The 122,360-nt window shown below is 45.7% G+C and overlaps 3 protein-coding genes across 6 annotated transcripts; all 3 read right to left on the bottom strand.

Moving 5' to 3' along the window:
• On the bottom strand, positions 817–5,771 carry LTC4S (leukotriene C4 synthase). Of its 3 annotated transcripts, none has more exons than XM_018051605.1 (5): positions 5,104–5,771; positions 1,594–1,676; positions 1,418–1,488; positions 1,238–1,319; positions 817–1,037 (listed from the first exon to the last, which is right to left on the bottom strand). In XM_018051605.1, the coding sequence occupies exons 1-5, from the start codon at positions 5,161–5,163 to the stop codon at positions 896–898; spliced, it is 438 nt and encodes a 145-aa protein (XP_017907094.1). In that variant the 5' UTR covers positions 5,164–5,771; the 3' UTR covers positions 817–895. The 3 variants fall into 3 exon arrangements, with proteins under 3 accessions (XP_017907094.1, XP_017907093.1, XP_017907092.1); XM_018051604.1 differs by lacking the exon at positions 5,104–5,771 and adding an exon at positions 3,884–4,042 and having other exon boundaries at positions 1,594–1,693; XM_018051603.1 differs by lacking the exon at positions 5,104–5,771 and adding an exon at positions 3,884–4,042.
• On the bottom strand, positions 25,483–87,099 carry MAML1 (mastermind like transcriptional coactivator 1). Its single transcript, XM_018051602.1, has 5 exons — positions 86,481–87,099; positions 35,870–37,282; positions 32,503–32,742; positions 31,158–31,254; positions 25,483–28,941 (listed from the first exon to the last, which is right to left on the bottom strand). Exons 1-5 carry the CDS (start codon positions 86,805–86,807, stop codon positions 27,962–27,964), a joined length of 3,057 nt encoding a protein of 1,018 aa, XP_017907091.1. The 5' UTR covers positions 86,808–87,099; the 3' UTR covers positions 25,483–27,961.
• On the bottom strand, positions 88,965–120,400 carry CANX (calnexin). 2 transcript variants are annotated; one of them, XM_018051601.1, is made up of 15 exons: positions 120,213–120,400; positions 103,652–103,828; positions 103,316–103,389; positions 102,836–102,894; positions 102,228–102,369; positions 101,724–101,805; positions 101,090–101,282; positions 99,524–99,713; positions 97,185–97,298; positions 96,613–96,769; positions 95,272–95,487; positions 94,257–94,376; positions 93,237–93,363; positions 92,973–93,052; positions 88,965–91,115 (listed from the first exon to the last, which is right to left on the bottom strand). In XM_018051601.1, exons 2-15 carry the CDS (start codon positions 103,823–103,825, stop codon positions 91,062–91,064), a joined length of 1,782 nt encoding a protein of 593 aa, XP_017907090.1. In that variant the 5' UTR covers positions 103,826–103,828; positions 120,213–120,400; the 3' UTR covers positions 88,965–91,061. The 2 variants fall into 2 exon arrangements, with proteins under 2 accessions (XP_017907090.1, XP_005682095.1); XM_005682038.2 differs by lacking the exon at positions 120,213–120,400 and adding an exon at positions 119,853–119,868 and having other exon boundaries at positions 90,642–91,115.

Below are 122,360 nucleotides of genomic sequence, written 5' to 3'. Positions count from 1 at the left end.
GCATTCCTTCCAGATCTGGGCCCCAAGACACCCAGACGTTTACCGGAGAGCACCTGTGCGTGTGTGCTAAGCCGCTGCAGTCGTGTCCGAGTTTTTGCAACCCATGGACTGTGGCCCGCCAGGCTCCTCTGTCCTTGGGATTCTCCAGGCAAGAATTTTGGAGCACGCCAATCAACCAGATTGATTCCATTCATCGTCTTTCCCAGCTCTATCGGCTGCAGCAGGTTGCCCGCAACACCTGTGCTCAGTCGCGCCCGACTCCGGTGACCCCATCCCACCACGCTCCTCTGTCCATGGGATTTTCCAGGCAAGAATAGTGGAGTGGATTGCCATTTCCTCCTCCAGGGGACCTTCCCGACCCAGGGATGGAACCCATGTTTACTGTGTCTCCTTCATCAGCGAGTGAATTCTTTACCACTGTGCCACCTAGGCATCTAGATGCTGGTAACCCAGTGCCGATCCCAAAAAGTCCCTTGTGTTGGCTGTGACGGCCAGGGTACACGGAATAGGGCGGCTGAGGGTCAGCGGAGAGGCAGGGTTCATAGGAGGGACAGGCGAGGAAAGCACTGACCGCAGGGAGAAGCCCTGGGTGAGCATCGGCGAGAAAGGGCGCCTGCGCCCCGAGCGTGTGCCTCTGGGGTCTGGGAACAGGACAGGACCCGGGACCCGATCGAGCTCCCCCGGGGCGGGTGGGTGGGGAGGGGCGGCCTCGTGCCTCCCGCAGCCCCGCCTCCTCCCGGCAGCCGAAGTTAGGCCCCTGCAGGCTCTACAACCCGCATTGCGCGACACATTTCGACCGAGAGAGTGCACTCGGGGTCCTGTCATGGACGCTTTAATGAGAAACTGGAGGAGGCTCCGGTTCAACTGCAGCTCCGTCGTCCAGGCGTCCTCTGTCTCAGGCCCTCAGCAGCAGTTTCCGGAGCTGTCCAAGGAGCGTGGCGCGCAGCACGGCCGGGAGGAAGTGGGCGAGCAGGCCGAGGGCCGCCAGGGCCACGAGAAGCCAGAGCGCGCGCGCGCTCGCGTACAGCGGGGCCAGCCTGCGAGTGGGGCTCAGCGGCGGCGGGGCCGGACGCCGAACCCAGCCCGACCCCACGGCCCGCCTCCACCGGGAGCCCGCCCACTGGGCCCCGAAAGGGACCCGCCTCCAGCCAGCAGCCCGGTCCCGCCCGCGCTCCGCTGGCGGCCTCGGCCGCGCCCGCCCTGCCCGTCTACCACCTTTCCCCGCCCCGCTTCTCACCTCTGCTGCGCAGAGCGCGCGTAGCCCTGGAAGTAGCGGAGGCGCGCGAACAGGTAGACCAGACCGCACAGTGCCGCGGCGCCTGGGGCAGGGGAGCGGACGGCGGGGCGGGCTGCGGTGAGCCCGCTGCTGCGGGGACCCCCCGGCTCCGGTGCGCGCGCCCCTAGCCCACGGCCAAACCTTCGTGGAAGAAGATGCCGGCCACCCAGAGCGTGGCGAGGAACAGCGGGAAGTACTCGCTGCAGTTCACTCTGCGGTGCGGGCGGGGCAGCATGAAGGCGCCGGCCCGCTCCCTCAGAGCCTGCCCGCCCGGGGCTGCCTCGCGGCCCACCCCGCGCCCTCCCGCCGCGGCTCACTGGGCTCGGTAGATGCGCTCGAACTCCGGCGGGCCGGTGGTGAGCGGCGGCGACACGCGGAAGGCTCTGCGCGCCGAGATCACCTGCAGAGAGAAGTAGGCTGGGGACGGAGGTGTTGCAGGAGTCAGACTCGGCACCCTGACTCCCGGCCTAGCTGCCGGTCTTTGATCCCTGCTCCACGCCCTGCTCGTGGAGACTCCCCTTTAAAGCCCAACATAAGAGGACCGCCGGACCCCGCTCGTCTCCGGTGTCCATGACACTCAATAGAGAGGGCAGGGTGTGGGCCTGGGGCTCTGAGAGGTCCTGTCCAGCCCAGTGAGTGTAGGAGGAAGGGATGACACGTCACAGGACACCTGCCCTCGAGAGGACTTTGCTCCTGAATTAGTTTGACTTGCAAAACACAAGCAGATACCCGATTCCCACCCTCTAGGCATGGACTGTGGCCAACGGCCTTAGACTCCCACCCTCTAGGCATGGACTGTGGCCAACGGCCTTAGACGGGGAGTCCCGCTTAAAGGCAGTGACAGTGAAAGTGTTCGTCGCTCAGTCCTGTCTGACTCTTTGAGACCCCATGGACTGTAGCCCACCAAGCTCCTTTGTCCAAGGGATTTTCCAAGCAAGAATACTGGAGTGGGTTGCCATTTCCTTCTCCAGGGAATCTTCCCGACCCAGGGATCGAACCCGGGTCTCCTGTATTGCAGGCAGGTTCTTTACCAACTGAGCCACTGTTGGCTGCCTCCTTCCAACTGCAAGGGAGCACACACCTTGGGCCATCGTCCCTGCTCCCCCACCCACAGAGTTCACCAGGAGGGACCTCCTGGATTGCTGTGCCTGCAAACTGCAGCGTCCAGTCCTGCCTCGGTTTCTCTGTTCAGCCTCTCTGGACTCTGCCTCAGTCAGTGTCTAGATAACCTCTCCTCTGCCCCCAGGTGGTTAACAGCTGGGACTCTTCTAGTCCAGCTCCAAACCGCCGGCCTCTGCCGCTCTGCCTTCCGACACCGATGGGTACAGAGAGAGTGGGGGCTGACTCTTGAGAGCCTGAGTGCGCAGGAACCCTTCTATTCTACTTGGTCGCAGGCCAGGTGCCCAGTACACACACAGTTGCAGTGCTGGGTGTCTCCAGCTATCTTCCTGCAAGTTCTGTGGCTCTGATGCCCTTGGTGCCAGGCTTCCTGTAGGGCTCAACCTAAGTGCACTGTGAATACGGACGGTGGCCTTGCCAGGACCATGCAGGGTCTGGAGGGCGGCCCGGTGGCTACCTGAGGAGGACCTGATGGGTGAGCTCGCTGGTATGGCTGGAGATCAACTCAGTCTGCTCAGCAGCTCCAGGGCCCCTGCCTCAGGCTGTGTCTCGTCCTAGGGCATGTCTGTCCCAGGAATGTGTCATCTAGGGCCAATCTGAAAAGAGCACTCAGCAGGCACCTTTGGGGGTTTCAGCCTGGTCCAGCTTCACACAGTTCCAGGATAAAGAGAGTGCCTTTGACGGCAGGGCCAGGGGATGGGGTCCTCCCACTGGGACACCCAGAGAGGAGACAGGTGGAGAGGGCAGCAGCCATCTGGAGTAGGGCTGCCTCAGGCCCACGGCTGTCCCACTTCTACACCCAACATCAGGACGCCCATTCATGCTGGCACCCTGCCCTCCTGCTCAGGTTAACATGGCTGGATGCCCCACTTTCTCACTGAAAGCCCTGCCCGCCTCCAGGGCTCTTTATGCTGCTCAGGGGACCACCCCCAGCCCCAAGCCTACCTCACTCATCCCTCAGGTGCCTTTTTCCATTTCCCTGCCCATCCCCTAGGCCTTTGCTCCTCCTCCTCCTCCCAGTCCTTTTGGCCCTTATTGGCCTAGCCTTGTGCTGGCAGAACTCAAACTGTCCACCCTAGGCTTGCTTCAGCTGCCAGGTCACCCAAGTGTTCCCAAAGGCCCCACAACCACAGCAGATCCCACCTGGCCCTCCAGACCTCCTCTTGTCCAGGATCTCATCTCAGGAATCGAGACGCCCCTAGGTCAGGCACCTCTCAGCCATGGTCCCTGCCCAGAGTTTCACAGTTCGCCCTGCAGACACCCCTCCAGGGGTCTCTCACCTTCCCACTTGGGGAAAGTGCCAGGCCTTCAGCCCTGGAGCATCCCTTCCTTCGGAGCCAGCAGAGCTCGGGTCCCAGGAGTCTGGGCTGTCCCTCACCTAGGCCTGGCCTTTCCAGCACTCCCCCGACCCTGCCCAGAGCCTGGAGGGAGGAAGGCAGACCGCAGGGGTCCGAGGCCCACCCACCTCCCAAGCAGGAGCCAGCCCACCTTGCAGCAGCACGCCCAGGAGGGTGACAGTGGCCAGAAGGGCTGCCTCGTCCTTCATGGTGGCGGCGGCTCTGGCAGGCCAGGCTGGCCTGCGAGCGGATTGTCTGCGGGACTTAATCACCCTCGTCTGCTGCTCGGAGGCTGGCCCCGGAGAGGAAGAGTGGCCCTCTCCCCCCGCCCCTCCTCAGTGGCTGCGCGGGTGGGGAGGGGTGTGGCCACAGCCTGGGAGAGCCTGGGCAGCTGAGCAGGCGGAAACAGGACCACATGGAGCCTGGGCGGGAGAGAGTGGTTGCCTGGGGACAGCCCAGCCTCCTCCTCCCAGTCCTTTTGGCCCTTATTGGCCTAGCCTTGTGCTGGCAGAACTCAAACTGTCCACCCTAGGCTTGCTTCAGCTGCCAGGTCACCCGAGTGTTCCCAAAGGCCCCACAACCACAGCAGATCCCACCTGGCCCTCCAGACCTCCTCTTGTCCAGGATCTCATCTCAGGAATCGAGACGCTCCTACTTGAACCACCCATTGCCATCACTTCCCAATTCACTCTCAAATCCACCCCCTGTGCCGCCTTCCAAGGCCCAGCCTGCCCCAGTCGCCTCTTGCTTGGCCGCGGGTCACGGGCTCCCCATGCACTCCTGGCCCTGGCCCCCTATCAGCCCACTCCTGTATCTCCCGCCCCCCCACTGGGGTTGTTTTATAACATGCAACTCTGACTACAAGGTACTCCAAGCACCCAGCCCACACCGGGCACAGCTAAGTCCTTGCTCCCTTCCAGAAAACCTGACGTCCACCAGTTCCACCGCTGCCTGAGCTCCGTGCACGTGGGCCATCCCAAAGCCCACCGGACTGGCCTGGTCAGCCCCCTCGGGATGGCTGAACCTGTCCTCTCTGGGCCTCTGGCCCTGGTACCCACAGTCACCTGCCATTTCTGCCTGCCCAGCACCCCTCTTCGTGAAGCCTCAGCTCTGCCCACACTCATCTTCTGAGCCCTGGACAGAGCCGCCTCCCACCCCTGGGCCTGCGGGACGGACACGCGGGCCAAAGCTGCCTGTGGGGGCCAGGGCTGACCCAAGATGGTGAGCCGGAGTCCTGGCAACTTCCTTAGAACTTTGGGGAAGGGAACTCGGAATGGGAGGGAGATTCCTGAGGGCAGCTTCCAGCCTCTCGCCATTCTGAGGAAGACGGAGCCAACACAGGGCTAGGCTGTGAGAAGAGAGGCAGCTTACGTCCTGGAGCCCTGGGGCCGCCTTGCCTGAGACAAGCCCCTGACTGTTCAGCTTTTCCATTTTGTGAAACGGTCACTTCTCCTTTTTGCTGAAGTTGGTCTGAAGTGGGTTTTGGTCAGTGGCGACAGAGTCCAGACTGGCACACAAACACAGGCAGAAGCACGCGGGCGCGAGCCGTGCTGTGGGAGGGACAGGGCAGCTGGGTCCGGGGCGGCCCCTGGTGCCCCTTCGCCTGGCCCCACTGGAGAGTCTCCTTGTATCGTGGTGCTGTGACCTAGGGAGCTCTGCCCTCGCTGCCCCAGCCCGGGTGCCAGCCTGACGGCTTTGTTGCCTGTTAGGCTCCCCAAGAACTCCCTTTGGCCTCTCATCGCCTGCTCAACACCGAGCGAATGCCCTTTGTCCATTATTGTCCCCCCAAAACCAGCTGCACGTCAGCTGGGGTTGCTGGGAGCTCCTCAGGAGCAGGGCTGGGTCTCCAAGTCTGTGCTCCGCTTTGGACGAGTCTTCCCGTAGCAGTTAGCAGGTGCTGTGTGGTGTGGAAATGACTGAAACAGAGACAGAAGTACCAGGGAGCAGATGCCGGGTGCGTCCTCCGGCTCTCGCCACCAGTTCAGCCCCTTTGAGGACCCCTGCTCTGGTCTTTCCTCCAGCCCTAGACAGGCTCCCTGAAGGGTGGGACTCGTGCGCCACGGGTGGGCTGTGTCCCCATGCTGCGATCCCATCGGTCAAGGTGCTTACGATTGTTGTGAAGCTCGTTCATGGGCCTCTGTGTCTCCATGCGTCTCTGCACATGTTCAGGCTATCTTCTCTGACAAGCTCTCATTTCCTCTGAGGCCGAGACAGACTCTGTTCTGAGCTGGCAGCAGGAAGCTGAGGCCTAATTATCAGCAGCTTCTGAGGAAGTCCCTGGGCAGATGTCCAGGCAACAGCTGGGGGCTCAGCCCTGAAACCCTCTCCAGATCGCTTGATCTGCACCTCCCTCTCTCTGAGCTTCCCCAGTCTCTCAGGGTTGGGCCTTGCTCAGGCTGGCAGAGGTCGAGCCTAAGGCCTTCCATGCAGAGGCCACCCACTCACCCTCCTTAGCAGCCAGCCCTGGAAGTGCCAACATTGAAGGGAAGTGAAAAAGCCCCTCCCTAAACCCCTGCAGAAACCCTAAGACCATGGCATCCAGTCCCATCACTTCATGGCAAATAGATGGGGAATCAGTGGAAACAGTGACAGATTTTATTTTCTTTGGCTTCAAAATCCCTGCATGTGGTGACTGCAACCATGAAATGAAAAGACGCTTGCTCCTTGGAAGAAAAGCTGTGACCAACCTAGACAGCATATTTAAAAGCAGGGACATTACTTTGCCAACAAATGTCCGTCTAGGCTATGGTTTTTCCAGTAGTCATGTATGGATGTGAGAGTTGGACCATAAAGAAAGCTGAGCACTGAAGAATTAATGCTTTTGAACTGTGGTGTTGCAGAAGACTCTTGAGAGTCCCTTGGACTTCAAGGAGATCCAACCAGTCCATCCTAAAGGAAATCAGTCCTGAATATTCGTTGGAAGGACTGAAGCTGAGGCTGAAGCTTCAATAGTTTGGCCGCCTGATGCGAAGAAACAACTCATTAGAAAAGACCCTGATGCTGGGAAAGATTGAAGGCAGGAGGAAAAGGGAATGACAGAGGATGAGATGGTTGGATGGCATCATCGACTCAATGGACATGAGTTTGAGCAAGCTCCAGGAGTTGGTGATGGACAGGGAAGGCTGGCGTGCTGCAGTCCGTGCAGTTGCAAAGAATCGGACACGACTGAGCGACTTAACTGAACTGAAACCCCTGCAGGCCATGCCTCAGTGACTCAGGCCTATGCCCCTGGACTAGCCCCTACTTTTCCCTGAAGAACATCCTGGAAGCTGAGCTCACCAAGGATCTCTGGAAATGGAAAGGCCAGCCAAACTATTCTGCTGAAAAGAAACGACAGTCTCAGTACCATGGACAAGCGTAAGCAGTGCACGATTCAGACCCCAAGCTTAAGTTAAAAAAAAAAAAGATTTATTTTGAAATTATTTTACTTACCAAAAAAGTTGCAAAAATAGCACACATTTCCTATCACCCAGCTTCCTCTAAATCTTATACTACATAATTATATAATTAGAATTCAATTATGTAAACTCAGAAATTAACATTGATACAATACTATCAGATATTTACAAATCTTATTCAAGTTTCACCCAGGGTCCTACTAACATAGACCTCTAAAACGTTACGCAAAATTGTGACAGACTCAAAACACACATCATTCAGTTCTCTTTTTATAAAACGTCCAGAAAAGGGGAAACCATGGAAACAGGAAACAGACGACTGGGGGCCCAGGGCTGGGAGCATCACTGGGATGGAGTTGCTGTTCGGTCTCTAAGTCCTCTCCGACTCTTTGCAGCCCCATGGACCGCAGCATGTCAGGCTTCCCTGTCCCTCACTGTCTCCTGGATAGTCCATCGAGTCAGCGATGCTGTCTAACCATATCATCCTCTGCCGCCCTCTTCAACTTTTGTCCTCAATCTTTCCCAGGATCAGGGTCTTTGCCAGTGAGCCAGCTCTTTGCATCAGGTGGCCAAAGTATTGGAGCTTCAGCATCACTCCTTTAGGACAGACTGGTTTGATTTCCTTGCAGTCCGAGGGACTCTCAAGAGTCTTCTCCAGCACCACAATTCAAAAGCATCAATTCTTCAGCGCTCAGCCTTCTTTATAGTCCAACACTCACATCCGTACATGACCACTGGCAAAACCATAGCTTTGACTAGACAGACCTTTGTCAGCAAAGTGATGCCTCTGCTTTTGAATGCGCTGTCTAGGTTTGTCATAGTTCTTTTTCCAAGGAGCGAGCATCTTGTAACTTCATGGTTGCAGTCACCATCTGCAGTGATTTTGGAGTCCAAGGAAAGAAAAATCTGTCACTGCTTCCACTTTTTCTCTTTCTATTTGCCATGAAGTTGTGTGACCAGATGCCATGATCCTGGTTGTTTTTTTTTTTATGTTGAGCTTTAAGCCAGCTTTTTCTTTCCTCTTTTACCCTCATCAAGAGGCTTTTGAGTTCCTCTTTGCTTTCTGCCATTAGAGTGGTATCACCTGCATATATGAAGTTGTTAATAATTTTCCCAGCAATCTTGATTCCATCCAATCCAGCATTTTGCACAGTGTAATCTGGATAGAAGTTAAATAAGCAGGATAAAAATATACACCTGTGTCCTACTCCTTTCCCATTTTTGAACCAGTCAGTTGTTCCATGTAAGGTTCTAACAGCTGCTTCTTGACCCACATGCAGGAGACAGGTAAGGTGGTCTGGTATTCTCGTATCTTTAAGAATTTTCCACAGTGTGTTGTGATCCACACAGATAATGAAAATGTTCTAAAACTGAACTGTGGTAAAGTTTGAAAAGTCGGTAAATTTACCAAAAAGCACTGAATTTCACACTTAAGATGGGTGAATGTTATGGTATGTAAATGATACCTCACTAAAATTGCTTTTAAAAAACAGTACAAAGAGAAGAGCTTCCCAGGTGGGCCACAGTTCCACCACAGGGGGAGCAGGTTCCATCCCTGGTGGGGGAATGAATACCCCACATGGTGTGCAGCTTGGCCAAAGCATTAAAAAAAATAGTACAAAGGATGCTGTAAACCCTTCCCCTAGCTTCTTCAAAAGTTCTCACATTACATAACAATGGCACTGTGATTAAATCCAGGAGACTAACATTTATCTAGACTGACAGTTAATCTTCAGACCTTATCCGCATTTCAGCGCATCGTTCCATAACATCCTTTTTCTGGACCAGGATCACGTGTCCTCCAGTCTGAGCCATCAGGATGCGTCCTCAGTGTGTCTTCATCTTTTACCATGTCAGCACTGCTGTGGAATGTGAGTTCTTTTGTAGATGCCCCTCAGTTTGGATTTTCTGATGTCTTTACATGATTAGACTGAGGTTATTCATTTGGGCAAGAATGCCACAGAAGTGATGTGTGCCCACAGTTCTTACCACAACCCTAAGCTCTATGCACAGAGAAATAACCTTCAGGATGACGTCACGTCTTGCTCTTGACTTGGTCCCCTCGTTCCCAGCTCGTGCTCTACACTGGGATCCACGGCTCACAGTTCATGGCTCTGAACTTGGCCCTTCTCAGCGTGATTCTGTGTGGGCACCTGGGGTCCCTTACACGCCTCCAGGGTCTCTGAGCACCCTTCCCTGGCAACCCTGTCCCTCTCTGTGTTCCTTGTTGGATTTCCGTCTCCCTACCCTTCCAGGAGTACCTGGGAGGAGATGACTCTCCTCTGCCTGGTTCCCAAGCCCTGCCCATGTGAAGTAGATGCTCAGAGAAACATAACTAAGCATGAATGAGCAAGTGAGTGGCTACCCAGGTGGCCTGGCTGCCTTTCTGTTCTCCCCCTGGAATCCATGGAACTTTCCGCCAGCTCTACAGTTATATCTTCTCCATGCCATGTGGTTGGAAGCACCGTAGCCTTTTCAGATGGGGTTCTCTCACTTGGTAGTGTGCATTTAAAGCTCCTCCACGTAGCTCACTTCTTTTCAGTGCTGAATCGTATCCCACCGTCTGGGTGTGCCAGTTTATTTACCCATTCACTGCTGAAGGGCATCTTGGTCGTCTTCGGGTTTGAGCAGTTATGAATGAAGCTGCTGTAGGCATCTATTCTGTGTGCAGGTCTTTGCGTGGATGTAAGTTCTCAGCTCATTTTGGTAAATACCAAAGACTGTGATGGCGGGATCATATGTAAGAGTCTATTTAGTTGAGTCAGAAACCAGCCGGCTGTTCTCAAAGCGGCTGCACCCCCACCAGCAATGGGCGAGAGCTCCTGTTGCTCCACATCTTGCCTGGTATTCAGTGGTGTCAGCACTCTGGATTTTGGCCATTCCAGAGATCTGCAGCGGTATCTCGTCATTTTGATTTGCATTCCCTGATGACGTGTCATGTGGAACACTCTTCATGTGCTTATTCGCCATCTGTATGCCCTCTGGTGAGGTGTGTGTCACGGCCTTTTGACCTTTTTTAAAAAAAATTGAGTTGTTTTCTTGTTGCTGCATTTTAAGTTCTTGGTGCCCTTGGGGTAATAGTCCTTCATCAGACGTGTCAGAAGGCTAGCCTTTTCAACAAACGCTGCCGGGACAGAGGACATACAGAGGTGCGTAAACAGCCTTGCATTCTTATCTCACACATATCTGAGAAGTAGATCAAAATGGGTCATACTCTGAATTGTAAAGTCTAAAGCAATAACAGTTTCTTGAAGAAAACACAGGAGAAAGAATTTGCAAACTTGGCTTAGGCAAAAGTTTCTTAGAACAAACACCAGTGATCCATAAGGGGAAAGGACTGAATTAAACTTCATCAAAATTTAAAATTTTTGCTCAAACATACTACTAGAATTAAAAGGCAATCCATAGACTCAGGGAAAATATTTGCAAGCCTATGTTTGACGAAGGACCTGTAACCAGAATATATAAAGAACTCTCGTGGGATCGGATGGAATGTTTATAAAGATATTGGATCGCTATTGAATCACTATAAGTCAATTATATTTTTTTAAAAAAAGCTTTCCCATCTTGATAGCAAGAACATTTACCTGGGTAAACTGGGTAGACCCCTTTCGGGAAGAATGGAGGCAACACTGACCAGGCATTGCAGTTTTCACCAGGGGCCTGACCTTGACCTCAGTCAGTAGGTTCTGGGTCTGAGAACTAATTAAGGTCTGGAAATGGGATAAGGGATTATGAATTTCCCTGGGGCAGCTAACCTGGCTTTCTGCTTGTCCGTCTGTCTTGGCTGCAGCTGTCCAGCAGTCCATCTCTCCCGCCACTAGGAACATTGCTCTGGGAGCTGCCCCTCCAGATCCCAGCATCCTGATCCTGCTGACCGTCATGGTCATCAGTGACGCTTGGTTTCCGACAGTTCTGTGCTGCCATCTAACCGCTTTCATTTCTTTTTATTTCAATCAAGCATTTATTTTAAAATTTCCGAATTTCTAGCCTCTGGTATTTCTGACTCTTATCATTTCTGTCTTTCCCATGGAACCCAGTTCTATAATGTCACTTCCTTTCCCCCGTTGCAGACTGCAGAAGCTTTTGAGCAACGCTTATGCCCCCATCACTAGAGCATCCGTCATTGCCTTGGTAAATGGCATGCTCTAAGGAAAGAGGGATACATACTCTTGGGTCTTTGAGGAGGGTGGGACACAGAGCTGATTTAACGCTGACACCCAGGGACCCAAAGCACCCTCACTGACTTCCTTCTTGGAGCATGGGGGCAGCCTAGGAGTCAGGTGACAATCCAAGCGTACTCTGGCTTCCCAAATAGAGTCCCAGCCCGGGTCTTTTTCACATGAACCACTGGGTCCAAGACCCCTGAGTCAATTCCTTGGTTCCTGCATGCGTGGTCGCATGAGGTGGTTGGCAGTGTATGAGAAAGAGCTAACAGTCCTGAGACTGATGTCCTTGCAACCTGCTTGCAAAGCATCTGGGAACTTAGATTTTGGGAGGGTTCCCACCCCTGATAAAAATGGCTCACTGTGTCAAAATTGTTTGGGTTTATGTTGAACACCTGCTTTCTTTTTGGAGCCTGGAATCTTAGTACATGCCAGCAGAGGGCACCTGCTTGACCTGCTGCCAACAAAAACCTTGATGCTGAGTCTCTTATGAGTTTCCCAGGTGGCAGCTTTCCACATGTGTTTGTCATCATTGCTGGGAAAATTAAGCGAATCCTCTGTGTCTCCACTGACAAGGGACTCTTGGCAGCTTGAGTTGTGAGTCCTTATATTGATGACATGGTGTGAATTGACCTGGTGAGCAGGAAGTGTTGACCTGGTGAGCAGGAAGTGTTGAGTACATCGAGGCTTTGGTAAGACGCAGGCACTCCAGAGGGTCGGGGGCTTGTCCCCTTGGCGAGGTCACCAGGCAGTGGCATCTCAGACATCCCCTTGGAGCTAAATACAGGCCATTGCACTTTGCACCTCCTATCATGATGCATGATGAAAGGAAGAGAAAACCTGGGTCTTGGAGGCGGCATATTCCATACCCAGGGACCCTGCAGAGACACACACACCAGGTGACACAGAAGGCTGTCAGCTGTGAACAGGGCCATAGGAAGGAAAGGCCTTTGCGGCAGGGCAAGACTCCGCAGGTCCCCAGGACTACAGGGTCTGCAGTGGACACAGAGATGTGGCGTGTCCCCGGCGAGCCCCAGCAGGGGTCCTAGCGCGCACCCTCAGGCTCTTCAGTCGCTCAGTGGTGTCCGACTCCTTTGTGTCCCCATGCACTGTAGCCTGCCATGCTTCCCTGTCCGTGGGATTCTCCAGGCAAGAGTACTGGAGTGGGTTGTTCTTTCTTTCTCCAGGGGATCTTCCCAACCCAGGGATCAAACCCATGTCTCCTGCATCGGCAGGCGGGTTCTTTACCACTCAAGCCCCCAGGGAGGCCCATTCTCCTACCTTCCTTATTGTCAAAGTTTGATAACTTCCACACTGACATCTCTAATCCACTTGGAATTAAGTTGCTTTTTATGTCAGATTGGGGTTGAATTTTTGCCCCAAAACTTCTTTTTTTACATAATTTTATACTTAAAGCTTGCAAAGAAGAATATAAAGAATTTCAATATAGCCTTAACCCAGGTTTCCATTGTTTTACTATATTTATCTGTCTCTGGTCTCTCTCTCTCTCTGTACCCACAGACACACACAGAGACATACATACACACACACACACACATATTATCCTTCTGAGCCATTTGAGGATAATTTGCAAACAAAATAGCTCTTTGTTCATCAATACTTCTGTGTGTATGAACATTCTCTTGTACAGCTAGAGTACAATGAGCAAAATCAGAAAATTAACATTAGGGCAATCGGCTTCCCTGGTGGCTCAGGGGTAAAGAATCCACCTGTCATTGTGGGAGATGCAGGTTTGATACCTGTGGTACAGGAAGACCCCCTGGAGAGGAAATGGCAACCCACTTTAAGATTCTTACCTGGAAATCCCCAGGTATAGAGGAGCCTGGCAGGCTATAGTCCAGGAGGTCACAAAAAGTTGGACACAATTTGGTGACGGAACAAGAACAACAGCAACAGTTGTCAATATACACAAATATTAAATCATTATGTTGTTACACTTGAAACTAATATAATGTTATGTCAATTATATCTCAATTTTTAAAAGGTCAGTATCGTTATCTCATCAATAACACCTTAACCTGATGTTGCCAATTGTCCCAATAGTGTTTTGTTTTGTTATTTATTTATTTGGCTGCTTCAGTCTCGGTTGAGGCACCTGGGATATCTTTGAACTTTATTGGAGCATGAGGGATCTAGTTCCCTGACAAAGGATTGAACCCAGGCCCCCAACATTGGGAGCGTGGACTCTTAGACACTGGACAAGGGAAGTCCCCCAGTACTGTTTTTATGGACTCCAGGATTACATGTTGGGTTCAGCTGCCAAAAGTCTTCAGTCTCTTTTAGTATGAAACTGTTTATGAGTTCATGTATCTTTCTTGGTCTTGCATGATCACAGGTCACTTATTTTGCAGAGACCTACCTGTTTGGGTTTATCTGAGGATTATAACTGATGACGCACTTTGGGCAGGAAAGTCAGAAGTGGTGTCCTCAGCACCAGTGACATCAGCCTGGTGACGTTAACCTGTGCTGTTGACATGGTGTCTGCTGGTTTCTCTGTGAGAACTGCAAGAACTCTCAGCCCACACACCCTGGAGAAAACCCTCACCCTAAAGGACTTTGCCCAAACTCAGCTTGAGGCTGTGCCCATCCCTGGGATGAGTGCTAGGAAAAGCTCTAGGCTGACATAAGAATTTACTATTTGTTCCAGCCAACACCTAAAGTTAGGCTCCTGATTTCCCCATTCTTAGAGTATTTATTTTAAAAAATCTATAATTTGTAAGAACTTCCTCTTTCCCTTTAAGATGTGTTTGTACCTCTTACATCCCAGCAGTGTCTTTCTCAAGGAGTGTCCTCCCCTTGAAACTTCATAATCAGGAGGACAGGGGCCTCTTCTACCAGTCTTTGGGAGAGAGAAAAAAATCTAACTTCAATAGTCCCAGTTAGCAGACATGAATGGCCTAACCACTCTGACACTGGCCAATTTTCTTACCCGATTTTTGTAATTTTTCACTTCCTGGATGCTGCTGGAGTCCTCGTTGTGTTACCTCGCCTGCTTGTTGTCTGACTTTGACTTTAACACTTTTTCCCCCATTGAAGTAAGTATTTTTGTAGAACCAGATTTTGAGAATATGTAAAAACTCCTGTTTGTTCTCCAACTTCCACCCCCCTGTTTTAACAAGTATCAGTGACTCTTGCCTGGAGATGGCCGTCAAATATGATTTTCTAATTCCATCATTCTTTTTACCTTTATTACTAAGAAAGAGCTTCCCCTTCTCTATTTATTTACTAATCTGAATCATTGGGAAGTCAAATTCTTAAATTAAAAATAAAATTTTATTTTACTTAATGGGTTATAATATTTTATTGCCATTATTTACTTTGATGTACATATTGTCCGAGATTTGGTCAGTGGGTTTCGGCTCCAAAATCACTGCAGATGGTGACTGCAGCCATGAAATGAAAAGATGCTTACTCCTTGGAACCTAGACCAACCTAGATAGCATATTCAAAAGCAGAGACATTACTTTGCAGACTAAGGTCCGTCTAGTCAAGGCTATGGTTTTTCCTGTGGTCATGTATGGATGTGAGAGTTGGACTGTGAAGAAAGCTGAGTGCCGAAGAATTGATGCTTTTGAACTGTGGTGTTGGAGAAGACTCTTGAGAGTCCCTTGGACTGCAAGGACATCCAACCAGTCCATTCTGAAGATCAGCCCCGGGATTTCTTTGGAAGGAATGATGCTAAATGCTCCAGTACTTTGGCCACCTCATGTGTAGAGTTGACTCGTTGGAAAAGACTCTGATGCTGGGAGGAATTGGGGGCAGCAGGAGAAGGGGACGACCGAGAATGAGATGGCTGGATGGCATCACGGACTCAATGGACATGAGTCTGAGTGAACTCCGGGAGTTGGTGCTGGACAGGGAGGCCTGGCGGGCTGCGATTCATGGGGTCGCAAAGAGTCGAAGACGACCGAGCGACTGAACTGACTGAACTGATGCCTTCAACAGGGCTTCCCAGGTTAGTGGTAAAGAACCCGCCTGCCAGAGCAGGAGACGAAAGAGACCTGGGTTTCATCCCTGGGTCGGGAAGATCCCCTGGAGAAGGAAGTGCAACCCACTCCAGTATTCTTGCTTGGACAATTGCATGGACAGAGGAGCCTGGAGGGCTACAATCCACAGGGTCGCAAAGAGCTGGACGCGACTGAAGTGACTTAGCATGCACGCACGGCATGTATGCCTTCAGACTGGCTTCTGTATCTTTAGACTTGCACACGTCTTCCTTTGAGCCTGTCCTTGTTTTCTATTACAGTAAGATTCTCAGAATGCATCCAAGTACTTCCCTTATTCCAGCACTGGAATCAGCCATTCCTCCAAGGACAAGAAGACCTATTCTTTTTAGTGGACAATGGTATTTAGAAACCAAAGTCTGGGCCCAGGTGTGCTCACCGCTAAATGGTATCATTGTGTCCATGCCTTCTTGGGAGAAAAAAACCGGGAAAGAGATATATGTATACACACACAGGTTGTGTGTGTATGTATATATAAATATATGTGATATGTATATGTATATTTACGTGTGCAAACACACACACACACACAGATGCATATATTTACCTGTATCTCTATGTTAAAAACCGTGAGTTTGCACTGACAATTTTAAATCTAAAACCACAGGGTTCATTCTATCGTTCCTCCTTTACATAACTCCAAATTTCACCAATAGTAAAAATCTAGCTCCCGTTACCCAAAATGTTATCCACATTCTTGCACAGGCAAGAGTTCCAGAGCTGCTAACTTTTGCCTCCAGAAACCTACAAGCTGGAGTTGCACATGTGTCGTTTTCTCTTTGTCTTCAGCCTGAGGGCTTGTAGTCCAAATGATACCTGTGTTTCTCATCCTTACTGACTTTATTTATTCTCTGTCTTTCTTTTTGATTTTTGAGGATATAAATATAAAACATTCATAAATTTCCAAAAGTCTGCTCAGAGAAGGGTCTCTGCTGCCATCCCATCCCCACCCACACTCCCCTTCAGTTTCTGGTTTGCCTGCCCTGTGGTTTTCTTTCCTTCTTTCTCACTTTGCATAGATGAGTAGATACATGCAAATTTTCTTATTTCCTCTTTTTTCTTACACAAAGGTAACATACTAGATATACTCTTCTGCACTTGGCCTTCTTTCCTAATTAAACACAGTAAACATCCTGGACAGCATGCTGAACCAGTTCATGGAGCTCGTCCTCATTCTTGCTGCTGTTGGTGACCCCACTGTGGGTGTTAGAGTTTATACAATGATCCTGCTGCATGGGCAGTTAGGATCACTCCAATATTTTGCATTTACTGCTGAAGCTTCAGTGAGTAAGTGTTTTCAATATAATGATTTTATAAAATTTAATTTTTATGAATAGTCAATACATTCACCTGATTGAAATGTAGAAGCCAGCTATCTTTGTAATATATCGATACTGATTTCAACATTAGCACTAATAAGACTTTTTGATGACATTCACCAAAACTCCCCACTTGGCAGTTTTAAGAGAGCTTAAAATCACTTAGAAGGAAAAATCCCACGACAATGAAAATGTTACTTTCCCAGAAGCTGCATGCATGTGTTGAGAGGCTACAGTGATGGGAAACGGCTGTTATTCCAGTGGGCTCTTTTAGAGATGGAAGGAGACCTGTTTTGGTCTACAGAAGCCTTGGAAATGCTTAAACCTACCCTCACTCCATACCATTCCATGTGTACGGAGTGCGCTCCTCAGAAACAGAGGATTTAGGTGCTAGGGGTTCCCTGGGGATTGGGCCTGGAAACATCAGTTGTAAATACAGGAGAGCCAGGCAGGTCACAGGGCGTTTAGCGCTGTGACGTGGTTGCGGCCAAGGCTCAGATCGCCCCAGAGAGGGCCCTGGGACTGGAAAGGCCTTCAAAGTGGTCCCGAACTGAGGCAAGCAGGTTGGGCCTTTGCATGCCCCATGCGGAGCAGGCGTTGTGCACGGGCGGGCTTGGGGCCGGACAGTTCCCTTACCTTGGTGATGCCCGAGGAAGGGGTCCTGCTGCCGTGTATCCAGGGCAGCACTGCTACCGGGAGGGCCCCTCGGCCCACAGTGACATGACACGCATTCTGGAGCGGCGGGCCACACGCTTGGACCCCTTGGACAGCAGTGCTGGCCGTCACTCACCTACAGGACTGGCAAAGCCATGCCTGGACTTTGTGTCCATTCTAGGAGTCCATGGCTGGTGCCAAGGATATAAACCACAAGGACACAGAAACTGTCACAGACCAGACAGACTAAAGAGGCCTGGCGACTCACTGCAGTGTGATTCTGCATGGGACCCTAGAACAGGGCAGAGCCATTTACTGAAATGTGAATGAAACTGTCCATTAGTTAACAGTCTTTGTTTCAGTATTAATTTCCTTTTTTAAAAATAATTGTACTGTTTTATAAAATATATTAACATATGGGGCAACTGGGAGAAGGCAGTGGCGCCCCACTCCAGTACTCTTGCCTGGAAAATCCCATGGATGGAGGAGCCGGGTAGGCTGCAGTCCATGTGGTCGCTGAGGGTTGGACATGACTGAGCGACTTCACTTTCACTTTTCACCTTCATGCATTGGAGAAGGAAATGGCAACCCACTCCAGTGTTCTTGCCTAGAGAATCCCAGGGACGGGGGTGCCTGGTGGGCTGCCGTCTATGGGGTCGCACAGAGTTGGACACGACTGAAGCGACTTAGCAGTAGCAGCAGCAGCATGGGGCAACTGGGTGGAGGAAGGGCGTGTAAGCATTTTTGCACTATGTAAAACAAATATTTCCTTATTTATTTAGCTTCATCAGGTCTTAGTTGAGGTGCACGGGGTTTTCACTGCATCATACGGATCACGCCACAGCAGACTCTCTAGTTGTGGTGTGCAGGCTCAGCTGCCTGGCGGCATGTGGGATCTTAGTTCCCCAACAAGGGACTGAACCTGCATCCCCTGCATCGTAAGGCAGATTTTTTTTTAAGATTTATTTATTTATTTTGGTTGCGGTGGGACTTCGCTGCGGCACGTGGGCTCAGTAGCTGTAGCATGCCGGCTCTAGAGCACTGGCTCAGTAGTTGTGGCCTGGGCTTAGTTGCTCTGAGACATGTGGGAGCTTCCTGGACCAGGGATGGAAGCCATGGCCTCTGCATTGGCAGGAGGATTCTTAACCACTAGACCACCAGGGAAGTCCCCTTTGCACTATTAAAAAAAAAAAAAAACACACAAAGCTTTATTGAGGTATATATATCAGAATATTCACCCATTTAAGTTTACCCATTTGTGCAAGCATCATAATCTGATTTTAGAACATTTTCATCTCCCCGTAAAGATCCCAGCCCCAGGCCACCACTGATCTGTCTTTTGGACATTTCGTATAACAGGAACCATACAATATGTGGTTTTTCGGGTCTGCCACGGCTTCGCAAAACGTTTTTAGGTCTTTGTATTGTTTTCACAGCTCTTTTTGTAGGTCTGAAATGATTTGAAAATGAAAAGCAAGGGGGGCAAGGTGGGGGAGGAAGGAGAGAAAAGAAGAGGTGAATGTCTGCCCCTTTCCAGCATGGAAGGGGCCAGCGTGCCACCACGTGGCTGGCTGGTCTCCTCGAGGCCCGTCACTAGCAGGGTGGCCATTCAGCAGTGTCAGAGCTGAACAAGCCTTGGTGAGTTAGGGCAATGCTGCTGGGATCATGCAGAGCCCCCACCACTGGTCATAATAGTTTGTTTACTCATAAGCCCTGTTCCTCAGCACCGGGGTGGCTGACAGCAGAAGCCAGCTGACGTTCGTTGCTGCTGACATTTGAACCCAACTTGGCTGAGTTCGCAGCAGTCCAAGTCTTCTGCCAGGGACTATCTGCCGTTTGCAGGGACCGCTGGATTAAATGAGCATATGTGAGGGGGACCAGCACCCTTGCATACACTCCATGGAACTCTCCAGTCAGAATACTGGAGTGGGTAGCCTTTCCCTTCTCCAAAGGATCTCCCCAACCCAGGGATCGAACCCAGGACTCCTGCATTGCGGGCGGATTCTTTCCCAGCTGAGCCACAAGGGAAGCCCAAGAATACTGGAGTGGGTAGCCTACCCCTTCTCCAACAGATCTTCCTGACCCAGGAATTGAGCTGGGGTCTCCTGCATTGCAGGCAGATTCTTTCCCAGCTGAGCTACCAGAGAAGCCAGAAGGCTTTTAGGGTGGTACGAATCTCAACTTTTCCCTCCGGAATGCAGTATTACTTTTTATACTCTTTTTGCTGGGAGAAGCAATTTTCAAGGCTTTCACCAAAGGGAGGGTTCTGTAATGATCAGGTGTGTCCGTTCTGATTGAACATCAGGGCTGCGGAAGCAGAGGTGGGTCTGTGGCCCCAGTGGTTCCATTGTGAGTTAGGCCTGGGCCAGGACTCTGTTTCCTGCCTCGCTCTTGCTCCCCTAACCTAATACGGGAGTCATGAGGACACTTGGCATCCCCAGGTGTCACTGTCAGTCAGACCTCGTATCCAAGTGACCTGAACAATTTTAGGTTTTCTTCTTGCCTGGGGTATGGTTCTCTGAGTAAATGGCTATGACTCCCATTGGGAAGGGCAGGGAGAATCATTGTATCATTCACAGTAACGGTTGCCTGTCTGGAAACTGGGCAACGTCTGTGACTTTTGGGGCGGCTTCCCTCAGCCACCCAATCAATGGCCCATTGTTGAGTCCTTCTGCTTGTATAGAGGAAGCCAGCCCCTTGTCAGCTGCTTAGCTAACCGTCCCTGGGTACACTGTGATCCATTAACAGCTCCCTAGCTTTCTGTGGGTTGGATCCTCCAAGCTGGCTGCTCGCTCGCTAGCTGTTCATATCTGGCTTCTGAAGGTCCGTGCTGCCACCTGGCCCTACTGCTTTGGGACCCCCATGAGGCCATTACTATCAGGGAGCCTGGTTCTATCATATCTTCTGCTCACCCCGGCCTTGGGGGGATGGCCGTCCAGCTGCTCGTAAGGGCCACCCGGCTCCTCTCTTCTTGGTAACGGGATGTCCTCTGGATCCTCTTGCAGAACATAACTAACTGGTAGATTTTGAGGCCCATCCCAAATACAGCCTGTCCACTCGAGCATACCTTTCTCGGAGGACGTGGACCTCTTCTCTCCTGGTTGTTGCAGCAGCTACTGGATTTCTCCTTCCCTGAGCACGGGCTGTGGCTTTCTCAAGGCCTCCCAGAGCCATGCGAGGGGGGGCTTTTAGCACGGTTCCTGGGAGTGCAGCACGCAGCGCAAGCCGTCTTGTTACAGAAGGGCGGTCCTACACGGATGGAGCCCCCCCAGGCTGGTTTGCTGTTAGCGCCACCTTGCCCACACATGCAGCTCCTGCCCATCCACCTTGGCAAGGTCCCCGAGTGCCTCTGGCATATTGTCCCTTTCCTCTCTTGGCAGGCCCAGCTTCCCCAGCCAGGTTGTTATTACATAACCCTCATCATTGGTCCAGCGGCCAGGAGGGGAAGTGGAAAGAGGCTTGCTTGCGCATGACTTTTAAGCAAGAGAAAGTGCCAACCCTTAAGGGGGAGGAGAAGGCTGTGTCTGTGGGCCTCGAGGGTGCAGGGGAACCTGGGCTTCCAGGACTTTCCAGGGCATCCATCAGATGTTCCCCCCACCCCGTGTCAGGGCCCCTCTCCTTCGTAACAACAGTAACCTTTGTGTAGCAGATTTGGTGGGCTGAAAGTTCAAGCTGCACTTTTAACCCTCAAGTCCTGGCCTGATCCCCTCAGTCTGTCCGCCCTTTTCAGAGCCTGCCAAACAGGCCCTTTGATGTCTTAAGTTGGTGCTTAGTCATCCTTAGCTTGTCAGTCTTTCTTCAATGCATTGGTGATGGCCCCTAGGAATAATCCCCTGACACCATAGTTCTTTTAAAATTTTTATTTTGATTAAGAAGGCTTAACATGCCCTCTTAAAATTTTAAGTGTATAATACAGTGTTCTTGATTGTTGTTATAGAGACCTCTGGAGTTTCTTCATCTTGCTTCATTGAAACATTTCGCCCATTGATTAGCATTTCCCCTCCTCCAGCCCCTGGCACCACCATTCAGCTCTGATTCTGTGAATCTGACTGTTTAAAATACCTCGTGTAAGGGGTATTTTCTATCTTGGGTTTCCCAGGTGGCACTAGAGGTGAAGACCCTGGCTGACAGTGCAGGAAACATAAGCGATGTGGGGTCCATCCCTGGGTCAGGAGGATCCCCTGGAGGAGGGCATGGCAGCCCACTCCAGTGGCCTCTGTGCCCCCATGGGGGCCAGGTTCCAGAGGTGGGCCGCCCCTGAGCCACAGGCAAGGAAGGCAGCTCCCTTCCACTGAAGGTAGTTCCCAGACAGACACAGCTGAGAGCCGGCAGCAGCCAGCATCCCCGGCATTTGGCGAAAGGAGCCCCAGCCCTAAAGAGGTGGCTGGGCTCGCATCGTCTGTGGGAGCAGGGCTGGGCTCAGACGGTCCCGTTCTCTTGTTCCAGTGTCCCTGCTAACACCAGGGCGGGGCTGAAACGAGGGTGGATGGAGAGAGGAGCCAGCAGAGGAGGCTGCACAGGCGCAACAGAAGGAACGGGAGGCAGCGGAAGAGTTCAAGAAAAGCCATCTTTTCCTGCACAAGCAAGGATTCAGGAGAAGAAATGGCACAGGGGGAGATACGGCTAATAAAGCAGATTTGGACTTTCTTACTGCTTGGGGGCAAGGACCTCCCGGTCTCTAACTCCCATGGTAACACGACACAGTGGGAAGGACAGTAACATACGCAGCTCTTGACTTTGAAGATGATTGTAGGTGGTCGGGCTTCACCATGCGTTACACAAAAGCAGCGAGTACCTAGGAAAGTATACAACCAGTCTAGAGTCTTCAAAGTCAAGATGAGAGATGGTGGTGGTCAGCAGTGAGCACGCAGCTCAGCTGCATCCAGCGGAGCTGCTCCTTCCCAGTTGAAGAATATGGAATCCCAGCTCTTCTTTCCATAACCTGGCAAAGTTCTGCTCTCCAGATACAAAGACAAATGGAGCCTTCTGCTCGGACTTCCGGTGCGGACGCGACAGCCCCCACGTGTGAGGAGACCCTGCCGGCCAGGACCCGCAGAGCCACCTGCAGCAGGGACTCCCCTGCCCAGCCCCGCCAGGCAGAAGAGGGCTCTAGAGCCCCCCACCAGCTCATCGCGGCGCAGCTGCTGTTTCTTGCCGTGTCTGTTTCTGCAGTAGATGGCCTCTCCTTTTCTCGCCCGGGTTGCCTGAGTCTGCATTCCAGGACACTTATATCAAGGTGGATCCGTGTGTCCTGCCCTCCCCTGCTGGATTCCACTTTGAGTGAGGGTCTGAAGCTATTTTTCCCCCAAGTCTCATGAAATGGTCTGCATGCATCAACTAGGGTTTGCAGCCCTGCTTACTGCAACCATTCAGAGGGCAAATCATCCGAAAACCGGCAGATGCGCCACCAGCTTGAAGACCGAAAGGGAAAGGTCCAGTAAGGCATATTGATCCCATGTGCAGATCTGTTCCTAGAACATCACCCACTATCCCTGCATCAGTCCTGGGGGGCCCGGAGCTTTTAGTTGATTAGTCTTGGAGCAAGCTCACAGGCAATCATCATTTCACCTCTTTTAACAGCTTTACAGCTACACTGCCACTTCCATGCCCTCATCAGCTGACTGGCCTTAAGGCTGACTGATAAACACGCAAATGATGGCAGAAGTCTAACCCCAGGGATGAGCACAGCACCCTGTCGTAACTTCAGCATCTCCTTGGCCAGCCTGGCAAAGAGCCCAGAGTAGCACAGGCCTCCGGACGCTGCAGCGCTGGGGCACCTGGAGAGGGAGCTTTCACCTGAGCATTTTTAGGCATCTGTTCATTTCGCTCTCAGCACGCCTTCCTTCCTGTCAGCACCCTCCTCCTCTGGGGAGTGGCTTCCCAAGTGGCACTGGAGGTAAAGGACCCGCCTGCCGACGCAGGAGACATAAGAGACATAGGTTTGATCCCTGGGTTGGGAAGATTCCCTGGAGGAGGGCATGGCAACCCACTCCAGGATTCCTGCCTGGAGAATCCCATGGACAGAGGAGCCTAGAGGGCCACAGTCCATGGGGTTGCAGAGTTGGACACGACTGGAACGCCGCAGCACAGCAGCTCTGGGGAACTTTCTCTCCCATTCCATGCGGCTATGAAGCGCACTTCCCCAGATCTCTCACTGGCTCCCGTCGGCACCCGGCCCGTTAGTCTATCTCACGTGTCTCAGGCCTCCCCCAGCCCCCTCCCTCCCGGTAGCCTCAGCACGATCTTATCACTGCTTCAGTCCCTTCCTGACACTCCATCATTTTGAAACCAGTCACCCGCTTATGACACCCCTTCCACATGCTGCTAGAAGACCTGCAACAAGGCCCTGTTCTCCTGCACTGCTGCTGCGTTCCCTGCTCCTGACACGACGCCTGGCCAGGTCACAGCACATGCTCACAGCAGGTGAGCGAGCCTGCCTCTGCATAAGCCTGCCTTGTGACTCTCGTCATACATGGGAAGATGGCTGAGCAGCAGAGACCAGAACTGCCTGACCCTTGGCACTCCTGAGGACTAGCTTGTTCAACATTTTCTTTGATTCTGGGAGTTACCTAGTAACCTAAAAAGCAGACTGCGGGCAGGGAATTTTCAGGGTTTTATTAGCCAGTTTTTCTGTTTGCACCCAACAGAAGCTTGATAAATCCAACACTTCTAGAAGTTACTATGTTCAAAACCTTCCCAAATAGCGGGAGCAGCTGTTCGGCACAGGGAAGTCAGCCTGGCCCTCTGCGATGACTCGGGTGGGGTGGGATGAGGGCAGCAGGGAGGCTCAAGAGGGAGGGAACATATGTATCCTTAGGGCTGGTCTGGGGCTTCCCAGGGGGCTCAGTGGTTAGGAATCTGCCTGCCAAGCAGGAGACACGGCTCTGATCCCTGGTCTGGAAAGATCCCCTGGAGAAAGAAATGCAACTGGTATTCTTGCTTGGAAAACCCCACGGACTGGTAGGCTACAGTCCATGGGGTTGCAGAGTTGGACACAACTTAGTGACTAAACAGCAGCAGCAGCATAGTGGATTCACGCCGTTTCACAGCAGAAACCAACACTGTAAACCAATTATCCTCCAATCAAAAATTTAAAAAAACCTTAATATTAAAAAAAAAAAAATATATATATATACACAATATCTCATCAAGTGGGAGTATGGCAACTTACTTAACTAACCCCTTCTGACAACTCTTTGTCTGATTCTCCTAGTTTTTTGCGGTTATGAATAACACTATCAGGAACACCACTGTTATCAACTTTTTCTGCACCTGGATTTATTTTCAAGGATGGCTTCTCAGAGTTGGAATTGCTGGGGTGGACAGATGACATGAATATTTTAAAGGAGCTTACTGCCTTTTTCAAAACCTCTTCCCACAGAGAGCGCTGTACCGCAGTCTGCCTCTGACCAGCACAACCGCCTCCCTTTTACCCTTTCGGACCTCTCTGAGCACTAGGGAGAGCGACCCCCGCCCCCACACGCATTCTGTGCGTTCTCAGCCAAGACTTTCTGAGTCTGGTGTTCTTCCCTTCCCTGCGCCCTACATTCGGGGCTCCATCAGAGCAACCAAACCTTTTCATTCCATCACGTGACGGGCTTCCTCCCTGAAGGCTGCTCCCTCCTGCTCTTCTGAGAGCTTCCGCTTCTCCAGGCCTGACCCTCTTCCAGCCTGTGCCCAAGGTGAGAAGTCCCTGAGCAGACGCACTTTCCAGGCTCCCGGTGCGTCTCCATTGGATGCCCTCGGCAGCATGACATCGGCAGGAGTGAGGGGTGGACGTGCCAGAGCACACGCATTCTCACATAAAAAAGGAGACGAAACAAGACCCGGAGAACTGCGCTGACAACCTTAAAACCTAAGGGTTTTAAGTAGAACACCTGAACTGCCGAGGACCTACAGTGTCCCTGACTTATCTGGTCCAACTTTCCTCACATTAGACAGAGGACATGGATGAGCCAGAGGGGAGAGGCCGGCGGCCCTAGGCAAAGTCAGTGCTAATTTCCTATCTATCATTTCTCTCTATCTATCAAATGTAAAAGTCACTCTGAGGGAAACCAAGCCCAACACCCCCACCACCAACGTCCATTAAAAAGGCAGCTAAATCACAAAACTACCGAACAAAGCAGCTGTGCACTGGTCCGCCGCCTGCCTCGCCGGCACGGCCACGTGAAGTAAAATACATGGGCAGTTTCCATACTAGCAAAATACTTTTATTATTTTATAGTGATAAAACAGGAAAGGAAAGACTTCTTTTTGGTGTATACCAGAGTTAAGGAAGGAAAAGAATAAGGGAATTAATAGAATTTGTATGCACTTTGATGACAGTAAAAAGTTAACAATACCAACTGTTTGTCATAAAACTTATAGCCCCCCAAAACACATATTATAAAGGATCATAGTTTTTAAATCTATAAAAGTAAAAAATATACAGTCAGAAGCTCTAACGCTTACTCCATCTTTAATATAAAATTGTAAACATTTATTTACACAAAGCAAATGTGTATAACAAAAGTCCGAGCACCCTTTTCTTTTGAGTCATGGCTCCTGGAAGATGGGGGTTTGCACTGAAGTGGAGTTGTCTCCTTCCCTGACTACCCAAAAACCAGATTCATAAATAAAGCCACTGGCAGCTCCCCGGGGGGCCCCCAAGCATCACATTTATTGCTCTGACAAGCAGCAGGTGAGAAGCCTGCCATCTGTCTGGGTGGCCCCAGGACTAAGGCAGGGGCAGCCCTCCCCACAAGGCGGGGCAGAGGTGTGAGTGCCGAGGACAGAGGTGAGCGGCAGCCAGAGGGAGACCGGGAGAGGAACAGGGACCCATCACCAGCCTCCAGCCGCTATTTTTGGTAAAAAAAAAAAAAAAACCCACTGAAGTCACCCTCTTCCCCTTCAGACTGGGGCGCTCACTCGGAGGGCGGCGTCTCCACTGGCTTTATGACGCATCCCTTTCTCTGAGCTATATCCAGCCTCCGGGGAAGGCTGGGAGGGCGATAAAAGGGAAATGGCCCGAACGCCACTCACGGCGGCAAATGGCTACTAGAGAAGACCTGAGGGTCCAAGCACCCCCATGAAAGGCACTGCTGGTGCAAAGTAACAACCGATGTGTGCACAACCCTTCATCCCCTCAAAGCCACTCAAGCTGGTTGTGTGAGCACTTTTCTTGGCTCAATTTTTCACATATGATACTCCTTGAATTATCCATTTTGAAACTCCAGGGAAATAAAAATGGGGTTGTGATTCCGCCAGAGACCACTCTGCATATAAGCCACTCTTTTCAGTGTACTACTTTCCCTCCAGCATTCCATCTGAAAGAGTTTCACCCTATGCTTACTGCTTCTGCTATACTGAAGTGCTCTCTCCGTCTTCACTTTCCACAACGGCCCACAGGTAATACTACTACGTGGACTCTTAGCTTAGTCAAGACCTAAACAGTCATAGACCTTAAAAGAGAAATCCACTTGAATTTTTAGAAAGGATGTGTTAGTGTTACAAAGCAATTCTCTCTAAAAAGTGCAAGTCGTCTGAAGAGGCAGTGGCAGCAGTAGCAGAACGGAGTGGGGCCCCCTTCCTCTGGCCTGTGTCCTCTTTCCTCCTTCCCCTGAACCTCTGCTTTCTGGGGAGGGGATACCCGCCTCCTTACAATGCTAGGGTTTCCTGGGGAGTTCTAATGACTCTTTTCCTCTCCAATCTAGTAAATTAGTGCCATAAGGAGGTTTTCCACTTGGGCTGGAGAAATAAAGAACGGGAGGCAGAAAGAACGGTTATGGGAAATGAAGACAGGGTGAAAGAAGACACCTGTGCACAACTCAACAATGATCACCTTCCTGATACAGTAAATACGAGTCTCCAGAGAAACTGCAAACGCTGGGGAGTCACAACAAGAGAGACACAGGAGCCCCAGTTTGTATTACAGCCTTTAGCCTGGGGTCCTGCTCTGAAAACACGGGAGGAAGGGACTCCTCAGCCCAGGTCCCCCTGAATGCCAACGCGGAAGAACAGCACTCTGGGAGAACGCGGGGCTGCAGTAACGACCGCATCTCTGCCACTAGCTCTGCTGCTCACGGCATCCCGTTCCTTTTTGGCACATGCAATTTTCCAGTGAGCCTCTCTTTGTCCTGAAAGCTGACAAAGAGCAGGAATAAAAAAGGCTCTTGATCAAAAGGAAACCCTAAGTTTCCAATGCCACTTATAGATTTTAACCACCTACCCTAATCTGTTTTAAAACCTTAAAACCTTTAAAAAATCTTTTCTATGCTACAAATTGCAAATAGTTCCACTATAAAGTTTCAACAAAAATCTGTCCCAACACTGGGCCAAGTGGAGAAATCTTGGATTAGATCAAAATGATAGCACAGATTTTTATAAACCTGGCGTCAAGGGGTTTTACTGTTGGCTTTTTGGTCTTCTGGATTAAAAAACCACCTGTAGAACCCTGTCGTGCTGTGCCAACCCCATACAGTGACACCAGCAGATGGGGGCGGGCCAGCCCGACATACCAACTGCTGGCTGGGAGCCGTGGGCCCCACGGTCCCGGGAGGACCAGGCCTCAGCTCTGCCTGCCCGGCTCCCTGGGCTGTGGGCTTTTGGTCCAAAGTAGTTACTCTTTCTTGAATCTGAGAACAAAAATACAGGCTGTGTGAACACTGAAAACACCACAAATCCTCCTGCTACTGAGGCCCAAGGAGGTCATCCAGATCACTCATCCACTCCTCTGAAGTCCTGTTCTTCAGCAGGGAGTCGATCAGGTCGGCGTCCCCAGCCATGCTGGCCAACCCGCCACTGCCCGGCTGCCCGCTGTAGGCGAAGGGCAGCTCCTGGCCTGCGGTCCGCACGGGGTAGGCCTGGGCACAGTGCAGGCCTGGCCGGCCGCCCATGGCTGGGGCAGGGCTCTGGCTGAAGGCCCCCAGCTCTGGCCCTGCCGGGCTCAGGCCCGACAAGCCCTGCTGTGGGGCTCCCTGGGGAGGTGCTGGGGCAGGGGCACTGGTCCTCTGCTGTGCGTTCACAGTGGGCAGCATGGGCCCTGCCACAGCTGCTGAGCTCATGGGGGCCATGGGTCTGCTGGGCATCGCCTGAGAGAACTGCGGGCTGGACATTTTCAGGTGGGCCTGCTGCAGGTGGAAACTGGAGGCTGCAGTGAACGGGCTTACGGTGCTGTTTCCTGGGGGCTGGCCGCTCAGGTTTGGCATTCCCTGATGTTGCCAGGTGGAATTCTGGCCTCCCATGGCTGCTGATACCCTTGGGACCTGTGGCTTAGTTAAACCCGAGTTCAGGGTCCCCTTACTGTGCTGCTGGGAGAGACCAGAGTTCCCCAGCGAGTTCTGTCCATAGGCAGCTGAAACCGAGGTGTTCTGGCCCACGCTGGTCTGCCGCGGAATGTGGGCATGTCCGTTGGTGGCCTGTGGTGGAGGCTGGGCAACCATCTGGGTTATGCCGGAAGTCATGCCGTAGAGGCTGCTCTGGGGCATGCTTTGGGAGCCAGTGAACTGAGCCACACCCCGGTCCTGCTGGCCTGAGTTTGAGGGGAGAGAAGAAACCGAAGTGTGTCCAGGGCCCATTGGCATCAGATTCCCAGCCTGAGGGAACACTCGGGGACAGCTGGAGCTAGATGGACCCAAGCTGTTCACACCAGGCATGGCAGAAGAGGGCCCTAGAAGAGAGAGAGAGTGCTGTCAGCCAGGCCAGCGCTGCTTCACCACCACTAGGAGACACAGCTAAGACCCACGCAGCAACTGCCACCCCGCAGGCGCGCAAGGCAAGGGCAGTGTTCTGACACCCCACCAGACACGCACGATCACTGGAACCTTAAAGAAGAGAGCCCTGGGGGCCAAAGGCTCCCCACAGGGTGGAATGGAGGCCGGTCTGGAGCAATAAGGAGATTGAGACAGGTACATTGAAGAAAGAAAAGGCACAGAGGAAGGGGCAAACTCTGTGGCCAGGGTGTGGGGAGAGCGTCTGGGGTAAACGGAAGAGATGGTCCTGGCCACATCCAGAGGGGCTGCAGCCCCAACACGGGGACAGGGCTGTAGGGCCGCAGGGTAACTGGACTGCGGCTGGCTCAGGCCTCGCTGGCCGGGGACTGACAGGGTCACTCGGATGAGGGCCCACACGGTGCGGCGCCGCAGGGTGCGGAAGGGAGGCAATCAGAAGGCGTGCACCGAGCGCCTGCTCTGCGGCGCAGGCTGCGCTGGGGATCAGGGGGCCTGTCTTCGGGGACCCTGCCGTGTGGGACTGTCTCAAGCACTGATGTGTGGCGACAGCACTAACAAAGACACTGCCTGTGCGCACAGGAGACGGGCTGTGCGGGAGCTGGCCATAGCCGAGTGCGCGCTGTGCGCGCAGGAGAGGGGCTGTGCGGGAGCTGGCCATAGCTGAGTGCGCGCTGTGCGCGCAGGAGAGGGGCTGTGCGGGAGCTGGCCATAGCCGAGTGCGCGCTGTGCGCGCAGGAGAGGGGCTGTGCGGGAGCTGGCCATAGCCGAGTGCGCGGGGGGGGGGGGGGGGGGGGGGGCGCTGTGCGCGCAGGAGAGGGGCTGTGCGGGAGCTGGCCATAGCCGAGTGCGCGCTGTGCGCGCAGGAGAGGGGCTGTGCGGGAGCTGGCCATAGCCGAGTGCGCGCTGTGCGCGCAGGAGAGGGGCTGTGCGGGAGCTGGCCATAGCCGAGTGCGCGCTGTGCGCGCAGGAGAGGGGCTGTGCGGGAGCTGGCCATAGCCGAGTGCGCGCTGTGCGCGCAGGAGACGGGCTGTGCGGGAGCTGGCCATAGCCGAGTGCGCGCTGTGCGCGCAGGAGAGGGGCTGTGCGGGAGCTGGCCATAGCTGAGTGCGCGCTGTGCGCGCAGGAGAGGGGCTGTGCGGGAGCTGGCCATAGCTGAGTGCGCGCTGTGCGCGCAGGAGAGGGGCTGTGCGGGAGCTGGCCATAGCTGAGTGCGCGCTGTGCGCGCAGGAGACGGGCTGTGCGGGAGCTGGCCATAGCTGAGTGCGCGCTGTGCGCGCAGGAGAGGGGCTGTGCGGGAGCTGGCCATAGCTGAGTGCGCGCTGTGCGCGCAGGAGAGGGGCTGTGCGGGAGCTGGCCATAGCTGAGTGCGCGCTGTGCGCGCAGGAGAGGGGCTGTGCGGGAGCTGGCCATAGCTGAGTGCGCGCTGTGCGCGCAGGAGAGGGGCTGTGCGGGAGCTGGCCATAGCTGAGTGCGCGCTGTGCGCGCAGGAGAGGGGCTGTGCGGGAGCCACTAACCGAGGAAAGCACAGGCTTTGAAGATAGTCCAAGAGCCAGGAAAGCAAGTACGGCCTGGACTTTTCTGCATCTATCAGCTGACCTCTCTCAGTATTTCTAGAGCAACAGCCTGCACAATGCTGGTCAGGTTCTCTCCCGCATCTGAGACATGACAGCTGAAACCTCAGAACGCTTCCTGCCCCCACCAGATCAACTGTCTGCTGCTGACACCAACATGAGTAGACAGAAAGAAGAAAAGAAGCAAAAGGCCACAAGCACATTAAGTTTCTCCTTATCTGGAAAATAGGACAGGATCATTTTTTAAAGAGACATGTAACAGTAGACGCAAAGAACTTTCTTAAGAATTACAGAAGCTACTTCCTATGGATAAGATATCTTTCAACTAGAAATGATTTTGCCTTAAACGACTATATAGCCAGGGACCCAGCCAAAGCAGCCTGCTTCTGTCCTCCTTCTCTGGCTGACCTACAGGTCACCCAGAGAGCCAGGCTCCTCACACAGACTGAAGCTACAGGAGCATGTAAGTCCATTTAGCAGCTATAATGCAAAGCTGAGCAGACAGCAGAAAGTCAGCATGAGGGGAACATCTGTTCAGTGCCTGCCTTCCCCCGCCCCACACCATCGTCTCAAACACTCCTCACCTGTGAACTGTCCAACCTGTTGTGGGAAGGTGCTCTGTGTTGGGTCTTGATACTGGGGTGGCGGGCGGGTCAGATGGCGCTGAAACTGCTGCTTCTCCTAGAAAATGCCAAGATCAACAGAAAACAAGACCCCCATAAAACAAAAACAAAACGATCAGAGAAAAGTAAACTGTTCAGGTTTGTTACTCAGAGGGACTCCTGTGGAGATAATGTTCACAATCTCATCTGGGGGACTCGTAGTAAACAGTATGACACAGAATGATGGGTCAGACCTAAGGAGCCACAGAAAGGAATGGAGTTCTGATACACGAGACAGGATGGCTGAATCCCAAATGCTTTATGTGAAATGTCCCAAACAGGCAAATCTATAGGGATAAAAAGTAGATCAGTGGTTGCCTAGGCTTAGGAAGATGAACGAATAACTTTTAATGGGTACAGGGTTTCTTTTAGGTAATGTTCTAAAACTGGTTATGGTGATGGTGTGTAACTCCAACTAAACTGAAAACCATTTGAATTGTATACTTTAAATGGGTGAACTGTATGTCATGTGAATTATATCCCCCAAAAGCTGTTATTTAATACATGGTGAAACTGAGGCAGTACTGTCGGTTTTAAAGTCGTCCTCAATCAACTTTATCCCCTAGGTAACTAGTTCTCTTCTGTCTTAGGATGTAATTTAAAGTCCTGAGAATTCCTGTAACCTGGAAAATCCCATGGACGGAGCAGCCTGGTGGGCTGCAGTCCATGGGGTCACGAAGAGTCGGACTCGACTAAGTGACTTCACTTTCACTTTTCACTTTAATGCACTGGAGAAGGAAATGGCAACTCACTCCAGTGTTCTTGCCTGGAGAATCCCAGGGACGGGGGAGCCTGGTGGGCTGCCGTCTATGGGGTCGCAGAGTCGGACACGACTGAAGCGACTTAGCCGCAGCAGCAGCAGCAGCAGGACAATCTGATCACCAAGGGGGCAAACAAACTGCAGGGAGAGGAGGGGGTTGTCAGTCCTAATTCTCCAATCCCAGGGCCTCAAGCATGTCTTCATTTCCCTACTCTATGTTCTGCCTTATAGCAAACTCTTTTGGAAGCTGCTGGAAAACTGGTTCTAATACATTGAGATTCCACCTTCATTAATCCCCACTAAGTGACATAAAGCTGCCCGGACACAGGCTACCACTGTCTGAGAAATAGCCCACTCCTGTTTCCCAGAGTAATCTAAAACCAGACATACAAATAATCACAAATCCACATACATACATATGGAAGCTTGCAGCCACTGCAGCGACCTGGGAGGCAGGCAAACACGGGAAGGGGTGGGGGTAGAGTTTTCTCCCGCCTTTCTCTTTACCTGTTCTGCCAGAAGGTGCTGTTGCCTTTGCAAAAACTGCTGTTGCTGCAAATGTTTTTGTTGCTGCTCCCTCTGCTTCTGTTGGTCCAAAAGCAACTGATGCTGCTTCATTATAGCTGCCTGCTGCTGGTTACTGATATAGGAGGAGCTACTGTGAGTGCTGGCCACGGAAACAGCAGGTGGCTGAGTCCCCACACTGGCAGCCTGCGTCGGTACAGGGACATTGGGAGGGTTCTGGTCCTGTCAACAGAGACAAGGGGGCCTCAAGTCAGGTGGGACACACTGAGGACTTTGAGGCCTGATCAGGGTGGACGAGCTCTATTTACTGAAAGCCTGGCTCCAGGTTCTCTTTGAAGCCTCTGCTCTTTTGGCACATGACTCCAGAGCCCTCCCAGCAAGGCAGGGCTGGAAACCAAAAGCACTAACACCCGAGTGTCCAGGCACGGCAATGAACAGTTAGTAGCTAAGTGTTAGCATTGTTTCCTCCAATTCACCAGTGGCTTAAACTTGCATACCTGCATACCCAGTTCCAAAAGCAACTGTAGCTTGTAAATGCTCCCTTACTGGAATACATGGGCACAGATAGGCCCCCAGAGAAGTTTCTGAGGGACACTGGTTGATGAAGAGGCTACCCTGAGTGTGCAAACCTTGGGCCCCTGGTGGCAGGGCTGAACCAAGAAAAATTATACAGTTTGTCCACCTATGTACAGCGTTTTCCTGGGACAGACTGCTTGGCTTCCGTCAGATGCGCTGCTCTTGTTTAGTCACTGAGCTGTGTCCAGCTCTTGCAGCTCCATGGACTGTAGCCCACCAGGCTCCTCTGTCCATGTGGCAATATACTGGCTGAAATGAGCAGAAGGAGGAACATTACACATACGTTCTTCTACTGAGAGATGCTTACACTGCTTTCAGTTTTTGGCTATCAGAAATAACCATGCAATGAATATCTCGTACATAACATTCTTTCTCTTTTTTTGTATTATTTCTTGCAGAGGTATAATGTGTCAACGTTTACAAACATTTTTATGGCTTATGAAAACTATATAATGTCAAATTACTTTCTGAAAGCACTGTGCCCATTTACACATCGTTACTACGATCTGAAACTTGTCAATTTCCTCAGATATTACTAGCATAGAGTTTTTCTATTTTTAAAATGTTCAGTTCAGTAGCTCAGTCGTGTCCGACTCTTTGCAACCCCATGGACTGCAGCACGCCAGGCTTCCTTGTTCATCACGAACTCCCAAAGCTTGCTCAAACTCATGTCCACCGAGTCAGTGATGCCATCCAACCATCTCATCCTCTGTCGTCCCCTTCTCCTCTTGCTTTCAATCCTTCCCAGCACCAGGGTCTTTTCCAATGAATCAGTTCTTCACATCAGGTGGCCAAAGTATTGGAGTTTCAGCTTCAGCATCAGTTCTTCCAACGAATATTCAGGCCTGATTTCTTTTAGGATTGACTGATTTGATCTCTTGCAGTCCAAGGGACTCTTCCAACACCAAGAGTCTTCTCCAACACCACAGTTCAAAAGAATCAATTCTTCGGCACTCAGCTTTCTTTATAGTCCAACTCTCACATCCATACATGACTACTGGAAAAACCATAGCTTTCAGACCTTTGTTTGCAAAGTAATGTCTCTGCTTTTTAATATGCTGTCTAGGTTGGTCATAGCTTTCCTTCCAAGGAGCAAGTGTCTTTTAATTTCATGGCTGCAATAACCATCTGCAGTGATTGTGGAGCTCCAAAAAAAGTCTGTCACTGTTTCCACTGTTTTCTCATCTATTTGCCATGAAGTGATGGGACCAGATACCATGATCTTAGTTTTCTGAATGTTGAGTTTTAAGCCAGTTCTTTAACTCTCATTAAGAGGTTCTTTAGCTCTTTTTCACTTTCTGCCATAAGGTTTGGGTCATCCGCGTATCTGAGATTATTGATATTTCTCCCAGCAATCTTGATTCCAGCTTGTGCTTCCTCCAGCCTGGTATTTCTCATGATGTACTCTGCATATAAGTTAAATAAGCAGGGTGACAATATACAACCTTGACGTACTCCTTTCCCTATTTGGAACTACTCTGTTGTTCCATGTCCAGTTCTAACTGTTGCTTCTTGACCTGCATAAAGATTTCTCAGGCGGCAGATAAGGTAGTCTGGTATTCCCGTCTCTTGAAGAATCTCCCACAGTTTGTTGTGATCCACACAGTCAAAGGCTTTGGCGTAAGTCAATAAAGCAGAAGTAGATGTTTTTCTGGAACTCTCCTGCTTTTTTGATGATCCAATGGATGTTGGCAATTTGATCTCTGGTTCCTCTGCTTTCTGTAAATCCAGCTTGAACATCTGCAAGTTCTTGGTTCACGTACTGTTGAAGCCTGCCTTGGAGAATTTTGAGCATTACTTTGCTAGTGTCTGAGATGAGTGCAATTGTGCAGTAGTTTGAACATTCTTTGGCATTGCGTTTCTTTGGGATTGGAATGAAAACTGACGTTTTCCAGTCCTGTGGCCACTGATGAGTTTATTTATCTATTTTATTTTTGGAAATAGTTTTAATTTATCTAGCAATATCTGTACAGGAAATATGATGAATGTTTTAAAATGTTAGTGTGTTACAAATACACAAGGGTACATTCACTGCAGCCTTTTACTTACAGTAGTAAAAGGAAGGAGATACCTCACTGCACCATGACAAAACAACTGTCATACAACTGGTATAAAGTCACACTACTGTCCGCTAAGCGTCAGCGGATCCATCTGCGTGGAAGGTGTGGAGGGCAGTCCAGGACGTACTGCGGTGGAGAGAAGCCAGCGCTAGCTCTGAGGAAGGCTGGGAATGCTGTTTGTTTACTCTTCCGGGGGTGGGGGACACTTTAGAACGTGAATGTGAGTAGAAATGCAAACAATGATCATGATAAAACGGTTCTCGACCATCCTCCACCCTTCAGACCCAGTGATTCTGCCAGGCTTGAGAGCCTTAAGTAAATAACCATGGAATTGAGACCTGTTAGGAAGCAGCATTCACCTAAATGTTATAAGCTTACTAAAACTTAGGGCATTTTGAACATACATATCTGAAAGTTTGTTTAAAAAAGCAGAGCCTCTAAGGACATTAAACATGATCTTTACCTTCAAAACACGGCCACGAATGATTTAAGTTGTGTGGCATGAGAGAGACACCAGACCAAGTCCAAGGGTTCTATCCTATTCTACTGAGAATCAATCCTGGTTTGCTTGGTCGATTTTTATTCCCAAGGGAGTTGGAAGTCAAAAAGTAGCTGCTCACTTACTCCCTTTGTTCCCCAACTATCTGGGACCTGAAAAACCACTCAGTGGGTGGACGTGAATGCAGAGTATCAGAGCAAAGACCCGTGCTCACCTGGCTAGGTGCGACCAGTGATCGGAAGGGCATATTTCCTGGCTTTGGTTTTATCAGAAATAAGGAGCTCTGCTCACTGCTAAGATGAGGCAGCTGCTGGGGAAGATAAGCCATCAGGGCCGGCTTGCTCTGGCCAGCCCCAGGGCCGCCTTGTCCACAGTCTGCTTTGTAGTGAGAAAGGGGCTTGGTGTTGCCATAGTCCAGCACCGAGCCTTGGCTAGCCACGGGGTTCTGATTCAAGTTACTTGGCGGCTGGTGGCTCAGCAGGCTCACATGGCTGGGCTGGAGGTAGGGGCCTCCAGGTCGAGGGGAGCTCTTGTTGACACTGGGCATCATGAGCAGTTTGGAAGTGGTGAAGTCTGGCTTGTAACCAGGAGGGCTCGCTGGCTTTTCCACGGGGTAAGGGGCGTTTAAGGGACTGTGGGCGGGGCCTGTCTGCTGCCACGTGGACATCTGGCCTGGAGCGGGTGCTGGGGCAGCCTGCTGCGGGTTCTGGAGCATCTGCTCACGCTTCTGCTTGGCAGCGATCTGCTGGAGTTGGTGGGCAGAGGACAGCTCTGAGCCTCCGCCTGGGCCCTGGCTAGGCAGCACCACACTGGAGAGGGCTCTCTGTGCATTCTGGGCCTGGGCTGATGCCGGCATCAGGCTGGGACTGGGGCTGTCCACCCCAGGCTGACCAGCGGTGTGGAAGAGGGGCTGGGAGCCCCCGAGGCTGGGTGAATCTGTGGTCACAGGGCCAGATGAAGGCCCCATAAAGGTCTGTCCTGCAGACCCAGCCCTCACTTGTGGAGAGCCTAACTGTTCCTGTTCAAAGGCCGCTGGAGAGAATTCTGTCTTAATATTAATCTCCTGTGCCAAGGGGGTCTGTGTGGCAGAACCAGAAGACTCTGGGTCCTTCTTCTCTTCAAAGTCCTCATTGAACAGATCCTTCATGTCTTCATCAGGCACTGACCTGTTCAGCTCCTCAATGAGCTCCTTCCACTCCTGCTCATTGAGGTTGAGGTCAGGCATGAGGTTGCCTTGAGAGATGGAGCCTCCGGCCCCTGCGATCATGCAAGGCAGGTCATCCATGGGCTCCTGTTTCAGTTCTTTATTCAGGCTCAGGGGAAATGACTCACTAGTGTTGCTGCCTCCGTTCAGGTGGAGGCTAGAGTCTGCCAGACACTTCTTGCTGATGGAGTCCAGGCCCAGTGCGTGCTTCCCAGTGGCCTGCAGGGCTTCAGGGCCAGGCTTGTCGGGCTGGCCAAGCGGGGAAGCCGGGGGCAGGCCGTTGGAAGAGACGGCGGCTCCGAGAGAGGCCTCTCGGCGCGTCTTCTTGTGCCCAGGAAAGAAATCTCCGTAGCCATTCTGCTGATCACCATTTTGAGGGGAAGTGGCACTGTCGAGATTCCTCTTTACCGTATCATGGAGATGCTGAAAAACATAGAGAAGAGTGACTCACGTACACAGCACCACGTATGTGACCCCTCTGCTCCTGAAGGTGACTGAGACCAGGGTCTGCACCCCTGGAGTGCTCTCCTGCCGATTCTGCTTGCCTAGTTTATACTCTCCACTTCCAGGAACACACACCCATTTCCCCTCCAGGGCTGTCTTCCCCTTCTCCTTTCCTGTGGCCTTGCCTGAATCAGGACCAGCTCAACTGTGGCTAAGCAACACAGCTGCAGTCCGTGAGTCAGTCCCTGGACATATGCAGCTCTTTCGGTAGGACACAAGTCTGATGTGGCCCAGAGTCAGCTAATCTGAGGCTGTGCCTGACAGTGGAGCCCGTGAGAAAGAGCCACGGAACATATATACATTCTTGAGAACACCATTTGAGTCCCCGGATCTAGGTTAGGCCTGAGACCAGCCATCCCCCTGGACTTTTCACTTACAGGAACCAATGAGTTCCTCCTTATGTTTAAGCTGGTTTAACTTGGATTTCTGCTGCTCGCAGCTGAAGGAGACCTGGCTGGCGTAGGTTGGGCCTTGTCGGGGGCTGATCACGCGCTCCAGGCTCCGTCTCAGAGCACAGCACTCCCATGCCCTCTCCAGTCTTTCCAGGTGCCCTCTGGCTCCACCCCTTCTCTCCAGGCCTGGCTGCATCCTCATACGCCTCACAGGTCCTCTGCCTTTTGTCCCACTCTCCTCCCCGCCAACCCTGAGCACCTTCCACCCCCTGAACCCAGTCACCAGCCCTCACAGACCCCACCGCTTCTGAATAGGACCGTTAATTCCAATACAGTCCTGTCTGCCTGGCATTGTTCCTTACTTCCATCTTCTCAACTGCATTTGTTCAACTAACCATGGCATTCCAGTTGAGCTGTTTCAAATCCTGACAGATGATGCTGTGAAAGTGCTGCACTCAACATGCCAGCAAGTTTGGAAAACTCAGCAGTGGCCACAGGACTGGCAAAGGTCAGTTTTCATTCCAATTTCAAAGAAAGGCAATGCAAAAGAACGCTCAGACTATCGCACAACTGCACTCATCTCACATGCTAGTAAAGTAATGCTCAAAATTCTCCAAGCCAGGCTTCATCGATACGTCAGCCGTGATCTTCCAGATGTTCAAGATGGTTTTAGAAAAGACAGAGCAACCAGAGATCAAATTGCCAACATCCGCCGGATCATGGAAAAAGCAAGAGAGTTCCAGAAAAACATCTATTTCTGCTTTGTTGACTATGTCAAAGCCTTTGACTGTGCGGATCACAATAAACTGTGGAAAATTCTGAAAGAGATGGGAATACCAGACCACCTAACCTGCCTCTTGAGAAATCTGTATCCAGGTCAGGAAGCAACAGTTAGAACTGGATATGGAAGAATAGACTGGTTCCAAATAGGAAAATGAGTACGTCAAGGCTGTATATTGTCACCCTGCTTATTTAACTTATATGCAGAGTACATCATGAGAAACACTGGACTGGAAGAAACACAAGCTGGAATCAAGATTGCCGGGAGAAATATCAATAACCTCAGATATGCAGATGACACCACCCTTATGGCAGAAAGTGATGAGGAGCTAAAAAGCCTCTTGATGAAACTAAAGAGGAGAGTGAAAAAGCTGGCTTAAAGCTCAACATTCAGAAAACGAACATCATGGCATCTGGTCCCATCACTTCATGGGAAATAGATGGGGAATCAGTAGAAACAGTGTCAGACTTTATTTTTTGGGGCTCCAAAATCACTGCAGATGGTGACTGCAGCCATGAGGTTAAAAGACGCTTACTCCTTGGAAGAAAAGTTATGACCAACCTAGATAGTATATTCAAAAGCAGAGACATTACTTTGCCGACTAAGGTCCGTCTAGTCAAGGCTATGGTTTTTCCTGTGGTCATGTATGGATGTGAGAGTTGGACTGTGAAGAAAGCTGAGTGCCGAAGAATTGATGCTTTTGAACTGTGGTGTTGGAGAAGACTCTTGAGAGCCCCTTGGACTGCAAGGAGATCCAACCAGTCCATTCTGAAGGAGATCAGCCCTGGGATTTCTTTGGAAGGAATGATGCTAAAGCTGAAGCTCCAGTACTTTGGCCACCTCATGTGAAGAGTTGACTCATTGGCAAAGACTCTGCTGCTGGGAGAGATTAGGGGCAGGAGAAGGGGACGACAGAGGATAAGATGGCTGGATGGCATCACTGACTCGACGGATGTGAGTCTGAGTGAACTCCGGGAGTTGGTGATGGGTACGGAGGCCTGGCGTGCTGCGATTCACGGGGTCGCAAAGAGTCAGACACGACTGAGCAACTGAACTGAACTGAACTGACCCTTATTAAGCGTCTACCATGTATCAGCGACAAGTGCTGTGGGGATATCAAGACAAAGGAGGCGGTCCCACGGGCTTCCAATCTTCTAGGACACGGCTACAGAGTAAGACAAGCACTCTATGCAAGCAGCAGAGCAGTGAGCACCCTGAGAGCTCACCAAGAGAGCGTGGCAGCGGAGGCGAGGAAGACAAGTGGTGTCCTTGCTCCCTGTCCCCCAGCCCCGCTTCCAGCTGCCAGCACTCAACTCCTCCACTGACAGAGGCACCAACACGCACCCTCTAAGCATGGCTGCTCCTTGCCGATGCCTACTGGTACGTCTTTTATCCTTTATCCCCCATTCTCAATTCCACACCCCCCACTAGCCCTAAGCATCTACATGGTGCTATTTAAAGTTCCAAATAACAGCTTTCAACATTATCGTTAGGTAGATTTCAGAGAACAGCACGGGACACTCTGCGCTGCTGAGAAGGACACAGACCCACCACACCCACTCTATGGGGCTGAGTGCAGAAGCACCTGATCCCCAGGTGGGAGCGGGGGGCAAGGGGACCAAGGGCAGCGGCTCTCCGCAAGAAACCGCCTGTAGACACACATGCGCAATGAGCAGGAAAATAAGGAGGGTAATTTTATCAATCTCTGAGTCTCAATGTTCCATTCCCTCTCCTTCAAGACTTTCTTATTTAACCGGTAAAGCTGACTGCACAGTGTTCTATGAATTCTGCCCAAGTACTTCTTTAAATAGATATTTGGATACTTAAGTTAGCTCACAGAAAGTTAAAAATGCTGAATAAATGGAACTGTAGGTCAGAGGTAAAAGCAAAACATGATCCTAGGACCCCACTCAAGAACACAGCCCCTATGTATAAAGGACACATATCTCAAGATGATGAATTTATGACAAATCCACAGCCAATATAATATCCAATGGTAAAGAACTGAAAGCCTTCCCACTAATTCTGGAATAACACAAGGATGCTCACTCTCACCTCTTCTATTCAACACAGTCCTGGCCACAGATATTAGGCAAGAAAAAGAAATAAAAGGTATCCCGATTGGAAGAGAAAAGGTACAATTATCATTACATGCAGATGACAATACATATAGAAAACCCTAAATACTTCACCCAAAACCTACTAGAACTGATAAACTGAGCAGGGTAGCAGGATGCAAGATTAAATAGATAAATCAATTGCATTTCTTTATACCAACAATGAAATATCAGAAAGGGAATGGAAAAACAAACACCTTTTAAAACGGGTGCTCAGTCACTCAGCTGTGCTGGACTCTGTGAGCCCCTGGACTGAAGCCCGCCAGGCTCCTCTGTCCACGGAATGTGTCCCGGCAAGAATACTGGAGTGGGTTGCCATTTCCTTCTCCAGGGGATCTTCTCGACTCATGGATCAAACCCAAGTCTCCTGAGTCTCCTGCAGGTGGATTCTTTAAGCTACCTGGGAAGCCCCAAAAAGTCATAACAGAAAAGGAATGTTTAAAAAACAAACAAACACTTTTAAAAAGGTAAACCCCAAAATAAAACACTTAGGAATAACCCTGACCAAGGAGGTGAAAGACTTACATTGCTGGAAACTATAAACATTTAAAAAGGAAACTGAAGATGACTGAAAGAAATGCAAAGCGATCCCACGCCCTTGGACTGGAAGAATTAACACAGTTCAAATGGCCACATGACCCAAAGCAAGCCACGGATTTAATGCAATCCCTGTCAAATCACCCATGACACTTCTCAAAGAACTAGGACAAATGACCCTAAAATTCATATGGAGCCACGAAAGACCCAGAATTGTCAGAGCAATCCTGAGGAAAAAGAGTAGAGCTGGAAGCATAGCCCTTCCAGACTCCAGATGATGCTACAAAGCTACAGTCATCAAACCAGCGTGATACTGGCACAGCAGCAGACACGGGTCAGTGAAGCAGAACCAGAGACCGGAAGTCAAACCACACACCTACGATCGGCTGGCCTTCGACAAAGGAAGCAAGGCGACACAAGGGGGAAAAGACGGTGTCTTTAGAAAGCAATGTTGGGAAAGCTGGATAGCTGCATGTAAATCAATGAAGTCAGAACAAATCCTCTCACCATACACAAAAATCAACTCAAAACGGTTTACAGACTTAAACATAAGACATGGCACCATAAAACTCTTAGAACAGATCACAGGCAAAACATTTCTTGCTCTAAAGTGTACCAATGCTTTCTTAGATCTTCCAAGGCAAAAGAAAGACAAACCACACGGCAAGACAAAAGACCTCAAACACGACCTAATGAAACTTACATGGTTTTACACAGCAAAGGGAACCATCGACAAAATGAAAAGACAGACTGCAGAATGGGAGAAAATATTTGCAAATGATGCCACCCTCAAGGACCTAATTTCAAAAATAGACAAACAGCTCATACAACTCAACAACAAAAAACCCGAAACAGCGCAGTCAAAGAATGGGCAGACCTATAAATGTTTCTCCAGAGCAGACCTACAGATGGCCAACAGGCACATGAAAAGATGCTCAACGTGGCTAATTATTAGAGAAATGCAATCAAAACTACAGTGAGGTAGCACCGCACAATGATCAAAATGGCCATCTTTTAAAAGTCTACAAATAAACGCTGCTGTCGTCCTGCACTGCTGGTGGGAATGTAAGCTGGTGCAGCAACCGCGGAGAACAGTATGGAGCTTCCTCGAAAGATTAGAGACAGAGTGGCCGTACGACCCAGCAGCCGCACTCCTGGCCATCTATTCAGACAGAACCGCAGTTCAAAAAGGTGCGGGCACCACTATGTTCACAGTGGCGCATTCACAAGAGCCAAGTCCTGGAGACGACGCCAATGTCTGTCGGCAGTGAATGGACAGAGATGACGTGGTGCGCACATGCAGTGGAGCACTGCTCAGACCGAGAAGAAGGAAGCAACGCCATCTGCAGCAACACGGCTGAGACCACACTAAACAAAGGAAGTCAGAAAGAGAAAGACAAACACCACGTGCTGTCCCTTAAATGCAGGACCGAAAGACCCCCTGGAGAAGAAGGCAACGGCAGCCCACTCCAGTGATCTTGCCTGGGAAACCCCAGGGACAGAGGAGCCTGGCAGGCTACAGGCCACGCAGTTGCAGAGAGCTGGACGCGACTGAGCGACTGAACAGCAGCAGGAAAAAACGGCAGAAATGCGCGTGTCTGTGAAACAGAAGCAGAATCGCTGACTGGGAACAGCCTGATGGCCGCTAGGAGGGAAGAGGACTGACACGGGAGGCTGGGGTAGCACGTCTGAGTCTTTATACACAGAATGAACAGACAAGGTCCTCCTGCACACAACGGAGAGCTGCATTTAATCTCCTATGGTAAAGTAACAGAAAAGAACGCGGAAAAGAAGGGTGCACATACAGACACACATGAAGAGAACGGAATCACTCTGACGTATAGCAGCAATTAACACAGCACTGTAATCAACTACACTTCAATTATCAGAAAAGTGCTAAGAATACAGCCCCTGCAACACAAGGACGTGCTTTATTTTCCTGCAGGTTCTTCTGCTTCTTGCTGCCACCTAGGGGTAAGAGGGGGAAAAGGAACCACGATCCTAAAATGGGCCCTCCATAAGAGCCATTGTTTTAAAAGTTTCCTTTGGGGAAAGTAAAATTTATACCCATTTAGTTAGTCAGAAGGAAATAAAAATGAATTGCTAATGTTGAGGGTTTTTTTAAATTTATTTTTTACTGAAGAATAATTGTTTTACAGAATCTTGCTGTTGTCTGTCAAACGTCAACCAGAATCAGCCGAAGACATACATATATCCCCTCCCTTTCGAACTTCTCTCCCATCTCCCTCCCACCCCACTCCTCTAGGTTGATACAGAGCCTCTGTTTGAGTTTCTTCGTTCAGTTCAATTGCTCAGTCGTGTCTGACTCTTTGCGACCTCATAAACCACAGCACGCCAGGCCTCCTTGTCCATCACCAACTCCCGGAGTTTACTCAAACTCATGTCCCCATTGGGTCAGTGATGCCCTCCAACCATCTCATCCTCTGTTGTCCCCTTCTCCTCCCGCCCTCAATCTTTCCCAGTGTCAGGGTCTTTTCTAATGAGTCAGTTCTTTGCATCAGGTGACCCAAGTATTGGAGTTTCAGCTTCAGTATCAGTCCTTCCAATGAACACCCAGGACTGATCTCCTTTAGGATGGACTGGCTGGATCTCCTTGAAGTCCAAGGGACTCTCAAGAGTCTTCTCCAACACCACAGTTCAAAAGCATCGATTCTTTGGTGCTCAGCTTTCTTCACAGCCCAACTCTCACATCCATACTTGACCACTGGAAAAATCACAGCTTTGACTAGACAGACATTTGTTGGCAAAGTAATGTCTGCTTTTTAATATGCTATCTAGGTTGGTCACAACTTTTCTTCCAAGGAGCAAGTGCCTTTTAATTTCATGGCTGCAGTCACCATCTGCAGTGATTTTGGAGCCCCCCAAAATAGAGTCTGACATTGTTTCCACTGTTTCCCCATCTATTTCCCATGAAGTGATGGGACCAGATGCCATGATCTTCACTTTCTGAATGTTGAGCTTTAAGCCAACTTTTTCACTCTCCACTTTTACTTTCATCAAGAGGCTTTTTAGCTCCTCTTCACTTTCTGCCATAAGGGTGGTGTCATCTGCATATCTGAGGTTACTGATATTTCTCCCGGCAATCTTAATTCCAGCTTGTGTTTCTTCCAGTCCAGCATTTCTCATGATGTACTCTGCATATAAGTTAAATAAGCAGGGTGACAATATACAGCCTTGACATACTCTTTTCCCTATTTGGAACGAGTCTGTTGTTTAACGTCCAGTTCTAACTTGCTTCCTGACCTGCATACAGATTTTTCAGGAGGCAGGTCAGGTGGTCTAGTATTCCCATCTCTTTCAGAATTTCCACAGTTTATTGGGATCCACACAGTCAAAGGCTTTGGCACAGTCAATAAAGCAGATGTTTCCCTGGAACTCTCTTGCTTTTTCAATGTTCTAACAGATGTTGACAATCTGATCCCTGGTTCCTCTGCCTTCTGTAAATCCAGCTTGAACATCTGGAAGTTCATGGTTCACGTATTGCTGAAGGCTGGCTTGGAGAATTCTGAGCATTACTTTACTAGCATGTGAGATGAGTGCAATTGTGTGGTAGTTTGAACATTCTTTGGCATTGCCTTTCTTAGGGATTGGAATGAAAACTGACCTTTTCCAGTCCTGTGGCCACTGCTGAGTTTTCCAAATTTGCTAGCATATTGAGTGCAGCACTTTCACAGCGTCATCTTTTAGGATTTGAAATAACTCAACTGGAATTCCATCACCTCCACTAGCTTTGTTCATAGTGATACTTCCTAAGGTCCACTTGACTTTACATTCCAGGACGTCTGGCACTAGGTGAAGGATCACACCACCATGAGTTTCTTAGCCCATACAGCAAATTCCCGTTGGCTATCTATTTTGCATATGTTAACTTAAGTTTTCATGTTACTCTTTCCATACATCTCACCCTCTCCTCCCCTCTCCCCATGTCCATAAGTCTGTTCTCTATGTCTGTTTCTCCACTGTTGCCCTGTAAGTAAATTCTTCAGTACCATTTTTCTAGATTTCGTATATATGCATTAGAATACGATATTAATCTTTCTCTTTCTAACTTACTTCACTCTGTATAATAGGTTCTAGGTTCATCCACCTCATTAGAACTGACTCAAAGGCATTCCTTTTTATGACTGAGTAATATTGTGTACACATTGTGAATACGTACCACAGCTTCTTTATCCATCCATCTGTTGATGGTCATCTAGTTTGCTTCCATGTTCTAGCTACTGTAAATAGTGTTTCAATGAACAACGGGACACATGTGTCTTTTTCAGCCCTGGTTTCCTCAGGGTATCTGCCTAGGAGTGGGACTGCTGAGTCATGCGGTGATTTTATTCCTAGTTTTTAAAGGAATCTCCACACCGTCTTCCATAGTGGCTCTATCGATTTACATTCCCACCAGGGATTTTTAATTTTATTATATTCTTTCTGGAAAATCATGTGTTCCTCAGTGTTTGGGCTGTCTGTAAGCCTGGGAGCTAAGCTGAGTTTTCTTTCTCTGAAGTGGGGATGATGGACACCTAAAAGGTCAACGCACTTGATGAGTCAGCTGGTTGTCTCAGATTAGGAAAAGAACCCTTCCTTGCCCTAACAGTTATAAAAGCTACCACTCCCTCTTTTAATATCCACATGCAAACAATTGCAAACAAGTTGCAAGCAACTTAATTTTGCAATACCAACTACTTTTAGCCAAAGGAAACCTCAGGTCATTTTCTCAACTGCTCACAAAATGTAGCTGGAGTGCTGCAGGCAGGTTTGGAAGTGTGGAATGTGGTGGCTCTGGCAGACCTTTTAAGTCTTGAGCATTTGCAGGCGTGCAGGGCATTGCAGAGGAAAGCAACGAGCTGGGGAAATGGTCTGGAGAGATTTTACATTATTTAAGAGCAATCACGGTAAGAGCTATAAAGCATATGGAACTGGCTTGCCCTCAGCTGTCTGGTGCTCCTGGGCAGTCCGCTCAGAGGGTCCTAGTCTAACTACCAAATGGTCTCCCATGCGCAGGGTCTCTGGGGGGTTCAGTTCTGGCATAACGTGATCTGGTGCTCATTTCCTTCACGCAGAGGTTTTGCTGAATCTGCATGTTTTGACAGTAAACTGGAGGCCCTGCAAAGCTCACCCAGTCACGACCCTGCCCCGGCCTGTGCCACCCATCGTCTTGTTTGGGAGAGGGGCCCCCAGACCATCAACGCTGAGTCAAGCTGGAGCAGCTACACCTTACGAACAACACATCAGTGTCCTGTGTCCCCCCACCAGCCTTACAGGAGAGTCCCTCACCTCGTCCGTGCTTCCTCCCTCTTCCAACACCTGCCAATGGCAGCTCTGCTGCTGTGGTGCAACTCCTCCACCTGAGAGTTCCGCTCTGAGGTAGCCAGCGGCTGTGGCTGTTAAGACGGGAAGTGGCCCTTATCAATGTTCCGCAGGCACTGCCAGTCACCCGGGGCAGCCACCAGCGCTTCCTGCCTCTTCACTGGACATTAGCTTTCCTCCCCCTCCCTCTCCTGGCACCCTTTTATCAGCCAAACACCACCACCTCCACCCCTGAGAGCCAGACCGCGTTTTAGTTCACCACCTGGGAAGTGACTCGGTGCTGGATGGGAGGACTTGGGAGGACTGCCTTCTCAGAGACTGGCGATGGTCTTCATGCTACTGAACACAGTCTAACACTGTGTCTCTTCCTTCCCTGCCCTCTCACTCTTGTATCATCTGCCACATAACGATTCCCTTCACTCACTCATTCATTTGGTTGCACTGAGAACTGTGTGGGATCTTAGCTCCCTGAACAGGGATGGAACCCACATCCCCTGCATTGGAAGGCAGAGTCTTAAACCACCGGACCACCGAGGAAGTCCCTATTCCCTCCATCTGTTTGGGGAAACACACTGACTGAAACTGCCCACCCTGGCCAGGCAGCAAAGGAACTGTTTGCACGAGTTATTTCACAACAGGTCTTAAAGGAAGGAACACGAAACTAACCAGCCACCACCAACCAGAAGACTTCGGGAAAGGCCAAAAGGAGATGCCACTGGTCCTACCACCTCCCGGAATCCTTCCTGCTGGCTTCTGTCTTGGCTGACCAATGCATGCGCCACCAGGAAGGACCTCGAGTCAAGAGAGGTTGGCCAAAGAAATCCCATCACCATCCAAACCTGAGACTGCGAGCCATGTTGCAGAACAGTTCCCCTGGGTTCTCTTACGCTTCTGCTCTCGGCCCGGGAGCCCCTTTCAGTGAAGTCTCTTGCTTTGTCAGCTCATACGTCTCTTTGGACAATTCATTTCTGAGCGTTAGACAAAAGCCCACTCTTGGACCCTAGAAGGGGCTCCCTTCCTGCAATGAAGGGTGACTCTGGTGGACTATCCTTTGCTGTGATTGAGAGCCCACCATCCAGCGCACTGAGGGGCCAACCCGCTTCCTCACCGGTGGACCACACCCAGCGGCCGCAGCTCGGACCCTTCTGTCCCTGGTCTTCCCCCGACATGGACAACCGGCCAGAGTGGCCTGACCCGGGAGGCAACAAGAGACTGCACTGAGCTCTTTCCCCTTCCCTCTCTCTTTCCGCTCCTTAACCCTTCCTATCCTACCCTTTTTTCTAAGTCCCCCAGTCCTGGACGCAGGAGTCTGGTCAACGGGCTCAGGCTGAGCTGAGGGTTGGAGCTTGATCGTCTCTGGCTGGCAGAGAGAGAACTGGAATTCTGGCTCTGTTCTGGTCTGGTCTCTGGCAGGGCCGAGTTCCAGTCCTCCCTTCCCTGGAAGCTCAGGGTGCAGTCCGTGATGCCTGGGGGTCTGCAGGTGGCAAGAGGCATCTGTGAGCCCATCCCTTCAGTCCCCCTTCCCCCGCCTCCTTCCGTTCTTCTTTCAACCTGGCCTCCTCTCCTCCCTTTGAATCTCTGAAGACCTGAGGTACTTCCATTTACTCTGTTCGTACTTGTCTCTATAGGAGGTTTTCTGAGAGGCTGTAATCTTGTATTTAAGGGACTGTCTGACTAGGACCACCGGGCCTGTGTGTGTTTTATACTTTGTGTTCTGGGTTGTGATTTGTGGCAGCCATTCTGTTTAGACCCCAGAGAAAGTTGGTTTAGGTAAAAGTGTGAAAAACTGGTTCCAAAGCTGGTTTGTTTTACATCAACAGTAAGAGCAAGCCTGGTAAAAAGACCTTTCAGAATTCTGACCCTGAGGGGAACGAGCTCTAGCAGAGCTTGCCTGCCTCGCCCTGTGCCCTGAAACCAGGCTCTCAGGAGCGCTGGACCTAGGTGGTCTCTCACTCCCGAGACTGCGGGGGAGACAGCAGAAGCCTTAAAACGTCTGTTTATCCCAACTGTCACTTATAAACTAGTGAATCTGATATATCAACATCTGACTCATAACTAAGCTTAGAAAATGAAGTTAGATTTCACGTTGTGTCTGTCTAGATATGTGTATGTCTCTGTATGTGTCTTTGGTTAATACTGTTGAGATTAATTTGTAAATGAGCTCTGCCTAATTGGTTTAAGGAAAAGTAAGCACTTAAAAATCAAACAATTCTAAATTAAGCTAAATAAATTTCAGGTCCTTGTGAACTGGGAAATAGCCAGTATTAAATTAATACCTGGTAATACAGACGTGTCTTTAGAACCATCAATAAGTAAAACATTTCTGTTGTAACTAGCTTTACTAGAGGACAAACACGATCATATTCTAACAAATTTGTCGACAACAAAAGGAACTTAATGTGGAAAAACTTCTAAGAAAAATAAATGTGTTTTCAGTAAAAGAAGGTGTGAGAAATGAATAAATACTGAAATGAGTAAGTTATGCAGGATCAGGATTTTCTAAAATTGGATTACAATTAGTCGGGTAAATGATTTTGTTAGGAATGACACCGTCATAGGACCAACTAGGTCCAAGACGGCAGAGTCAACTTTTCCTGACCTTGAGCCTCAGTATACATCCATTGTGACAGATGAGTAATAAGCTAAGTGACACACCCACCAGCACTGGCTAAATCTGAGTGTTCTAAACTCTCTTGATTTTTTTTGACAAAACATCCTAAATCAAATTCTATTGAAGTTCTTTTGAGCTTTGTTACCTTTAAGATGCTTCAAACGGGCCCCGAAACATCCCGAAGAGAGACATTAAACTAATTATGTTCATTTGGTTGGTAACATTATATGGAAATTATTATCAAATGAGTAATAAATGCTCTCAGGTTATACTGTATGGTATTACTAATACAGATATTCTAGAGGTTATATGGAGCTCTTAAAAATCTGATATATCCTGGTAAAGTGTTATCAGTCATAATTCTTGCAGCACTATCTCCAACCCAGATGAAAGGACCCTTGTCAGGGCCCCTGCAACGGACTGGTCTATAGTGAAGACGGCTAACCTCAAAATCATCTTGAAATGACTCTCAAAGGCAAAACTATACTCACACCAGGACGAGAAGACAACGACATCAGAGAGAAACAGTTTGCCCAAGGTCCTCGATGTGACTCGTATGATCTATGTTTTCCTGATGTCTTGGACTTTTGTGTGTGAATCAATTTTTTTTTTTCTATTGTAGGCATGATCCAATGCTACTTTTAGAAATCAATCCAATTGCTGGGTTTATGGCCAATTACCTGTATCTAGTAGTTCTGGGTTACCCTGGTGGATCTCTCCCCTCCAAGCCTCTAATTGGATGACCTTTAGCAAAGTTCAGCTCTGTTCTGTCTCCTCCTGACATTACTAGATGGGATCCCCTCACCTGGCCAATTAACAATGCCTGCTCTGATCCTGGCCATAAATTATGAGTTTTCTTCTATTACTCAAGCTTAGTAAGTTTCAGCCAAGGAATAAAATCTCCCACAATTATGGGATGGATTTATGAAGGTAACACCAGGCTATGGTAATTTAAGTTTAAAGTCTCCTATATGTTGGGAGCAATTAAATCGTACTAAGGAATCAGTATAGTAACACCAGGAAACTGGGCTATGTGCCTTATAGACAGTGAAGTGAAAGGAAAAGGAGAAAAGGAAAGATATACCCATTTGAATGCAGAGTTCCAAAGAACAGCAAGGAGAGATAAGAAAGCCTTCCTCAGTGATCAGTGGAAAGAAACAGAAGAAAACAACAGAATGGGAAAGACTAGAGATCTCTTCAAGAAAATTAGAGATACTAAGGGAACATTTCATACAAAATGGGAACAATAAAGGACAGAAATGGTATGGACCTAACAGAAGTAGAAGAGATTAAAAAGAGGTGGCAAGAATACACAGAAGAACTATACAAAAGAGATCATCACGACCCAGATAACCATGATGGTGTGATCACTCATCCAGAGCCAGACATCCTGGAATGTGAAGTCAAGTGGGCCTTAGGAAGCATCACTACAAATAAAGTTAGTGGAGAGGATAGATTTCCAGCTGAGCTACTTCAAATCCTGAAAGACGATGCTGTGAAAGTGCTGCACTCAACATGTCAGCAAATTTGGAAAACTCAGCAGTGGCCACAGGACTGGAAAAGGTCAGAAGGTCAGTTTTCATTCCAATCCCAAAGAAGGGCAATGCCAAAGAACGTTCAAACTACTGCACAACTGCACTCATCTCACATGTTAGCAAAATAATGCTCAGAATTCTCCAAGCCAGGCTTTAACAGTGCGTGAATCGTGAACTTCTAGATGTTCAAGCTGGATTTACAGAAAGCAGAGGAACCAGAGATCAAAGTGCCATCATCCACAGATCATCAAAAAAGCAAGAGTTCCAGAAAAACATCTACTTCTGCTTTACTGACTGTGCCAAAGCCTTTGTGTGGATCACAACAAAATGTGGGAAATTTTTAAAGAGATGGGAATATTAGGCCATCTCACCTGCCTCCTGAGAAATCTGTATGCAGGTCAGGAGGTAAGAGTTTGAACCGGACATGGAACAACAGACTGGTTCCAAACACGGAAAGGAGTACGTCAAAGCTGTGTATTGTCACCCTGCTTATTTAACTTATATGCAGAGTACATCATGAGAAACGCTGGGCTGGAAGAAGCACAAGCTGGAATCAAGATTGCTGGGAAAAATATCAATAACCTCAGATACACAGATAACCCCACCCTTCAGGCAGAAAGCAAAGAAAACTAAAGAGCCTCATGATAAAAGTGAAAGAGAAGTATGAAAAAGTTGGGTTAAAACTCAACATTCAAAAAACAAAGATCATGGCATCTGGTCCCATCACTTCATGGCAAATAGATGGTGAAAATATGGAAACAGTGACAGACTTTATTTTGGGGGGCTCCAAAATCACTGCAGATGGTGACTGCAGCCATGAAGTTAAAAGATACTTGCTCCTTCAAAGAAAAGCTATGACCAACCTAGACAGCATATTAAAAAGCAGAGACATTACTTTGCAAACAAAGGTCCATCTAGTCAAAGCTACGGTATTTCCAGTAGTCATGTATGGATGTGAGAGTTGGACTATAAAAAAAGCTGAGTGCCGAAGAATTGATGCTTTTGAAGTGTGGTTTGGAGAAGACTCCTGAGAGTCCCTTGGACTGCAAGAAGACCCAACTAGTCAATCGTAAAGGAAATCAGTCCTGAATATTCATTGGAAGGACTGATGCTGAAGCTGAAGCTCCAATACTTTGGCCACCTGATGTGAAGAACTGACTCACTGGAAAAGACCCTGATGCTGGGAAAGATTGAAAGCAGGAGGAGAAGGGGACGACAGAGGCTGAGATGGCTGGATGGCATCACTGACTCGAATGACACGAGTCTAAGCAAGCTTCACGAGTGGGTGATGGACAGGGAAGCCTGGCGTGCTGCAGTCCACGGGGTCACAAAGGGTCAGACACGACTGAGCAAATGAACTGAAGTTCAGGAGGAAGCAGGTGTTATCATGACAACAGCGGGAGACACCCTCGTGGGCTCATTTCCCAAGATCCTGCCATGTGCCGCATGATGCCCTACACAGGCTGTGGACAGAATTATGGTGAATCCAGGTATCTGGGAGGCTTTCACTCCATTCCAGGCAGAGCGCTAGGTACCAGCGATAAACAGATAAACAGGACATGAGCCCTCCTAGGCAGCCCGGTGCTTAAGACGCCAAGCTTCCACTGCAGGGGTGCACGTTCCAACCCAGTTGAGGAAATAGAAGGTTTTGCACAGTGTGGTCAAAAAATTAAATAATTAAAAATGAATAAAACATTCACTTAACAAGAAAAAGAGATAAATAAGACATGGTTCCTGCTCCACCCCTGGAATCTGATGGAGAATCAGTGAAGTATTATGGGAGGAGAGGAGAGAACAGTGTGGGAATGGCATGGTAGACTTCTCAGAGAAAGAGATGGCTGAGTTAGGTAGTAAATAAGCAGAGAAGTCATCCAAAAGAGGGGGGAAGGCACTTCGGCTGAGAGACAAAGGCAAAAACATGCAAATAAGCATGGAATGGTGGCAGACCGAGGGAAGCAAGCAGAAGAAGATGAGCGGTTCTGCGCTGATGGAGTGTAGACAGCACCACAGGGAGGCTGCAAGGCTGGATGGACTATGACTGTTCCTAAATGTGACGTAGTGGAAAGTGTTAAAAAAAACCCCACAAAACTAAAAAGAATAGTACAATGAATCCCAATATGCCTGTCCCTCACCTTAGTTATTAGGATTTGGTCCTTTTGCTTCAATTCTATCTCCTTATCCTCCCCCTTCTACCCCCGTCCCCAACTACATAATGTAAAAAACAAATCCTAGACATAACATCATTTAATCCACAAATACTTCAGTATGTCTCTTTAAAAAGAACTCTTAAACATATAAGCACGTGCGTAACATCACAATACCATTATCACAACTAAAACATTTTTAAAAATTTATTAGTTTTTACTTTTTATTTAATGGACACTAAATGATTTTTTTTTTTTGGAGGAACAAAGAAAAAGCCTTTATTTGCTGCTAGCTAGCGGGTCAGTCTGAAAATGAGACTCCTCTGTCTTCTTGGAGTTAGCTGAGGTTTTGTATGTTACAAGTATTTAGATTGGCCACGAGAAAGAAAAGAATACGGAAATGAGAATGCAACCAGTGGGGCAATACAGCTGTGCCATTAATTTTTAGAGGCGGATGTCTTAATGATAAGGGCTTCCCTGGTGCCTCAGTGGTAAAGAATTCATCTGCCAATGCAGGAGGCTCTGGTTCCATCCCTGGGTCGGGCAGATCACCTGCAACCAACAGAAGACCCGCTCGGGTCTTCAAGACAAACCGCCACCGCCGGGGACGTGGGTCGCTTTATTCCGAGACGACCGGGGTGGGGGAAACAAGGGAAGCGGCTGCCGGTCGGGCACCAGGCGCCCACCCGTGGAGGCGCGCACGCGAGGCCTCCCACCGCGCCTGCGCTGCGGCCGGAGGAGGGCGCCCCGCCGCCCCGCCGCCCCGCCGCCCCGCCGCCCCGCCGCCCCGCCGCCCGCCGCCCCGCCGCCCCGCCGCCCCGCCGCCCCGGCTGGGCTGGAAAACGGCGCGACACGCAGCGAGCATGCCGGCCGTCTTCAGCCTCTGGGCGTCACTAAATGATTTTAAATAGCCAAAACATTTTAACAATCACTTGGGACTTTTAAAATCTTATTCTGCTAAAAAAATTTTTTCAAATTGTATTTTACAACTTGTTTTTTCTTCCCTGAGGTGAGCAGACATCTAATTTATTAAGTCTCTGCCTTATCCTAAATAATTTTTTATCATCACCCCCTTAAACTCATGAGGATGTCTACTATCAAAACGCCAGAACGCAACAAGTATTGGCAAGAATATAGAGAAACTGGAACTCTTGTGCACATAAAGTGGGGGATATGCAAGTGGTGCACCACTATGAGAACATGGGTCCCTAAAAGGCAAGCCTTCCTGTGTTGGTAAGCAACCTCTCATCTAGAGCAATTCCATTTCCAAAAGAACTGAAACCAAGGGTTTGTATACCCATGCTCATAGTAGCATTATCCACAACAGCCAAAAGGTAGAAGCAACCCAAGCGTCCATCAATGGATGAATGGATAAAACAAACATGGCATACCCACACAAGCCTTAAAAGGGAAGGAAATCTGGACACATGCTATAACACGGATGAAGCGCAAATGCACTGTAAGTGAGATGAGCCAGTCACAACAGGACAAAACAAATACTCTATGATTCTCCTCATACGAGATACCTGAAGCAGTCAAATTCATTAAAGACGGAAGGTAAAACGGTGGTTTCCAGAGGCTGGAGAGAGGAAGAAACGCGAGGTATTTTTAACGGGTATAGTGTTTTCAGTTTTGTAAGATGAAAAAGTTCTGAAGGTGGAGGGTGGTGTGGCTGCAAATGTGAACTTCATGCCACTGAGCTGTACACTTAAAAATGGTTAGGATGGTAAATTTTTGCGTCATGTGTCTTTTACCACAATTTAAAATTAACTCTTTATTACTATCCTATATCCCATCAGTGTTCACATTTTCCTGTCTCGTCAATACCTTTTGCAAACAAAACAAAAACAAAATTAAGCATAATAAATTATGGAAAATTTTCAAATACACACTACAAGAGAAAGATACAATGACGTCTATGTACCTACGGCTCAAGTGAAACAACACACACAGCCCATCTTCTCTTATGCATATCCTCCCCATGCTCCTCGGGCTGACCGAAGAATCACATAATTTCTTCCTAAATGCTTCAGCATGTATCGATAAAATATAAATGCTCTTTACAAGATAATCACGGGGACTTCCCTAGTGGTACAGTGGCTAAGACTCCAAGCTCCCAATGAAGGGGGCCCAAGTTCACACACCGCAACTATCCAAGGTCCTACACGCTGCAACTACGATCTGGCACAGCCAAAAAATAAATTAAATAAATCAAGGGTGAGCCTAAGGTCTTAAAGAAAACAAAAGACGATCACCAAAGAAGTACTTTAGAAATGTGAACTAAAAATGTTAGTAGTAATAACAGGGGATTCCCTGGTGGCCCAGTGGTTAAGAATCCGCCTTGCAGTGCGAGGGACACTGATTTGACCCCTGGTCTGGGAAGATCCCACGTCTCGGAGCAACTGAACCCGTAAGCTGCAACTCCTGAGCCTGTGCTTGGAGCCCTGAGCTGCAGCCACTGAGCCCGCGCACCCCAGTGTGTGCTCTGCAACCGCAGGAGCCATGCGGCGAGAGGCCCGAGCACCGCAACCGGAGAAAGCCCATGTGCAGCAAGAACGGCCCAGCAGAGTCGAGAATAAACAGATATTAAAAAACCTAAAGACATTACAGAAACGTGACGAGGGATAATCGAGCTTACAGAGGGAGAAACAGACAAAGCAGGTTAGCGGCCACTAGGGGTGGAAGCGGAGAAGGCAACGGCACCCCACTCCAGTCCTCTTGCCTGGAAAATCGCATGGACGGAGGAGCCTGGTGGGCTGCAGTCCATGGGGTCGCTAAGAGTCGGACTTCACTTTCACTTTTCACTTTCATGCATTGGAGAAGGAAATGGCAACCCACCCCAGTGTTCTTGCCTGGAGAATCCCAGGGACAGAGGAGCCTGGTAGGAGGCCGTCTCTGGGGTCACAGAGAGTGGGACACGACTGAAGCGACTTAGCAGCAGCAGCAGGGGTGGAAAGGGGGTGGGGGGGGGCAATGGCTGAGGGGTGCAGGCTTCTGTCTGCAGGGATAACATGTTCTCAAGTTGACTGTGCCGATGGTCACACTTAGGCACAATTAATTACTGTGAATAAACTAAAAATTACTGAACTGTACACTTTAAATGGATGCTATGTAAATTACGTCTCAATAAATGTTTTTAAAAAGCGGAGGAAAGAAACTGCTTGATAGCCAGAGAGGGTCAAAGGAGGGTTATTTTAGAGTAATACTTGAGCTCACTTAAAGAACAGCAGATAACCAACCACTTATTGATTAGACTAGATCTCTCTGATAGCCTCTGGAACCCTGTTCTAAGAATTCAATCAGGCATAGGAATATGACTATGCAAAAATGTATCATGGTATCTTTTCCTTCCTCAGCTCTTCGTGAAGCCTCCTCTCAGACAACCACTTCGCCTTCTTGCATTTCTTTTTCTTTGGGATGATTCTGGTCACTGCCTGCAGCATAATGTTACTAATCTCCCTCCGTGCTTCTGTGGGCATTCTGTCTCTACCAGATCTCATCCCTTGAATCTGTTCATCACTTTCACTGTATAATCATAAGGGTCATACCTGAATGGCCTTCTGGTTTCCCCTACTTTCTTCAATTTAAGCCTGGATTTTGCAATAAGTAGTTGATAATCTGAGCCATCAGATCCAGGTTTTGTTTTTGCTGACTGTATAGAGCTTCTCCATCTTTGACTGCAAAAAATGTAATCAATCTGATTTCAGTGTTGACCATATGGTGGCATCCATGTGTAGAGCTGTCTCTTGTGTTGTTGGAAAAAGGGGTTTGCTGTGACCAGTGTGTTCTCTTAAGAGAACTCTGCATTTGCCCTGCTTCGTTTTGCACTCCAAGGCAAAATGAGAGAAGCAAAAGGCAAAATGAGGAGAAAAGCAGAAAAAGGGAAGGGTGAAAGGGAAAGAAACACCGAACTGAAAACAGAGCTCCAGAGAAGAGAAAGGAGAGGTAAGAAAGCCTTCTAAAATGAACAATGCCAAGAAATAAGAGGAAAACAACAGAAAGGGAAAGACTAGAGGTCGCTGCAAGAAAACTGGAGATGTCAAGGGACCATTTTATGCAAGGATGGGCACGGTAAAGGACAGAAATAGTAAGGACCTAACAGAATCAGAAGAGATTAAGAAGAGGTGGCAAGAAGACACAGGAGAACTATACTAAAAAGATCTTAACAACTGGGATAACCACAATGGTGTCATCACTCACCTAGAGCCAGACATCCTGGAATGAGAAGTCAAGCAGACCTTAGGAAGAAGCATCACTATGAACAAAGTTAGTGGAGGTGATGGAATTCCAGCTAAGCTATTTCAAATCCTAAAAAATGATGCTGTGAAAGTGCTACACTCAATATGCCAACAAATATGGAAAACTCAGCAGTGGCCCCAGAGCTAGAAAAGGTCAGAAGATCAGTTTTCATTCCAATCCCAAAGTATGTCAAGGCTGTATATTATCACCTTGATTATTTAACATATGCAGAGTACATCGTGCAAAATCCCGCCTGGATGAAGCACAAGCTGGAATCAAGATTGCAGGAGAAATATCAACAACCTCAGATACACAGATGACACCACTCTAATGGCAGAAAGCAAAGAGGAACTACAGAACCCCTTGATGAGGGTGAAAGAGGAGACTGAAAAAGCTGGCTTAAAGCTCAGCATTAACTAAGACCAGGGCGTCCAGTCCCATCACCTCATGGCAAATAAAGAAACAGTGGAAGCAGTGACAGACTTTCCTTTCTTGGGCTCCAAAATCACTGCAGACAGTGACTGCAGCCATGAAATTAAAAGACACTCGCTCCTTGGAAGGAAGGCTATGACAAACCTAGACAGAACATTAAAAAGCAAAGACATCACTCTGCCGACAAAGGTCCGTCTAGTTAAAGCTACGGTTTTTCCAGGGGTCATGTACGGATGTGAGTGTTGGAACACAAAGAAGGCTGAGCACCAAAGAATTGATGCTTTTGACCTGTGGTGTTGGAGAAGACTCTTGAGAGTCCCTTGAACAGCAAAGAGATCAGACCAGTCAATCCTAAAGTAATCGACCCTGACTATTCACTGGAGGACTGATGCTGAAGCTCCAATACTTTGGCCACCTGATGCAAGAGCCAACTCATTGGAAAAGACCGTGAAGCTGGGAAAGATCGAAGGCAAAAGGAAAAGGGGGTGGCGCAAGTTGAGGTTAGACTGCGTCATCAACTCAAAGGATACGAATCTGAGCCAACTCCAAGAGACAGCGAAGGACAGGGGCGCCTGGCGTGCTGCAGTACATGGGATGGCAAAGAGCTGGACACCACTCAGTGACTGAGCGACAGTCGTGACAACTACTAAAGTACGAACGCCATGGCCGTTCCGTCTGCGGGGAAATCCTGTAGGAGCTCAGGACTTCCCTAGTGGTCTAGTGGCTGAGAATCTGCCTGCCAATGCAGGGAACACGGGTTCTATCCCTGATCCGGGAAGATTCGACATGCCAAAGAGCAACTAAGCCTGCACACCACAACTGTGAGCCCAAGCTGTAGAGCCCGTGTCTGCAACAGGAGAAGGCACCACAATGAAAAGCCTGGTCACCATAACCAGACAGCAGCCGTGCAAAGCAGCAAAGACCCAGATCAGCCAACAATAAATAAATAAACTTGGAAAAGTTAAAAAAATAAACCAATGCTATGACCTTGGCCAAGCCCTCCACCTGGATTCTTACCCTATTTGGCCTTTCAATGAGATCCTGGCTCATTCAATTACCATCTTATTCTCTATTTGCTATTCATTTCCCTCCTTACCAGTTCCTTCCTCCCCTAAACACTGACGAGTGCTCAGCACCTCCAATCTTTTAAACTCCACCCTACTCTACACACCATGAGCACAGTGTTAAGCGCACAGGGAGGCTGAGTTTGAACGCTGGTTCGGCTGCGTTGCCCACACGCAAATTATCAAACATCCCGAGAAGATTTGGTTCCTCATGTGGAAAACAAGGGCGGGGGGGGGTGAGCACTGAGAAGAGCCACTTCTGGAGGGTGGGAGGAGCGCCACTACCTCTTATTGAGCTTCTTCAAAGACCAGACTCTATTTTGTCTTACTCACCAAGGTGACCTCCTGGTTCTTAAATCCAAGCAACACTTTTCAAACTGTGTTTACTTGGCCTTTTTGAGGCCCTGAGCTCCGAGCGCCGCTAAACTTCTTCCTCCCTTAAGGCCCATGCAACCAACCGCTCTGGACCTGCTCCTGTCCCCAAGGCCACTCTCTGCAGGCTGCTCCAGCTCATGCCTGCTCCTTCAGTGATGACAGCGCAGGACGTGCGTCCCTCTTCACTGTTCTCATCTCCCCAGGCAAGCCCATCCACAGCCTGAAACCTGGCACAGAGCAGGCACTCAAATATTTACCGAATGAACATTTCCCAAATCATCATCTTTGCGACCAGCCCTCTGTCCTGTGCCCCGCGTAGGTGGAAACTGGTTATGTCCACATGGAAATCAGATAGGCCATCCTCCGAGTTCAACTCTTTGCCTCCTCCCCAACTCAGCCCCTCCCCTTCTTGCCCCCTGACTCGGTGCATGACTGAAATCTTGACCTATCAGATGATTAGGGCTAGATTTCTGTTGCCTTATCTTTTTAATCTCTCCAGTGAGATTCCTCCATGCCACCTCCATCGCAGTTCTTTTATTTTCCCCCCCAGACGACTGAAGTAACTTCATGCTGATCTGTTTCTATTCTCCTGGTCTAACCCACTCTTAATACGTTCAACATGATCTCTAAAAAGCACATATTTTAACCATTTAAAATTAGTTACTTCCCTATCACTTACGCATGAAGTTCCAATTCCTTAAGCTAGCATGCACAGGCCTGTTTGATCTGATCCCAGTAACCTTCTCTGTTTAATCTCCTGCTAGTACTTTGAAGCCTGGACTTAAACTGAACTCCTTTCAGGACTGAGAATGTATCTCTGGCCTGGGAATCTCCTACTATTAACATTTAGCTCAAACATCAACTCCTGCAGTACTTTTTCGCTGGCCACTTCCCCCGAACTTGGCCAAGTTCCTATGCTGCCCCCTAGCGCCCTGACAAAACTCTGCACTTCCACTCCGCGACCCGTCACACTGTAAACACTCGCTGATCTGTGTCTCTGCATCTCCCTCCACCCACCGAGGGCAAGAGCCCTGCCCCTTTCATCTGCAGTCCCAGACCCAGTGCTCAGCAAGTTACAGGTACCCAACGAACATTTCCAGAAGGAGCCCGCCCACCTTCCCCATCACTCCCGTTCAGTCTTGCTCTGCTGGTCCTTTAGCCCCGTGGATAGCTGCCCTTCAGTTTCGTGGGCTCTCTGCCCAATAATGGGCAGTACTAGTTCTGCAGTACGAGTTCACTTAATCTCCACAACCACCTATGTCATGGGCTTAGTGCGAGTGGAAAGTGAGTGCTGAACCAGGATTTAAACACAGATCTATCCGATTTAAAACTTAACCTCAAAACTTAACATACACCCATGGCTGATTCATGTCAATGTGTGGCAAAAGAACTACAATATTGTGAAGTAATTAGCCTCCAATTAAAAAAAGAAAAAACTTGATGTCTTTATTTATCAATGCTCTGCTTTCCCGCTCCTCTTAGAGGGAAACATCTCACCTTGCAAGGATTAACTTCCTTCAGCACTGTCTTATTTTTTCTGAACCTGCCTCATCTGAGACTTTCTCCCTTCAAATTCTTCCCCTTTCCATCTCAGGAAAAATTTAATGTTGTTGGTTAGTTGCTAAGTCTTGTCTGATTCTTTTGCAACCCTGTGGACTATCCTATGCCGCCTCTGTCCATGGGATTTCTCAGGCAAGAATACAGAGTGGGTTGCCAGTTCCTTCTCCAGGGCATCTTTCCAACCCAGGGATCAAGCCTGTGTCTCCTGCATTGTCAGGTGGGTCTTTACCACTGAGCCCAGAGCAGTGGTTCTCAGTGCAGTCCCAGATCAGTAGTGTCACCCCGGAACCTATCAGAGATGCAAACTCTGAGGCACTGACCTGGGTTAATGAGACCCACTGAATGAGAAGTGTGGGCCGCCAGGTGTAAGCACATGAAAACAAGCAGGTGAAACTAATTTTAATATCTTATTTAACCCACTATATTGCTATTTCAATATAGCAATCCACAGATACATCTCCACAGATACGTCTCTCTCCACGGATACATCAGGAACACACCTTCAGACACAGAAGTGCAGGCAGAGCACCAGCTGAGAGTGGACAGGAGTACCCGGCCAGTGGAAAAGAATATATAGAACCACACAACCCGGCAGGATGAGGAACTAGGGGAAACACAGGAGTGTTGATAGGACTGGACCTGCCCTCGGCAGGTGGGGGCACTGAAGCAGGGGTCCAGTCCCCACCTGGGGCAAATATCCGAGTCAGAGGAGAAACAGTAAAGGCTGGGAGTGAGACAGCTCATCTGTGGCAGCCTAAATGGGATGAGAATCAGAACTTGCTGCAGCCATACATACCCCGGACAGGGACGCAGGCCCCCTGGAAGTCTCAGTGGCTGGGAGTTGGCATTTAGGGATTACGCAGCAATCCCAGGGGGAGGGCTGTTGTTGACCATGGAGAGACGGACCGAGGGGACGTGAGGGAGGAGATCATGGTGGGAAATGCCTGTGCAGGAAAGCCGGGCAGCCGTGGAAGCAAGGTGACACTGCTGAGTCATGTGTAGGGGGCGGAGCGATCACCATAGTCTCTCTCCCCCCACAGGCAAGCACTGGCCGCTGAACAATAGAGAGGCTGGCCCATCAAACGCCTGATGCACTGAACAACAGAGAAGGACCCCAGGCAAGGGAGCCCTCTAAGTGCCTGAACAGGAGGAGATATGGAGAAAGACTGGCCAAAGAGGCCTTCTGATCGCCAGCTACTAGAGGCCTGAAAAACGACTCAGATAGGACCATATTTCCTGGGGCGCAGGCAGTCCGTGTCCCTGAAGACTGTGCCACCAGGGTTCCCGCAAGCCAAGCAGCTGCGCCACCTTCACACTTAACTCTCACTGGGGCAGAGCTGCCACAGGCAAAAAAAAAAAAAAAATCTTCCGTCTATACACACAGGGTCGCTTCGGTCCTGTCCAACTCTGTGCCCCTGTAGACTATGGCCTGCCAGCCTTCTCTGTCAAGAATACTGGAGCGTATTGGCCAATACTGGTTGCCATACCCTTCTAGAGACTCTATTTCCTGCTGCCCTAGCCGCCAACCCCCCTGAGTACCTGGTGCTGCCAGAACCCCTGCGACCCAAGCAGCTGCCCCACCTCCACACCTGGCCCTCACTGGGGCAAACCTAAGCCCTCCAGGGCAGCCCCGGGAGCAAACCCCAGTGCAACCCACATGTAGAGGTGAAAATAAAACCACAATTGAAACCCAGGGGCAGTATGGCTAAGGAAGAAGACCTAAAACCTCACCACCAGCTGTACAAGCTGCAGGTTAAATCCTCACGATCAACTAGGCAGACTCTGTGTCTATAGACTATATAAAAGGACATTGAGAGCTCCCACAGAAGAAAACCCACTAGTTCTGACAGCTGCGGACACTGGAGGCAAGAACACACAGGAGCAGGACCAGACCAGAGTCTGAGCCGTCCCCACGACAGGTCAGAGGTCAGCACAGGACTGGAAGGCATCCTAGGGAGGTGAGATGGGCCGGGACTCCCAGAGAGGGAGAGGACTCTGACAGCAGGGACACGAGAAAGGCAGTTGTTATTCTTATGCCTTCACTTGTTCCGTAGATTCTTTTGGATTCCCCCCCGCCTTCCCTGTTGTAGTTGTTGACTTTACTGGCACTATGAAATCTAATTAAGCTTTTAAGCTCTTTTTTTTCCTCACTCACATTTTTTATTGTTGTCATAAACCGCTGCCTCTACATTGGGCTTTTGCGGTTCTGTGGAGTTTTCCTCTTTTTTTCTTTTCTCTTTTTTTAATTTTAATTTTTAAAACCTATTGTTATTCTTTCTACATTTATTCCTCTGCTTTTCCTACTGTTCTCTACCCCTTGCAGCTAATCTCTAATGTGTATAAATCTTGTTTATCTGCCTCTATTTAACTTTGCATATCTATTCTTTTGCTCTTTTCTTTCTTCCCTCTCCTCTCAACGTATCTGTTAGTTTTGTTTTCATTGTTTTATTCCCCAACTGGCACCTTGCTTCAGGTTTGTTTTCCACTTTGTGCTTTAGTTAGTTTTGCTCTTAACTGGCAGATATGATTTTCAGTTTCCTTTGTTTGCCAGGTCAATCTATTGTACTTTATTTCTGCTGGCCTGTTCTGATTTTGCTTATGGGTGGGTATGTATATGTGTATATTCAGTCACACTTTTTATTGTGGTTATAAACCATTGCCTCTATGTTGGGCTTTTGCAGTTCTGTAGAGTTTACCTTTTTTAATTTTTTCTTTTCTCTTTTTTATAATGTAAATGTTTAATCTTTTAAAACCTATTATACTTTTTCTACATTCATTCTTTTGCTTGCCTTTCCTGCTGCTCCTTCCCCTGCAGTTAGTCTTTAATGTATATAATCTTCTTCATCCACCTCTGTTTAACTCTGCATATCTAGTCTTGCTTTCTTTTCTTTCTTTCCTTTTCTCTTAACCTACTTGTTAGTTGTTTTCACTGCTTTATTCCCCACTTGGCACCTTGCTTTAGTTTTGTTTTCTGGTTTGTGCCTTAGTTTTGTTCTTAACTGGTAAATATAATTTTTGATTCCCTTTGTTCGCTGGGTCAATCTATTGTACTTGATTTTTGTTGGAATATTTTGACTTTGCTTATGGGTGTATATGTGTATATTCCATTAATTATTATTTCCCTGATTTTGTAACTGCCATTTGTCTGGGGTTCATCTTTGGTTTCTCACTTTGGGGTATTTGTTTTCATCTCAATGCCATAACAAACCACTTGTGGAATCTTCATTCCTACCAGATATCAAGCCCTGAGCCTTTGGAGTGGGAGCACTGACTCCAAGCCCTAGACTACCAGAGAACTAACCCTAGGGGGTATCCAATAGTGAGAACGCACACAAAGGAAACCACTGGAACACAAGACCCAGCATCACCCAACCACCAGTAGCACCCTGTGCAGGAAGCCTCATCTAAACAACAAATAAAACAAAAATACAAACCTAATCATCAGCAGATTAGACTACCAACTCACCCAGCCTTGCCCATCAGAGGAAAAACAAAACAACCAGAAAAAGAATTCAGAATAATGATAGTAAAGATGATCAAAAGCCTTGAAAACAGAATGGAGAAAACGCAAGAATCAATTAACAAAGACCTAGAAGAGTTAAAGAATAAGCATACAGAGACAACACAATTATTGAAATGAAAAATACTCTGGAAGGGATCAATAGCAGAATATCTGAAGCAGAAGAACAAACCAGTGAGCTGGAAGATAAAATGGTGGAAATAACTTTTGAAGAGCAGAATAAAGTGAAAAGAAACTGAGGACAGTCACAGGGACCTCTGGACAATATCAAACACACCAACATTTGAGTTACAGGGGTCCCAGTTAAGAAGAGAGGGAAAAGAAAGGGTCTCACAAAATTTCTGAAGAGACTGTAGTTGAAAATTTCCCCAACACGGTGAAGGAAATTACCAATCAAGTCCAAGGGGCACAGAGAGTCCCATACCGGATAAACCCAAGGAGAAACATGCCAAGACACACACTAATCAGACTAACAAAGACTAAAGATAAAGAAAGAGCAGTGAGGGAGAAGCAACAAGTAGCATACGAGGGAAACCCCAGACACTTAACGGCTGATCTTTCAGCAGAAACTCTGCAGGCCAGAATGGCAGGATATATTCAAAGTACTGAAAGGGAAAAATCTACAATCAAGATTATTGTACCCAACAAGGATCTCATTCAAAACTGATGGAGAAATAAAAAGCTTTTCAGACAAGCAAAAGTTAAGAGAATTCAGTACCACCAAGCCAGCTTTACAACAAATGTTAAAGGGACTTATATGGTCAAGAAATACAAGAGAAGGAAAAAGATCTACAAAACCAACCCCAAACAATTAAGAAAATGGCAACAGGAACATATATATCAATAATTTCTTTAAATGTAAATAGATTAAATGCTCCAACCAAAAGACAGAGTGGCTGAATGGATACAAAAACAAGACCCATATATATGCTGTCGACAAGAAACACACTTCAGACCTAAAGATACATATAGACTGAAAGTGAAAAGATGGAAAATGTATTCCATGCAAATGGGAAGCAAAAGAAATCTAAGCAGCAAACCTCATATCAGACAAAATAGACCTTAAAATAAAGAAGATTACAAGCGATAAGGAAGGACGCTACATAATGATCAAGGGATCCATCCAAGAGGAAGACATACAACTGTAACTATCCATGCACCCAACATCGGCGCACCTCAATACATAAGACAAACACTAACAGATAAGGGGAGAAACGGACAGTAACGCAGTAACAGTAGGAGACTTCAAACCCCCGCTCACACCAGTGGACACACCAAAACAGAAAACTAGTACGGAAACGCGAGTCTTAAAAGATACATGAAGTAAAATAAAGTAAAAAAAAAAAAGAAAGATAGAAAAATAAAATAAAAAATAAAAGATACATGAGATGAGATGGATCTCACTGATACCTTCAGGACATTCCATCCAAATGCAGAATACACCTTCAAGTGCACATGGAACATGCTTCAGAATAGACCACATCTTGGGTCACAAATCAAACCTCAGTAAATTTACAAAAATTGTAATCGTATCAAGCATCTTCTCCCACCACAATGCTATGAGACGAGATATCAATTACAAGAAAATAACTGTAAGAAATACAAACACATGCAGATTAAACAATATGTTTCTAAATAACCAACAGGTTACTGAAGAAATCAAAAGGGAAATAAAAAAATGTCAAGAAACAAACGACAATGAAAACCACGACAACTCAAAACCTATGGGACGCAGCAAAAACGGTTCTAAGAGGGGAGTCTATAGCAATGCAATCCCGCCTCAAGAAACCAGAAAAACATCGAAAGGACAACCTAACTTTACACCTAAAACAACTGGAAAAAGAACCAAAAAACCCCAAAATTAGTAGAAGGAAAGAAATCATAAAGATTCAAGCAGAAATAAGCGAAAAAGAAAGAAACAATAGTAAAAAATTAATAAAACTAAAAGCTGGTTCTTTGAGAAGATAAAATTGACAAACCTTTTGCCAGACTCATCAAGAAAAAGAGAGAGGAGAATCAAATCAACAAAATCGGAAATGAAAAGGAGCGGTTCCAGCAGACAGTGCAGAAACACCAAGGACGACAAGAGGCTATTGTGATGAGAGGCTATTGTGAGCAACTGTACGGCACTGGGATGGGCAGCCTGGGAGAGATGGACAGGCTCTTACTGGAATGGGCAGCCTGGGAGAGATGGACAGGCTCTTAGAAAAGCTCAATGTTCCAAGACTGAACCAGGAAGAAACAGAAATTATGAACAACCCAATCACAAGCACTGATATTGAAACTGTGATAAAAAATCTCCCAAAACACAAAAGCCCAAGACGAGATGGCTTCACCGGAGAATTCTATCAAACATTTAGAGAAGAGCTAAGGCCTATCCTTCTAAAACCCTCCAAAAATTGCAGAGGAAGGAACACTTCCAAACTCATTCTATGAGGCCACCACACCCTGATAAGACAACACACACACACACAAAAACAAAGACAACACAAAAAAAGAAACCTACAGGCCAATAACACTGCACTAGACACACAGTTGGTAAACAATCTGCCTGTAACGCAGCTCAATCCCTCAGTCAGGAAGACGCCCTGGAGAAGGAGATGGCAATCCACTCCAGTATTCTTGTTAAATGTTAAAGTGCTGCACTCAATATGCCAGCAAATCTGGAAAACTCAGCAGTGGCCACAGGACTGGAAAAGGTCAGTTCTCATTCCAATACCAAAGAAGGGCAATGCCAAATTGCCCAAACTACCGTTTGAGCATTTGCACTCATCTCACACGCTAGTAAAGAAATGCTCAAAATACTCCAAGCCAGGCTTCAGCAGTACGTGAACCGTGAACTTCCAGATGTTCAAGCTGGATTTAGAAAAGGCAGAGGAACCAGAGATCAAACTGCCAACACCTGCTGGATCATCGAAAAGGCAAGACAGTTCCAGATGAACATCTACTTCTGCCTTACTGATTATATACCAAAGCCTTTGACTGTGTGGATCACAAGCAACTGTGGAAAATTCTTCAAGAGACGGGAATACCAAACCACCTTACCACCTTACCTGCCTCCTGAGAAATCCGTATGCAGGTCAAAAAGCAACAGTTAGAACCGGACATGGAACAACAGACTGGTTCCAAATTGGAAAAGGAGTATGGCAAGGCTGTACATTGTCACCCTGCTTATTTAACTTACATGCAGGGTACATCATGCAAAATGCCAGGCTGGATGAAGCACAAGGTGGAATCAAGACTGTCAGGAGAAATATCAATAACTTCACATACACAGATGACACCACCCTTATGGCAGAAAGTGAAGGGGAACTAAAGAGCCTCTTGATGAAAGTGAAAGAGGGGAGTGAAAAAGTTGGCTTAAAACTCAACATTCAAAAAACTAATATTATGGCATCAGGTCCCATCACTTCATGACAAATAGATGGGGAAACAGTGGAAATAATGAGAGACTTTATTTTCTTGGGCTCCAAAATCCCTGCAGATGGTGACTGCAACCATGAAATTAAAAGACGCTTGCTCCTTGGAAGAAAAGCTATGACCAACCTAGACAACATATTAAAAAGCAAAGACATTACTTTTCTGACAAAGGTCCATCGAGTTAAAGCTACAGTTTTTCCAGTACTCATGTATGGATGTGAGAGTTGGACCATAAAGAAAACTGAGTACCAAAGAATTGATGCTTTTGAACTGCAGTGTTGGAGAAGACTCTTGAGAGTCCCTTGGACTGCAAGCAGATCCAGCCAGTCCATTCTAAAGGAAATCAGTCCTGAATATTCACTGGAAAGACTGATGGTGAAGCTGAAATTCCAATACTTTGGCCACCTGATGTGAAGAGCTGACTCACTGGAAAAGACCCCAATGCTGGGAAAGACTGAAGGCAGGAGGAAAAGGGGAAGACAGAGGATGAGATGGTTGGATGGCATCACCGACTTGATGGACATAAGTTTGAGGAAACGCTAGGAGTTGGTGATGGACAGGGAAGCCTGGCATGCTGCAGTCCATGGGGTTGCAGAGTCAGACACGACTAAGCGACTGAACTGAAGTGGTGAGTCTTGCCTGGAAACTCCCATGGGCGGAGGCGCCTGGTGGGCTACAGTCCGTGGGATTGCAAGGATCTGACACGACTTACCGACCAAACCACCAGACAAACTTCAAAACCAGTCCTCCGTGCCTGGTGGCTGTGGAGGCACAGCTGGGCGGCACAGCTCCAGAAACCCGCGCTGAAGCTGTTTCCAAGACAGCACCAAGACAAGGGAGGACTCCTGAACCTGCTGCCTCTTTCTGCCAGCAGGCCCCTTGCTGCACACAAGGCTCCTTCTCACAGCCTGCCTTCCTGTCAGGCACGCTGAACTTCAACACACCAGGCCCTGCAATGACTCTGCACGGGCAGCTACCTGGCTAGGAAGGCTCAACCTTGCCCCTTCTCAGTTTCTCCCAACTTCCTTCTCGTCTCATTCAGAGTACTCAACCAGAACCTACTGAGCGCTTGCCAAGCCAGCCACTGCCTGGGTCTTGGCAATATAGCAGGGAACAAAACAGACAAATCCCTTGCATTCCTAGAGCTGAAATTCTAATCAACTTGTGCTCCCAAGGAAATAAAGCATAGAAAGGGAGTTTTGTGGGGGCTTATGATTCTTTAAATCTGCTCAGTACAGGCTTCACTGAGTGCTGAGAATTCTGAACTAGAATCTGGAGAGAGGCGTGAGTGAGCAGTGCCATCTCCTGGAAGAGTGATGCAGAGGCTAAGCGGGCGTGTGCCTGGTGGCGGTGATGGGGAGCATGGAGAGACGGTGCCAGAAAGGACCGAGGAGGAGGACAGGGAGACAGAGAGGGTGCAGGAAGGACAGGGAGACAGAGAGAGGGGGCACGAAGGACAGGGAGACAGAGAGGGGACAGGAAGGACAGGGAGACAGAGAGAGGGGGCAGGAAGGACAGGGGCACCACACTGCACAGGGTCTGCAGGGTCTGGTTAAAGGCTGGCGAGATGGAAAACCTGTGGCAGGGTCCAGCAGAACAAAATCGTGCTGGCTGCTGGGCAGAGACCACAGGAAGAACTAGGAAACAGAAGAATGGTCAGGAGGCCATGACCAGGTAGAAGCAGCAATGGCCTAGGGGCGGGCCAGTGGTTAAGAATCCTTGTGCCAGTGCAGGAGACGTGGGTTTAATCCCTGGTCCAGGAAGGGCCCACATGCCCTGGAGAAACTCGGTCTGTGAGCCACAACTCTGGAGCCCGAGCCCTGAAACCCAAGCGCCGTGACTGCTGAGCCCATGCACCCGAGAGCCTGGGCTCCGCAACACGAGCAGCCAGTGTCCTGGGCAGCCCACAGGCTGCAACGAGAGAGCAGCCCCGCTCAGCGGAGCTAGAGAAAACCTGAGCACACCGACCGGACCCAGCGCAGCCAGGAGTCAGTGAGAATGCTAAAAAAATTATAAACGTGAAAAGAAACCTCCTAAAGCAGGAACAGTTACCTTTTATTAAGTACATATTCTATGCTAGGCAGAGTAACTCTGCGAAGCACTTGTTATCACCATTTTACACGGAAGGAAACTAAGGCTCAGAAAGGGTAAAGACAGCAAGAGGAAGATGAGCAATAACTGTAACTCAAAAGCAATGGCGGGAGAGTGTGTGTGGAATGACCACGGAGCGACAGAGCTCACATCATAATAACCCTGCTTGTGTCTAGAAGACACAGCAGAGACACTGGGAAGCGAGCCGCAAACTCCCACCTGCAGCCTCACAGCTCCCGGCTATGGGCTGGGGCTCACAGCTACAGAACACGCACGCACTCCCAAATCTCCGCAGAACAGACTGCACACGTGTGCTCAAGCTACAGCCCAGAACCCAACCTGTGACTAGAGTTTCTAATGAGACACTTAGGACAGCAGCGTAAAAGGCTGTACTCTTTTCCTGTGGTTTCCCACACGTGTCAGCCGGATTCTATGCCAGTGCCCTAGGTGTCTCCTGAGGAGTGCGTTCCGTCTCTCCATCTTCTGGGGACCTGTCTGGCTTTCCTCTGACAAGCTCTTACGCGGACTGACTGCTGTCACTGTGAGGCCCCTCTTCGCTGCGGCCTCACACACTGGCTCTCCGCGGAGCCTGGAGCATACCGAACCGCGGAGCTACAGCGCTGGTTCTCCTGGGTCTGCAGCTTGGCAGCTGCAGACCTTGGGACTCGTCTGCCTCTGTCACGGTGTGAGCCGATTCATTACAATAAAGGCAATCAATACCCCCTCCCTGCCCCCATATATGTCTCCTAATGGCACTGTTTCTCTGGAGAACCCTAATAACGGAGTCAAGGCTTTTACGATTTGACATGTTTACATCTCCAGGATTTTTCCTCAAAACATCCTTCTTCTATTACATTTTTCCTTTGCAATTAAAATTTTTTTGTTGTGAAAGCTAGCACAGTATATGCATATATGAAGAAGAATAATAAAATGAACACTGTGTATCAACTGCTCAAGTTAAGAAAAAAGAGTCCAGCACTTTAGAATGCTGGCACTCAAAGTATTGTCCCACAAAAGAACGAGCATCACCTGGAAGGTTGAAAAAATGCTCTCTCAGCCTCTTCCTCTGCCTTAGAATCTGCGTTGTAACAGGATCTCCAAGTGATTCCTATGCACATTCAGTCAGAGTTCTCCTTAGAAGCCCGCTTCTCTTCTCTTCAACACTTGCCACAAATAATTAATCCCCTGATTTTGTGCTGATCGCTTTTAATAACAGTTCTACCACCCTTGTGTAATCTATCCCCAAACCACATAGCACCTCGTCTTGGAAATGGAAGGCCAGTGACCACCAGCCGTGCGAGGAGGGGGCAGCACTGATCTCACTGGCTGGAGGCTCCAGAAATGGGGGAGCAGAGCAGTCTCAGGCCACGGGCTGACTTCCGCTTCCATGGACGCTGACAAGGCCCCCTCTGAGGAAGATGCAAGCAAGGTCACAAGTCAGTCCTGGGCAACACAGGGCTTTCCACAGTTGGGAGCCTGGCAAGACAAGCAGCATGCGGGCCAGGCGCTGGACATGCAGCAGAAGCCTCGTCTGTGAGCGTGGGTGACCTGCACTTCGGCCTCTGAGGCCAATGTGGCCTAACCCTGCTCTCAGGGAAAAGATGAAAACTTCCCTGAGTGTCCTTGGCAAAGCTTGGAAAGAAGACATGATCAAGATGAGCCAGGCACCGATGAGGGTCCGGGCCAGGCTCTCTGGCATTCTGTCCTCAGTGCGGAACTGCGGGTCTGGGTGCTGACACACGCTGGCTCACACTGCAGCCGCGGGGCTCAGCTGCCTGTCACATCTGATGCAGAGCTACCGTGCTGGTGTCACTTTGCTTCCTCCTCCAAGTGAAACCTTGCCATTTTTTCTGTTGGATCTCTTATTTTCTGTGTCTCATGCTTTGCTCTTCCTTGATTAATTCTTTCAATTTTGATGGAGTATTTCTTGCAGTAACTTCTTAAGAAAAGGTATGTGACAGTTACATTTTTTAAATCTCTGACTTCTGAAAATGACTATTCTATATCATTCTTGCTGTATACTTTGGCTAGCTGTATAATTCTCAGTTGGTAATCGTTTCACTTCAGAATTTCAGCACTGTACTATTGCCTTCTTGATGCCTATGCTGCTGCCAAGAAGTCCAAAGATACCCTTGATTCTTGAGATGTGAGCTGGTACCCTCCCCAGGCTGGAAGTCTGTCCTCTTTAAACTCAGCGTTGAGAAACTATGAATGCCACGGGTCTGTTTGCTTCCCCGGTGCTGAGCACAATGTACCCCTTTACTCTGGCAGCTCAGGCCCTTACATTCTCAAGTTAAATCATTTCTTTCTTCCAGTCATTTCTCTTTTTCTGATGTTCAATCTCCTATACTTGTCCTCAAATTTTCTTCTCTATTTTTAGCTTTTTCTCTCTTTTTTCCTTTACATTTTGGGAAAATTACTCATACTTCATATATATAATTCACACATATATTTCACATTTTATAATATTTCTCAGCTTTTGTTTTCTGAATTAAAAAAAATTACTGTTTCACAACATTTCACTGGCCAAAGTAATTCGTTAAGTCCAAGCTCCGAATTAAGGAATGGGGATGTATACTCTGCCTGTTCTGAAGCTATGGCAAGGCTGCAGGTGCATAATACGACCCAAGGAGTGAAAACCGAAGCCAGACATGTAAGCTGTCCCCACACAACTAAGGGGTGTGCCACGTTCCCATCAGTAAGAGAGACTCACTTGAGCAGCGATGAGGGAGGGAAGTCACGGGAGAGGTGGAAGAGGGAGGGTGTCTGCAGACACAAAAGACCCACAGGTTAACACGCCCGGAGAGCTGTGTGGGGCTCCACCCGCGGTGGATGGGCCCGTCTCACTGGAGAAAGCCCTTCACACCTCCTCTTCGGCAGCTCTGGATTTCCTGCATCACTACTCTTCTGTTTCGGGACCATTGTTAAGTAAAATGAGTGTTAGATGAACACATGCATTTAAATACCAGGACCATCAGTCTGACAACCCAGACGGCTAAGTGACTGCAGGGTGTGTCTATACACAGCGTAGGTATGTGAGGCAGAGGGATGATTCAGGCCTCCAGGCAGACAGAGCGAGAAGCACAAGGTTTCACACACTGCTCAGAATGGCACATGACTGAACACTTATGACTTATTTCTAGAATTTTCCATTTAATATTTTCAGACAATAGTTGACCTCGGGTAACTCAGTCGAAAGCAAAAGTGCAGTTAGGTAGGGACCACTGTAATTCTGATATACATGACCCTCCGCCACAGAGTATCTTTGAAAAATCATTGTTCTACACTAAATCACATATTAACCAATTTGTTTCTAAAAAACATCTAATTTTTATGGAACTCTTTCTCACACAGGATCTCATCTGCAGAGGCCAAAAGGCACAGCAGAAGGATGCAGAGTTTGGTGCTGGAATTTGGTCCGAAGTTCTGGTCCTGCCACTGAGCTGGCAATCTTGGCAAGTTCATCTGTGAGTCTTAAGTTTCCTGACACGTGAAACTGGATATAATATCTACCCTATGAGACTCCTACAAGGACTAAATGACAGTAAGTCTAAAAGAGTCCGGTTCTTCCAAAATTCTCTTGACATGACCAGCTAGGTCACCTGTATCAGAGCAGACCTGATTGGACGCCATGATGCCAAAGCAGGCACCTTATGTATAAGCAGCAGAGGTGGCTGAGGGCGCAGTCCCAAGACAGAGGCCCCTTACCTAGCAGACCATCTCCAGCCAGCCTATGGCTTCCGGCTTCCAGCGTCTGGCTTCCATAGTGGAAAGGCCCTGGTATCATTAGCCAATCAGCAACACTCAGAGACTCTGCTTTCCCAATGAGGGAGAAGATGGTTTGTGGTCTTCTGGTTTTGAAAAGCTCATCCAAGTTTTCCTCCCCTGAACCACTCACATCCATGCCTCGGAGCCTAGACTGTGCTCGACTAGTTTCCCTCCTTTGGAGGTAAAATTTTTCTACTCAGTTTACAAGTTTGGTCTCTTAGAGCATTTCCTGAATACCTTTGAAAGGTAAAAAAGCTGGAGCAGAAAGTAAGCCCCATGCCTAAAATCACAGTTTGCTGTTGTGCAGTTGCTAAGTCATCTCTGACTCTTTGCCACTCCATGGGCTGCAGCACACCACGCGCCCCTGTCCTTCACTGACTCCTGCAGTTTGCTCAAACGCCTGTCCATTGAGTCAGCGATGCCATCCGACCATCTCACTTCTCTGTCTCTCCCTTCTCCTCCTGCCCTCAATCTTTCCCAGCATCAGGGTCTTTCTCAGTAAGTCGGCTCTTTGCATCAGGTGGCCAAAGCATTGAAGCTTCAGCATCAGTCTGTCCAGTGACTACTGAAGACTGATTTCCTTTAGGACTGACTGGTTTGATCTCCTCGCTGTGCAGGAGCCTCTCAGGAGTCTTTACCAGGACCACAATTATCGCTGCTTTGGAGCTTATAATTCTCATGGTCCAACTCTCACATCCACAAGACTGCTGAAAAACTCATACCTTTGACTATACCGACTTCCATTGGCAAAGTGATGTCTCTGCTTTTTAATATTCTGTCTAGTTTGTCATAGCTTTCCTTCCATGGAACAAGTGGTGTTGTTTTTTTTAATTTCATGGCTGCAGTCAGTGTCCGCAATGATTTTGGAATCCAAGAAAAGAAAATCTGTCACTGTTTCCACTTTTTCCCCATCTATTTACCATGCAGTGATGGGACCAGCTGCCATGATATTTGAATGCTGAGTTTTAAGTCAGCTTTTTCACTCTCCTCTTTCTCTTCATCAAGAGGCTCTTTCATTCCTCTTTACTTTCTGCATTATATTGCTATCATCTGCATATCTGAGGTTGCTGATATTTCTCCTGGAAATCTTGATTCCAGCTTGTAATTCATTCAGCCCAGATTTTGCATGATATACTCTGCACAGAAGTTAAATAAGCAGGGTGACAATATACATACTTGATGAACTCCTTTCTCAATTTTGAACCAGCCTGCTGTTCTTTGTCCAGTTCTAATTGCTGCTTCTTGATCCGCATACAGGTTTCTCAGGAGACAGGTAACGTGGTCTGGTATTCCCATCTCTTTAAGAATTTCCCACAGTTTGTTTTGACCCACATAGTTAAATGCTTTAGCAAAGTCAATGAAGCAGAAGTAGATGTTTTTCTGGAATTCCTTTGCTTTTTCTATGATCCAACAGATGTTGGCAATTTCATCTCTGGTTCCTCTGCCTTTTCTAAATCCAGCTTGTACATCTGGAATTTCTCAGTTCATGTACTGCTGAAACCTAGCTTGAAGGATTTTGAGCCTTACCTTGCTGGCATGTGAAATTAGCACAATTGTATGGTAGCTTGAACATTCTTTGGCATTGCCCTTCTTTGGGACTGGAATGAAAACTAACCTTTTCCAGTCCTGTGGCCACTGCTTGAGTTTTCCAAATTTGCTGTTCATGTTGAGTGTAGCACTTTAACCATCCCAAAGAAAGTGCAAGAAGGCAAAATGGTTGTCTGAGAAGGCCTTTTAGGAACTGAAATAGCTCAGCTGGAATTCCATCACCTCTGCTGCCTTTGTTTGTACAGTAATGCTACCTAAGGCCTACTTAACTTAACACTCCCGGACGTCCAGCGCTAGTTGAGCGACCACACCATCATGGTTATCCAGCTCCTTAAGACCTTTTTTGCACAGTTCTTCTGTGTATTCTTGCCACCTTAATCTCTTCTGCTTCTGTTAGGTCTCTGCCACTTCTGTCCTTTGCCGAGCCCATCCTTGCATGGTACGTTCCTTCGGCATCTCCCACTTTCTCGACGTGATCTCTAGTCTTTCTCGTTCTATTGTTTTCCTCTATTTCTCTGCACTGTTCACATAAGGCTCACTGTTCACATAAGGCTTTCTTATCTCGCCTTTCTGTTCTCTGGAACTCTACATGCAGTTGTGTATAACTTCTTTCTCCTCTCTTCTTTTCTCAGCTACTTGTAAGGCCTTCTCAGACAACCATTTTGCCTTCTTGCACTTTTCTTTGGGATGGTTTCAGTCACCGCCTCCTGTACAGTGTTACTTACCTCTGTCCATAGTTCTTCAGGCACTCTATCAGATCTAATCTCTTGAATCTATTTGTCACTTCCACTAAATAATCATAAGGGATTTCATTTAGCTCATACCTGAATGGCCTACTGGTTTTCCCTACTTTCTTCAATTTAAGTCTGAATTTGGCAGTAAGAAGTTCATGATCTGAGCTACAGTCAGCTTCAAGTCTTGTTTTTGCTGACTGTATAGAGCTTCTCCATCTCTGGCTGCAAATAATATAATCAATCTGATTTCAGTACTGACCACTGGGTGATGTCCATGAATAGAGCTGTCTCTTGTGTTGTTGGAAGGTGTTTCCTATGACCAGTGCATTCTCTTGGCAAAACTCTGTTTGCCTTTGACCTGCTCCATTTTGCACTCCAAGGCCAAACTTGCCTGTTACTTCAGGTAACTCTTGACTTCCTACTTTTGCATTCTAATCTCCTATGATGAAAAGGATGTCTTTTGGGGGTGTTCTGTAAGGTCTATAGAGAGCATATTCAACAGCAGAGACATAACTTTGCCAACAAAGGTCTGTCTAGTAAAGGCTACGGTTTTTCCAGTGGTCATGTATGGATGTGAGAGTTGGACTGTGAAGAAGGCTGAGTGCCAAAGAACTGATGCTTTGTGAACTGTGGTGTTGGAGAAGACTCTTGAGAGTCCCTTGGACTGCAAGGAGATCCAACGAGTCCATCCTAAAGGAGATCAGTCCTGGGTGTTCTTTGAAAGGAGTGATGCTAAAGCTGAAACTCCGAGGGATTGGGGGCAGGAGGAGAAGGGGATGACAGAGGATGAGATGGCTGGATGGCATCACCGACTCGATGATGTGAGTTTGAGTGAACTCCAGGAGTTGGTGATGGACAGGGAGGCCTGGCGTGCTGTGATCCATGGGGTCACAAAGAGTCGGACACAACTGAGCGACTGAACTGAACTGAACTGATAAGGTCTATAGGTCTTATAGCTCTATAAGGTCTAATAGGTCTTCACAGAACCCTTTCAACTTCAGCTTCTTTGGCATTAGTGGTTGGGGCATGGATAACTGTGACGTTGAATGGTTTGCCTTGCAAACAAACCAAGATTATTTTGTTGTTTTTGAGATTGCACCCAACTACTGCATTTTGGACTCTTTTGTTGACTATGAGGACTACTCCATTTCTTCTAAGGGATTCCTGCCCACAGTAGTAGATATACTGGCCCCCTGAGTTAAATTTGTCTGTTCTAGTCCATTTTAGTTCACTGATTCCTAAAATGCTGATGTTCATTCTTGCCATCTCCTGCTTGACCATGTCCAATTTTACCTCGATTCATGGACCTAACATTCTAGGTTCCTATGCAATACTGTTCTTTACAGCATTAGCTGTAAGTGCCATGCCTAAAATCACAACATTACTTTAGGCCAAAATATTCACTGCATGCAGGTTTTTTGACTCCTGGCCCATAAACAGCTTTATCTCACCTGTATGCATTGTGCTCATTAGCAGCATCAACCTTTATTTTTGTTTAGATTAACAGACTTTATTCATATATGGTAATAAAGATACTATATAGGACTAGAGATACATACATATGAGGTTCTTCCTTGTACTATATTTAGGTGGAAAATCATAGCATCTATCATATCTTTCTTTGTTAGTGTTTATAACACTTTAAAATGACTCTGGTCTTTCTAGCACCATTGACAAGCCTTATTCTTTCTCTCGGCTGCACCAGGTCTTCGTTGTGGTGTGACGGCTCTTGGCTGGAGCTGCGGGATCCAGGCCACCTGCCTGTCCGGTGGTTAGGACTCCACACGCCCAATGCAGGAGGCTCAGGTTCATCCCTGGCCAAAGAGCTAAGACCCCACGTGGCACATGGCGTGGTCAATAAATAAATACATAAAACCCTTATAACTGCTAAAAATTTTCCAGGCATATGACTTGGAAAATTATAGTTTTTGTCTTGTAGATAACTTTTTAAATACTGTGGTCACAAATGAACCTATCTATGAAATGAAAATAGAATCAGGGACACAGTCAATAGACTGGTGGTTCCCAAGGTAGTGAGGAATGGGAGCGGGCTGGACTGGGAGTTTGGGATTAGCAGATGCAAACTGGTAACACATAGCATGCATAAACAGGGTCCTGCTGTACAGCACAGGTAGCTGCATTCTATATCCTACGATAAACCATAATGCAAAAGAATATGAAAAAGTGTATATGTAAAACTGAGTCACCTTGCTATACAGCAACAAGTAACACAAGACTGCAATTCAACTATACTTTAAAAAAAAAAAGGTGGTCAAAAACCCTTATCATAGAAGTTTCCATCTTGAGCTCTTTAATGTGCACAGTACAGTGTTAACTGTGTGCACACTGCTATGTAACAAATCTCTAGCGCGCTTGATCTTGCAAAACGGAAACTGTACATCCATTAAATACTTCTCCCCTTCCCTCCCGCCCCTGGCAACTACCATTTTATGCTTTCTAAGAGTTCAACTATTTTAGATATCTCAGATAAATGGAATCAGGCAGTGTTTGTCTTCCAGAAATTGGTTTATTTCATTTAGCACAATGTCCCTAAGATTCATCCGTTTCAACATATGACAAGATTCCCCTTTTTTTTTAAGGCTGAATAATAGTCCACTGTATGTATACATCACATTATCTTCATCCATTCATCTGCTGATGGAAGCTTAAGATTGCTTCCACTTCTCGGCTATTGGGAACAAGGCCACAAGGAACGTGGCAGTGTAAATCAGGGTCTACTGCCACCTGTTAAGTCCACCTCTGAAATGACTCCAGCCTAAAAACATACAGCTTCTGACTTCTAATTCACAGCTCCTTCCACAATACCATTAACATTTATTCAGCAAATGCCTGCTGCCTGCCGAATATGTAGCAGGTATGTGCTACGTTATTGGTCTTGCTCTCAGGTTGCTCACAGTCTAATGGAGAGCAGCAAGCACGCTAATTAAAGTACAGTGAGGTTGCTCTGGCAGAGGTTAAGTACCCATCCCGGCTAGAGAAAGGACTCAGAGAAGATGTCCTAGAGGAGATGACACGTGAGCAGAGTTCTGAATGGTGAGCGAGTGTCAGGCATTATGGCACTAAGGAAGGGCATACATGTGAAGACATCTAGAGAAATCAGGCTATTTTAAAAGACCTGCATTCAAAGCATTTTAGGGATCTTGGAGTGCTGCATATGGGCTTCATATCCATGGTGCCAATTGCTGTGAATCCCTCAATGACAGGCTGCTCCACCAGGCCAGCAACACGGATAGTGCTCCAAAGTTCACCGAATACCACAGTGTCTTACACTGCTCTGCTAGGCACGGTCGTTCTTCACTAACTTAAGGGCCTTGAGTACGTAACTTGCCAAAGTTTAGCCTGTGAGTTGGGACGCTCTGAATTAGACTGGGCAGAGTGGGCAGCCAGAGTGCTGATATTTTTCATCATAGAAACGTCATTCTTCCATCCTCAACTCACCAATAACATACAGCGCTTCTAAGGAATGCTTAATGTGAGTAAGACACAGGCAATGCACAGCTGCTGCTGGGACACAACTCACGGCAAGGCTCCGCACTGCTCAACTCTCTCCCTCAGAGTTCAGAAGTGAGACGGCACTCATGGGATGCACGGTATTGTGTGCATTTGAAAAGCGAAGTCAAACCTTTCCTGACAGAACGCTGACTAACTGGACAACGAGACTGATTTTGCCAACTGGGTTACCTGGTAGACACTGTGCAAGCTAAGCGAGCTGCACTCACAGTTCTAAGGTTTTGATGGAAACCTACCTGAAGTGGATAAAAGTATTTATCAGAAACTACTGGCAAAGGTGCACTGAAGTGAATAATGTTTTTATTTTCCCAATCAATTCTGAGTATATCAGGTTATACAAGTCCTTCTAGATGAAAGAATAACAGGTATAACAGGCAATCAATTGATAAGATTTGGTAAAGCCTCTGTTACATTTCTTAGTGAGAAACTGAATGACTGATGATGAGATTATCCTTTTACAAGTCAGATGGTCTCTAATTTTCTGCTTTCATTAAAACTGACAGTGTACCTGACCAAGCTGTCGTCTAATTAACAAATTAATTTTGGATGATACATATCACTATGTGATTTCAGGCATACAACTCAAATTTCAAAAACTTGAACATTACTAAAATTAAATTTCTTTTCTTTTATGCTTAGGCAAACAAGGATTTCTGGAACTTAAATTTGTAAAGACAAAAAAATAGGAAGAGAATTAAAAACTGTCATTTTGTCAATAAGTAATATTCAGCCACAGTTATGTGAACAAATTTAGGTGGAAAAGCCTCCTCCATCTCACTGAGAGGCAAGTCTAATAAACCTTTACTTTTTTTTTCCTTCAGGGGAAAACATGAACACTACTTACTACCACAAATTATGCAGGCGAACTTTCCACGTCTGGGGAATCGCAGGACTCAGCACATGTGGAGTGTAAAGGACTGACCTGGGAAAACCACCTTGGTGATCGCCATTAGCGCCCCTGCCAGGTAAGTATAATAAACCTGTACTTTTTTGCATGTTATTTATAAAAATTTATAATGCATGTTGTTTGTTGTATGCTAATTTACTATAATAACTTATTAACATATCAAATATATACAAAACAGAGAATCTTATGAATGTTACATATATTCTTTTGTATCAATCAACTTTTTTTTTGGCCACACCATAGGGTTTGTGGGATTTTTTCCTCTACCAGGGATTGAACCTGGGTCCTCTGAAGTGAAACAGCAGAGTCCCAATCACTAGACCACCAGGGAATTCCCTATAAATTGACTTTAATAAGAGCAGAAAGGGAATTCACTGCATAGTTTTAATAACCTATAAGGAAAAAAGAATCTGAGAAGAAACAGATGTCTGTGTGTGCATGGCTGAATCACTCTGCTGTGTGTCTGAAACTAGCACAACACTGGAAACCAACTATACTTCAATAAAGAAAAAGAAAAGAAAAAAGAAGCGCAAGTGTCAAGAGAAAAAATGTCTGGGACTTCCTCGGTGGTCCAGTGGTTAAGAACCCACCTGCCAATGCAGGGGACACAGGTTTGATCCCTTGTCCGGGAAGATCCCACACGTCTCAGAGCACCTGGGCCCAGGCACCATGACCACTGAGCCTGCTCACCCTGGCCTGTGCTCCACGGCAAAGCCACCGCAGAGGGGGAGCCTGCGCACCACAGAGAAAGCCCACGTGCGGCAAAAAAGACCCAGTGCAGCCAAGAAAAATCAATTAATGGAAAAATAAAATTTCTGTTATAGAAAAGCATTCTTTAAGTGGCTGACAAAGGCACACCACTGAAGTTTTCAGATTCCACTAGACATTTTTAAAAAGTGATGTAATCATTTTATTTTAAAATGTTAACATTTATGATTCTCTGGAAGTTATATCCTCTGCCACTATAAATAGCATTTTTGCCCTTTTCTCTTTTTAAAACAGCTGATTCACATTAAACGTACGTAGTACTTCATGTGTTACATAAATGTTCTTGGTTCACATATTTCATTTAAACTGAGTTATGGTAATTTAGTATACTATTGATCAACACGACAAATGCATTGTAATTCTGATAAGCTTAAAATGTCAACAAAAATCTGTCAGGGAGGTTCACAATGTTTCAAAATTATTTAGTCCAAACACCTAGTATCAACCATAAAGCTTTTGGTGATACGACTCCTAGCTTTCCAGTTTTATCTTCCAGTCTCTGGCACTTAAAGTCTTAAATTCAAAGAATTAGTCAGTCACAGTTTTGTGCTTTTGCTTAGTTTTCCAAAAGGATAAAAATCCTATTAGATGTTCCCTGCTCTTATGAGCGCAAGCCCACCTGCTTATTAGGCTATTAAATGTTTGGAAACCTCCTAAATAAAGGAAACTGTTTAAATTTGTTTATTCCAGTATCACCCAAATCTGTGCAACTCTAGAACTCTTTTAATAGCCCATGAAATTAGTGCTTCATGTAACACCCTTTGGGAAAACATCTGGCAAAATATTAAGACCCACTTTAAAAGTCTGTAACACTTTGCAAACTTCAGCCAAGGGGCATCCCTTTCCTAGTATTCCCATAGGTTTTACAGCCTTCAACAGGGCTCTGCGATGACTACATGACATAGGTCTGGCACCACAATTCCTGGTTCCCAGCAGGAGTTCAATGTTGGGTGAACAAATGGCCAACTTAAAGATGGACACGGGGACCACCCTGATGATACAGTGGTCAAGACTCCGTGCTCCCAATGCATGGGTCCCATCGCTGGTTGCGGAACTAAGATCTCACATGCTGCAGGACACAGCCAAAACAAAAAGATGGAAACGAAGAGAAGGGGTGGATGATTCCCAAGCTCCTGCTTTGGTTGACTGGACAAGGGAAAATACTCTGAAGAAATATAAGACTGGCAAGGAAAGCAGAGAGTCCTTTTTGGATAACGAGGGAATCAAAGTGGAAATGCGCAGTCCACAGCTGCATTTGACCCTGGGTAGAGAGGTGAAGAATCTATTATAGGTGACAGATGCATGCAAGAAGCAATGGCATTAACCCTGGAAAAGAAAACTGAGTGGAAAAAACTAGGGAATATGAATATTTTAAAAGTGTGCAAAGAACATTTCTCAAGCCAAAAAACTTGGAATTCCTTTCAACTCCTTCCATTTAGTCCATCACCACCCTCTGTCACCTCTGCCTTCAGAAGCTATCCAGAATTCACCTCTTCTCCATCTGCACTACCACAAACAGTTCCAGCCTAGACCACTGCAAAGGCCCGAACTGCATCCATTCAGGCCCAGACCAATCCCAGACACCCTCCATCCAGCATCAGAATGGCCTTTAAAAAATGTTAGATCATGTGATGTTTTTCCTTCAAATCCTGCACTTGATCTGACCCTCGCTTGCCCAGCTCTCGTACAAGCTGACTGCCTGCCACTCTCTGCCCATACTGTCCCTCCTTTCTGTCCTTCACGCAAGCTCAGTAGGTTCTTGCCTCAGAAACTTTCTGGTGGTAGTTCTAACTGGAATGTTCTCTTCTGAAACTTTCAGCTGACTCATAACCTCCTGTCATTCAGCCCAAATTAAGACAGAGCTGCTACTATCATATCTAAAACTGCTACTATAAATCATTCAGTATCACATCACTTTACATTTTTTCTTAGCATTTATTATAACTTAAAATTAGTTTTAAAAATTATTGATCTCTCTCCATGAGAGCAGAGTTTCAATCTGTCTTGTTCACTGCTGTATCCCTAGCAACCAAAAAATGTTCTGACCTACAGTGGGCACTCAAATAGTTTTTGTATGAATTAATACAGGAAAGCAGGAGGAAAAGTCAGAAAGCTGGAAAGAAAATCAGAAGAGAGTAGAAGCTAACAGAAGAGTCTTAGGAAGGAGGAAGTAAAAAAGACTGATGACTAAGAAGCCACTGAATTTGGCAAGTCCATCTTTGGTGTCCTCTAAGGGGGCAGCTTCAGAAAAGTAGAAGAGGCAGAAGACAGATTACAATGGGGAAATGAGCAAATGGGAAGTGCGGCGGAAAGGGCAAAGGGAAGGAAGGAGCTAGGACACTATTTTGAGGGTGAGAAAAGACAAAAGAAAGGAGAATGTCTGTTCATGTTGCAAGCTAAAGGCAAGGACCCAGTGGAAAGAGGAATACTGATGAAAAAGGAAAGAAGATGCTAGGACAAGGTCATGAATGTTACAGGAAGAAATGCAATCCTAAAGCCACATTACTCATCTTTTCTCCAAAATTATCCCACAATGTTTCATGTTCAGAAATACCTACTCTCTGAAAATAATTCATTATTTATATAATTCTTACACAGGCTCAGTCTACAAAATAATTATTAAAATTCTGCACATCTTTAGCTCTTAGAAGGTACACACTGACGTACGTGTTTGGGGTAGAGAGGTGTGCAGTGTCCTCACAGATGGTTCAGAGAACAGAACTTTCAGAGAGAGAGAAAGGTAGCGAGGAGAGAAAGAGTATGCGAGACATGACGAAGCAAATAGGGAACGAAGACGACAACGGGCAGAATCTAACTAAAGGTAAGCAGACGCTCTTTGCACTATCTGTGTGGTTATGCATAGATACAAGTTAAAAGAGAGCGACAAAGACAAGTAATATTCCCTAAACAATCAACAATGTATTAGTAATTCTTTCCTAACAAACAATATAATTTTCTACACTAAGCAGGAAAGGCAACGTCCATGAATGGCTGACATGGAACTGTCAGATTTCTTGGTAAACTGTCACAACAACTGAAGAAGTAGGCAGCAAAAGTATGACAACGCTGTCCAAAGGGTTCAGGCATAAACCTTTATAACATTTCACCAAAGAAAAATGTTCAAGCTATTGTAGAAGGCTATTTTCATGACAAAATTAACGTTTGTATATAGTGAGTGGTAATTCTCTATTATTTGGCATCCCTAATAAAAAGAAGTCAATCCTGTCACTAGAAAATTACTATTTGGTTTTCAATGAGCACACGCAGTACAAAGAAAACCTAATAAGGTCATTCCTTGACAACTAGAGTAGAAAAAGTCTGAAGCACAGTTTCTGATTCATCTGTAACAGGATCTACCGTAAATAGATACTGGTCAAGATTTTGCTGTAATGGAATATCCTAAGGGGGAAAAAATAAGCAGAGAGTGGACTCTACTAGTAAATTTGATTTGATCCATTTTCACTTGTACAAATGGTTTGCTGATGGTAACTTTGCTAGGAAACGGATGCCTAAGAGTACTACAGGACTTTTGGAAAAAATAAGAATAATATTCCTTATGTAAGGAGTATTGGGCTTCCCTGGTGGCTCAGCGGGTAAAGAATTCACCTGCAATGTGGGAGACCTGGGTTCAATCCCTGGGTTGGGAAGATCTCTTGGAGAAGGGAAAGGCTACCCACTCCAGTATTCTGGCCTGGAGAACGCCATGGACTCTATAGTCCGTGGGGTCGCAAAGAGCCGGAAACGACTTTCACTCAGGAATATTAATCAGATCAAATACATATACAGAATTGTCAAAAATGATAATCACTTTCTCCCCTCCATCTCTCTGGGCAAAGCTGTGCTTTCTCTCAAGGCCAAGAGGCAAGAACTCTCCCCCTCTCTGAACGGAAGGAGCCACTAAAATGCCTTCTACTAAACACTCCTCTTCCATTCCTAAAACTTCACTCCAGAGCCAAAGCGCTCACCTAGAATCACGTGGAGACTGGAGCTAACAGGGTCCCTCTTCCTAGCAGGGAGGCAGTAGAGCACTTCGATTCTAAAGTTTAACTCACGAAACCCATGGGTCAAGGTTTACTGTGATAAGACACCAACATAGCACGACACACCTGATCACCCAGAGGAGTGACTAACAGGCCAGGCTCAAGTTCTAACACACTCAGAACTCATTTCTCTTCAAACAGCATGTCCAGCTTCTCTCTAGTAGTTTAGGGCTAAAAATATCATAGAGGATCTAAATTCTTAACTCTCCTTAAACAAACTGAATCACTAATAATATATATTCTAGCGGGTGTTCAAGGCAACTATTTGTGTGTAAAACTGAGATTTTTTTTTTTATGGGCTTTCACTATTTACTTAAATGGAATGACCACCCCAAACCTGAAGTCTTTCCTTTGAGCTGCACCCCTCCCTGTCTCCTAGGGCTTACAGTCTAGTTTTCAAGACACTTCTAAGGCAGCATGCAAGGATGTGCTTAAAATATTCAACATAGCACAGGCAATGCGTCTCTTTAATGTTCTGACAAAGGAGATTCTAACTGCTCTGGAGCAGGATAAAAACTGGTTTTAAAGAGGAAGATGAACTGGATCTGAAGGATGTCAGGATTCTGAGAGGTGACGAAGTGGGTCTTACAGGCAGCCTTTCCATTTATGAAGTATTTTCACCTGGACACTCATTTCTTTTGAATCTTACAAGAATCCCAGAGGAAGTCAAACACATCTTCAATTTACAGAGAAGAAAAGTGAGGATGAGAAGTCCTGACCATAGAAGAATTGATAACAATAAGCAATGAGATGTCCAGCAGTCCAGACTGATGCGGGAGAGAATAAGAATAATAATACAAACTGGGCATAGGGCCTGTGAGGGTCATAGCATTTAAAGGGTTAGAGACTAAATACCTGAATACTAATTAGGGAAGAGTACTGCCAACAGCCCGGTGAGACCTAATAAAGGCGTGAATTATAACAATACACACAAATTAAATTGGTAGTATTTGTTCTAAACTTTAAATTACCGAGAAAACAATAGCAACGAATCTTATAAGTAGTTTCAGGAAGGAAAACCTCTAACCAACAAAATTCCCTAGCACTACTGAGAGCCCAAGACGGTGTAATAATTTACCAACAAACTCTAATATCATCAGAGGTTTTAAACAGGCTTCTAATTAAAACTGGGACTGCCAACAATACTGCTGTAATCACAAATTCCAGAGTTGCCTAAACAAAGGATACTTTTGTACATCTCAATGAGCAGCACTATGCCTTTACGAAGATTTCCAAAGATTCTTGACTTTCCATTCAGAACAGTTTCAGTTGGTCAACTGAAGTCCGTCTTATTTCCATATTTAAGCCCTGAACCCTGCAAAGAGCAAGGACTCAAAGAACAGCTGCAGAATAAATGAAGCCATTATCACAGGCAACTTTAATGCCAGTCTGTTCCAAAACAGAGTTCTCAGAATTTCGAAATCAAGTCTGGAAGAAGACTCTTCCACCGCCCGGTCACCAGCCTTCCCTGCCGGGGCCTTACGGTCGGTCCTCGGGACCCTGTTTGCCAAGGCAAGGCCACAGTGCCATTTCCCGCAGATGACAACCGCTGAGTCCCAGCCATGTTAGCCTCCCCGGAGCGAGACCCAAGGCGCTGCGGGCACTGAGGCAGTCTCAAAGCGCCCTGGGCGGCGTCCGGGGCAGCATCTGGAGACCGGGCTGCTCCCCGGGTCCTACTCACCGCGACCGGGAGGCCGTGCTCAGGGCCGTCGGCGGCATCGAGGCGGGGCGCCGCCGCCGGCGCCGGGGCCGGGGCCGGCGCCGGGGCCGCGGCGGGCGGCTGCCGGTGCTTGCCGGCGCGCTTGGCCTTGGCCTGGATGCAGCGCTGGTGAAGGGCGAAGGTGTGCTGGCGCTCGAGCTCCAGGCGCTCGGGCGATACGGCCTCATAGCGGGCCTCGCAGGTGCTGTGGTGGCGCCGGCACAGCTCGATGCGCCGGCGGAGGCGCTCCATGACCGCGCTGTGCCGCGGCAGCGCGAACTCCGCCATGGGGCAGGTGGGCAGCACCATGGGCCGCGGGCTGCTCAGGCCAGGCCCGAGGCGGGCCTCTCGGGCCGGCTGGCACTGCACGCCCCGCTCCGCGCCGGCTGCCCGGCTGCCTCACTGCCACGCCATGGCCCCGCGAGCTGCGGGACGGGCTCGCGCGCGGCGGGGGTCTTCCTCTGGCCCCGCTCGGCCCAACCCGGGCAGGCGCTCGCTGCCCACCTCAGGCCTCGGCCTGTCCCCGCCGGCCCGGCCCCATTGTTTTCCGCGCCGCCGCCGCCGCCATCTTAAAATTGTTTTCGGAGCTCTCGGCAGAGGGCGGGGCTCCGGCAGCCGACCCTGCCGTCACAGCTGATGAACAGACACTGCGGCCAATTAGAGAAGGAAGAGCGGGCCGCCCGAGGGGCGGGGCCGCGCACACTAGGGGCGCGCTGGGCTGTTCCCTTGCGGAGTTTAAAAGGAACTAAGTCAGGCGGAGGGAAGCAGCTGGGCGGGCTTCAGTCCTCAGCGCTCAGCTGAGTGACCGACAGAAGCTGGCTCTAAACGCCGCCTCACGCGAACAGGCCCTTCCGGGTCCGCCGCGGAAAGAGGGGCAGCAGGCGCGGCGTAAGCCGCCAGACCCAGATGCTGGTCTGGCACCACAGCGATTCACCATTTTCCTACCGCTTCTTAAATTCGGGTTTGATAAGCTCAACAGTAGCCACGCTTTTTCAGTGTCATCGGTTTTTCTTCGACCTCACTCCTCACATTCAGCCTCACAGTTGGTAAGAATCGTACTCGAGCTGAAGGTTTCCTCGCGCTATTCTGAATCGAGTATCAATCTGCCCTTATATGAAAGTATTTCAAAAGTTACACCTACTAAAAGAAAAAATGCCGACATGAGGAAAAGTATATGAAGTCTCCTGGGGGAAGGGGTGGGCACAGTAGAACTGCCCAGGATGATGCTTTAGTAAAAAAAAAAAAAAAAACGGGGAGCCTGGCCTGCAAGTTTTGCGTTTCAAATTTTACGTCTGTTAGGTAAAATTGAATCAGACAACAAAATCCTACTAAAGACAATTACACTCTAGTATTATACCTAGTAGGCAAAGGAAGTGGGAAACTAGGGGGAAAAAAACAGGAGCAATCAAACTAGACAGTCTGTTGGGTCAAGAGAAACTAGGGTGCCAATACCTGTTGGCACCCTAACTGCTAAAGAGAAACAGGAGGTGCCAAAAGGCTACAAAATGAGACACCGTCGACAGCTCAAACATTTGGTACAGTAACTTCTTACTAGGCCAATGAAAATGTTTTAAAAGCAGAAGAAAAAATCGAGTCTTTATTCAAATAGTACTTGTTTTTATACAAATTCAGTAAAAAAAAATACAAGTGACCCACCAAAAGCAAGTGCGTAGGGCTCATGAAAACCATAACAGTCCTGCTTTTACCATTCTTCAAACATGTTTTACACCAGAATTAAAGTTCCTAATGGGAAAGATAATTGTAACTAGGAGCACTACATTTTGTGTACTCTTCAGAAAGCAATTCAAAAGCCTATTTAAAAGTACATAAAAAGTTTTGACCTAATGTTCTAAAATATCCCTAAATAGGAATAGAAAAGATGGAGTCTGATTCCAAAATTCATTCATTTTTGAATAAAAATTTTGAAGTTAAATGGTTTCCATAATCTACAAGAGTATTATCTACAAATCACCCCTCTTCCTCTGAGCTGCTAGTCATCCTATGCAACTGAAACTACTGAACCCCAATCCAACAGGAAAAAGATGCAAAGCCTACTTTGAATTATATTCACCTTCATGTGGTAAGATGAAGTAATAACTATTTCACTGTTCATAATAGTTTATGTGTATTAGCAAACTTTCATGTAGTAGCCAATTTATGGAAGATTAACCCACTCCTGAAACAGTAAAACAAATTGAAGGTTATTTGTGAAGTTCAGTCAAAAGCAGATGCTTAACACAGGGCTTTAATGTAACACCATTTAGTAATGCCAACAATCTGAGAAAAGTGGAGTGTGTTATGGATAAGAGAAATTGAGGAACACATCTGATGCAGTGGGCATTTTATATCAATGGGGCAGATAACTAGCATATAAAATAACATAAGTGCCTTTTAAAGAGATGAATACTGCTGCTGTTCTTTCATTAAGGTCAGACTTCTAATCAGGAGGCTGCATCTTCAATAAAGTGGAATACAGAACCAAGAAAAGACTTTTTATTTAGCTTTGTTTTTTGGTGGGTTCCCCCCCACCAAGGACTAGAGGGGAGGGGAGACAAACGCTGCATAATTACCCTGGATATGATAAATTACCCTGCAAATGAACAGTCTACTCATATATACTTGTTATTCCACAGCTCAGCTGGAAGAAACTTTAAGGGAAGCATGACGTGCAATGTCAATTTACGGGTGAAGGCAGACTTTTAGAAATGCAATGATCCCACACACTTACTTCAAGGAGAAACCTGCAGACATATTTTCGGGTCTTGCTAAGTAACTGTTTATTTGCACTCAATACATTTGGGAAAGTCTGCTACATAGCTAAGGTCACTGTGACCACAAAACAGATGAAAAAGGATAAAGCACTGAACAGCAAGAAGATGCATCCCACCCTCATAAGAATTTAAGTGAACAAGTAAAAAACTGAAGAGAAACAGATACAGCCTTCATCTTTTACGAATATACTTCCTTCCCAATATCTCCCCAATATAAACACTCTGGAGTGTTTATATATTCAGTGCAAGAAACAGTATCATCGGTACATTTGCAACACCTCTGAAGAAACAATAAAGCTAAAAAAAAAAAAAATCTAGTTCTGAATACATTTCAGTGTGGTGTAATAATGGTATTATTACACTATAGTGATAGGGGAGAGGCTCTGATAGCACCCATCTGCATTCCACATGAAAAAACAGACCTAAGCTCATTTATTAAAAATTCTACAAGCCACATAACTTAAAAAAAAATTGAACAGGACTGCTTTATCATGTAATTTAAGACACAACTATTACATGAACTGCAAATAAAGATTTAAAAGGTTTAGCAGCTACAAAAATCAGAAAACTCATGCTAAAAGTCACTCCCCCCATAAATACTTTTAGCCTGTGTTCAATTACAGTCAATTCTGAATTGGCTCAACTCTGGATTAGACTTCTGAAGTCTTTAAACGGAGTAAAAGATGAAGGATAGTATTCTATCCTGTACTTTGACCCTGGAAAGGTGTGGGTCTGCTTAACAAAGAAGAAACATACATATAATCACAGTAAAGCTTAACACTATGCAGAGCTTATAATAATTTTTAGCAATGGACTGTAAGCTGCGCTGTGAAGACAAAATGCATAGCAGAGGAGAAAGCTCTCGGGAATCTGGGGAACTTGAGAAGGTAAGACAGTGTCAACACAGTGGAAGATGTGATGGAAACATCTGCACCTACTCTGGAGCTCACACACGGTGGTAGCTCCTTGAGAAGCCACCTGCTTGAGAAGACTGGCGCCCAGACACTCCTGGCGTGTGAAGGATGGATGCTAGAGTGCCATATATGCCACCTCTTCCACCATTTGCAGAGCTGTGTGGGAACTGAGCTGTGCCAAGGGCAAGAGAACACACATACTTTATGGTCTAACCAACAAGTGAAATGTTTTTTTCTTTTTGTATGTCTATTTTTAATGTAACTTAAACAATCTTTACTTAAATTTGGGCTTCCATCCAATCACTCTCAATTTCCTTAGGAGGAATTGAATAATGGAAGCAAGCAAAACAAGATTATAACCACAAATGACTGCATTTTAAACATGATTATCAATTAGGGGACAAAGACACTTAAATGTTTCATAATACCAAACTTAAAATCAGTTACAATTCACCAACTTCAAATTCATCCCCCTAACATTTTTAAAGGTTGGTTTTATTTCTGCACGGACAGATTAATATATTAAATTAAGCCAAGATTTTTAAAGACTGGCAAAGTTCTATCACACTATTTTAAAAAAAACAAACATGTTTAAAAACAAAAAAAATTACAAGTTAGTTGCTTAATGTTACATTTCACAACAATTATGTTAAGCTTTTCTCTCTACAGAAACAGGGTCCTTTATGTCACAACTGCAATTATTTACTGCTAGCTGTTTAAAATTACATGGGCAAGTGTTCAGCTGGGACCTGCTGATGGTGGTACATCTGAAGGTTTTTGAATTTCAACCCAAGGTGTGCCAGGTCCTCTCCTAGGACCCACACTTGCAGGGGAAGGGGAGGGAGAGAAAAATCACAGGTCAAGTTCTTAAGATTGTTTCACTCTCTTCTCGGCTTTCTGTTTCTTGGTGATCTGTTCAAAATTTCCTCCTCCTGTTGGTTGAAAAAAACAAGAAATTCACTATCATTAGCATTTTTTTTTAAAGTAACAATTCACCACATTTTCAAGATCAACCAGCTGAGTGTAACTCATTTGAGGAAAAACAAACAAAAAAATGATTAGAAGAAAATGCACCAAAAACAATGATTGGCTCAGTGGTGGTAGAGATGTGCATGTGTGCACTTTTCTGAACCTAATCCCATCAACATTTTCTTTAAACAGGACCAAACACCAGGCTATCATATGTTATCCTGCTCAATTTTGAATAATCTACTGGTCTACGGACATAACAGTCCCACTTTGAGGCTGAGAAAGCCCAGATTCGTGAGGACTAAAGGCTGTCCAAGCCCAGGCTGATTTCATAGGATACTCAAGACTACAAGCCCAGGGGCCTCCCTGGCAGTCCAGTGGTTAGGGCCCCATGCTGCCAGTGCGGGGAGCACAGGCTGGAACCCTAGCTGAGCAAGTAAGATCCCACACGCTGCATGGCATGGCCGAAAAGTAAGACGGCAAACCCAGGGCTCTTTCCACGCTACGGCCATTACTGTGTGAGGAATTCTGGGGAATGTGAAAATAGACTGGCCCCCACCTGAAAGAATTCTGCATTCTAGTTGAGACAGAATATATCCATTGAAAATATAAACAGCATTGACTTTTATCAATGGAAGGGCAGAGTTGTGGTAGCTGGAAATGACAACTGGGTAGTTTCCAGAAAGGATCAGAATGAAAGAGAAGTGCTGAGAAAAGGGACCTTCGTGAGAATGACGTGGACTATTTTCCTTCCCTCATACCTCATATCCAATCCACCTGACTGGATCAGATCCAATCTGTCCAATCTGATCAGAAATCCAGATCAGATACTCATGTCCTTCTCTATCACCCTGCTCAAAGCCACTGTATCTTGCCTGGATTATTACAGTAGTCTAGCTAGGCTCGTTGAATCTCCCTGGTCTGCAGAAGACATCAAAGCCAGAGTAATCAGATCCCATCAGTCCTTTGCCCAGTAGACTACGATGCCTGCCTGTTTCACCAGCAGGAAATGTCAGGTCCCATACAATAGCCTCAGAGGCCTCACCTCACCTGGAGCTCTCCCCGTGTTCTTTTTCTCCATCCTTGTAATCTACTGGCCATGCTGGCCTTCTAGACTGCCATTTCAGGTCCTTTTAGCGGCTGTTTCCTCTGCCAGGAATTCTTTTCCCATGGACATCTCCATGGCAAAGCCTTTTACCTCTTTCAAGTTTTTGCTACGCTGAGGCCTATCATCTTTAAAATTACGTACAACTCACTCTGCCCCAGTACTTCCAAAACCTTTTTCTGTCTTTTTACTTTTCACAGCTCATTGCTTTTTATCATACTGTTCATTTACTTCCTTAAGATGCCCAATGCTTACTGTTTCCTCCCACTAGAATTAAGCTCCTCAAAGGTAGAGTATTTTTGTCTTGCTCACTAACAATGACTCCAGAAATACTTACTGAATGAATGAACAAATGAATTCATCAGCAGGAGGGACAAAAATTTTAGAATGCAGTGATTTGTCCAAGAAATAGTTTTAAGGGCACAGTGAGGAGAGACAGACAATGATAGAGGACTGTAAACAACTTGAACCTACCATTACTGGAAAGCACTTTACTAGTCTTCCCTTGCCTTCTGCTTATTACAGAAAACCATTTTCAGCAAGGAAAATAGTTTTGAGATTCAAATGTAATTTAAAATTTAAAAATTGAATTTTTTAATGCTAAGAATCCCACTTTTACAAAATTGGCTGTAACAGAATTTTTACTGTCATAGCCATTGAAAATTATCTTATGAAAATACTCTATAAAATCTACTCTCCCCCCACTTTCTATTACCTCTGCTTTAGGTTTCCTGTCTTCCTCCTCTTGACTGACAGTGTCACCATCTTCTTCAACATCACTTTTTTGCTTCTCTTCTAAGAAGTCAAAATAAAACAACTGAGCAAAATCTTACACTTATTTTTTGGTAACTAGAAAATTAGCATTAGAACATACTTCTAAAGAGTCTAAAACAATCCTGACAGTAACTTGCTTATAAGGGTTTGAAGCAACATCTTAGGGTGCTGGCTCAGAGCAGATATTTTGGGGTCTACCTCTTACCAAGTTTCTCTTCACCTTCCTCCTCTTCATCCCCCTTTTCCTTCTCCTCTTCCTTTTCTTCTTCATCCTCCTTCACATCTGGCTGAGGAGCATCAGTCTTTTTGTATTCCACAGGACTGGCCTGTTTCTGAAATATTCCCCCAAAGCGCAACAGGTTTGTTCATATTTTATGTATTATATTACCATGTAATTATTGAATGCCTATGAGCAAAGTTCTGTGCAAGTGGTATGCTGGAGCAGATACAAAGAAATGTGTAAGAAGGAATTCCTGCCTGAGAGCTTCCTCTCCAGTGAGCATGTGTGGTTCAAGGTAGAAGGAACAGTAGACGCAACGGGGTCAGGCAGGAATGTGTAAGTCTAACTAGTCAAAGGTGACTGAGGTAACACATATGCAGAATAGTGGCAGAGGATGAAGCTAGAAAAGAAGCCTGGGGATCAGGTTACAAAACGTCTCGAATGCAGTATGAAGCACAAGTCGTCTTTAGCAGAAGTAGAGGGCCTAACCAAAATTTTCTTCTTCTTTTTTTTTAAATTCCATATAACAAAGACTAAACAAGAAAAACTACAGTAAGGCTGTATTACTCCTGTATGTGGTGTTTGGGGGAAAGGGGGGAATACTGAACAGAGAAATGAATGGATAACGAGAAATCAAAGATTGAATTACGAAGTATATGAACAGAAACAGGTATGCCAGCAGGAAAAGCTAGTCTGTGCCCAGATGGGTCAGTTTTATATCTAAGTTGTTTTTTTTTTTTCTTCCTTCTTTCAGAAAGCTGCTGCCAAATACGAAGGAGAGCAATACACCAGACTAGCAACTGAGGGGCTAACAATCCTTCTTCCATCTGGGCACAATAAATGGCCACTGAAAATAGTGAACAGGGTTTCAGAAGTCAGCATCAAATGTGGCTCAGTCATTACTGAGCTGCTACAAAGAAAAACCTCTGGCAATATATCTTGGTTATTTTTAACATGGTAAGAGTGAATCAAAATAAAACAAAACAAACTAACAACAACTCATACCTTTCCAGAACAGCAGAAGAGGATGACAAGAAACACGGGCAGAGCTACAGTCAAAATGTAGACCACCCAGAGCCATGGGCGCTCCTCAGCTGCTTCAATCATCTGCCCCACTACCCCTGGCTGGAAAACAAGACAGCACGCATTTCACGGTCTGGCTTTTGACACTAAATATAGGCAGTACTATCCCACTGTTAAATTCCTGCATGGCACTGCTCAGATACCATTTTCACAGGATTCAAGCCTAGATGTCCTCACAGTGTAAAAAGGAAATAAAAGTCTCAATTTTCCTGCTGTCTTTATCATCAAGGGTATTTCTCTTTCCTAGGTGTGAAAGCTGGCTTCCCAATTACCTGCAGGCTTCCCAATTACCTGCAAAGTTTCTTAACCTCAGGGACCAGTGAATGTAGAATTTCTTTTTCTTAGTGTGTCTCCAATTTTCAATTTGGCCTTATGACCAATTATTTGAAAATTCCACTTATTTAATAAACCAAAATTCAATATTTAAGAGTGTATTAAAATAGATCCTAAATGGAAAACTTTGTTCATTTTTTTTACATTGTTTAAACTGGAGAATAGTTGATTTACACTGTGCTAGTTTCTGCTGTACAGCCAAGTGAGTGAGTTATACATGTATCTGCTCTTCTAGATTCTGTTCCCATGTAGGTCGTAAAGGAGTGTTGAATAGAGTCCCCTGTGCAGTACAATAGGTTCTTACTAGTTATCTATTTTATATATAGTAGTATATTTGTCAATCCCTGTTAACTATATTTTAGCACAATTTTAAAAGAAATACCATGCATATAACACAAATATAGACTCTAAAATCTTTGTATTAACCTAATGAAATCATGTCCAAAACCCCAGTATTTTGTCTTTAGTAAACACAGGTCACACTTTCTATGACAACATTCCCAAATAAGGGAAAGGACAAATCTTAGAAGATCGCTCTTCACCAACAGTAGCAATTAGTTACCTATAAAAGCCATAAATGCACAAGAAACAGGGAAGCACGAACCTCAGAAGCCCCATCTGCAGCTTTCTTCAGACCCCATCCATCATTGGCCCAATCGTCAACTACTCTTCGATCACCACAAACAATAAAGTTGTCGAAGAAAATGTCCGAAGTCATAGACCAAAGTTCCAAACCAATAGCACTAAAAGGAGTCATTTTGAAAGGCTCTAGATCTTCAAAGAAATCTGGATTTGGTATTTTCCGTGGTTTCCAGATTCCCTAGAGAAAAGTATTTTAAAAAATCATTTCAGATAATGATCAACACAAATTTACAGTGAACCTAAATAAGATGAATTCTGCATTATCTGTGAAGTAAGTGCTGACCGGGTGAAACTTATCAGGAGGAAAACAATAAACGCTACTAATGCCTCTAAGACGGCTGACTCCAACTACTTCCCACTTCTACTTTCAGTTTCACCCATGACCTTGATTCAGACCAACACCTTGCTCTACCTGGCACATTCCAAGAGCCTTCACTCTTATCAGCTAACTGCTGGCAGGAGTGGGAGCATAGACCAGTACAGACTTCCTCAGTGGTGAAGTGCACACGGTCTTCAGTCAGATACTTCACCTCAGACCACTACCCAGAGAAATGATTGCCACATATACTTAGACTAGTACAAGAAAAATCACTGCAGCAAGGATTCTAAACGCAAAAATGGAAATTCGCCTAAATGGCCGTCAACAAAACAGCTAAGGGGCAACTCTTCTTACTGCCTGCACAACTAAAAATACACTTAAAAACAGAAAAGTACACACAGTCTATATGTAGAGATAGAACTTACATTTCGAAGTAAGCTGTAAAGTAGAAATTAATGAGTTTAAATACTCTGACTAGAACAGAAACGGAAGTGAGACCAGGGTCGGAATTGTTACAGAGCCACAGTAAACTTGAAGCTTTAAGGTACCACCACCGGTATGATCACCTCATTTGAGCTTCAGAGTCTTTTTATAGCTGAAGATACCGAGGTCAAGCAATGGGCTAACTCACGGTCAGGAAACCAACTTTCACCATAGTCCCCTATCCACGCTGCCAGAGACTGCCAGTTTGGATATTTATGGCTGGAGCACCCCTGCCACATGGTAGGAGGGTGTCCAAAACACAAGTTTTCATTTTTGTTTGTTTTTAAGTTATAATGCAATTATGAAAGCTTGCCTTTCCACTTTCTAGGTTTATCTTTTCAACACAACACATAAGTTCTCTCTTAATTCCGAAGTTTACTTTGTTTTTAATTCAATTCTTTGAATATAGAGGATCAATCTGTGGCAGGCTCACTACACACTCGAGAACTATCTGAACACAAAGAGCTCAATGAAGCAGCTCAACCATCAGGAGGTACCAACCTGGTAGTTAGGGTTGTCAATCATGGGGGGCTTCCATCTGCCCTTGTAATTAGGGTTGTCAATCATGGGTCGCTGCCAGACACCGCACCCAGGGGCCGACTCACACTTAGGGTTGGCAATCTGAGGAGCCTCCCATTCTCCATCCATATCTTCATCCCTGTAGAGACATAAACAAACTGCAAGTGGATTCTGTGAAGCAGGACTATGAAAAGCTACCCCAGGGCTTCCCTAAAATCCTGCAGGAATACTCAGCGGCGTACTACAAAGCATCATTTTGTTTCTGCATTTCCAGTAACAAAGGATTTTCTGTGACAGATACATTAAAAAAGAGATGAAAATGTAATCAATTTAGTTTGTTGAGCTCTACACTTAAGTTTGAGCAGTTGAATACTGGAGTGGGTTGCCATTTCCTTCTCCAGGAGACCTTCCTGACTCAGGGATTGAACCCAGGTCTCCCACACTGCAGGCAGATGCTTTACTGTCTGGGCCCCCGGGGAAGCCCTGGCTGTATTAAGTACTAACTTTCCCTTCAGTAAAGAGCAGGCAATGTTAAAGTTAACCAACGCTCATACCAGTCCTCCGGCCTCTCTGCGTCTGGGTCAGGCACATACTCAGGCTCATCATCTAACCAGCCTTCGGGCTTCGTAGCTTCTTCATCTGGAATCTTAGCAGGGGCATCCTCATCCCTAAGCACAAAAGAAAAAGACAATTAACAACAACACTGGCCACAGAACTACAATGATTACAGTGTGGTCCCACTTTGTGAAATAGCTCCTCCTAGAAATATCTAAAATCATATGCAAGGGTCTAGTATGCAGAATATATAGAGAACCCTTATGATTCAATAATAAAAGACAATTTAAAAACCAGTAGAGGATTTGAATAAACATTTCTTCAGATATACAAATGCCCAAAAAGCACATGAAAATATGTTCTACATCACTAGTCATCATTTTGAATGCAAATCAAAACCACAATAAGATACTACTTCATAACCAGTAGGATAACCATAATGAAAAAGGACTGATAAAACTAAGTATTGGCAAGGATATGGAAAAAAATGAAACCCTCCTAAATTGCTTGTAAGAAAGCAAAATGGTGCAGCTACCTTGGAAAACAGTTTGGCAGTCCCTCACAAAGTTAAACATAGTTACCATGTGACCTAACAATTACACTCCTAGGAATATACCCAAAAGAAATGAAAACGTATGTTCAACCCAAAACCATTCATTTGAATGTTTATAGCAGTGTTATTCACAACCATAGCCCCAAAAGGGAAACAACCTAAATGTCAATTAAATAAGGAATTGATAAATAACATGTGGTATCACCCACAGGATGGAATATTATTCAGTCACAAAAAGAAAGTATCAATACAAGGTTCCACATGGATGAGTCTTAGAGTCTTAAAACTATTATGCTAAGCCAAAGAAGCTAGACACCAAAGACCACACATATCTTACTAATCCTATATCCAGAATGGTCAAATCCATAACACAGAAAGTAGATTACTGGTTGCCAGGGGCTGGTGGAAGGGAGAAATAGGGAGGAAGTAACTGCTTCATGGGTATGGGCTTCTTTTTGGGTGATAAAAATGTTTTGGAATTACAGTGGTAATCACCGCACAACACTATGAATATACTAAACCAGTAAACTGTACATTTTAAAAGGGTGGATTTTAGCATGTGAATTATGACTTTAACAGTCACCCTTCTAAGTTTATCAAGAAGTACCTAATTTCAAAGCTTTCTGCAGTTACTGTAAGACAGTGCCACTTTAGCTGGTAACCAAGGACATCTCCTCTTCTTGGTCAGGGTTATGCTTCTTTTAGAACTATGCTAGTTTAAAATTGTGTTAGGACTAAAACTTGTCTATCACTCACCTGACCTTTTAAGCTGAACATTTACTTCTCCTCCACAACAAAACAGCTAGTTAAGGAATACAATACTGAACAAGGTGAGCCCAAATCTAATGTTCACCAAACATACAAATAAACTCACTCTTTACACCAGTGCAGCACATAAGTATCAACTAGAATTTCCCTAAGAAACCTAAGAGGATGCTTTTACAAATGGAAGATCAGTTTTATATTTCTCTTTGTTCACTTTCTAACATTTCCACAAGTCACCATACCAAGTGTTCAAACAGGGTCATATACAAGAGGACAACCCACTGGTTTCCATTTCTGACCACTCTCCAATTTGCATCCTGCATAAAAGACCGCTCAATTGCCCTCGTGTGTGCTAAGCTCGCTCCTCTTCCTCTACTTTTGCACATGATATTCTCCTTCAACCAGGAAATACCACTTCCCATCTTTACCAGTTAGTTAGCTCCTGCCCACTTTCAGTTCCCAATTTAAAATACTAAAGCTTGGTATACTTGGTGCTCTGGTCACCATGGAAACACATATTAGATCATTCACCACATGCACGCCAACTTCGTTGCCTGTCTCACAACTACGGTGCGGGCTGTGCAGGCAGCAGTGTGCCTGTAGCTTTGTATTCCAGCGCCCAACAGAGCGCAAAGATCTCCTGAGTACTGTTTAATAGGAGAAAGGTTATTTTTCAAATCAAAATTTTAGAACTCCAGCTTTACATTGAATTATAGAAGCATGGGAAAGGCCAGGCCAAAAAATGTGAAGTTTTGTCACAAACCAACTGTGCTGCCACAGGCAAACCCTATCATTAGTTTCAGCATTTTGGTGTGAGGCAGTCCAGATGATCACGACGGCCCTGGTGATCACTATGTGGTCACTACTATTTTCAGCTGTAGTAGTCTGCACTTTTCCTAATATTTACACTGCATCACAGATTGTACAAATTATCAGATTTCAACCATCATTAGATTGCTTAAGCCACATGGAATATATGAAACGCTCCACTGCATTCAAAAACAGGTACCAAAGACTCACCAGTCATCTGGTTTGACAGCATCAGGATCTGGTATTTTTGGTCTTTCATCCCAATCTTCAGGCTTCCGGTCTTCTGGGTCCTCAATTTCACGTGAAGGATTTACAGGAGGAGTCATGTCATTTAACAGATTCCCACTGTTCACAACAGATTGGTCCACTAATATTTCAAAACTATTATCTGGATTCAAGACTGAAAAAAATCAAATGCAATTTTTGTAAGTTAATTAGCCACTCATTCCCAAGTTTTCTTTACCACAAAAGATCGTATTTCTAACAGCAGGCAGAAGCATGGAGTAATGACTTTGGGTATTACGAGTCGGAACACGGTCACGGAGGCTCAGCCAAGTTTGTACTCTTTTCCTTATCTGTCAATCATAAACATTAGTTCTTCAGGTTTTTAGAAATTAAACAACAGGTAAAATTTTAAAAACAAAATATTCCATGAACATGGAATATGAACACAAAAACATCAAAAAACCAAGAGTATGCAAACTAACTGCAATATTGGTTTGTCACAAATGGTTACACACAGGTCAACAGGCAAATAAGTTTATTTATTATAACCATCTCCCAGTAGAAAAGACCCATTTCCTCATTTTCTGAGTTGGTATTACCACTATCTATGTTGCCAACAGTTCCAATCACACAAACCTTTTATTTATTAAACCACAAATCTACTCAGGTTGTACTTTTGGACTCCAGTGAAGAATGCAAATGTAACTTTAAATCTATAAAGGTATCTTAAGTGGAATTATGCTAAAGCCTGGATCCTACAACTAAATGTCTAATAGGCAAGTGACTAGATCACAGCACATCCAGAATACTGTGGAAGATAACAGAGTAAGTACTATGCTGCTATCCTAAATGATAATGAAGGTGATCAATGTTATCAATGAAACATTCTCACAGAAAATTCTCACTTTGTTAAGAGAAGAAATAAAACATATTTAACCTTTAATATAAAATTATATGTGTTTACACATATATACATGTTTATTCACATATGGCCAAATACGTATCATAATGTTGATATTTCAGATACTTTGTCTTTTTTCCTTTCAAATTTCTATGCTGAATATATATACTTTCGTTATAAAGAAAAAAAGTTATTGCATTCTTCAGGAAAAGAAGCATGACTACATGTGATCTCAAAGCAGCAGAAAAAGCCTTATGAATATAAAAACCCCATTCCAATGTCTGAATAATTATACTCAACTGTCTAGGTGCTGGAGCATCCAAACAAGTTCAACTAGAAGACACACATTTCTATTGTATGTCCTGTTACTTAACATTCTATCAATAAGAAAATAAACAAAGGCAGGAGATGAGTGGAGATCAAGCAAAGAATCTTTTTACAGGACATAAAAGCTTTTCTTAAAATCTGTTTCTCAATTCAACCTAAGGAAGAAACATTTCTTTTAGTGCTGAGAAACTAAGTTCTTCTCACCACTATGATATTAAGTCAATAGAGATTGTTATTTGCAGGTCATTTTCATTATAATCTTTAGAAGGATAATAAATGGGTAGTGCCAAAACCCCCTCAAATTAATTAATAGTTTTTCTTACTTAATGTATAAAGATGTGTTTTCTTATCAGTAAAATAGGTCTTCAGATCTGCATCTGGCCTCTTAGCATGCTTTTCTTCATATACACCTGTTTTGGGGTTTTTGTGGCGGAAGATGAAGTGCAATTTATAGTCCTCTCCACATTTATCTGGACCAAACATAATCGTATAGGGGGTCTTGTCGTGGAACTGATCCTTCAGAAACAAAAACGAATTAAGTAACTCAAAGTGTTGAAAAGCAACTTTTCAAAAGTATGATATATCCTCTTACAAAATCCCAAATAGTGTCCTATTTATTCATTTATGAGATTTGTACAGATACCACTGAAAATAACCAGAAATTTCACTGAGAATGATTAAAAGCATAAAATAATGCATTTATCTAGAGAGTTACTGCTTCTTTTATAAAGTTTGCTAAAACTAAAAATTACATAGGACAGAAACTAAGAAACAGCTTCAAAATTTACATTTCAAATAAAAAGCACAGAAATGTCAAAGTCGATATTTCCAACTTCCAAGGTATTTCAACAGCAGGAAAGAAGACCTTTATTTTCACAGGTCTTAGAAAATTTTCTTTCGTTCTCTCTGAAATTCTTAAAAGGTAATTGGGTGGCCACATAAACAGAAAGCACCTACCAGATTGAGCTCTGGGGTTTTGGAAAGTAGTTTCACATAGGCACCGCCACATTCTATCCCATTTTGGAAATTAACTTCATACCTAATTTTAGGGGGAAAAAAAAGCAGAAACCATATGGCATTAATTTATTTCCCCTTTCCCTCATTTTGATCACATGTTTTATACAGGTTATATGTAAAAATTCCATCTTCTACTGTTATATCCACCCAATCCTCCAAAATTAAATAAGTAAAAAAAAAAAAAAAAAAAAAAACGTAATGCAGATTCCCAATAAATACTTTCTGCAAAATCCAGGAGTTCATTTGGTATCAGGAGGAAAAATAGCTGATTTATTTTAAAATAATTTATTGGGCATGAAAAAAAATGTTACAAGATGCTGAAACACATCCTAAAATTTCTATTGCAACATGTAATTATTTTCATTATTTTTTTACATAGAATAACAGTTTTAAACAGGTATCATTCTTCCCAGAAAGCTTCTATCAACCAAGTGTTTTACTTACTGAACAATGAGAGGCTTGGTATCGAAGATGAAGGGCTTGTTTAGCTTAGTAGAGATAGCATGGTGTTTGGCCCGAGACATCAACACAAGTCCTTTATCGCCTGGAAGTTTCGTTTCCTTCATTTCATCTACCTCCCATTTTCCTGCAAGACAACAAAAAATAGTTCCACTCTCTAACTACACCTCTGAAGATCCTTAAATGGTAATAAATAAAACTCCGAGTTGTATAAATCCATTACACAGACAAATGTTTAACCTGTTCCATTTATCTCTAAGAGCTGGCCTATTAATATTAAACACACATAACTGATAAATATTAGGATATAGTTTTTAAAAACCCAAAGCACATGCATTTTACCAATGCCTAGAAAAGACCTTCCATGTCCAAAATACAGCACCATGGGTAATAAATTATCTTTCTACTTTATAGTATAAAAAAAAATTAAACAGGTCTAACCCTATCAAATATAACGGGACACACAAAGATAGCAAAGTTCCAAGGAATAACCTTAAAATGTATACATACTACTTTTAAACTAGTCTTGAGATACTATGGAAACATACCATATCTCAATCTGCTATTATATCTAAATCAAATGCAACTCTCACCATCATATTTGGCAATTTCGTCATCAGTGTCATCTTTCTTGGCTTTGGATAAAATCCACCTGTAATTAAGACATCCCCCCAAATTAAGAATCAAATTACAGTTGGCCTGTAAAAAGAAACAATGTAAATAATAATAAAAACAGGGACAATTCAGCTCTTCTTAGCCCACCTAATCACTCTACTTTCAACTTTTAAATATGTCTTTCAAGTAGTGATAATATATTAAACTCAAATCAAAAATCGGTAACAGAAAGTACCAAACTCATGAAATAATTTCACTTTTTAAGACTCAAGAGAAAAAAAATATTTTCTCAAAGAACAAAATACGAGGTGAAGGGGAAATAAATGGAAGCAAGAACCACATGTTCTGAAAGATTTTTCCTAAATGGGACTGAAAATATAAAATACTATCTGAAAAGGAATCTACTATTCTAGTTACATGACGTTTGCCTCTAAGATTTTTCCCTACAAAACGCTTACCCTGACAGAGTTCCTCTGTCAAAAGAATCAGCAAAATACACTTCCCCAGTTGGAACTGGAGCTTTGTAGGTGACCTGTGTTAAAAACATAAAAATGAATTAAGAATTAAAATATTCTCAGTAGATCTATTCTCTTGGTTTGCTTTCACACTTGCATGACTGGCCCTCAAATCCAACCCATATAATTTATCCTTGGGACAATATAACAAAGGTTGACAGAGAGAGCAGTAAATATTTTAGCAAATTTTGCTTTCCCTTTGGTAAGGATCCAAAATGTACCTTCATCTTTCGATCATCTCAAGAGGCAAAACAAACAGATTCAAAGATCATGTCAAACCTTTGGCGATGGCGGACTGCTGGCATCTGGCTTCGGTTTCGAGTCTTCTACCTCTTCAATGACGTCATCAAGGTCATCCTCAATGTCAATCACATCATCGTCATGTCCATCATGAGCTTGAACAAGAGCAGTTCCAAGGACCAGTAACATACACAGCAACCACTTCCCTTCCATGATCTAAGTATTTATTTAAAAAAAAGTACAGTTAATTGTATCACCTCCTTTCAAAAATTTTGAACCCTTATTTAAAATTAAGGCTTTCAAATCAGAGCTGAAAGGAACTTTACTGTATTTCATTTTATAGATAAAGAAAGTGAACTCAGAATAACAGGTTTTCCTAAAATCAGTTAGTTAAAAGATCCAATTTCAAGAAAAAATTCAAAATATAACTCAAACAATTGTCCCCATATAGAATATCATGTTGGCTACACAGACCTAGGGTGTTCAGATATAATTTCAAAATAACTTCTTGCATTTGTAAAGAGCTTTACAATAGACAAAGCCCCTTTACAGAATAGTTTAAACGAGTTAAAACATTACAATGAAATAACAGAGAAGTTAACTTGACTCACATTAAAGACTTAATTTAGATTAGATGCTGCTGTTTTTGTCCAAAGATCAAGAAGAATAGGTATGTTTTTTAATTAGTGTTTTAAGGGACTTCCAGGGAACCCTGTGCAAAGCAGGGGACTTGAGTTTGATCCATGGCTGGGGAACTAAGATCCTCCATGCAACAGAGCAACTAAGCCCACAGGCCACAATTCGAGACTCCATGCTCAACAAGGTCCTGCATTAAAACGAGACCCCGCAGGATGCAATGAAGATCCCACCTGTCAGCAACTAAGACCCAATAAGCCAAATAAATAAATAATACATCAGTTTTAAGATTCAACAAAAAAAATATATTAAACCATGCTGCTGCTGCTAAGTCACTTCAGTCGTGTCCAACTCTGTGCAACCCCAAAGATGGCAGCCCACCAGGCTCTGCCGTCTCTGGGATTCTCCAGGCAAGAACACTGGAGTGGGGTGCCATTTTCTTCTCCAATGGATGAAAGTGAAAAATGAAAGAGAAGTCGCTCAGTCATGTCCGACTCTGTGCCACCCCATGGACTGCAGCCCACCAGGCTCCTCCATCCATGGGAGTTTCCAGGCAAGAGTACTGCAGTGGGGCGCCATTGCCTTCTCCGAAAAACAAAAAAATATATTAAACCATAGACCAACTATTTTTATCTCTTTTTCCTAAGCCTTCAAGTGTCTTACATATTGTATTTGACTGTCATGGATGGTAGTCAATCCTCTCTCCAAAACCACAGATCTAAAGATACAAAAACTGAGCCACATGGATGCACAAAATGATTCGGCAGTAGGTAGTACAGAATTTTAATTCTGCAAGACAAAGAGTTCTGGAGACGGATGGAGGTGAAAGCTGTACAACAATGTGAACATACTCAATGCCACTGAACTTGATGGTTAAGATGGTAAATCTTACAAGTATTCTCACTGCTATAAAAAAGATTTTATTGAAATAAAGAAAATAGCTTAATTTTTTGGTCACTGGTAAATCAACTTATTCTAATGCTGAATTTAACACCTAATTCCTTATAAATGCTATAATCCTTTAAAGTGATTAATTATATAGAACTAGATTTTCATGTATCATTTGGTGGCATTTCCTTTATTTATAAATCGTGGGTACTGTTTTCACAAAATGAAAGAAAGTAAAGCTCACTGGACTCAGGCAGCACAGAAAATAAAGAAATAAAAGATTTTTATAAAAATAAAAATTCACTCATCATCTTTCCTAGGACTGGTATTAGAGTTTAAAAACTCTCAATGTCAACATTCTGCTATGGCTTCTTATATACCAAGAAATGCCAGTAATTTCAATTTTTCACTGGTAAGGCTTCTATTCTCTACCACCAAAATATACAATGGCATAGCAATATTGCTTTGATTTACAACTACACTGGATTCTCTGAAACTAAACAGGCTGATTCAACACTTTTATCTAAATCAACTGTATACAACCTAAGAAGTCCTCACAGAAATAATGCTATAAATGGTAGTTGGGTTCCCAGGGATACTCTATAAATCAAATTAGCCCACAAAATAGTTAAGTCAAAAAGGCAAATGTGATAAGCCTAGTAGCAATTAAGTGAATCACAAAACCAGTGAATTAATAAGGACTATGTGCTGATGTTAAAACACTGCTGCTCAAGGAAAAGCTAATCGGGGAGATGAACTAACTACTTACCTTTCAAAAATGGGGTTCAGGTAGGGTTCAGTGAGGGAGAGTACAGCTGCAGAACAGGAAGACTGGTTTTTTTCCCTGTATCTTTTAATTTATTGATATACTGCTGTTATGTTATGGGCTTGCAGGTGGCTCAGTGGTAAAGAACTGGTCTGCCAATGAAGGAGACCCACATTTCGGGAAGATCCGCTGGAGAAGGAAATGGTAACCCACTCCAGTATTCTTGCCTGGGAAATCCTATGGAAGGACCTGGCAGGCTACAGTCCATGGGGCTGTAAAAGATTTGGTCACAAGTGAGCAACTGAGCGCACACACACATACAACATATACCGCTGTTACAGGCTTAACTGTGTCTCCTACCTCAAATTTGTATGTTGAAACTTGAACTCCCAACATAACTATATTTAGAGATAGGACCTTTAAGTAATTAAAGTTAAAAGCAGTCATAAGGTTGGGGCCCTAACTGGTGTCTATAGTAAGAGGAAGAGAACCAGGAATCCACGTGCACAGAGGTTAAGTCCAACGAGGATGCAAGATGGTGGCCCTCCACAAGCTGAGGAGGAAGGCCACACCAGAAGCCAACTCTGCCAGCGCCTCGATCACAGACTTCCAGACTGCAAGAAAACACTTTTCTGCTGTTTAAGCTGCCCAGCCTGTGGTGCTGTTGTGGCAGTCCAAGCAGACTAACACAATGCTCCTTGGGTTGAGTATAATGTCACAAGACAGCTCTTCCTAACTTGAGCGTGCCTCAGGGGGCTTTTTAAAACAGACTGCTGACTGAATGTGCGCCTGCTGGGCCTTTTCCTTTCTATCAGGTTCCAGGGGATGCAAAGGTTGCTACCTTGAGAACCACTGACTAGGGTTTATGAATCATCAACTTGCGCTTTGTGTTCCAGTTTATAAAAGCACTTTCACAGTTACATTATTTTGCAAACCTCCCTTGAGGTATTACTAAGATGTAGTGAAATGAAAACAACCCAATCAATAACTCAATATCACAACCAATAAGTGAGAGTCAAAGATTTCAGATCTCCTATTTCTATTACACTAGACAAAACGTGGCTGCATCCCGAACACGTGTGAGAGGATAGAAAGGCTAGTCAGGAAGGGTCCTGAAGGGAGTGGGCTGGAACGGAGGATTCAGGCAGGGTTTAGTGAGTGAGCAGCGTGACTGCACAACAGGTTGCTGGACCCAGGGACCCAGGAAAGGTGGCATCTGCATGAGGGAGGCAGAATAAAAGCAGAAGTTGTCCGGCAGCATAAGGCTACCATCCCAGTCATGAACAGGAAACGCACTTCTCTCCACCACCATTTCCCTACAGCCTGAGTTTCAGGACCTGGTTTTTCAGGTTTGAGAAGTCTCAGGCACATATCTGTTAACTTTCACATTATCTAGAGGGTTGTTAAAGCCGTGGAGGAACCACCATTGCCAAACCATGACAAATCAATTCTCACAGCCGTGTGTTTATGAGCCTAAGCCACTGCTAGTTTTACACATGCTACTTCAATAGTTGCCAAAGTAACTTGCCAGTACTCCCAAGAAAACACTAAACAGGTCTAGTTTCAAGAGCCACTATTAAGCCAGCCCAAACATTCCAAATTTTGTTAAAGACTTGGTCACACTTAGAAATAATCCGAAACAATACATTTTAAGGTGATCTTAATTCTCCACTTCATTAATGAAAACCCAATATTACCAAGTAACAAAACCCACCCTCATTTCAGTCCTCCTACCCACACATATCAAAAAGGATGTTGCACTATTATGATTTCTATAAGAAAACACAGGAGAAATTTTAAGCAACCTTGGGTTTGACAAAGAGTTTCCCAATACATCAAAAGCTAGATACACAAAAGAAAAAAATTGGTTGAACTTACTTTAACTCTATGAAAGAAACCTGAGAATTAAAAAACAAATCAAGCTAGGAGAAAATATTTGCAAAATAAATATCTAATAAAGAAATGGATTCCAAAATGTACAAAGAACACAAACGCAACCAGTAAGAAAACAAGCCACCCAATTACAAACTGGGCAAAACATCTAAACAGATACCTCACCAAACAAGACGTTTAGATGGCATACGAAAAGATCAGACATCATCTGCCATTGCTAAGTCGCTTCAGTCGTGTCCGACTCTTTGCAACCCCATGGACTGTAGCCCACTGGGCTCCTCTGTCCATGGGATTCTCCTACTGGAGTGGGTTGCCATGCCCTTCCCCAGGAGATCTTCCTGACTCAGGGATCGAACCCAGGTCTCCTGTAGCTCCTGCACTGCAGGCAGATTCTTTACCGCTGAGCCACTAGGGAAGCTCTTTCATCTGCCATTAGGTAACTGCAAACAATGAGATACTACAATACCCCTATTAGAATGGCTAAGATCCAAAACACTAGCAAGGATGTGAAGTAACAGGAACTCATTTCACTGCTGGTGAAAATCTAAAATTTCAGGCACTCTGGAACATACTCTGGCAATTTCTTACAAAGCTAACCATAGACTTACTATATGATTTGTCAATCATGTTCCCAAGTTCTTGCCCAACAGATCTGAAGGCTTACGACTGAACAAAAACTGTCACACAAATGTTTACAACAGCTTTATCCATAACTCAAAACCTGAAGAAACCAAAATGTTCTTCAGTAGGGGAATGAGTAAACAAACTGTAGTATACCCATTCGATGAAATATTGTTCAGAAATTACAAGATGAGCTACCTAAACTGAATCACTTTGCTGTACAGCAGAAATTATCACAACATTGTAAACAAACTATAAACTATAATTTAAAAAAAAAAGAGCTATTAAGCCAAAAAGAGACTTGAATCTTTAGTGGATACTGCTGAGAGAAGGCTAACTGAGTCTGAAAAGGCCAATGCTATATAATTCCAATTAGATCACATTCTGAAGAAGGCCGAACCCTAGATATCAAAAGAAAAAAAAGAAAAATCAGAGGTTTAGAGGCAGCAGCCGGGTTGAATAGGCAGGCACAGGGGGCTATTCTAGGCAGAGAAACTGTTCTGTATACTGTTGTTATTATGGATGCATGGTACTACATATTTTTCAAATCCCATAAAATTTAACAGCACAAAGAATAGATCTTGATGTACGGAAATTATAAACCATCATTTAAGAGGTTGAGTGACCCAAGGATACACACAGGATGTGGCGAAACCACCCAACTGTATCATAGACACATGAAGCAACCTCACTCAGAGAGTTGGCGGGAAAAGACTTTTCCCTAAGTAGCTCTGGCAATCAGCGAAGTCTGCAAAACCAGACTATGCAAAAGTACTGCTCAAGCTGAAGTGACTCGCATGAGCATCCAGGGTAACCATCTGCATACTGCTATACACATATATCAGGAAAATTAAGTAAATGGATGGTGTATGGCAGGGGCCACTTTCAATGCTGAGCGTGGAAATTTTACGGACAAGCAAGACAAAGAGACTAAGATAATCCACATGGTAATGGGCAAGAGTTAAGAGACCACAGTATGAACTACTGTTTATCTTAATATACAGAGGATTACATACGAAATATTTATAGATATGTGCATATAAACCAGTTAGTATACACACATATATTTTCTTGCTCTATCAGTTAAGAGGGCATACAAGAAACTACTACACCTTAGTAGCAATACAATAAATACCCTAGTATCAAGGATTTTGGTTTCCAATATCATCTCCAATAAAAAGGAAACAGGGTTCCTTGGCTGATTCTAGGATTAAGGCAGCAAACATATAAGACAAGCCTGGAACATCTTGTACCGCCAGAAAGTGACGAAGTGTTCAAAACAAAAACACCCACAACGATGGGGGGCTACATCAAAGGAACAAAAGAGCGAGCAATGGCCAGAGCTGGAACAATACGAGCAATAAATAAGCCATACTAGATTACATTCTAAAGCACAAAATAAATGCCCATGAATCTACACATTACATCACCGAACAAATGAATAAATGAGACTAAGCAAACAAAAGAGGCAAACTTCCCAGGCAGAAATGTTCCAAGTAACAGATGCAGACAGTCCACTGTCAAGGAGGGGAGACAGAACGCCCTACCCTTACAAGCGGGCTGCAGTGCTCTCCTTCCTGTGCGAAGGGGAAAAGCTGGGATTTACAGTGGAGAAACCCAGCAAACACTACTTCAGCCAGGTGCTCAAGGTGAAGACCGAAAGTGGTGTCGTGCTGACAGCATGCGCCCTTGATACGATGGGGTGAAAACAGAACTTCAGCGCTCGCTTCGGCAGCACGCTAGTAAGACTGGAACATACAGAGAAGATTAACATGGCTCCTGCGCAAGGATGACACGCAAATTCGTGAAGTGTTCCGTATTTTTCAAATGGATAAGAAAGCTGTGGTACATATACACAATGGAGTATTACTGAGCCATTAAAAAGAATACATTTGAAGAAGATCCGCTGGAGAAGGAAATGGCAATCCACTCCAGTACTATTGCCTGGAAAATCCCATGGACAGAGGAGCCTGATAAGCTACAGTCCATGGGGTCGCAAAGAGTCGGACACGACTGAGCGACTTCACTTTCACTTTCTAATGAGGTGGATGAAACTGGAGCCTATTATACAGAGGGAAGTAAGCCAGAAAGAAAAACACCAATACAGTATACTAACGCATATACATGGAATTTAGAAAGATGGCAACAATAACCCTGTATGCGAGACAGCAAAAGAGACACAGATGTATAGAACAGTCTTTTGGACTCTGTGGGAAAGGGAGCAGGTGGGATGATTTGGGAGAATGGCATTGAAACATGTATAATATCATGTAAGAAACGAACTGCCAGTCCAGGTTCCATGCAGGATACAGGAGGCCCCGGGCTGGTGCACTGGGATGACCCAGAGGGATGGTACGGGGAGGGAGGTGGGAGGGGGGTTCAGGATGGGGAACACGTGTACACCTGTGGCAGATTCATGCAAAACCAATACAATATTGTAAAGTAATTAGCCTCCAATTAAAATAAATAAATTTATATTTTAAAAAAAAGAAAAGAAAAAAAACAGTACTTTAACCTCTGTGGTCTTCTTCCCCAAAATCCATATTCCCTCTAATCATGAGAAAAACATCAACGAAATCCCAACAGAGGGACTGCTGTCCTGACCAGTAGCCCTCAAATGTCAAGAACATCAAAAACAAAGAAAATCTAAAAAACTGTCACAGCCAAGAGGAGTTTAAGGAGACAAGATGACTAAATGTAATACGGTACCATGGAACATGAGCAGCAAGTGAAAACAAAGGAAATCTGAATTAAATATGGACTTCGGTAATGACCATTATCTATTCATTAATTATAATACATGTACTATACTAATGTTGTTAATCATGGTAGAAATGATTCTATAGATTTAAAACGATTCTGTAAAAAATTCATTTTTTAAAAAAGGGATGTTCCGCTGCTGCTGCTGCTAAGTCGCTTCAGTCGCATCGGACTCTGTGCGACCCCATAGACGGCAGCCCACCAGGCTTCCCCGTCCCTGGGATTCTACAGACGAGAACACTGGAGTGGGTTGCCATTTCCTTCTCCAATGAGTGAAAGTGAAAAGTGAAAGTGAAGTAGCTCAGTTTCCGACTCTTCGCGACCTTATGGACTGCAGCCCACCAGGCTCCTCCATCCATGGGATTTTCCAGGCAATAGTACTGGCGTGGGTTGCCATTGCCTTCTCCAGATGTTCCACTATTATGCATATTTATCTCCTATCCCTCCAAAAAAAAATTTCAGGGCTGAAATATATACCATTGGAATCTAGTCTAAATCTCTTTTCAGAGAAGAAACTGAGGTACAACAGACTGACTTGCCAAAAACAGTTGTTGTCACAATGGGGAGCAGAGGCCACGTCTGCTGTCTCCCAATACTTCACCTGATAATTTTATACCACTTTTGCCTTAGAAACAAAATGATTTTTCACATACATTAATGTCCAAGAAGACATCTAAGAAGCAGCTTTTTTCTGCCTTTAAAACTCTTCAAGGACTTCTCTGGTGGTCCAGTGGCTGAGAGTTCATGCTCCCAACACAGGGGAGCAGGGTCTGATCCCTGGTTAGAGACCTGGATCCTTTACCTCTGCCACTACAAAGACCCACTGCAGCTTAATTACTTAATTACTTTGGGAAAATAAATAAACAGAACTCTTCATGTGTCTTAACACTTAGAAACTCCCAAGCAGAGAGTGTAAGGGTTTCCCAGGTAGCTCAGTGGTAAAGAATCTGCCTGCAATGCAGGAGACATGAGTTCAATCCCTAGGTCGGGAAAATCCCAACCTGGAGAAGGAAACGGCAACCCACTCCCAGTATCCTTGACTAGGAAATCCCAAGGACAGAGAAGCCAGGCGGGCCACAGTCCATGGGGTCGCAAAGAGTGGGACACGACTTAGCAATTAAACAACAAAGCAGACAGCGTATTTCTCAGTTGTCACTATTTTTAAGATTATTAACAGGAAATATGTAACAAGAAGCTCAACAACAAAGCAATAATGCTTTCAAAAAATATATAGTACGTTTCCGCCACTCCCAACTTCCCCAAAGTCCCAGAGCCAATGACTCCTAGATCTAAAATGTTGAATAAAAGTGAAGAAATTATGTGCCTTTAAACCAAATTAACACTTTCCAGCAGTAAAGAAACATTAACATTTTCTAAGCCTCTTCACAGTTCATGCTCACTAAGCTACATTACCTCTTCCAGTGCAAGATTTCTCATATTCCTGAATGCCATTAGAGCAGTTTCTCTCATACTTTCTGCTTGAAAGCCATCATTTTCTTGGAGTACTTCATTTCCTGATTTTCCTCTAAGAGCCATTTTTATTTTATTTTTTTTCTTAATCACCACAAGGCTATTACCTTAAACTCTACCGCAGTGCCCTTTTGAGCTTGGGTGCAAATGCTAGGTGGATGTCTAATTCATGACTAAACTACTTAGTGCCACAAACTGTCTCACAGCAGGCCCATTTAAATTCCTGTCTTGGCCAAATTGCAAACTACTTACAGACTTCCAGGAGAGTAGCAATTAAAAATCAAAACCACAAGCAAGAAAATCTTTTAACATTTATGAGTCTACCAAAGTGAACTTTTCTTAAAAATACCCTTAAGTTGTACGTAAATATAGTTTTGTGTGGCTTTATCGTACGGTATCCCTTAACTACAGCAAAAGTGAAGTCAATAAAACCAACAATATGAGGGCCAAGACTATATAGGCCAAGTTCTGATTTCTGTTGATCCAGAACTTGATCTGGAAATAAAATTTCTAGGTTTCAGAGAAGTGAACAGACTGCACTTCCTTCAAATACTCATTAAATATTTTTCAGCTAGATATCCCCCCCGCCCTTTGGCCATGCCACATAGCTTGAGACATCAGGGATCAAACCCAGGCCCCAACAGTGAAAATGCCTACCCGTGAGACTGCCAGGGAATTCCCTCAAATGGACTTTCAATAAATACTGGGTGGCAGGGCTCAAGACTGTTTCTTGGCAGTTCAAGACTGAAGTGTGAGAATTCTGTATTACAAAGGGTTAAAGGAGAAACTGGGTCTAATGCCCATCAGCAAACTTGGCACATATTAAACACTAAATGAATGTTTGCTAATAGTGTTTTATTCCATGAGGACCAACTAGTTATCAAATATTAAAAAACTCTGACCTTCAGGATCAATAAAGGGTGTCCTTAAAGTCTGGAAACATAAAATGTATTTGCCCATGTTTTCAGAGTTCATGAATATTCTGTACCATTAGTCCTACGAATCAAGTTTCAGGGGGGTTGGAGGTGGATAACATAAACTCATAACCTTTTATCTAACTAGGAAAAAACACGCAGAGATCTGTTAGCACTACTTAAGACTCCAGCCTGAATATTTTGTCTATAAAAAACACCAAAAGCAGTAATTTTAAGTATCAACTAGTGTCATGATAAAATTGTACGTAACTATGTACACCCAAGGGCAGGTAAAACCTGGAGAAATCCAAATATGGTCTACAGATTGTACCAATGCAATTTTTTCCTAGTTCTGATATTTTACTATAGATATTGTTATTTGGGGAAGCTGGGTATTGGGTACAAGAGATCTCTCTGTACTATTTTGGAACGTTTGCAGATCTGTAATTATTTCAAACCTGAAAGCTTCTCTTAAAAAATGTATTACTGGATCAGTATGCCTGGTTCGTTAGACTTGATCAAAGTTGTATAGAAACCAGCTTTAAATCGACCCAGTCTTTCAAAGCACAGAAGTACAGACAAAGACCCAGAAGTGTGAGTTGGATTAGAAATCTGAACATCTTGCCCCCTTCCTTCCAGTTAATAACTGTTTTGCTTTTAATAATCAAATAATCAGCCTATATCCAAGGCAGAGAATCTCTACCACTGGGATCACATGGACAAATGTACACAAAGTCAAGAAAATACATGCATATACATTTATATGTATACACATATATATACATTTATAAATAATATACATGATAAAGAATATTATTATATAAATATACATGTAATATACATTTATAAATAATACAAATATTTCCAACTTGCGTCTCAGTTTTCCAAGGACAGAGCAAAAAGCACAGTTCTCAAAATCTCACAGTCAGGATTCTTCAAGAGACCTAAATCTATTCACTCTTAGTATTTCAGTTCACTTTTCAACTTTTAAGAGTGAATTTACCTTGAATTCTAGAAATGGAAATATTCTATTTTAAAACTGTCGATTCAGAAAATTAAGGCCTCATGCAAAAGGCAGTACAGTGTATGTGATGGTGTGAACTGCCACGTCAAGAGAAATCTGGGTTCAAGACTTTCTTGACCCTCTTTGTGGCCTTGGTTAGCTTATTGAACTTACAGGAGTCTTTCTTCCCTATTTTATAAATGTAGCTAGTAGTACTACTAGCTCAAAGGCTTGCCGTGAAAATACAACAAGATAATACAGTCTATCAGAGTCCAGTACTTCGTAAGTACACAAATAGTTTGTTATTCTGATACACAATTAGTACAACCACATCTTCAATTCCCAGACGGCCTACACCTCCTACATATTTCAACAAAGCTGAATGATTTTATGTAACAAGAAGAACTAGCTTTCTTCTCATTCTATTCTATGATTTTTTTTCTTTAACTCTTCCTTGCAATGGTGTATATACAACTGTAGCATTTGGACAGGGAAATATCCCTGTTTATCTGTGATTTTCTTATTTTCTGCTCTGCTACCAATTTCATGAATTCCTCCAAATTTAAGTTTATTTTTGGTTAATGGTAACTCTGTTCTCAGGACACATTCTAAAGAGTACTATTATTTTACTATACTGAAAATATACATGAGACTTCAACTGAACACAAAATATTCTATTAGAAACATACACATTCTGCATTGAATTTCAACAAATCAAAAACTGATTTAGAGCAATTTTAGGAACTGGCAAACACTAAAGAAATATTAAATTTGTCACCTCTCATGGGCAGTATCTTTATGCTCCCTAAGGGGCCATTCAAAAAGAAAGATTTTTAAAACAAATGAGGTCTCAAATTACTTTTAAATTAAACTTTAATATTTTCAAGATAGTCTATTTTGCATCTATTTTCATAAAGATATTGACCTACGGCTTTCTTGTAAAGTCTTTGTCTAGTTTTGGTATCAGGCTAATACTGGCCTCATAGAATGTGTTGGAAACTATTCTCCTCTCTTCTATTTTTGGACGAGTTTGTGAGGGATTAGTGTTAATTCTTCCCTAAGTATTTGATAGAATTCACCAGTGAATCCATTTGGTTCTGGGCCTTTCAAGATTCTGTTTCTTTAAAGTAGTTAGGGGGACTTCCCTGGTGGTTCAATGGCTAAGACTCTGTGCTCCCAATGCAGGTGGCCCCAGATGGTCGGGCAACTGGATATAAGCAACCAAGACCCAGGGCAGCCAAATAAATAATTTTTTTTAAGCAGTTAGGAAATTTCACTTCTAATTCCTTTAATCCATGAGAAATTAGAAAGGAACAAATCCCACAAAAGGAATATCTCTTTACAGGGCCAACGAAGGTCCCTTACATTCCTAGTTTGTTAAGTGCTTCTGCCTTGAAAGGGTGTTGCACTTTATCAAACTGATACCATCATGTAGGTTTTCTGTCCTCTATTAATGCAATATATTACACTCTTTATTGTATGGTAAACCAACCTTCCATTTTTGGGTTAGATCCCACTTGGCTGTGGTGTTTAATTCTTTTTTATATGTTGCTGGATCCCATTTACTAGCATTTTGAGGACTTTTTATTTATTTGCTTAAGGGACACTGTTCTATGGTTTTCTTGTGAAGTCTTTCATTTTGATATCATGGTAACATTGGCCTTAAAGGACGAGTTAGAAGTGTTTTCCTTTCTTCTATTTTTTAGAAAAGTTTGTGAAGGATTGGTATTAATTCTTCCCTAAGTATCTGGTAGAATTCACTAGTGAAATCATTCAGTTCTAAAGCTTTTCTTTTTGGAATTTTATCTCTTAAAAGTAATTAGGAAATGCCACCTCTAATTCCTTTAATCCATGAGAAATCAGAAAAAACAACAGAAGTGACCTAGCTGGCAGAATTGGTTACTTTTTTTTAAAAAAGTGATTTTTTTTTTCTTTTGGCTGCACAGCTTGCTGGATGTTAGTTGCCCAACCAGGGACTGAACTCGTGCCCCCTGCAATGGAATATCCAAGTCCTAACCACTGGCCACAGGGAATTCTACAAAGTGATTTTTTTCAAAGGCTGAATGTAATTAAAAAATGAAGCAGTCTTTCCTTTATGCAGGCTACCCATTTATCTACCCTTTTAAAATGTTACGTCTCACTGATTTTAGACACCTTTAGACTGTCTAATTTAATCTTCATAAGATCCCCAGGAGGTTCTATCATCCCATGTGCCACATGAGGAAACTAAAGCTAAACTGTCCAAGGTCACAGTTAAAAGCACGGTTAATGAGCAGGACTGGGCTTCTCATGTGGCCCAGTGGTAAAGAATCCACTGGCGAAGCAGGAGATGCCGGTTTGATCGCTGGGTTGGGAAGATTTCCTGGAAGAGGGCATGGCAACCCACTCTAGTATTCTTGCCTGGTAAATCCCAAGGACAGAGGAGCCTGGCGGGCTACAGTCCACAATGTCACAAGAGTCAGACACAACTTAGTTCCTACACAACAATGAGCAGCAACTCAGAAGTCACAATCCCTAATCTTCTACTTAATAACTTTGCATATTGGGTGAATTGCTAACTTCAGGGCCTCAGTTTCTTCATCTAAAATAACAACACTGTGTACTTTTTAAAGTGAGAGTAAAGTCGCTCAGCCATGTTCAACTCTTTGCGACCCCATGGACTGTAGCCTACCAGGCTCCTCAGTCCATGGAATTTTCCGGGCAAGAGTACTGGAGTGGGTTGCCATTTCCTTCTCCAGGGGGTCTTCCCAACCCAGGGATCGAACTTGGGTCTCCTGCATTGCAGGCAGACGCTTTACCGTCTGAGCCATTTACACTGGGATACGTTTACACTGTGTACGTCTTGGGATAGCTATATAAACAAAATGCATGCAATGTGTTCATATTAGTACCAGACTTACAGTAATGTGCAACATTATCAGTGATTTTCCTATTACTAGATATTGCCCAGCGACACCATTTAAGCTTTGATGGTCCTAAAACGCTGAGTTTTAACAGCGATAAGAAACTTGGAAAAAAAAAAAAAGAAGCTTGAAGTCTTAGACTGAAAAGGAACCACTTGAAAGGAATTTGATTCCAGTCACAGATAACCATTCTACTACTGCTTTTCATTCCTCTGGATTACATCTAGTCAAAACATCAAAGCACTTAATAGTGGGAGGGAAGTACATAGAATTCAAAGGGGTCCTTACTGTAAATGCTCATCCACTAAAAAAAGAGATGTACACTGCCTAGTTCAGTTCTGAATTTTGCTTTTGATTGACAGGAACATTAAAATGTATCTTCCCACAGCACTTTCCTTTTTTGTATAAACTAAGTGGATTTAAAACGTGGATTCCCAAAACATTACTGAAGAGTCTAAGTTACTTAAAAAAATTAAATTCTCCAAATAATTTTCACAGTTAAGCTTAATTTAAAAATCATGTTATAGTTAAAACATTCAGCCTGCACTTTTCTGACAAAGTTCTACAGTAAGCTGTACAGGTTTTAACTATGTGCAGGCACTGTTATTATTTCCTAGGAGTTGTTATGAGCTGCCAATTCTTCTACTTGCCTAGTTCATTACTCCATTCAAAGCAGTTTCCTGTTCACCATCTTATTTGTCTCTCCTAAAAGATCCCTAATGGCAAGGTATCCTGGGCACTGCATTTTAAAGATATGGAAACTAATGTTGTTCATTATGCTACTACCTCGCTGGGCCTGGAATTCAGGCTCCAGCCTGCATTTGTGCCTACCAACTCTCACTTCATCCCCTTAAGCTATCTCTCAGGGCAAAGTGAACTCTGTAACTGAAAGGATGCAAGAGCATGATTGCCAAAACTGCAGCAACAACTTCTGTCAAAACGTTTACCCCTCAAGGTCCTTGGAAGATAATGTGCTAGTTCAAACTGCTGAGTTAAGATAGTCAGGTAGGGAGTTACTGACACTCATTATCAGACAGGTCAGGAAATGCGTTTGCTGCGCCGCACATTTACTCCAATACACCGTTCATTCTGGCCATCTCATAATCCAGTTCCCTGACTCCTTTGCTTGCGCTGGTGCATGGGAGAACTCCCACACAATTCTCCACCTCTGCTCTCACCGCAGCAAATGGACAACTCCGCAGTGATTCTATTCATGGCACTTAAACATGGCTGTTAAAAGACTGACATGCAGAATGATTTTAAAGATCAATACAGTTCCTCCCTTAAAAAAAAACCTGAAACAAAACAAATCCTCCCGCCCACTAATTCTTATTTAAAAAATTAAGCAAAATGTTCCATTTCCTAACTCAGAGGTAAAGAAACCTAACTGTGGCTCACCTTTGTCCCCCCAGGCTTTTAATATTCAGCTCAGTTTAACTTCCTCCAGCCAGCATTCACTTGTGTCATACCCAGCAGTTAATCCACTAAGTCCAGTTTCTTCCTCCTGTATCCATGAAGGTGACTTCAGGTACCAGAACTTAACCAACTCAAAAAGGAGGATGTTGATGTAGGGGACCAACATCATTCAGGCCTTAATTTATTTAAATCATCTATCAAGTAGTCAAAGTCTCTCCTGTCCTTTTTTATACACAGTTTAGTGGCTCAGAGGATAAAGCGTCTGCCTGCAATGCAGGAGACTCAGGTTCAATCCCTGGGTTGGGAAGATCCCCTGGAGAAGGAAATGGCAACCCACTCCAGTATTCTTGCCTGGAGAATCCCATGAACAGAGGAGCCTGAGCAGGCTACAGTCCACCGGGTCGCAAAGAGTCGGACACGACTGAGTGACTTCACTTCACTTCACTTTAGTTCTAACACCACCACCATCAGATTTTATATCCATTATTTGGAGAGAAGTGGGGTACAGAGAAGTAAACTGCCTAAGTTCATATAGCAACAAACGACAGATTAACGACTTGAACCAGGGCCTTAGCCTTAACCATCAAAACTGCCTCAACTAAAACTCCAACGTGATCATAAAATTAAGCCCATGACCTTGAGCCAATCATTTCAGAGCTCTGGGCCTCAAGTTTCCTCCACTATAAAATGACTTGCCCAGAGAGCTTTCGGGTGCTTTCCTGCCAGTCTTTGTGAATTTACAAACCAGATTACTTACTCTTCATCCATGAAGAGAGATAATTAAATGTCAGGGCTTAAGTTTTCCAGCCACTGCGTGTTCTAGCACATTCTCCATACTCCACTCTTCACTCTGTGATTTTAATTTTCAAATACTGAACTTCTAATGCTAAATATTCTCTCTCTGCCCACTATCAACTCTTCCCCACTACAAGGGACATCGACTAGGCCCGATCCTATTCCAGACCTTTACCCAGTTACTCCAGGCCACTTCCCAGCTTCACAGGTAGCCAGCAATAGGCTTAAGAAAGCCCTAGAAGCAAAGCCAGAAGGAGAAGTTAGCTTTCTCAGAGGTCAAAAGAGGTTCTAAGGCACCTGCCACGCCTCCCGACCCCGGTGGCGCGGCCTGGGCCTGGCTCCCTAACTCAAGCGGCCCAGGTCCCGGCCTCACACCACACGGCCGGAGCGCCAGACTGGGCCTGAGCTTTCGAAACCCAGCCGGACCCCACGGCCCCGGCCACGCCCGGCTCTCCAGGCCCCCGGTCGCGGCGCCGCGTATCCAGGCCCCCAAGACTCCTCGCAGGCCCGAACACAGGCAGGCCTCCCATCTCACCTCGAGCCTCAGCGGGACGGCCGGTGGCGCCCTCGCCTGCTCCCACCCGCACAACCGGCCCCGCGCCGCAGAGAATACAGCCGCTGAGGCAGCGCAGCAGCTGAAGCAGCACGACCGTCACGTGCCGCAGAACCAAGAGGCCTTGACTCCCGCTGCCGCCGCGCGAGCTAGCCCCAGAGCACGAAGCCCGGCCCTGAGCCCGCCCCTCGCTCCTGAGTAGCTACAGCTAGCGCCAAGGCCAGCGCCCCCGCGCCAGCTTCTGAATTCAATTGGTCAATGCGACCATCGCTCTGAGGACTTTCCCTTACGCCCCCTAGGGCTATTCTTCGTGGAGCGTGGGGATTGGCTGGGAGTGAGGCAGGAAGTGGCCGTTGGTTGGGCGGTACGGAAGGGGGCGGGCTGGGGCGGAAAGGAATACTCCCGGGCGCGCGCGCCCTGTGGCGGGACCAGCCCTTCAGGAGTTCCCGCGCGCGGGTGCGCTGGTTCCTTAGTGGGCGCGCTTCCAAGAGTTGCATCTCGCTCTGGCTCTGTGGTTCCCACACCTTCTGTGCCTAGACCCGGGCCTCGGAGTCTGGCATTCCGTTCCCTTCTTTGGGGGTCAGATGTCAGCTGGCAAGAAGGGATGGGAAGTCTGGTGAACCATCGGGAAGGGCCTTGCCCCCGATGCAGCGAGTGCCCAGCGCTAACGGCTCCCTCGGTCCGGCCTAAAGTCGACTGCACTGCGCTGCGTAAGCAGGCGCCGCGGTTCCTGCAGTGTCATTGCTCTAGGCCCAGCAGCCCGAGGCCACCTTGTTACCCAAGCTCAAATACAGTCCACAGTGCTACGCTGCAGGTTTATTTCAATTTTCAGTTTGTGATGTTTTCCTCAGTAAAATTATACAGAAAGGGCACAGAGACACACTGACAATATTGAGAGAAAAAGATGGTGCAATGGAAAGATTTCAAACACACCGCAAGTTTTGTAACTCACTTTTAGCATATTTTCAGTTTTGAATATGCTGAGAACCTCAGAAAATTGAAATGGTCTGTGGGTTTTTTTAGACCTTTATGTGTCCTGGTTTCTGTCGTCCATTTGTTTGGATACCCAAAGGCTGAATGGTAGGGTGAAAAAAACTGTATTTGGTAAATGTAGCAACTACCATTGGCTTCCCAGGTCATGACAGCAGTAGAGAACCAGACTGCCAGTGCACGAGACTAAGAGGCCTGGTTTCATCCCTGGGTCCAGAAGATCGGCTGGAGGAAGGCCTGGCAACTCACTTCAGTATCCTTGCCTGCAGAATCCCATAGACAGATTAGCCTGGCAGGCTACACTCCATTGCACAGAGTTGGACAGATCTGAAGCAACTTAGCAAGAGCGTGCGCGCGCGCAGACACACACACCGCCCCCCCCCCCCAATTTTTTCAGTTCACTTGCTCAATCCTGTCCGACTCTGCGACGCCATGGACTGCAGCACACCAGGCTTCCCTGTCCATCACCAACTCCCTGAGCTTGCTCAAAATCATGTCCATTGAGTTGGTGATGCCATCCAACCATCTCATCCTCTGTCATCCCCTTCTCCCGCCTTCAATCTTTTCCAATATCAGAGTCTTTTCAAGTGAGTCAGTTCTTTGCATCAGATGGCCAAAGTATTGGAGTTTCAGCTTCAGCATCAGTCCTTCCAATGAATATTCAGGACTGATTTCCTTTAGGATGGTCTAGTTGGAGCTCCTTGCAATCCAAGGGACTCTCAAGAGTCTTCTCCAGTGTCATAGTTCAAAAGCATCAATTCTTCGGTGCTCAGCTTTCTTTATAGTCCAGCTCTCACAGCCATACATGACTACTGGAAAAACCATAGCTTTAACTAGACAGACCTTTTTTGGCAAAGTAATGTCTCTGCTTTTTAATATGCTGTCTAGGTTGATCATAAATTCTCTTCCAAGGAGCAAGCATCTTTTAATTTCACGGCTGCAGTCACCATCTGCAGTGATTTTGGAGCCCAACAAAATAAAGTCTCTCACTGTTTCCATTGCTTCTCCATCTATTTGCAATGACGTGGTGGGACCAGATGCCATGATCTTAGTTTTCTGCATGTTGAGTTTTAAGCCAACTTTTTCACTCTCCTCTTTCACTTTCATCAAGAGGCTCTTTAGTTCCTCTTTGCTTTCTGC

The sequence above is a fragment of the Capra hircus genome, chromosome 7, assembly GCF_001704415.2.
Source record: "Capra hircus breed San Clemente chromosome 7, ASM170441v1, whole genome shotgun sequence".
In the NCBI taxonomy this organism is placed as follows: Eukaryota; Metazoa; Chordata; class Mammalia; order Artiodactyla; family Bovidae; genus Capra; species Capra hircus.
This window is presented reverse-complemented; position numbering and strand designations above follow the sequence as displayed.

Bases quoted from the DNA above. Each gene is read 5' to 3' on its own strand.
- LTC4S (XM_018051603.1), bottom strand. From the start codon at position 3,941: ATGAAGGACGAGGCAGCCCTTCTGGCCACTGTCACCCTCCTGGGCGTG. The intron at 1,677-3,883 runs GTGGGCTGGCTC...TTCTCTCTGCAG, and splicing joins CCTGGGCGTGCTGCTGCAAG to GTGATCTCGGCGCGCAGAGC. The intron at 1,489-1,593 runs GTGAGCCGCGGC...CCCGCACCGCAG, and splicing joins GAGCGCATCTACCGAGCCCA to AGTGAACTGCAGCGAGTACT.
- CANX (XM_018051601.1), bottom strand. From the start codon at position 103,825: ATGGAAGGGAAGTGGTTGCTGTGTATGTTACTGGTCCTTGGAACTGCT. The intron at 101,806-102,227 runs GTAAGTAAAACA...CCCTAAAATTAG, and splicing joins ACCAAGCCTCTCATTGTTCA to GTATGAAGTTAATTTCCAAA. The intron at 96,770-97,184 runs GTATGAGCGTTG...ATGTCTCTACAG, and splicing joins GCAGAGAGGCCGGAGGACTG to GGATGAAGATATGGATGGAG.
- MAML1 (XM_018051602.1), bottom strand. From the start codon at position 86,807: ATGGTGCTGCCCACCTGCCCCATGGCGGAGTTCGCGCTGCCGCGGCAC. The intron at 37,283-86,480 runs GTGAGTAGGACC...TATGTTTTTCAG, and splicing joins AGCACGGCCTCCCGGTCGCG to CATCTCCATGATACGGTAAA. The intron at 28,942-31,157 runs GTGAGGAGTGTT...TCTCTCTTCTAG, and splicing joins ACAGGTTGGACAGTTCACAG to GGCCCTCTTCTGCCATGCCT.